The sequence below is a fragment of the Periplaneta americana genome, chromosome 9 (assembly GCF_040183065.1).
Source record: "Periplaneta americana isolate PAMFEO1 chromosome 9, P.americana_PAMFEO1_priV1, whole genome shotgun sequence".
Lineage (NCBI taxonomy): Eukaryota > Metazoa > Arthropoda > Insecta > Blattodea > Blattidae > Periplaneta > Periplaneta americana.
The window spans coordinates 52,597,068-52,741,246 of NC_091125.1; positions in this window are offsets into that span (position 1 = coordinate 52,597,068).

Here is a 144,179-nt window from a genome sequence, read left to right on the forward strand (position 1 = left end):
TGTGGTGGTCTATTTAGCTGCTTATTCGTTTCATCTTTTGCATCTCTTGTTATTAGCCCATGGAAAAACGTCTGAACACGTTTAAATGTTTGACAAACCAGCTAATTACTAAGTGGAACTCAGTTCTGAACTACAGGAACAATATCTCAATTAATAACCGGGCCGTAACTCACTTACCAAAAGCCTTCTTACTGAATAGTTCGGTTTTCGAGCTACAACATCCTGTGACATGTATGGTGAAAAATTCACTGTAGCGCAGAGTTATCCTGAATACTTGACTTACTTTACTCTTCTCATTGCTTCTTTTCTCTCTTACCGTCATATAATTAAGCATTCTGTTTAAAATAGACGGTATATTTTACAATAATAATAATAATAATAATAATAATAATAATAATAATAATAATTATTATTATTATTATTATTATTATAATTATTACTATTATTATTATAATTATTATTATTATTATTATTATTATAATTATTACTATTATTATTATAATTATTATTATTATTATAATAATTATTATTATTATTATTATTATAATTATTATTATTATTATTATTATTATTATTATTATTATTATTATTATTATAATTATTATTATTATTATTATAATTATTATTATAATTATTATTATTATTATTATTATTATAATTATTATAATAATAATTATAATTATTATTATTATAATTATTATTATTATTATAATTATTATTATTATTATAATAATAATAATAATAATTATTATTATTATTATTATTATCCAGTTACAACCAATTTTATTGCTGAAAGACATAGAGTTCAAGAAGAAGAGATGGCCTAGTAACGGTTTGCCAACGAGAAATTGGAAGGAAAATTATAGGCTGTTTTAACGACCGGATACGGAAAGAGGAATGAAAAAAGAGACGGAAATAAAACGCAGTGGTTGCAGTCAGAGACATTAACTGAAGGCGGACAATATATTTGGTGCGGCGGGACTTCAACAGATGGACTCACAGAATGACGGCTTGGAACTGAGGCCAGGTCCTTGGAGAGTAAGAGAACAGCCAACGAGATGAATAGAAAAATTAAAGATTTTCGCCAGCCGATGGTCAGTGAAAGCGAAGCAGAGGGTGGAACGAGAGGGTTCGATTAAGAAAACAAAGAAGATAAAGGTTGAAAGTTTCCGCAGTGGCTGAGTGGGTTTGCTTAACTTAATGCCCTTCTCGTAAAGTGAACTTGCCTATAAGCGATGTCACAGACTAATGTTAACCGCGATATTAGTTCTCTCAAGAACATTACATTAAAATCGATAAACATATTTGTATGAAAAATATAGATTTTGGATATATACGCCCTAAGATGATTAATCTGTTTTGAATTTCCCATTATTTCAGCAGGAAACTTGTCGTTTTAATTCTGCTGGTGTAAATGTATTACTAGAATATTTTCAGATGGTGGTCTCCTTTTAGAAGCATAAATATTTTCGGCCTTTGAAGGCAAATACATGTCATTGTTGTTCACAGTATCAATAAGCTACAGAAAATTTACTCCCATCAAAATTATTTTCACTAGATTTATTTAAATAGTTTGAAGATTAGTTCCAGAAAGGCCTTAATTTGCATTCTTCTGTACTCTAACTCTTTCCAGTCGAATATTATACTTTTATGTGCAGCTGTTTCTTGCACCAAATCACACTCATGCATACGTTCTACATTACAGAACTATACACGTAACTTGCTTAAGTATTAATACTGTAATGTAATCCTATCTCTATCACCTCTTTAAGTTTGGGCCTGCAGAATTTTAAATGTTCATAGATTGTTCTCTTCGAAGATAGTGTCAAAATTTTCTTGCAGCAGATCTCTTCAAAAACACTTCCATGCTGATTTCCTTCCCACATGAAATCCAACCATAAACAACCTCTCAAATATATTTTAAGTTATGACACATTCACAAGGGAACCGTCCCAGATCGTGGTGCTTGAATTTAATGAAAATGCATATTTAAATTAATTTTCATTCGTTAAGAAACGTGGTGATAGTCGTTCGTTTCGCTTTTTTCTCATTTAAGAAATACATTGACTTGAAAATCGTTGTTACTTATACCACTTCTTGCGTGCACTCTCGCATTAATGTTCTAATCAGTTTTTTTCTTTTAACTCACATTATGTTAGTATTCTGTTCTTTAAGTTTTTGTTAAATTTTCACTGCTTGTATACTTTGTGACCTGGTAGAGTGTAAGAGAAGGCCCCATGGCACTAACTCTGTCAGTATAAATAAATAAATACATGGATGGATGAATGGATGAATGAATAAATGAATGAATGAATATTATTATAATAAGTAGTAGTGCAGTCCATGGCATCTGTCATTCATTCGCACACTGTCCAAATCCTTAGGTATGCAGCTGGAAGTCTAGGAACACGACTGTACATATGCATTCAAGAACCGGAAGGGGAATTTGGATCTAAAGTAAAACAACGTGTAGACAAAGATAAGCCATTTCATGTTGTGGTCGATGCAAGTAGATCCGGTAAACTGACAAAAATCACGTGAGAAGATGGTTCAGAGATGTATTTCTCCTGAATGTTAGGAAGAACACACTACTACGGTTCGCTTGTCAGCTTCTCGTTCTTAAAATATATTTTCCAATTCTTTTCTTCTGTTGATCATCTTCATCATTATCAGGAATTCATGTGAGTTAGTTTTTTTTTCTGGTTTACAATTCAGTTTAAAATTTAATGTTTCTCCACGTCAGCTGTGATTTAACGTGAATGATTTGTCTTTAGAATAAATATGTAATAATATTAAAATATTATAATTTAATGTTATATGTAATCTGAATAATCAAAACGAAATAAATTATTTATTATTATTATTGTTATTATTATCATTATTATTGTTATTATTATTGTTATTATTATTATTATTATTATTATTATTATTATTATTATTAACTTATCGCATATTGCATTCTTACGATTTCCAGTCCAATACGTTATTTATAGAGAATTCAACTTGAGAAATGGTCAGGCTCTCTTGGATCCGTCCAGGTTTGGTGAAACTGAGAAAGGCACAAATGTATGTCTCATTGTAATTTAGTGGTTTGTGAAATTGAGTTGAACACTACGAACTAACGAACGAGGTAGGTTACTAGCATTACACGCTCAGCTCTTGTTTCTGACATCGTCTACCCCATTCACGTCGTTACACTGTTTAACGGGCGCGTTGCAATCTGTTGTTTCCAATTATCCAGTCACAGACATCCCTAGCGTCGTGTCCACTTATCGAGCGAAGATGAATTGAATAGCATTTGAAGTATTAATCGCATTGTGACGTAATGGATCTGTATCATATCTTTAAAGGTGGAATACTTCATGCAGCTTAACATGTTTTTCTTTTGTCTACATTTCAATCTTATGTTTATTAATTGAGACTCATTAATCGGTACAGAATTTTCTACTATAAACCTGGCTGCTTGATATAAAACAGTGGTAGTACACGGCTAGCCGCAAGTCTCTGGCGCCAAATCTCAAAACTGGATCGAACTACGTACTGGGCAATCAAAGTTGACACTCCAGTGTTACTCAGGTAATCCAGTTTTTATTTTAGTTGCAAACAGAAAAATAAACGTTAGGCACAGAGAAAAGAAGTATAGAGGAAAGAAATCATGAACAAAAGTAAAAAAATTAGGACCACCAAAGGAGACATGCTTTCTATCATGCTTTTACGCGATTCGCTACAATTCAGTGAACTATGTCCAAAAGACATTCCTAAATTAAGTCACTTAATATGCATAAAAATGTACTTTCTCGTTTTCCGGTTACACCCAAAAGCATTTTATGTAACCCCAAAATTTACATTTGACTTCATTTACAAGTTGTACGTACTTTTAAAGTAACCTGCAAGTATCCATCTATTCGCTCAGATAGCAGAAATGTTTTCATGCTGATGACAGACGTGGGTTCGATTCCCGCTTGAACTGACTACTAGGTTGGGTTTTTGAAAGAGGTTTTCCTCAACCGTACAGCGAATGTTAGATAATCTATTGCGAATCCTCGGCCTTACCTCACCAAATACCATCTCGCTATTACCAATTCCATCGACTCTAAATAACCTCGTAGTTAATACATTATAGTTAATTAACAAAGTAAAGAAAAATATATATGATGACTTTATTCCCCTGCAATTAACTGCATTTTAAAGCTCCATCTTGCTTTGAAAAATTAAATTAATATCCCTGATTTACTAAAGTAATATATAATATTTTGACAGGATACCCTCCGACCTCGTACTGAAGCAGATTCTAACATACTATCCAAGAGGTCAGTATATCTACTGAGGAAGGAAATGTGTAGATCAAAAGGGAAATATAGAGGAAGGTTTGGAGGAAAAAATGAAGGCACGTAGAAAAATAAATATTAGGGAATGTAGAAAGAAGAAAGGGAATAGTAAGTGGATGAGTGATAAAGAAAGGAGGAATGGAAAGGAAAGGCAAGACGGAAAGAGGGAATAAAGATAGAAGATAGGAAAGAAATAAGTGTTTTGAAAAGAAGAAGACATGAAGAAAAAAAAATATGGAAAAGAGAGAAATTAGGGACAAAGAAAATAAAAAAGAGGCGAAAGATTGGAAAGCTGGAAGAGTGAAGGAAAGAAAGAGTGGCGGGAAGGAGAGAGAAAGAGAGAGAGAGAGAGAGAGAGAGGAGGGGCTAAAATTGAGGGACTGAATGCGGATTTATCTGTGATTAAATTTTGCTGCTGTCATAGCCTTTTAATGCAAGTAATATGCGTCTTTACTTTGTTTATTTATATGTAAAGAATGAAAAAGATTTGGACGAAATAGAAAAGAAAGGTAAAAAGAAAGAAAGATTGAACGCATGAATGAATGAATGAATTAAATCTTTTATGAAGAAAAATTGAGGAAGACCAACAAAGAGAAAAGCAAGTTGGTAACATCGATAAAGAAAACGATAGTGATAACAGATATTATATTGACATTTAAGTCTTTCATCTTTAAAAACTCGTGGAATTACTCTGACACCATAAAATAATGACCTACACGAAAACCCTCAGGTTGGAGCTTAATTCTTACTATACCTACAAGTGAAACATTTTCCTGTAAGCCAGAAGCATTATCCGTTTTAATGTGAAATGCTTAGGGGGGCTATGCTCCTAATATTCAAGAAATCTGGTCACACTTTCTGTTAATACGGTGACGTCATTAATTATAATAGGCCTTGAATTACTTAAATTATGGTATATTTAAAACAAAGCCTATTGAATGTAACCAAAAACAACATAAAGGGGAAACAAATAAATTTGCATGATAATGAATTCATTTTTAACGTAACTGTAACGAAATATCGAACTTAATTTCAATTTAATAAAGAATTATTTTTTGTATAAAAATGTGAGCAGTTAATAAATGCGAGAAATTTAAAGACAGAAATCGTTAATTAAGGGTAATGTAGTTCCAAAGTACTTAACTATGGTATTAATTTCCAAATAAATCCATTTCTCTGTAGTAACAGATTATATTCATTATAATTATTTCAAACTCATTGGCGTAACATTAATCTGTGAATCGTTTCGACTATCAATTCCATTGTTGTCTGGAAACTAGACATCATGGAATGAGGAAGCAATAAATAAAGAAATTAACGAGGAGGTTCCGCTTTGTTGAATTTAAATGCTGGGAATATAAAGACAACAATAAAAAATATATAAAAATTTAATTTGAAATCCAAAAAATTCTTACAATCCCAACCATTCTCACAATAACGCTCGCGAACAGCATTAACATTTCAAGCAATAGTAGGAATTCGATTACTCCCCTGTCACTTTTTTGTTACATATTTTGTTTATTCTGCGTCGTTTCAAGAGACAGCATGACCAGAATAACGAACGCACCAACTTTCATCTCTACTATGCTTTTCTTCACCGAACTCCATTGTTCTTAATAAAAGCTATCCTCTTCATTTTCCTGCTTTCCTTACATCAGTAGTGTTAGAGTTGTAAGCTCCGAAACCGGTTGTGGTGCTAGAGACGTCCAGTCGGAGCGTGAACTTGCTTATGTCTGTGGAAGCACCGGAGCACATAACGAGTTATAGTGGAGCGCTCTGCTCCGTTTAGGCTATGTCTGACAACGCTGCCTTACATGAAGAAGTAACGAATCATGAATCATTTCTAGGCGTCGTCTGTTCAGGTGTTGTCATAGTTCACACTCGTAGTCTTGGTTAGCTGCGTGGTGCGCTCCCGAGTCAGTTTTTGTTTTGACGTAAACAGTTCTGTGTGGCGTCGTGTGAGACATGTCATTATGACAACAGCGCACTCGGAAGTGAACGGTCTCCATTGATAAACATTTCATTGAATATTGACAAAGAAAGTGTAGAGGTTACGTAGAAGTAAATGGAGAACAATTTATTCCTCTTTGTCCACTCACCGTTTCTGGGTATAATCTGAACAGGCAGTGACTCTCCATCATATCGTATTATGCAAGCGCTGCTGAACATTTGTTTTCATTGACGTTGAGGTATTTTGAAAGCTATACGGTTTTAATTACGCATTTGAACAGTAGGGGAACCTGTTAGTTACTTGATTAGTTGTTTTTATTGAGGCGATGCGTGGTTAATTTAGCTTCATACTGCGTGCATCGTCTGAGCAGATAAATATACGCTAATGTTGTACTGGCTGGAGATTATGAACTCATCGCTAAATTGGCGTCATAATGTCACTAACGGGACTAATCAATTCCCACTACGCACCGAACGAATAATTGTGATCGTCGCTTGTTTCCATAACCTTTCCCGAGCGACATAAAATTGTTACGTTTGCAGCGAGCAGTTGACTGGAAACGAAGTCAAAGTTTTGCTATCCAGGTTTTAAGTTTTGTGCTTGAATTTTGGACTATCTCGATTATATTTTTAGATTTTATTTATAATAATCCAAGAATAAGGAATGTTTCATAAAAGCGATACTGAACACGCTCTCAGACTGTTTCTACCGTTCAGTTTCGAATCCGACGAGTGCCAGTGAAATTAGAAGTGAAAAAAAAAACGTTTGTTCAGTTTTTCACGAGACATTGCCATTTTTCCCGGTGGAATTCTCTTACTTCTTCATCTTAATTATGCTGAATACACTTCATGGTGTAAGAATGTGCAATCTAATTGACGCAAAGTGATCTTAAAGTTCTGACGGGTTACTTTCCAGGGAAGATGTTCGAGGTCAAATGGCTGAGAATTAAAATATACTCCTTGGAGGGGACATATTTCGTCCAATATAGCTCTTTAAGCTGATGGTTCTCATTAAATAAATGAGGCGTGTAGTTGTAAAATCAGATACATCACTTTTTTTTTTCGAAAATGAGTTAATGTTATATTTCATATCTTCATATGATTCTACAACTGCTACTGGGTGTTCAGTTCAAAGTGTGTCATGGCTCGCTGTATGCCGTCATGTGGCTAGTCGATGAGCCTTGAGAATTCAATCTTTCTACTCTTCCGCAGAGGTGTATTACTTATGCGCCAGAGAAGTTGCCTAGCAAGTACGGCGTTCATTCAGAAGAGTACTTACCTATACGTACGGTAATGCCGGTAGTGGCAGGAATGTGAACTGTTTCGAAACATGTACTGAGGTGAGTTTTTTTTCTTACTGTCGGGATATGTGGAGAGGGTTAAGACGATTACTTACGTATTTGTTGACATTGATTTCGACGATCAACATGGACACGGAGGATTTGATTTGTGTTGTGGAATGTTGCCGTACGCAACCGATGATAACAAATACCCTGCGTACGACTTGGCCGCGCAAAACACAGTTCGAAAGAGGTTATGGTAGCACACAGACCGTACAGACCGCCACCTATTGCTACGACGTTCAAGTTATACCGTACACGTTCTCAAGTTCAGATTGAACGCCTTGATTAATAGGCAACTTCTCTGACACTAAAGCTGAAGCTCTCTTCAAATCGCTGACTCACCAACAGTGACGTGATGACACACTTTGAAATGAACACCCAGTATAGCACTGTTATGCTCCAAAGCCAGATAGCCTACATCACATGGATTTGTATGATGAAAGAATATTATTGGTTGCAAATCCTCGGTTCCTTGCAAACTTTCTTCCTTCATACTGAAAAATTATGTTCTAATGATGTATCTGATTTTGCAACTAAAGGCCTCAAATCTGACTTCGATTCCTGAAAAATTAATAGCACTTTTATTTTATTAAAACGAGTCATAAGAGTGGGCAGATTATCTATGTCGTTAGGTCATTGCTTCGTTATCGGCTATTATCGTTCCATAGTCTCTGAAAAGCCAGTGTAATTTAAATAGACTATTAAAATTACCAATTGAAAGAATAATTGAGATTAATTGGTGATGCGTTAGTTTCGATTTAACGAGTTTTTCTGAATTACAGTTCATAGTTGAAATTAAATTGATGCTGCCTGGATGAAATTATTGTCGTATGGAAAGGGAGAAAGAAAAGGGAGAAAATGAAGCCATTATACAAATATATTTACGGATTTTAAATAGAAATGCAAATTTAAGCGTCATCAAGACTTCGGATGTTTAACAAAATATTATTCATTTGTTTACTTGTGTATACATATTAAACTGTCTGACATTTGATTGTACCTTAAAATTATGTTTAGCTATACTGAAAGTAATTAAGGTAAAATTCTTTTAACTATATCGAAAGTGGATAACATTTTTCTTTTAGCTGAACTCTTAGTTTTGCCTTCCTTTGTAGTCTAATGGTTACTACACTTTCCACTAGATCCAAGGTTCGTGGGTTCAAATCGCTCCGAGGACTATGGATTTTCAAGAGCGATGAAAGACTTAGCATCGCTTCGTTAGAAAGGGAAGTAAAGCTGAAAGGTTGTTTCGTAGATTGGTGGAAATTTAAGTGAAATCTGTTCCCGAAAGAAAGGATTGTAGGAAAGTATTTTATCATTAGGGCCATGACATCGGTATATTTATATTAGTTTGAGGTCTATTGAAGGTGAACACACGACGCCGGAAGTGTTTAAGTACAGGCAGCGGAAGGAAATTTGACACATGTCTAAGCAAGCATATTCCGTGTTTTGTATATCATTATTGCATATTATAAAATCAAGAAAATACAGTCATTATACAGTATATAAGGGTAAAAGGAGTCACACAGATGTTTGACGGAAACGATGCAGCTTCCATAAGTAATGTCCAAACTCTTCTTGGTGACCCATATATTAAAAAATTGTGAATATAGTTAACCTAATTTTGGATTTATCCCCTCTACAATCGAATATCTCGAAAAGACTGGTGTGAATTTGGTGGAGCAAATTTCGATAGTAAATAATCTCATCTCAAAAGTAAATGATCTGCGAGATGATATAAGTAAAAAGGTGTGTGCGAAAATGAACAGAATATTACAAAAAAAAACTGTGGTTTCAATGCATTATGAAAAATTGCAAGCTTTTTGTCAAATGACAAGTGTGATTGTTATCAACTTGATGTAGAAATTGATGATGTGAAATATTTTACATATGCGCCCTTGGTTTCAGCGGATGTTGAGCGCAGTTTTTCAGCATACAAGGTTATACTATCCAACAGTAGGCGGACATTTTCATTTGAAACTTTGAACATGAATGTTATTGTCGATTGCAGCAGGAACCGAAACCAGGCGAACAATATGCAAGAAAAGTAAGATACGGAATAGATGTGATAAATAAATTAATGTAACAGTCAAATATAGGGAAAGCAAAATTGTATACGCCATATACGTTTTCGGTATTCTAAAACTGTAATGCAAAACTCTAAATATATATATTAAAAAACATCTTTTCACACTTATGTTTTACCATATTTGTGACAATTTAAGTATGATTTCCAACAATTATCCTCAACCTCACCAGCATTTTAGACATGTCCGTTTTAACCCTTATATACAATGATTATATTGTCTTGATTTTATAATACGCAATAATCGTATACAAAACACGGAACGTGCTTGCTTAGACTTGTGTCAAATTCGCTTCTGCTGTTTGTACTTGAAACACGTTCTGTCTGGTCTCGTGTGTTCACCTTCAATAGACCTCAAATTAATACAAATATACCGATGTCACGGCCCTACATATCATCTATTCTAGTCCACTTAAATTGTGTAGGACAATAGTTCCACATAAGTGATCAAAGTGTATTTGGGTTTCTCACTTTCTTAGCTGATATACCTGTGTTGAACGTTTTCGGATCTAACTCACCGTTCTGCATGACGACATTTGGTACCGTAGAAACACACTACTGGCGCTCTCATGCGAAGCGTGCACTCGTATATCAAAATATTAACAATTACTCATACCATTCCGTTACATTTATTAAGTCTAAGACACTTTTAAGTATTATCGAAGAGACTAAGGTTTATTGTGACTAGAATGCAATTAAGAATACAATTTTTACTCGAGAGTAACATCATTGGGATCTATAGGATTATTGAAAATCACGAAAGATACTAAAGTCCTCTAACTTCGTTAAGCAGTAAGTTTATAGCAAAGTATTACAATTGAAGGGTTCAGAGCCATAGTGGGCCAAGCGTCATTTATTAAAAACGGAGAAAGGAAGGGTTAAAGTTAAGCGAATACCATAGTTTAATGAAGACTGATATATCATTTAGTGTTAATGTATATACTTTATATTACTTGCTATATGTTTCAATTGAATTATGGTCATAACTTCATTTAACCCTTGTTTTCTACGGTTTTAGTAAATGTTGCTTGGCCCACTATGGTTCTGAACCCTTGAATTTTGCCCATAAGAATGGGTATTTATTCGAGTATAGATCAATTCCTGGGAATACGTCACACATAGTTTCTATGGACTTCGGTCTACCACGACGTCTTTTTATCTGCCTCGGAACTAGTCTTTTCAATATTTTACAGCTCCCACATTAACGACAAATTGCAGGTAAATAATCACAGCCCATTTAGAGTTTGAATCTTCTCAATTTTGCTGAAACAGTCTCTATTACATTCATAATCAGACTGAATAAGCCCAATTCGCATTTTCAGAGGCGAAACCATTGCACTAGTTACAATAATTAAACATTTAAAACTGAAGTTTATGTGAAAATGAACTACATTCTTTTATTAACAAAGGTCGAGTAATATTTTTAAACTTACTTCTTAACAAAGTTAGACGACTTTGAAAACTTTCATGACATTTGAATAGCCGTATATTTAGATCGTGGAAAGTTGAGTTGTTCTAGACTTTGTTAAAGAAAGTGGCCTATGAAGATATTAGTTATAAATTCAGTACTATAATCAGATAAACATGAATGTGACCACGTATGTGTTTCTTTTTCAGTTATTTACTGGTAATTTCAATGTTGTCATGGACCCCTTACGATCCTCTAACTGGTTCCCTATCAGTTTATTTAGGATGCGTTGTGCCAGTATTTTGGACACATATGGTTTTCAAATTTTATATTTGTCAGTTATTTCTGTGTCGCTTGTGTTACATACAATAGTTCGTTTCGTGAATTTAAATTCCTCAGTTCTATTAGTTTAGAATGAGATGACGTCAGGTTATATAAGCTTGTTCAAAAATATTTAGAAACACCGATTAAATCGAAGCTTTAACTTATTGAATGAACTTTGTGCAGAGCATATTTGCAGTGTAATAGACAAGACACGTTTATTTCTTTGACGTTAGTTAACTGAGCAATGAGGACACAAAAACTTTTTTGTAATTGACGTTTTAAGGACTGGTTTACTTAATTAAAATGTGTATGACTTTTTGATGGAAAAATTCAAATACTTGGGAGCAACAGTAACACATATAAATGATACTCGGGAGGAAATTAAACACAGAATAAATATGGGAAGTGCCTGTTATTATTCGGTTGAGAAGCTTTTATCATCCAATCTTCTGTAAAAAAATCTAAAAGTTAGAATTTATAAAACAGTTATATTACCGGTTGTTCTTTATGGTTGTGAAACTTGGACTCTCACTTTGAGAGAGGAACATAGGTTAAGGGTGTTTGAGAATAAGGTACTTAGGAAAATATTTGGGGCTAAGAGGGATGGAGTTACAGGATAATGGAGAAAGTTACACAACACAGAACTGCACGCATTGTATTCTTCACTTGACATAATTTGGAACATTAAATCCAGACGTTTGAGATGGGCAGAGCATGTAGCATGTATGGGCGAATCCAGAAATGCATAAGTTATAGAGTGTTAGTTGGGAGGCCGAAGGGAAAAAGAGCTTTGGAGAGGCCGAGACTAGATGGGAAGATAATATTAAAATGGATTTGAAGGAGGTGGAATTGATGATAGAGACTGATTAATCTTGCTCAGGTTAGGGACCAATGGCGGACTTATGTGAGGGCGGCAATGAACCTCCGGGTTTCTTAAAAGCTAGTAAGTAAGTAAGTATGACTTTTGAGGTCAGTATTAAGATAGTGAACGTAAGTTTCAGTTATTTAATGTCCCTTTCATACTCAATAACATATGAAGAGTCCACTGCAAGAATGATGGATGTCACTTTCTTGTCGAAAATGAACCAAGACTGTCAATGCATAGCTTAAGACATATAGAATGTACATACAGAGTTATATGGCATTAACACTGATAGTCATTGTCCAGTAATGATCGGAAAATCACAGTTAAGCTTTGAGCTCTAAGCATTTAAAACTTTCAATTGCTTCTCCTACAAAATGTATTCCAAATGACATCCATCATTCTTGCAGTGGACTCTTCATATATTAAAAATGATGCGATTTTATGAAAAAAAACTGAGAAATTTCTAAGTGACAGAGAAAGCCTTAGTATTAGAATAAAACCTGTCCAATAGTAGTTTTGTCACGCATGAGTATAACATTATTCACAGGAGATTGAGTTCTCGCCCCTTTCACAAGAATCCGTCAGCTGTTCGGGATGCTATCGGACCAGTATAACATCGTACGGAGAGTGTTCAGCAACGATTATTATTTATAAAGTGAATATTCTGAGAGTAATTATGTAATGAGGGCCAGGAAATGTCGTGCTCCATCTGGCGATTCATGAAAGAGTCAGTATCTGCCCTGAAAGCTATGGGGCATGGGTACAATTCCGTGGGAACTTGAACATGTCGAGGGAAATTGAAGTGAAGTAGAGACGGGTTCCGAAGTTAGGAGCGGGCTGGACACTTTGTCCATTAAGTTTTTGGGGACTCTACCGATAAGAGTTTGAAGTATGTACCAGCACGGCTTCACAGAAACTAATGTTTTATACACTCACTTTTGGTAACTACTGTACTTTTAACTTGGACGACGAATAGTGGTGAAACTAACAGAGTATTCTGGTAACTGTTGGTTACTCAGGGCCAACACATCGCCAAAAAATATATCAATATAGGCCTAAGTTGTTATTCTGAAAGCAAAATAAGCTATTCTCTGACTGGCTTCTCAAATCGCTGTAACATCTCGTAAATTTCCGCTTCCATTTCATGATCTAGCCTCAGCATAGAGTTAAAATCTTCGACAGAGAGCCTACTCGTCATTTGATTGTCTGCAAAGCTCATAGTTCTTTTTGTCAAGAGCGGCTATTGTGTCTTGCAAACGAACTCTTATTATACTTTAAATGGTTAGATTGGTATAGAGCAGGTATGCTCAGAATTGTAAAAGCGCCGATTACACGGATGATGCTACACTGCATAACACACACAGTGTAGGAACTGGGCTCCGCAACTACATTGCAGCACCGCCCGTGGCATCGCTCTCACTGTCTTAAAAATGCGGATAATAAACTGAATTCGAAAAAGAAAATATTCAGTTATTACATTATTTATTATATTTTATACAGTTATGATATTATTATATCATAGATGATGTTATTTTCGTATTCCACATTCAACATGTGTAGGCCTATTCTTTTCTGCAAGTAATTGGAAATCTATTTCCAACGAATTTACTGCAATGCACAAAAGATTCTCATTTGTTAATCGGGACCTATGTTTGGATTTTTTGATTTAGCAACCTTCATTCTCGAAAATAATTGTTTGCACACATATTTCGAGTGACAGCGAATAAGCTTATCTTGGGATATTGCGTTTTGTTCATTTTTGAATACTTCTATGCTTGGCAAGTCATATTCTCCGCATTTAGTTCCGAATTCTACGTGACTTTGTAAATCAATTAACTCGTCCTGGAACTGCACTCTCACGGATTGTACTCAATTTACTATGAAAGGATTAACAAAAAGAGTAATATCACTTTCCATACGTCTAAAATCATTAAATCGATGTTCTGTGAATTCACATTTGAGCTGTTCCAGTAGTGAGATGTAATTAACTATATTTTGTTCAGGCACCATAGATTTCTTTAAAAGTTCACAAGGGTTTTTAGTGCCTTAGCTAATTCCCAACAAACTACATAACTTGCTCCTAAACGTAGACTCTGAATTGTTCGACTCTCTTCAATGTTTGGTGTATCATGAAGTGCTTTCAATTCTTGAAACTGTAGTGCACGTTGCACCCCTGAAATATTATTTTATCATAACATGTATTTCTGTTGGAATAAAATCACCACAATAACAATAATTGTACTAGTAATAATAATAATAATAATAATAATAATAATAATAATAATAATAATAATGTTGATATATGAATACATATTGCAGAAAACAGCTTCCCTGTCACTTCGGTATGTTCTGGATGGCAGAGCGTATAATGTTTTATGTTGCTCAGTAGTATTCCTGACAATACCTTACAACATAGTAAACACTTTACGTTTTCACAACAAAAATAGTCTTCCTCCTACACTGTACGGAATGATCGTTTGCTTACAGAAGGTTTTGACTGTGTCATTGTCCCGCACTGTTCGTGCGTTTACTAAGTACTTGATCTGCCTTCCGCAGTCATCCGTCGAGCTTCGAACGAGGAATAGCACGCTCTACATTGGATGGTTGCGATTACAGAACGTAATCGGGAGTCAGAGAATGAGCATACCTGGTATAGAGAATTGAAATAGAACGTTTATAACAATACATATTAAAATTCAATAGTGTCGATTATCCTACTCATCAGTTATTCGGACACTCACGAATCTAAGAAAACATTATTACATGATCTGACGTTAGTATTTAGACATTAAGTTTATTTCCTAAGTCAGTTATTTTCATAACACTTCATATTAATATTAATATTAATGCATATCTATAATCGCTGTCATTACAGCTGTCGCTGTCTCCCGGAAACTGAACTAAATTCCTCTCTATTCATCCTTGATCTGACTCCAAATTTCTTGCTACCATAGTTGCTTGTATTCCTTTTATCATCGAGCAAGGTGGCTCATGCGTTTAGCAAGGGACTCGCATTCGGTTAGACCGCGGTTCAAATCCCCGAACCGACCAACCTGATTGTAGTTTTTCCGTGGTTTTCTACAGTTATTTAGCCAAGTGCCGGGTTGGAAATTTCATTGCCATGGCCGATTTTCTTTCCTCTTTCCTGTAGAAAAAGAATTTAGATATCATTTCGTATATATATCATACCATACATCATGCATTATATCACATATATCATATCACATATATATCATATATCATAACATGATATCATATCATACATCATATCATATCATAATTTCATCTTCATCTCACTTCATAGGCATATTCAGGTCATGACGCTCGTCCGCTTGCAGAAGGAGGTCCTCCCCGAAACCATTTCTGAGTTCTGAGCCTTTCGCAATCTCTCTGCCAGGATTCATTCCTTAAGAACACTTCTGACGGATGTTGGAATGGATCCTGTGCTGTTTGATCGCCTTGGTGGTATGAACTTAAGGCGGGGGGATAGGGTGCACATTGGGTGAGCGGGTGAGGGGTCTCATGTGGTCAGTGGGCTGGTATACCTCATTCTCATTCATTCCATAATTCGAGGTGCACAATACGCCACTGTCGAGCCGATGTGCTAAAGGGTCGTCCCTAACCCGCCCTAGCCACTCAATACTACTACTACTACTACTACTACTACTACTACTACTACTACTACTACTACTATGCAATTCTTATTTGGACGATCCCTTTTCCTTCTTTCCTGTGGGATCCATTCCGTAATTTACTTTTGGCATTCTCTCTCTGATATCCTTTTAATATGGCCATAATTCTTTAATCTTTTCTCCTCTGTCCTGTGTGGCTTCTATTTCACTGCTATTAATTATATATATATATATATATATATTTAGTTCTTTCCATCCTTGATTTTCCTGCTGACCTTAAAACATCCATTGATGTAGATAATATTTTATTTGTTTCTCTAGTGAGACCGTACCATACTTATGTACATATGTCAAAATGCTTAATATCCTATTTTGATAGACATGTTAGAATAAAGACCTAGAGTAAGGAGTGGGACAGAAGCGTGGCAGAAGCAGTACTCGGTCGTCTCAGAAATGGAAAGCTAAAAATGAGGTGGAAAATCCTTAATTTTTTCTGGGAATCTAACTCACTACTACACGAGTGACGACCCAAATTCTGTAAGAAGTCGGTAAAAAGTATGTGAAGTTCAAGAACTACTTTGGAGAAAATCGAATGGTGTCATTGGAAATGTAAGTTCGTGACACATCGTAATTTAAACAGGTATAACAACGGGAATTAGCAATATTTAATATTGGTCTACGACAGAGATGGGTAGTCTTTCGTGTATATTTGCATTCCGTAAAAACATTGTACACTGTTATCAATATTGCTGCCTAACCCATAGGAGATCTTGACTGTGTCTCGCTGAAGTCAGCGATCAACAAACATCGAAGGAAGCGTTTAAAAAGCAAATTAAAAAATGTTATTAATGTTGTATATAAACATTGCTTTCACAATGTTCAGTTTGTGGAAAAGTTACTATAACTGCTAGATAATTCCATTTAGAGCACCGTGTAGAACATAACGACATTCATTCGTAGTTTTCTGCCCAAGGGCAGATTTTTCACTACAAATCCAGCATTCTCCAATCTTTCCTATTTTCCGCCTCCCTCTTAGTCTCCGCATATGATCCTGTCTTAATGTTGTCTATCATCTGATACCTTCTTCTGCCCCTAACTTTTCTCACGTTCACTCTTCCTTCCAGTACATCCTTCTGTAGACAGTTTCTTCTTAGCCATTTATCCAGCCAATTCTTTTTTCTCTGTTTGATTCATTTCAGCATTATTTTTCTGCGCCCACTGTTTCTAACACAGCTAAAGATGACGTAGGGTGCAACGTGAAGTCCTTGTGATTGATTTTCATAATGATAAACTTGCGATAGAAGTAAGTTTATTTTAATCTTAGTGACTTAGTAGTATATACCCTGATTATGTGATATATTTTTAGAAATCTTTCTCCTGTAAAAAGTGTTTTTCTTTAAATTTATGTTTCAAAGAAACATCGCTTTTCTCTTGTATTCTTTTCGAGTGTGCTGATATTTTAGGTCCAGTTGAGATATTTAAAATTATAGAAAATGATTTCATTGTTTAAACTATTAAATCTACTTATATATACGTGATTTTCTCACTTTGTTAATAGCATCGAAATAACTCGTGAATCCTTAGCCCAACCTTACGTTTGATAGTATGGACGCAAAAACAAAATTTGGGCCACCTAAATTTTCAAAGTTCCAATTATAACATATTGCACATGCTCAGTAAACGCTATAGCCTACATGTGCAGTATGTTATAACGGGAACTTGAAAAAATTCAGGTGGTCCAAATTTTGTTTCTGGGTCTGTACCACTTTGGCTGAAAACCTGTTTTGAGTGCATGCTTTAATTTTTGCACAGCGCATGCACGGAGTGCAGAAATCTGTCTGTTACTGGTCTACGGCATAACTTGTTAATAATGACTGTTCAATTGAAATTTCCGTTTAGTTCTTATTGTATTATGGCACTTCAGTATGTACTATGTGGTACCATAATCTACTAGCTACGGGATCGAACTGTTTCTCGTACAATAAGACCGTATCTCAAAGCTACATTTTCAGCTCAAGTGAACTAGATTGTTGACTAAATAGCCGGATGTGACGTCAGAAATTATGATCCAAAGCTACATAGTGCATAGCAATCAAGTCCGTAGTAGCTAGTAAACGAAAATGCTTGCTTGATTGCTGACTTGTTCACTAAACAAACATGGATACCTCATCAGCAATTGGGTTTATGAAATCTGAAAATGCCTTGGAAGTGAAATAATATAAATATAATGTAGAATAACACGTTAACTTTGAACACTGGCATTGTTAGTACCTTCTGTACAATGTTTTAAACATTATTGTAATATATTAAGTCCTTATCTTTTCCACATAACTCGTAATGAAACTACATTAGGACACTGCCTTCTTAATTCAGTGTTGCACCGTGATGTCGTGGTTTTTAGAAAAATAGTCTATGAAGAAGGCCATGTTTCAAGTATACATTTTCGAAACTGCCTAGTGTATAGTTTATAAGTCATCAGTTGCTAGTCACTAGTGTGTAGTATGGACTTGAACTTTGAGACACGGCCTAAGTAGGCCTAAAATAAGTAAATGAAGGTTTGATTGAATGACTGTTTGACCCAGCATCATCTTTAATTCACAACAAATACTGATTTGAATGGCTCGGATTTGAACTACGTTTTAGAGTATGCAAAGCCGATTCGCTGTTTGGCTAGACTTTATTCCTTCATTGAAGTATGTGAAAACAATAGGGATTCTGTTGATCTCTTGAATCACTCGCTCCTTGGCGAGGTGCGGTGGTTGCCATAGCAACGAGGACTACTGCCACAGAGTGTGTGTGAAGCTGATTTTGTAAAATACACTAAATGTTTGCAAGACTGATGATGAAGAGAGGGGTGGATAATAGTCTGTTCGCACCACTCGGATGCTCAGCTGTTGTATAATTCAGACACCGCAATGCTGGGTTTGTGGTGGGGTGAACTGAAGTGTGGTTGAAGAAGAGACAGGCTCTCAATGTATTTTTGATCAGGTGACGGGATGTGGATTGATCCACTTGTTCCCGTCTGGGGCTATGTTGGTTTATTTCTTTCTTGCTGCAAGGATCTCGGCATTTAATTCACTTGTCAAATCCAGATTCGCGATAGTACGTAGACATATGATAGTTATTTTTCAAAGAGATTTTGCTTATTTTATAGAATTTCCTCGAGTCTCTATAGCGTAAAAATTTGCCGGAACTTGGAGTCTCTGTCCCGATTTTCTCAGGCTTCTATGGACCATAACTTAGTTAACTACAGCTCCTTACCGAAGACAGTCTCAGTTCGATCCTATGGAGGCCACTTGAGTTTTCTGATGAAAAGTGGACTGGTGGACAGGTTTCCTGCAAATAATTCTGTTTTATGTTATTCTGACTTCTGTACAACACCATTCTGTGAATAATCCCATAATCTCTGAGTAACTAATAAAGGTTAAAATGTTGTTAATTAATATTATTTTATGGGTGTTGAAATCTAAAAGAAAGATATTGCGAAAATTATGTTTTTAATTTACGGAATAGTTTATTTAAAATACGTATTAATGATGGGGTCTAGTGAAGGTTATAATATATTTACTCTGAGGTTGTCAAAGACATTTTTATATTAAATCATTAAGTTGTAAAGATCTTGCTAAAAATTTACAATGTTATTCTGACATAATAACATTAAATCGCATTTTACACTTATTGAATCTCTTCACTTCCATAAGTTTGTATTTATGCGACAGTCTTTCCTAACCATGAAAAGATTGCAAGACTTACCGACGTAGTACAGACGATAGTGTGTTTGGCTGCTGATTCATAGTGCGATCGGGCATGACATCGATTCCCGAATAGATACCCAAATGTAATTATTATTGTTGTGTTTTATGTGTATTTTTATTTATTACATAGTCATCTATAAGTAGAAACTTAAGAAAAATTAATTTTAGAATTTATTTCTAATGACTAGCCATTTTCTATCAATTTTGAATGAAGATCCTACAATTGTTTAGTAAGAAAGATAACATTTCATGTATCTATATCATTTACGGTTAAATTTAGTCTACTCGTATACATTTAACATGTGTAAAGAAAATCGTCCAATATATTAGGAGAGATCTCTGTGCATTAATAGTTAAATACACAGTACGTCAAGAACTATTCCTTAGATTAGGGATGTCAAATGCTGACATATTGTACCCTCCGACAAGGAGTCTAGAGGCCTTCCTCTTACAGAATGGCATGCAGGTATACGCTTAATGGGATTCTACGTCACTCTTACATCTCGTTTAAAGGCTAGAAATGCCCGAGCTTGACTTGCCTGCTTTAGATATTAGAGATACTTAAAGATGAAAATCTTACGTCTGCTTCTTCATTTCTCTGTAGACTTCGTATTATGAAGCAGTCCCCCTTCTTTCACTTCATGGTTCAGGCACTTGCTTGTTTCGGTCTCCTTTAAAATTCTAGTGCTCCAACTCTCAGTTTTTCAATTTCGCTCGTATCTATTAGGTTAAATATGACAACCGGAGTGTTTTCGTACAATATATTAAAGTCATTTTTATTGTATTTTTCTGTGAAATTGAGAGTTATTCCTGTGATAGCTTACTACAGACATATTCAGTGCGGGCATTTCTAGCCTTTAAACGAGGAGCAACAGTGACGTAGAATCTCAGAATCGCACACGCTTAAGAGATATTCCATAGTGTGGGAGAGAAGTCCGTATATCCCTATCATCAATATAGGCCTAGATTTGCAATGATTTGGCATGCCTGTTACTGAGCCAAAATATTCGCATACAGGGTGATTCACGAGGATTTACCGTCCTTTACGGAGATTATTTCTGAAGACATTTTGAGCAAAAAATGTCATATAAACGTAGTTCATATTCTCAATATTTTCAGAGTTACACTAATTTAATATTGTTTGTAAAATACGTTTTTTCTTTAGTTTGAAGGTAAAAGAATAATACAAATAAAGAATACTATTAAGAAATATCATTCCTTTAATTGGCAAGTATTATGAAGCTAAAAATGTGCTGTGAACTCCTTAGTTGCTTTGTACAAACATCTTTTTTTCTATTTTAACTAGAAAATTACATTATTCTTACGCACTTATCACAACAATTATTATAAATCACACCACTTCCACCGACTTAATTATCTGCAGTTCAATTTTGCATCCTAATTTACAGTCTTGGAGAGTTTACAACACATTTAAAAAAATGTCGCCATCCGCTTAGTACACTTGGCCGCACGCTTATGAACGGCACTCGTCGCTCTACGTAACTGCATACGGCTATCTTTGATTTCCGTAGCACTCGCGCTGGCTGCTGACTGCACGCTGACCGAGATCACGCGTTAACAGCTAGCAATGCGTTCCAATAACGAAACATAACTCTGTAAATATTCAGAATAGGGCCCATTTTTATATAACTTTTTTGCTCAGAATGTCTTCGGAAATAAGCTGCGTAAAGGACGGTAAATCCTTGTGAATTACTCTGTATATTTCTACATGTTGTCTTTGCAGGGATGGATGCATCTCCAGATCCGTTTGCTCATGTTCCTTGACATTGTGGCGTCACAGTGAGCTATCAGGTTTTGATTTAAAACTGTCTCAAAAAGCATACAACTTGCTTCATTGCCATTTCACAAAGAGAGACGGTAAAAGGAGAGTTATTTTTTCCAATGAATGCTGTATTCATCGAAGTTACAAAGATCTTAACTTTTCTTTTTTGTCCAAGGAGAATTTACATTTATATCAAGAAACTGAACAAAATCCACCTCGTGTTATGATTTGGACGGGATAACAGATCAGCTGCCTGTATCGCCTGTATCGTTTTTTTTTTTTTTTTTTTTTTTGTGGCTGGTGAACCAGGCGACTTACCTCCATATGATTAATGAATGGTTGCTTCCTGAAATCCAGAGGAAAGACGTATCTGACATTGTGTGGCTTCAACAAGATGGCGCATCACCTCATTTCGCCTCATTTTGCGTGTTAACGAACTTTTCGCAGATAGATGGATTCGTCGGGGATCCGAGAAGCCTCCTTCATCTTTGACATGGCCAGCACGAAGTCCAGATGTCACCACTCCAGACAATTCTCTTTGGTGAATCACAAAGCAGAATGTCCGCAAAAGACGCTAAGTTTCATAGAATGCTGTGAGCAATGTCTTCATGACTGTCGCGCCACAAATGCTACGGCAAATGAGCAAACAGATCTGAAGAGGCACTCGTCTATTCAGAGATCATGGAAGAGTACATGCTGATGTTTTGGAATCATAATGGACAAGTCAAATCATTCTAAATCTACATTGATGATAAGGGTGTACAAACTTTACGTCCACTTTGTACGGCACTGTTACACTTCATTTAAAGACTTGAATTGCCCACATTGAAGATGCCTGGTTATTCGTTTCCTAGATACAATTGTGAAGTTGTGTGCAGGCCATACCTAAGAGTTTAATCCTGCATTGGACATGGTTTCTTCGTTGTATAAATGATGCTTTTTGGGTCCTAAATGAGGGGGCCCGGTGTGGTGTCACTCACGTTTTTTATATTCTTGTCATGTGTGTATTACTATTATAGACTGCAAAAAACTCGAAGTATGGTTGTAGGATGAACCTAGTTACGAATGTGCAAGCACTGTACAGGCATAATTTTAATTTGAGATCTTTCGTTTTGAATTTTATCTAAGTCCTTACATACTTCAACTCATAAAAATTTAATTTCTGCGGCTTGTATTTCATTTCCGCTATATCCTCCTACTACATCCTGTTTTATCATCTGTATATAATTAATTTTTTTTATTTTAGTAGGTTATTTTACGACGCTTTATCAACATCTTTGGTTATTTAGCGTCTGAATGAGATGAAGGTGATAATGCCGGTGAAATGAGTCCGGGATCCAGCACCAAAAGTTACCCAGCATTTGCTCATATTGGGTTGAGGGAAAACCCCGGAAAAAACCTCAACCAGGTAACTTGACCCGACCGGGAATCGAACCGGAGCCACCTGGTTTCGCGGCCAGACACGCTAACCGTTACTCGACAGGTGTAGACTATAATTAAATGGATGGTCATTTATTAGCTTTCCTCTTAATAGAAATTCGCATAGTACGTTATTTTTTAAGTGCTTGAGACCCTGGTTACAACCTATATCTGTTTTGTTGCATTCTCAATTGCGGACTAAATTATTATACTTTTTTCCTCTTCCTTTCGGAATAAAGATTCGCCTCTAGGAATCAATAAAATTATTTCTTTTCCATTCTGTATGTCAGTATTTTACGTACCTCTCTCCTCTTGGCAAAGTTTGGATTGATTAAAGCATCCACAAAAGACTTAGTCAAAGAGAGAACCTTCTTACTGATCTAACAAGCGGAAAATTGGCAGATTAGAATACTCGGGGCCGCACTCCCGATCGGAACTAAACTGCATCCATAGATTTTTCTATACATGTTGCTCTGCTGTGATATCAGAAAATGGTCTGGGAAGGCTATCCTCTCGGGTGGATTGTTGAGGGATTTATTTTCTAGCTTCAGGAACTGTAAGTTCGAGTTCTGTGTCGGTTATTGTAAAGTGATGTTTTATTTAAGGTTTAAGTCAACCATTATTTGCATAAATTCTAGACATTCCTAGTAGGAATTTCCTACCTCTCAAGAAAATACTTTTGAAACTATGTCGTTCACTCGCTTACATATTACGAATTAATTTCAACTTACTTCTCATTAGTTGAGTTAAATTGCGTTGTATTTGAGTTGAATTGTATTTGAATTGAATTGACTTGTATTTGAGTTTAATTGAGTTGTATTTGAGTTAGAATTTAATTGAGTTGAAATTAAATTGAGTTGAGTTGGAGTTAAATTGATCTGAGTTGGAGTTGAATTGAAATGAGTTGGAGTTGAATTGAATTGAGTTGGAGTTGAATTGAGCTGAGTTGGAGTTGAATTGAACTGAGTTGGAGTTGAATTGAACTGAGTTGGAGTTGAATTGAACTGAGTTGGAGTTGAATTGAGTTGAGTTGGAGTTGAATTGAGTTGAGTTGGAGTTGAATTGAGTTGAGTTCGAGTTGAATTGAGTTGAGTTCGAGTTGAATTGAGTTGAGTTGGAGTTGAATTGAGTTGAGTTGGAGTTAAATTGATCTGAGTTGGAGTTGAATTGAGTTGAGTTAGAGTTGAATTGAATGAATTGAGTTGGAATTGACTTGAATTAAGTTGTAGTTGAATCGTTTCCCAATATTCTTAAGACTCTTCATTCAATATATTCAGATCTATATGATGTTTTTACTTGGTTATTTAACGACGCTGTATCAACTACGAGGTTAGTTAGCGTCGATGGAATTGGTGATAGCGAGATGATATTTGGCGAGATGAGGCCAAGGATTCGCTATAGATTACCTGACATTTGCCTTATGGTTGGGGAAAATCTTGGAAAGAACCCAACCAGGTAATCAGCCCAAGCGGGAACCGAACTCCGGATCGGCAGGCAAACGCCTTAGCCGACAGAGCTACGACGGTGGCTATCTATATGATTTTAACATACAAATTTTATACGTTTTGAGTATAATATTGACTGATTTTGTATCGATTTGTATGGAATAAAATATCTCAATGTAATTGTAGCCTAGATATAGCTTGTCTGAGTACCTACTTTGAAAATATGTCACACATTTTGATATTACATAATTATTTAATTTGAGTAGGAAAACAATTAAAAATTTATCACTAATATGACAACTGGGTTTTTATAGAAGACTGTAACTAGCTTAAAATATAGTTTGAGAGTAGTGTAAGGCATAAAAATGTAGACCTAAAGATGAGGTAAGAAATATTCAAATTACACGCGATTGAATAACAGGCTCCTAAATTAATCTGTGGTGGTGGTGGTGGTGGTGGTCAGCGTTGGGAAAACGTATTGTGATACCACATGCACTCGTGTTCTTCACTGCACTTACGATGTTCGTACAGCTTCCATATCAATGTCCTTGTTTACCATACCTTATTGGCGTCTCGTATGAATGACGAATAGGCTATGTTGTTGTCAAAATGTTCGTGTCGCAAAATCTAAATTTACATGGAATGAGATATTTTTGTTGTAAAGACAGAATTAGAAAAGTGTTTCGATTGTTTATAACAATTTATGCATGTATGTATGTATATATATATATATATATATACCCAGATGAACTTACTTGCAACTAAATTATATGTTAAGTGTGCATCCATGTATATAAGCACCACAAGCACAGCGACCCAGGGATATTGAAGGTCTCAAAGCAAAAATTGTCTCCCCTTTTGAAAAAAAAACTACCTCTGACATGTCACATTGCACATGGAAGAAATGAAACTAGCGGTATGAACTGTATTGTGTACGCAATGGTGACAGGTTGAAGTTCAATATGAGAAAAACTCCCATCCTTCTAGAGTGAATTTACAGATTACTGAAAAATAAATAGAAATAGTTCTCATGTTACAGTGTTTTTGTTTTTTTTTTCAAACGGATCAACCGGTATAACGACGGACTTAACAGAGAAAGTGATATGGAAGTTTACCAAGAAAAGTCCTCTATTAAACAGACATCTCATTTTATTTATAGATGATAGCGATGATAATAATAATAATAATAATAATAGTAATAAAATAATAATAATAATAATAGTAATAAAATAATAATAAAATTTAATATATAGCATGTTCTTTAGGATTTTGTTACTTATGATCACCCGTTGATAACCTTTGGACTCCCTATGTTTCATATCTTGCAGTTTGGAAGTTCTGTCTGGCTGTCTGGTACGTGTGCGCGCAGAAAGGCATCTCCATTGTACTATAAAACATGCTTTGCGTCGGAAGTCAGCGTGAAATCAATTGGCAATTGCACAACTTGTGATCGAACTGGGGACATCACAAATGTCGTGGTGTTAGTGGTCACGTGACGACCCTACCGACCGCAATGCAAAGTGGGATCATGCACTGCTCGTTGACCACGAGCCTGAATTAACTATTCGTACCCGCCACTGAACACTGAACAAGGGCTTCACTTTTAACGTGCAGAGAATTTGGAGCTTCCAATTAAAATGGTGATTTGCAGGTCTTACTAGACACAAGGTTAAATGTTGCACATGCCATAGGTATGTATTCTCCTATTATTTTAAAACTTGTCATTTCTGAGTAGAAAACACTTCGATTAAAAAACGAAACTGTAAAGTGAAATAGTTTCGCCTTCTCTGATTCCTTATAAATACCTTTTTAAAAGTTTTTAAGAACGTATGGCTAAAGTGCTGTAACGAAACTATTACAGTGCTCTGTAAACTGTACCAACTCTATCATTTCTGTTTCTTTAAACAATAATCCTCTTCTGAACAATCTTTCGTATCTCCTGTTTTTGTAAACAGTCTTCTACGTCGAATTACTACAGTAATATATTTTTCGATTCTACACATTATTAATATTATTGAACCTCCGGATCGTCTATTTGAGCTTGTTTACAGACGTCGTCGTTCTATGTCTGTACCTGCAAGGTATTTTTAGGCAGTTAAGTGCAGAATTAAACAGTTCATTCCTTGGATAGAGTACAACAAAAATTCTAATATCAAATTAGTTTCAAATGAATTCTCTTCTCAGAAAAAATAATTTTCCCCTAAATGTTAATACAGTTTTGCTCGATAAGCGATATCCGAACGATTATGATTTTTACTCATCATTAGAAAAACTGATAAGAAATTACTTATCTCTTTGCAGATTTTTTGATAATATTGACTTTTCTGTTGAAAATTAAATGAAGAGATTAATTATTTCCTGCCATTAGGAAGTCTGGCAACAACCCTACTGCGGTGATCAATTCAGACCGAGTACATGTGTGTATTCGTACGTGAGCCGTCGACGCGCTGTTGCCAAATTACGAAGACTTTCAGCCTAATTTTTTCGTTAACCATGTCACTGTTGATAGTGATTCGTCCGTCGGATGGGGATGTTAAGCCTCGCGGCCCCCTTAGTGCTATTCGACAGGAGTACGCTACGTGCCGGCACCGGGTTTTCCCTTCTCCCTTCCTCACCATCATCATTCTCACCTATTCCTTACACTACACTTACACGAACACTTAACATACACTCACCGTAGTACACGACATAACTCTTCACAGATATACATTATGCAACTTGAAAAAATTAGTCACAGTCCTGCCATCTATCCACAGTATGCGGAACCCGAATCATGCAAAGTGAAGTAGGTAGGCATTAGACACACACACACACACACACACACTTAATTACAAAACGCATAGGTACCGTAATAGGTTTTTTACTTACCTTAGTACATTTTATTGCCTCCTTCAAACGGCCCAGTTATATCACTTCCTCCATATAGGCTATATGCTTACAAATGCTTAGTAAAATTCTGACTTAGTATATTCTAGTCTTCATTTTTAAAACTCACAATTTAATGCTGATTTTCTGCTGTCCATTAAAATCCGTCTTGCAAACGGCTTCTTCGAAGACTCACATTGACCGACACATTTTACATTACTATATAACGTTCGTTATTAAATATCTTACCGCCACTTTTTAAACCAACCTGCGTGAAATCACAAAATAAATTCCCTCCTCTGTTACTATATCATTGGTGAAGATGCTCAAAATAATGTTACCATTCTACAAATATGTATATTAGTCTCAGAAAAAAAAAAAAGTCGCTTTCTTCGTACTGTATGCGGAAGAAGGTAGATTCTGGAAAAATGTATATGAAAAATGAAAAATAAGGAAGAATACAATAAGAGTTCTCTAGTATTTACAAAGTATCAGAACTCTTCCATTTACAATTGCTTTATATTTGCTGAGTAAATGACTGCTAGTTTTTCGTCTAGCTATGATTTATTATCGAAGAATCTTGCCCTAATTGTGACTGTGGAAGAACTTTTCTTGACTTTATCAGAATTAACACATTCACTTCCACGCGTAGTAAATCAAAAGTTATTTATGTTGAAAATTGAGCTACATTTCATTTTTAACACCATCCCCAATGGTGCTGGAGATTTTATCATTGACCCAAAACTGCTCAGTTGGAAAATTATGTTTCGTGCAGACATCAAAGTATATGCTTAGTGGTATGGAGTGTAGTGCTGCCAACCTCTCTCAGCTGTATCCGAGTGGAGCATCTTGCGTTTGTTTTTGTGTGTCTCTGCACCCTAAATACACTATAATACGAGTTTCCAGTCGGATAATTACTGGTATAAAGTGCTGAGGGCGGGTTATAAACACATTGAGAATCCGTTTGATGTGAAGTACTTCGCAGTACAAGCGTGTCAGTCCCACGCAGGTCAGCTCAGCATGTGGACCCGGCGGTTAGAGTGCGTTGTGCCATTATGCCAGTCGAAGTTCATTCCGTTCTTGATCTTACAGACATCAGGTACCTCAGTTCATCGACTTCGCTAGAATAAGATGTAATGAAAACACTTTTTCTACAGCCTATATTACGATGTTAGGTCATTGGTTACAACTCTATGTGTACCGAGGGTTGAATATGACACGAGAATTACAGTGAGCCTTTTTACATATGGGTAACATACAATTTTTATAATGAATGAATGAATGAATGTTAGCCATGATGTCCCATGTTGGGCACAGGCCTCCTGTGATGGGATTAGAACCCCCTCGACAGGATGGCTCAAGTGTACTCGCTTGGTGAGCCAATCCAGGCGAGCTTGTCGTGTATACTACTTTTGTGACATGGTTAATAACCCTGTTAGACTTTAACTAATCTCAGCACTCTGTTCTTTGTTCATTTTTTTGCACTACCCACATTATACTAACACGAGCACTTTGACAAACACTGATTGCTGTTTACACTATTTAACTGACACTTTCTTAACACTGACTTTACTATTTACAAAACTTATCTCACACTTTCACTAATACTGACTTTACTATTTACAATATCTTAACACTGTTATCTATTTACAATGACCTTCTCTAGTTCTTTCCACAAAATTCTGTTCTTTGCTGTCCTCGACCATTGTTTCCCCGCCTCTTTGGTAAACATGTCAGACCATCTGAGACGTGGTCTTCCCTGTCCTCTCTTTCCGACATAGGGGTCCCACATCGTGACTGCATGGGTCCACCTTGTCTGGTGTAGTCTCGCCACATGTCCCCCCCAGGTCCACTTCGTTGCCGTGGCTCGTTCTTCTGCGTCAGTAGTGTTCGTCAGTCTTTGTAGTGTTTCGTTTGTCATTCTGTCTCGTAGCGTGATGCCCAGTATTTTTCTTTGCATCTTCCTCTGGCATGTTTGTATATTTGAGCGTTGTCTCTCGGACAATGTCCAAGTTTGGCAGCCGTATAACAAAACTGGGATTATACATGTCTCTAGTGCCTCGAACTTGAGATTGCGGTTGATTGTCTTGTCCGTCCATATGAACTTCAGGCTCCAGAACGCCTTCCATGCCGATGAAATTCTTCTATTGATCTCTTTGTGGTTTCTTTGTGCCAAGGTAATTTTTATACTCCTATAATTTAAAAATATAAAAAATATATAGTAGATAATGCTACAATATTTCGTTTAAAATCTCGCAATGTTGGAAGACACGAATCGACCAGCCTTGTTTGTTAATATGGTCTGATAACTGTTTATTTATCTAGTAATTGTTGCATTTGTTTCAAGTTTGTTTGAAGAATGCGAAAAGTATCACAGATTATTATGGATATTGATGGGAACTTCATCCGATATCGCTGAAACAGCGGAGGAGTGGACAAACCAGTTGTTTTCTCAAAAATCTAGACAACGGTATGAGGGCGAATATCAATTGTTCACAGTTTGGTCCAGGAATAGAAAGGTAACTACGATTTCAGGAAATATTATTCTGGTGTACTTCCTAGAAAAATCTAGATTAATGAAGTTTTCAACTTGATGCTGTATTTGTGTTCAATGTTAAAATGTTAGCTAAATTTGAGTCGAAATGTTGATAAGTTCTGTAATCTGATTGCATTAAAATTGTGTAAAACGCCATTTATGTATCATTTAAAAAGCGGCGCGGCGAAGTATCCTCGTGCGGACAAGTAATGTGGCAAAGTACTTTACACACACATGTTCAATTTATTTTTATTTAAATGCAGCGAACGTACGTCTTCCAATTTTAAAAGCAGTTAGGCAATTGTCACTTTACGTTATGGTAGTATAAAAAGATACTATATGTCACTTTGTATGCCGCCGACTTGTGTTAAAACTTTTTTCTCATTTCACCACATGATGCATTTTGAATCAATCTGCCATTTACTAACTTCGTTTCTGTGTAGGCTATATCGATAAAGAAACTGCGGTTACTATAGTAACTGAAATATAAAAACACTTCACATTCTTGTGATATTTTTCAATTTGATAAGTAAAATATAAGCATTTATTTTCCCCACAAGATTTCATTAAATTATTTAATGATGCTATATCAACTACGAGGCTATTTATTATTGTGGAAATTGGTGATAATGAAATAATATTTGACGAGATGGAATGGAAGAGTCACCATGCGATTACCTGACATTCGTCTTACAGTTGGGAAAACCTTGAAAAATTCCCAACCAAGTAATCAATCCAAGCGGGCATCGAACATACGTCCGAGTTCAAACTTAGATCAATATCGGTCCCTATCCTGAGCAAGATTAATTCAATCTCTACCATCATATCCTACCTCCCTCAGATCCATTTTAATATTACCCTTCCATCTGCGTCTCGGCCTCCCTAAAGGTTTTTTATCTTCTTCTTCTTCTTCTTCTTCTTCTTCACTTCATGGAATAGGGGCGTCGCCTATTCCGAATTCACAATGATTCCCTCCATCTCTTCCTAGGTCTTCCCACATTTCTTAGTCCTATTGGTTTATATTGATATGCTATCTTGGGCAATCTTGTTTCTTCCATTCTATGAACATGCTGTTCCCAACCGACGCGGTGTTGTTGAATTTTATCATTTACTGCATATATTTTCAATTCTCTTCTAATTTCTTCATTTCTTATGTGGTCTAATTTTGTGCATCCCTTGGTCCTTCTTAGAAAGTTCTTTATTCTTCTTATGCAACATAAAATATGCAGCTGCCATACACCGTCCATATGAATTTCTAGATAAATTGTTCTTATCGTTCTGTAATTGTAGTTTACGTGTTATGTGTAAGAAATTATTTGCAGGTTCCTGTTGAAAGCAAAGCTCTGCATATGTGCCTGACTGCACCTTCACTAATTTACACATGACATGGTAGAAACAAGGGATGATTTTATTCGCGTGGGTTTCCTCGTGTATTCCACATTAAAACCAGACTAAACCGAAATTTGTCCGTTTGGCATTCACCCTCACCCCTTGCCGCGGAGAGGCTTCAGACTGACACAACTTCCGAGAACGGCTGCTTTTGTGATGTTCCCCGAATACGGAATCGCGTGGGTGGAAATTGCAAAGCATGGACCAGTAAGTACACTTCTCGACCTAATGCATGATGGTTATCTACCGGGGGTTAAAAGTAGCTTCACTATAAATTCTGATATTTCATTTTCGTGTTATATCTATCTGACAGTATTCATGCAATTGCTCTATTTTCTTGGTTACTAGAATTGTACTACTTGGTCACTTGGTCAAATATACTTAGTCACTAGAATTCATTTATCTGTCTAGTAGTAATATAACACTACTAGTGTTTATTTTATTTATCGGCCCAATCGTAATATAACTCTGCAAGTATTTATTTTATTTATCGGCCAGATCATAATGTAACTCTACTAATATTTATGTCATTTATCTGGCCTATCGTAATATAACCGTACCAATATTTATTTTATTTACATGAACGATCGTAATATAACTCTGCAAGTATTCATTTTATTTAACAGCCAGATCGTAATATAAGCGTACCAATGTTATTTATTTTATTTATCGGCCAGACCGTAATATAACTGTACTAGTATTTATTTTATTTATCGACCAGATCGTAATATAACTGTACCAATATTTATTTTATTTATTGGCCCGATCGTAATATAACTCTACTAGTATTTATTTTATTTATCGGCCGGATTGTAATATAACTGTACCAATATTTATTTTTATATATTGGCACGATCGTAATATAACTGTACTAGTATTTATTTTATTTATCGGCCCGTTAGTAATATACAGTAACTCTATTAGTATTTATTTTATTTATCGGCCCTATCGTAATATTATCGTACCAATATTTGTTTCATTTAGTGGCCCGATCGTAATATAACTCTGTTGGTACTTATTTTATTTATCGGCCCTGTCGTAATATAATCATACTAATATTTATTTCATTTAGTGGCCCGATCGTAATATAACTCTACTAGACTAGTACCGGTATTTATTTTATTTTTCTGCCAGACCGTAATATAAGCGTACCAATATTATTTATTTATCGGCCCTATCTTAATATAACCGTACCAATATTTATTTTATTTATCGGCTCGATCGTAATATACAGTAACTCTATTAGTACTTATTTTATTTATCAGCCAGATCATAATGTAACCGTACCAATATTGATTTATATTTGTAGGCCGAATAGTAATATAACTGTAGGCCTACTACTATTTATTTTATTCATCTGCCTGATCGCAATATAGCCGTACATATATTTATTTTATTTATCGGCAAGATCGTGATATAACTATACTAGTATTTTTGTTATTTATCTGCCCGATCGTAATATAACCGTACGAATATTAATTTTATTTATCGGTCCGATCGTAAAATGTCTACTGATATTTATTTTATTTATCTCTCCGATCGTCATATAATTATACATGTTGTTTTATTTAAACCGTCCATTTTTGCTTAGGCAGCCCAAATAACAGTCGAGACGTCAGAGGAAGAACAGTTATTTGTATGCATCTGAAATCTGAGTAGTGTAATATATAACTAGTCGGCGATGTATGCAATGGAGGGGGACAGGAACTGGCAACCCTACCCCATTATCTCCTGGCCTAGTTGCTTCATAAGTGATGCCTTCTTGGTATCACTTGTGAGGTTCAGACCTGTCTTCGGACAGTTGACAAAACAACAACAATATGGGAAGTATTTCATGGTTTCGTTGGCGGAATCGGGTGGATATAACGTTCACTGACTTCATCACATGAACATCACGAATTTTAATCTTCGTATGATAATTTTATTTTATGTTGAACAAGTTCTGTAAATCTGTTGTGTTAAATATTTATTACATGCAGTCATTTGCTCTTCTTATAGTTCATATAACTTGTTTTCCTTAATACGCAAGTTATGTCCAATGCTTCAAATTAATGTATTCGTTTTGTTTCATACCGAATAAGCAACGTATCTTTAAATAACAGACAGTGCAGAATTTTAATAACATTTATTAATTTATTTCAGTATATTTTGAATGTGTTACGCCTAGTAACACAACTATGCGAACCTCAAAACCTGAGCAGACCAAGAAAACAATTGGATTCTGACTGTGACAGACCAATTATGATCTAAGACATACGAGAGCGATAACAACCCGCATGGAGTTGGGTGATATCGATGTAGTTTGCTTGCTGAAACATCTTAAACTTAATTATTCTTTCGATATCTGTCAGTTTTGCTTCTACGGGCTTCAGAGATTCGGACCGTGAATGATTACGGACGTTACGAAGGATTGCGTATTTTCATTTTAAAGTGATATTCATTACACTATTCTAGAATCATTTGAAATCGAAGTTCGTAAATAAAAAGTACGAAAGGAAGAACGAATATCAAACCCTCTCAGGCAGTCGAAACAATTATACGAATATATCACTCTAGCCAAGAGCCATGGACTATCCTCGAGTGTTCGCGTCTTATAAATGTTTCTTGACTCGAACTCATTGTATTAGTTAATGTATTAATTAGTCCACCGAACCTATCCTTGTTATTATAGCTGTTTTCAGTCGTTACTTAAGTTAAAATACAAACGCTGCGAATTAGAAAATTCTAATGACGAAAAGTAGTGTGTCCACCCCTAGTCGTGTTGTGTGTCATGTCTAAAATAATTAATGAACCTTTGAGTCAGACACCCTATATATAGGCCTATATATATATATATATATATATATATATATATATATATATATATATATATATTATTTATGAGCTCCCGATCGTAATAAAACTCTAACAGCAATTATTTTCTTTATGAACTCGATCGCATAATTATATTAATATTTATTTTACTTATCGGAATAAAATTCCACTAATATATTTTATTTTATTTATCGACCTGATAGCAATAGACCTCTGCTAATATTCACTTTATTTAGCAGTATGATCGTAATTCATTCACGTTACGGCTTTCACCAACGGTATATTATATTTCGAACAGATATTGCGAGGTTGGTGGCTGGGGTTGTGGGGCAGATCTTCTGCAGCACAGCCATCAAGGGTATTGTTCCGACAGTGTGAGGTCGAGTGGGTGAATGCTGTGGTAGCCAGGACACTTGCCTCATTGCAAGGATTTCTATGCTCTGTGTGTTAGCGATGCCATATTTCCTTGCTTCTGAATAATAGAGTGGTCAGTAGTGATAGCAACAATAGTAATGTAGAGGGTATGAGGGAGAATGTGGAAAATAAATGTAAACAATTAAATTTTCGTGAAGAATGTGGAATTTATGCTCTGCTCTGGATTCCAAAATAATAGACTAGTAATAAACTGAAGACATCCTTATTCTCGTTATTTTATTCTGTATTATATGAGTCGTTTATCCAACATTCAGGACTTCAGATACCAGTTGGTATCCCTCATTTCAGACTATTTGATATGTTCAACACAGTACGAATAATTATACGAGTAAAAGTTTTTCAGAATAAGTGATATCTGTAGTTTGAAGATGAGTTTATTGGTATCAAAAACCAGTTTTTAATAATCTCTAGTTCTACTAGATAAACAAATTAACTCCCGTCCGGAAAGCGACAACTTAGGCTATCGGCGAGCGAGCTCTTAGGTACACGCTGGTTACGGGAACAGCGCAATATAGGTGATTAGACAAACCACAAAATATTAATGTAAAATATTATTAAACAGAAATGCTTGAAACGTCATTCACTCACCGAAATTAAGTAATTGGATTATGAAACTGTTTGCCTTCTGTCTGGCTTTTATCTCTGGGGAACTTTGAATAATAAAGTGCACAAAAGTAACCACATATCCTATAATAACTGATAAAATAAATAGCATCCAAAAAAATAATATGGTAACTTCATTGAATGAGTCATCATTTCTTAAGCATATGCAGTAAATATTTGGGATATGACTCAAATTACCATGAAAATATAATCATAATTTTACACTGCAAATGGTTCGTAAGTTTTTGTTGTCAATCGAAAATATATTATTATAGACTATTACACTTTTTGACCAATAAAACGGTACGGAACGACGTGTTTCAACCAATCATGGCTGCTTTTCCTACAATTTTATCACCTCCCTAGAATTTGTTTTTATCACCTCCCTAGCAGTTGTTTATTTTTATCATCTCCCTAGCATTTGTTTCTTTGTTTACCAACATTGTACTTTCAATAATTGTACCTTTTAAAATGATTCATGTATATTTCATCAACTTTAATTAAAATTTTTCTATCATTTATCTTGTTTATATTATTTGGGTTACGTTATAGCTTCTGCTGTATGAGATTATGGATAGTTACGTATCAGAGAAAGATTATATAATATACGGGTATATTGATAATAGAAGTGGAATGCAACTGTTTTAATAAAAATGAAACTGAATAAAAAAGCCTTCTTGACTAGTAATCGCCCATAGAGTTCAATGAAGATTGTATAGTTTCCACAACTGATAACAAGAGAACAGCTAATCATAACACACTAGTGCTATCTACCGTAATATTTGTAATGATGAGATGGTATAACAATACATATAATCATATTACACATATACACACACACACACACACATATATATATATATATATATATATATATATATATATACTTTTGTTATTCTGTGCATAACTTGAAAAATCCTAGTAAGAATCAGATTGTCAAAATAAATGAATAAATTCCACTTTCTTACAGAAACTACAGACTATTGTACTGCACTAAATATATTAATTCTACAAGGGGAAAAAAATCCTGTATTGATATGTTGTTTGCTATATATGAAGGTTATCTTGCTTGTATGAACCGTGTTAGGCCTATCTACCTCAGTTGTCAGACTAATTCTTACAGCTAGTAAACAAGTTGAAAATGATCAATATTTAAGAAGTAAAGTTTAAATTCAATTGTACAAGCAATAGTCGTGGAAATATTGGGCATTTTTAATTGATTAGTTAACGACGCTGTACTGTATAAAGTAATAAATCTTTTAGATTCTATGGAATTTGTGGTAGATGGTATTTGGCGTGACGAGGCCGAGGATTCGCCATAGATGACCTGACATTCGCTTTGCGTTTGAGAGAAACCTCGGAAAAATCAAACCAGATAATCAAACGAATGGGGAATCGAATCTACTCCCTACTGCAGCTCCGGGTCAGTAGGCAAATACGCCTACCACCTAAGCAATATTGGTATATACATGACTATCAAATAAAATACATTCTAGTGTTAAAGAAAATTTATCTTTTATTATTATTATTATTATTATTATTATTATTATTATTATTATTATTATTATTATTATTATTATTATTATTATTATTATTATTATAGCATAGACTTTTCATGCAGTCATTGGAATTTACTTACATGCACTATCAGATTTTCTTTTTCTATTTCAGCTATCCATCACTCTAAATAAGTGTATAAGTTCTCATTCTACCCCGTACAGTAATTCATTGCTAGGCCACCATAAAAGGAGGTGTTATACATTAATTTAATCGATAAAGAGATCGCACTATCTGATAAATATCGAGAGTACGTACTAATCTCATTGCTAAAGATTTTCGGTGTCTCCCGTGTGACCCCACTAACACTTTCTAGCAACACTAAATGGCATCAGATAAGCCAGTGTTTATATAAAGTGCCATGTGAACTCGGGCAATTAACTGCGAGACATAAAAGAAGGTTCTAACGAGCGCTTTTAGTGTACCGACGCAAACAGAGAGGTCAGCACCTCCTTCTTTTACTGTTGCTTTAATTGCTTGGTATACACTGCGCCTCCCCAGACCATTCAGGCCAGGAGTTTTACGCTTCTGTACCGTTAAGACGTCCTGACTGCAGGAAGTGCGTGCTGATATGAGGGAGCAGTGCGATACGCACTCTTATGCGTGCAGCATAATTATAGCAGTAATATAGTAAAATAATGTAAGTAGTAGTAGTAGTAATAATAATAATAATAATAATAATAATAATAATAATAATAATAATAGCAGCAGAAATTAGGTCAATAATACAATGGTAACAACGAAGCCCCGAATTAAATAATAATGCGGTAATAGCAATTACTAATAATCACTGTGATAATAATAGCAATGGTACTATCTAACACTGGCAATCAATACGATAATAAGATAGCAACAATGATAATGGTAGCAGTAACGACATTGGTAATAACGATGGCAGCGACGTTGGTAATGACAACGATAGCGATGTTGCTAGTAACGGCGACAGTTACATTGGTAGTGACTGCGATAGCAATAATGCTAGAGACGACGATAGCGACAATGATGGTAACGGCTGTAGCGACAATGGTAGTTACAGCGATAGCAATAATCTAGTGACAGTGGTAGCGAAATGCTGGTGACGACGGTAGCGACATTCATTCATTCATTCATTCATTCATTCATTCATTCATTCATTCATTCATTCATTCATTCATTCATTCATTCATTCATTCATTTTATTCCATAGATCTTACATGAGCAATGAAGCTTTAAGATGTGGAACATGTCAACATTTTACAATATTACAATTACAATTTTTACAAATTTTTATAGTTTTACAATTTAGTAATTTTCTACAATTTTTACAATTTTGTACAATTTTTTTACATTTTGGCGAGATGTAGTGAGATGAGATGAGGTCCGAGGATTCGCCAAAATAAATGTTAGTCACGACGGTATCAACTATGTTATTGACGTCGGTAGCGACAATGCAACTGACGACGATAGAAACAATGCTAGTGGCGACTGTAGCGAAAATGAAACTGACGACAGTAGAAACAATGCTAGTGATGACGGAAGCGACAATGCTAGTGAAGACGTAGCAACAATGATGGTAACAACAGTAACAACAATTATGGTAACAGTGGTAGCGACAAAGTTAGTGACGACGATAGCGACAATGCTAGTGACGGCGGTAGCAACGATGCTAGTGACGGCGGTAGCGACAGTGATGGTGAGAACAGTAGCAACAATTATGGTAACGGCGGTAGCGACAAAGTTAGTGACGACAGTAGCGACAATGCTAGTGAAGACGGTAGCGACAGTGATGGTGACAACAGTAGCAACAATTATGGTAACGGCGGTAGCGACAATGCTAGTGACGGCGATAACAACGATGCTAGTGACGACGGTGGCGATAATGCTAGTGAAGACGGTAGCGACAATGATGGTGACAACAATAGCAACAATTATGGTAACGGCGGTAGGGAAAGTAAGTGACGACGGTAGTGACAATGCTAGTGACGGCGATAACAACGATGCTAGTGACGACGGTGGCGATAATGCTAGTGAAGACGGTAGCGACAATGATGGTGACAACAGTAGCAACAGTTATGGTAACGGCGGTAGCGACATAGTTAGTGACGACTGTAGCGATAATGCTAGTGACGGCGGTAGCAACGATGCTAGTGACGGCGGTAGCAACGATGCTAGTGACGACTGTAGCGACAATACAACTGACGGCGGTAGGAACAATGCTAGTGACCACGGTAACAATGATGATGACGAAGGTAGGAACAATAAATTCTAGTGACGACGGTAGCGGCTATGATGTGACGATGGTAGCGGCAATGGTACTGATCACGTGAATACAACAGGAATAACTTGAATTAAACTTTAAAGCATTAGACCTAAGAATTAAATAATAATTGTGGAAAATAATGTTCTTTGAAATATGCAACAGTAAATTAGAGGCAACCGTAATATATAATTCCAATTGCAATTACCGTGACAAGGGTAATAATAGGTAATGAAAGAATCCATACATTTTCTGTTTAATCCTCAAAAGTATGAAAGTGTCTAGCCAAACATATGAGTATGAAAATGTAATAGCAGTGGTGATGGTGATAATAGAAAACAAAAATTAACAGTAGAACCTCTGTTCCTAAGTATATAGATTTATATGAAATTTTAATTTTTTTATTATTAGGTACAGTATATTTTTTCGCAGTACAGATATTCGACACACACGCCTCGCAGTGACATGATAGCTTAAATGCAGATGACGTGACAGTGGAAACTTAACATGATTTGTTAACCAATTACGTTTCCTATCAAGTTATTTAGCCTATTTCTGGAAGCAAAATTTTATTATCGCGTTTCTCTTCTTATGTTGTCAAAATGGTACTTCTAGCCTCTTCTGGTATGGTTTTATCAGAATATTTTTCCCTGGCAAGACATCTTCTAAGACATAAGGAACTGCTGGAGTTAATAATCAAATCTTTTGGGATACTGTGACGCACTTCATATCACTAAACTGAAGTGTCTGGTGCACGCTTGTTACTTGGTGGATTTGTTTCTGCGAAGACGAACTCACACATTCACTTTATATCCAGAGCCATATATCTTCATTCACTTGCAAAGTTAGAAACTGCGAGTTCCTTCCTCGCAGGAATCCTGGATTGTTTTCTGCGAGGAAAAAGCAACGTCTGCTCATCTACGTGTCGCCCGCAGTAACTTTAATCGACTATAAACACACTGCGCTGAGATAAGTCCCACGTCATATAAATCATAGAGCCATTCATCTTGTTTCCAATGTGGTGGCGCGTGTCAACTGTTCCCGGGGAGAAACAGTTGAAATCCCATTCCTTCAAACAAAAGGGAGTTTAAACGGAATAAGCAGCGCAACATAACTTCTAGTTCTCTGCTTTTTATCATATTTGGATTAAGTATTTTATCCTTGAACTCAGCTGTTTCTCTTATTTATAAAATCCGTTATATTCCCAATAAAAGCATTAGAATTGTTAAGAAAATAAATGAGAAATTGTAGTAAGTGTATAAATCTAGTCCTACAAACGGATGGATGTTGGGATGGAATGGAATTAAACTGAGGGGAGCACGGATGGCCCAGCACTGCGACTTATTGAGATCTATTGCGCTAACCCTCGATATGGAATGAGTTTCATGCCACAGATCCCCTACGCGCTCCGCCCTAACCACATGACTCCCTTAACGACCGGTCCCTACAGCCGACAGAATCCATATACTATTCCTGCTTCGGCAAATTCCTCCAAGGCTCCCCTGTCGGTCCGAGGCGAAACTCCTCCTCCGAATAGGTCTGCCATTGCAGAAGCCATCCAACATCGCTGAACTACACTCAACGGAGGCCGGTCGAGAGAGTCAGCAGCTTCGGGAGATCTGAAAAACCAGAAACGGGATGATGAGGAAAGGATGATGGGGGAGGAAAGGAAGTGGGGTTCCAATCGCCTGATAAAGTTATCTGATAAAGTTACCTGATATTCATCCAGACAACTCGTCCTGACCGGGAATCGAACCGGGGACCGCTGGGTTAACCGGTGGATATTTGTCAGAATACATTAATCTGTTTAGGATATCGATCTTCATTTTGTAGTGCCGGTAGTGATCTATAAAACACTATTGTGTTATCTAATAAAATGAGATTGAAGACTGAAGTTGGATTGGATAATGGGCAAAACTGTGTAGCAGATACCCACTGTAGACTCGAATGTGCATTAACGAACTTATCTTTTAATGCTTTTGAAATTGTATTGTGTATGGAGACACATTATAATGCGAATTTCGCCGTCATTAACCATAAGTTTAGGAACAAATAATTACTCCCTTGCTTGAAATGAGAACGTGTTGCCTCGTGTATTGACACTAACCTGAATTTCAGCCACTACCTGCTCTCTTACTTACTGCCGTGAAGCAATTAATTCATAACTTCCATTTTATCAGCAGTATTTGTTCCTCAGTTACTGTTATTGTGTAATTTTCATTTTTTATTAGCAGTAACTCAATCACTCCCATAAAACAGCTTGTAGAAGCCTTGCTTGCCTATGTTTATTCTTTAACAGTCGAATAAACCTTTTACAACAAATGTAGACCCAAGTTCTTACGCGTAAAATATAAACATGAAACCGATATGCTTGAGAGGAAGAAAGAGAATAAAGGGGGAAAGTTCGGGTGATCTACTTGTTTTGTACAAATTATTTAAAACACAAGAGTTTTCCTGTAGACGTAAATACTTCAAATAAACATGCGGACTTCCCGTCAGGCTTTCTTTAGTCTCAGGACAGGTGCCAACATTAAATGTCTTTTAGCTTATTTAGAAACTCATCTTCAGCTCACAAAAAGTAAATCGAATTAGGAAGTAAAGAGAAATATAAGTACTACAACAACTAACCAGACTGTACAAGAATTTGTATTTTAACGCTATCAGATGAAACATAGAATATATGTCAGAATAATCACTGACTGTATACGATGTAAACGTCTTGTATGTATATTTTTCTCTCATCAGTCCAGTCTGTCAATATGGCTGTTTCGCTTCTTATCCTTAAAGCAAAAACATTCTACCATCCAAAAAAGTTACCTCAGACTACTGTCTGAAGCACCCCGGTGCGTGTGATGCTGATTTAATATTTTCGGAGGTGAATCTGTCCGTTCCAGTGATTATGTCGCATCTCTGTTTCCCCACCCGTTTCTGCTTCCATCCATAAAGGCTTGTGGCTGGTCAGTCTTTAGCTATTTCCTGAAAAATATTAATTGGTGTTTGGAATTGAGACTTTTACGTAATATTGTACAACTGTTTAAAATAACTTAAAGAAAAGAGCCCCGCTAAGTATCACGTGATTTCCCCCGTTTCGATGACCCTGCGATGTAACCACTCATATGGACAGTACTATAGTTCTGCAGGGCCAAGTATGCGAGCACAAAGTTAGAGATAAGCTGAGTCCAGCCCAGCTGGGTAGGCTACACGCAGCTCTCTCAGACCGAGTCTAATGATGCTGTAATCCCGTGTTCGGCGCGAGTCATCTGCTTCATATTCATTCTAAAATTATTTTTGTCATATATATTTTATATTTTAATATTCTATAGTAGTGGAAGAGGCGTGAAAAGTATCTGTCAGTGCCATCGCAAACGTACTTTTTTTGTTTAGATAGCTTGGCCGGTGTTACGCGGGAATATTTGAGTAGGGGTGATGTAGAGTTTGTCCGTTTCTCAGCATATTCAATGGGACAGGAGGGAAAAGGAGAACTGCATGCATGCTGACGTAATTTAAATCTATGTTGAAGCTATCTTTTATCCAAATCATTGAACAGTTCTGATCATGTTTCAGGGTATTATAAAACAAAGTCTATTTTCATGTTTGTTTTCTTTAATTGAGTTATTAGAACATTAACACTACCGTTTAATTTAATTGTTCACCTTTTTACGTATTCTTAATATAGTTCCATAGAAAATTAATACTATAGTTAGCTAATGATAATTTGAAATATTGTGTTACTTAGTTTTCCAACTAAGGCATTTAATAATTTAAATACGAGAATATTTTTGAATTAACATTTTCTGAAAAAAAAAACATATATATGTTTAATTTCTGAAGTATGATTAGTGTAATATGTAGCTAGTCGGCGATGTATGCAATGAAGGGGGAATAAACTGACTACACTACCCCAGTATCTCCTGGCCTAGTTGCCTCATGAGTGGTGCTTTGTTGGTATCACTTGTGAGGTTCAGACCTGTCTTCGGACACTTGACTAAACAACAACAATATGTTTATTTCTTACAAAAATAGAATATAAACATGCCTACAACACTTACGAACATTCAAGTGGTGACAAATAAATTGACACATAAATATGCAAATAGGCAAGTAGACATGTAGGCAAATGAACAAATATTTCCAAATCCCTTTCGTTTCAGTTTAGTTAATTCGTTTACGAAGGTCTTGCTTAGGTTTGGAGAAATGACGTCATGACACGCTGCGTGAGCAGAGCACACCTAGACACACTGCAATGGTCGATCACATGAGGTATACTACAGAACTTCTATTATATGTACTGACCGCTGACGTGGTACGTGGTGTTTTGCTTCTCGCGCTCCCCCTGTATATGCCGATCCTTCGGGGCAGTGTACATTCGTTCGTGAATCGAGTTAGACAGCTGACTCTAGAGCAACGCAAATTTGTGTGTAAAGTTTATTATAAATACGAATCAGCGGGAAAATTAGACCAAATTGTCGCACATCTTGAACAGTCGCTAACAAAATCACTATCGAAATTAGCACAAGTGGGGGCTTCAGTGTCTTCTCCACATAAAGTAACAGAATTGTTAAAAATCAAGCATTACAAGTGTACCTGTACATGTGTCCATTGTTACAACAAGGCGATCCAGCAGCATGAGTGCGTTACTGTAAGTGGTTTTTTCTTCTGTGACTGAAGGTTTAATCGACCCACAGCTAATGTTCTTTCCAGACGAGACGTGGTTCCACCTGACTTATCGCTATTGGTATCCTGAAGATCTATATCGTGTAAAAGAAATCCCATTTCATGGTAAGAAAATTGGAGTTTGGTGTGCTGTTAACGTAAAACGAATAATCGATCCGGTTTTTTACGAGTAGAACACGCTTTGTCTACACTAAATTGTTCTTAAATTGAGCATTTTAATTATTGTAAGGTTAAATATAGTATATACCGGTAGAACAAATTAAATCAAAAACGTTACAGTGGTCGAACTTAATCGTATCAATGAGAATGTGTTGGTCGACTCAAAATGTGTTTAGCCGAGGGAGGACGACATTCCCAGCCGCTGAGGAGCGGTCAGTGCATAATATAATAGAAGCGCTGTGTAAGACAGAGCAGGAGGAACCTTAACTGGTTAGAGAACTCCGGTCTTTCCATCGATAAGAGAATCTTGACCGAGTGTAACCACTCTTTTGAAAGGCATTAGTGCTTACATATTCACATGAGATAAAAAAAACACAACACTTTTGACCATCATGGCAAACTTTTGGTTTGTCGAATTACTGAAAATTAGCCTCCTGACCCACCAATGAGAAAATTAAATTGGAAAAGACATATCTACTGGTTTAATACTGCAAATTTATTCTGTTGATGTAAGTACCATCACTAGATGGCTCCCCGAATACATGTTTCATATTTTGAGGATTTATGATTTGCTTCAGCACAACAGAATTGGAATTGGTTATTTGAGAGACCACAAAACCCATTTTTAGCCAAAACGAGTTTATTGTGTTTCTAACGTTACATGCATTTGCACGTCTATAGGAGAAAGTAGGTATGTCCGCCTTATTTCCCTGAAGAGGATTAATCAAAAGATTTTATAAAGATATGGTTTTCTGACCTAGTCGTAACAGAGATGGCGCAACTGAGTAGCTGCAGTGTGAAACTTCAGTAATATAGGATATCAGTGTTTTCACTTTAGAATTTGTTTTTCATTTTGTATTAAATTTGTAATTAAATAATTTTTTCCTGTTAACTTACTACGTGCAAAATAAATATAAAATATTATAACATTTACTGTAAATATTTCAGATATTTGAGAAACAAACATGCCCGTGAACTTTAGGTCATCCTAGCGATTTCAAATATAATTAAACGTTTCTTTGAGATATATATATATATATATATATATATATATATATATATATATATATTGCCAGTTATTAATATGAAAAATTCACCCTAAAAGGAAAACAAAGTACTTTCAATAATTTTTATCTGTAAGTTTCTCAAACTTATAACCAAGACATTTATAGTTTCTCAAATAACCGATTCAATTACTTTTATAATTTATACAATACATTAAAGTTCCTCTTGTTAAAAAGCAAATATTTGTAAGGAATCTCATCAAGCGTAAATTTCTCCTGTAAAAATTGCGACTTCACATCACTCACACGCCTACATAACAGTATCCAATTAATTACACCCGTGGTATCGAATATCTTCTCTACGAGATTTTTGAGGTCATCCAATACTCTTAACGAAGACAAATTGATAATAGTGGCTGATACCTTTCACGCTGTTCTTTTGCATTGTCTTGTCCATTTTATTGTCTGTAGGCGTATATAGGTAGCAGTCAATTAGACTAACATTGTACCAGACTTTGGACCATAAGCTAGTTTCGTTTAATGTATAAATGGTGTTCCATCTATTTTTCTATATTTTTGTACAAATTGTAGTAACGTGAAATATTATAAAGGGTTATAATAAGCGTATGGAATGCCAGTCACTTAAACGCATGTAACAAAAGATGCAAAGTTACAGTGGCTAGTTAAGTTGCCACAGTTGACTATATTTATAGAATTATGCAATATATTTTGTCGTCAACTTATCTTTTATTCACATATAATTATTTTTACAAGAAAGCCATATACTCTAATTTGGCTGGAAGGACTAATGTTTTTGCCACTTTGTGCATTTCCAGGTATTTACACATTGGTTATAATTGAGCATTAAATACATGCCGTCGTCGTCATCATCATCATCATCATTCATCATTCACTTTCAAATGTTAGACCCTTTTGGATCCGTTATAATCTTACGTCTTTACAAATTTCAACATTCTTTTGGAACATACGACATAATTTGTTTTGGGCACCTAGCAGGATTAGTCTACATGTTATTTTTCGTAAAATGCAGGTAAAAATAATAATTGTTTGGTTTACTGTCTCATTAATTCAGTTTCATTATGTTTAATGTTCAAATAATGGTGCAACCTATACATTTCCGTTCGTAAAATGGGGTCAAACTATACTTTTGATTAATTTGGCATTATATGCGTATATAATGTAAAATAAATCAAAACAACTTTTATATACGACAAATATGCTAACGTTTTCGTTACTTCGGGCATCTTCAGGTCCTTATACATTTGTTATAACTGAATACTCTCTCTCTCTCTCTCTCTCTTACTTACTTACTTACTTGCTTTTAAGGAACCCGGAGGTTCATTGCCGCCCTCACATAAGCCCGGCATTGGTCCCTATCCTGAGCAAAATTAATCCATTCTCTATCATCATATCCCACCTCCCTCAAATCCATTTTAATATTATCTTCTCATCTACGTCTCGGCCTCCCTAAAGGTCTTTTTCCCAACTAACACTCTATATGCATTTCTGGATTCGCCCATACGTGCTACATGCCCTGCCCATCTCAAACGTCTGGATTTAATGTTCCTAATTATGTCAGGTGAAGAATGCAATGCGTGCAGTTCTGTGTTGTGTAACTTTCTCCATTCTCCTATAACTTCATCCCTCTTAGCCCCAAATATTTTCCTAAGAACCTTATTCTCAAACACCCGTAATCTCTGTTCCTCTCTCAAAGTGAGAGTCCAAGTTTCACAACCATACAGAGCAACCGGTAATATAACTGTTTTATAAATTCTAACTTTCAGATTTTTCGACAGCAGACTGGATGATAAAAGTTTCCCAACCGCATAATAACAGGCATTTCCCATATTTATTCTGTGTTTAATTTCCTCCCGAGTATCATTTATATGTGTTACTGTTGCTCCCAGATATTTGAACTTCTCCACCTCTTCAAATGATAAATGTCCAATTTATTCCATTCGTCCAATTTATTCCATTTTCTGGTCACGAGACATAATCATATACTTTGTCTTTTCGGGATTTACTTCCAAACCTATCTCTTTACTTGCTTCCAGTAAAATTCCCGTGTTTTCTCTAATCGTTTGTGGATTTTCTCCTAACATATTCACGTCATCCGCATAGACTAGCAGCTGATGTAACCCGTTCAATTCCAAATCCTCTCTGTTATCCTGGACTTTCCTAATGGCATACTCTAGAACAAAGTTAAAAAGTAAAGGTGATAGTGCATCTCCTGCTTTAGCCCACAGTGAATTGGAAACGCATCTGACAGAAACTGACCTATACGAACTCTGCTGTACGTTTCACTGAGACACATTTTAATTAATCGAACTAGATACTTGGGAATAGCAAATTCAATAAGAATATCATATAAAACTTCTCTCTTAACCGAGTCATATGCCTTTTTGAAATCTATGAATAACTGATGCACTGTACCCTTATACTCCCATTTGTTCTCCATTAACTGTCGAATACAAAATACCTGGTCAATAGTTGATCTATTACGCCTAAAACCACATTGATGATCCCCAATCATTTCATCTACATATGAAGTTAATCTTCTCAAAAGAATATTGGAGAAAATTTTGTACGACGTCAACAAAAGTGATATTCCTCGAAAGTTTATATATATATATATATATATATATATATATATATATATATATATATATATATATATATATATATGCCCGAAGTGGCGAAATCGTTAGTTCTTCCAGCTAAATTAGAGTATATGACCTTATTGCAAAACTCATTACATTAAGTTAATGACGTAATCCATTACATAGTTTTATACATCTTAATGTAACTTATCGGAACCAAAAATGTCAATTAAAACAATTAACTGTAGTAAAAATATTATTCTCAGTTTGCTACATTTTCATAACCATACCATATTCTGAGAGATCCATTTATAATTTGAGACCGAATATAGCGCACTTCGATGTAATGAGTTATCGCCATATACGTGATCTTCTCCCACATGAGCTGAGTTACTTTTGGGCGAGGTAGCGCGTGACTGCATAGTAGTGTCTGTCATTCTAACGGAGTGTTTCATGCAGTACCTTGCAGTGAATTTTTCTAGTGGAAAGTTATTTGCAAAATAAAAGATCTGTAAAACGTGTTAAAAAGAGCATTCGTAATTTTGTCGCAGATATCCTGGATATCGCACTCTCCAATTATAACTGAACCTGTCTGTACTAAAATGCTGTTGGTAATTAAAAGGTAAAAACCACCATGACTACAGCTAGACTGGAAAAAACTACTTGTCTAGTACCACCCATCACGTGCTAAGATTTCTACCAATTTTCGTTTCTTAGTAATTAGGCTTCAGGTTCAAGTCAACCGAACTTCATTGGAATAAAAACTTTGAGGTACTATAACGGTTATCCGCAGCGAATTTACGGTGCATTTATTGTGTATAATTACTTTGAATGGAGAAATTTGAAATTAGAAATCTGAAATGACACTCGTTAAAAATTGTTGTGAGGATATAAAATCTATGCTGTTTAGGGAAAGGGAGATAAGCCATAAAAATGAGTTTGGAGATAAATTAAAATTAAACTTGGAACCCTTATTGCAAATAATTTTCTACACAAATAAAACACATCAACTACTAGTATTCTTTTGTCTTTTGCACACTCACTTGTAGAATAAAACTTTAATGTGCACAAAAAAATGACTTATCCCCCTTTACCCGAACACCACAGAAATGTGCGTAGTAACAGAGAATATTACATCATATGGCAATATTTCTCGGCATACTGACTGTCGGAACTGCAGTATGTTTGGTTGGAATATAGACCGCTCATCCAGCCTGTGTTGAAGAAGGTGCAAGAAGAAATGTAGGGCAGTGCCCTAAAAGGAAACATAGGGACTCTTTCGTTCTCTACTTTAATCTGGAGATACTTTCTAGCAGTTCAAATATCGACTCATAAGGGATGAAACTATCTCGATTTCGATTCCTAGTGACCAAATTCAGACCTTATACCAACAGACAACAAAGGATCGGTCATGCCTTGCGTCTGAGAAATTCATGTTTTTAGATTGAAATTTAACGATAGGTTGTCTCACTCTCATGTCGTCCAGTACGGTGAGTTTTCTTCTCGGTTTCCCCCTCCTAAATTGACAGAGTCCCTTTAAGACAGTGGTGTATAGCAGAATGACACAAGTTGCCTAACTTCTAGGATCTCACATAAATACAAAATACAGTCTGATCCGTTTGGAAATGGGTAATATTAATTTACTATTATAAAGCTATTGTGATAGTAGAAAAAAATTCTTGCTGATTATATTATGATTAAAAGATGGGAGTTTCCATATATGACAATCAACAATGCATAATCTAAAAGGACAAATGAAAATCGTAGATGATTAAAATGGCTACTACAGCGGGCACAGTGTGTTCTTTGGTATGCTAAATTTGAGAGTGTTAAAAGAGTTCAAAGGGAATTTCGACGTGAGTATGGTGTGTGTAATGTACCTAAATACGATTCCATGATGTAGTGGTATCGAACATTTGTTAAAAAAGGTTCTGTGTTGAAAAAGAACATGCAAGAGGTCGCAGGCGAAACTCAGTACGAGAAGCAGCTATCTTTTGGCTTGGCCCCCAAACTCCCCAGATCTAACCCCTCCTGACTTCTTCATGTATTGTTTTGTTAAAGACATTGTCTATTCACAGAAACCCAGGAACATTGATGATCTGAGAGTAAAAATTATTCAAGCTTTTCAACAAATCGCCCCTCTTATTTTATAACGGACATGGGCTGAATTGCATCACCGTTATGAGTTGTGCAGGGTGCGCAATGAGGGTCATGTTTGAGCTCTGAGGAATCTCCCACCTTTCAGTGTTGTATGCACAAAGTTTCAACAAATGACATTCAGTAGTAAATGTTTTACAGTGTGTTTTTATTTTATCCATACCCAAACGGATCACACTGTATGTAACTAAACTCTTTGCAATGACTCGAGAACTGTACTGGATCTTTATATTCTTGTCCTCCCAGTTTTTCTCTTTAGTCGTCTACCTCTGTGGAGTAACGATTAACATGTTTGACTGTGAAATGAGTAGGCCGGGTTCAAATCCGTGTTGGAGCAAGTTATCTGGTTGAGGTTTTTTCGAGGTTTTCCCTCAACCAATTGTAGCAGAATTGCTTGATAACTTTCGGTGTTGGACCTCGAATTCATTTTGCTATCATAATTACACTTTCCCTCTTTCATCATCATCATCATCATCATCATCATCATCATCATCTCTATTTATTTTCCATTTTCCGAGCTTGCATTCGATGCAGAGTCGGCTGCGGGCCGCTACCAAATTACTGGTGGTAGTGCTATGTACCGTGGACTCTCCCCTGGGCCCCTGGTACCTTATAGGTCTGAAGTTGAACTGCCGTGATGCCTACGTGGAAAGATAAAAAAGGGATTCTCCAGGGTAGGCTATAGGGGAGATCGGGAGCGGTACGCAGGGGCTTCTATAGCGCGGAGGGCCTTAGGGCATGCACATTATTTCAGTGTCGGTAGTATAATGGGTCCACCCAAGCGGCCTACGTGCGAGGAAAATCCTAAGCTCGTGCCGCTCTCCTCAATGGGACTAATAATAACAATTCCCCTCTATTCATTCATTCATTAACACTGGGTTACTAAGTTAATGTATTTTACTGTATGTTAATTTCTTATTATTGTGCAAAACGAATGGATACGTGTTGTTCACTGGAAATTTGCAGATGCTAGCAGCGCTGCGGAGTCTCAGCAAAGCACACCGGATATATCATTTTGCCCGTACGTTGCAAGTGTGCTAATTTTTACAAGTAATGAAATTAAAGAGACGCCGATCGCAGTACGCGAACACGTGAAGGCGCCATGGCAACGCGTCTCTCCATTTCGCTAAAAATGAAGGGAGCTCGAGATGTTTGTCCGACATAATCCGATTATATCTCCAAGCTCGGAGAAGGAAATGGATTTCACCATTCAAATTACGGCAACTTGACTTTTCGATTAGCTATCATTATTGGGAAATTTGAACTTTTTTCCCCTTGAAGGCTTTCTTTAAAGCAATATCTTGTCATTGTCTCTTTTTTATATCAGTAGAAAATGAACTGGGCGCACTGCAGCTGGCTGATTGCCCACTGTGATTACAGAAGAAGAAGAAAGAAATATGTATGTCGAGAGAATGCATAATTCTGCTTTTCTTATAGATTTATTATTGCATAAACCATAGTAATAAATGGGAAAATAACACTTGCGCTGCATTATCAAATTGCTACTCCGATTCCTGTAGATAAATAAGCAATTTGAGCTGCGATATTGGAATTGAGAATGTCCTCGACATCGTGAGAAATACCACATTTGAGCAATATTGTGGAACATTGGAACGTATGTGCTAAATGTTATGCTTTATTGTTCCGGAGTCGGGTATCGATTCCGGAACCTTTGGCTGAGCTCTACTGACTGAGCTACCCAGAAACTGCAGGAACCACAATTCAAGTCACACAGAGTTTGTGTGCACTCATGTTGGGTTTCTGGCGTCTTGTCACCCTACTTGAGGTTTGTGGATATAAATGGAAAAATTGAGACGGTGTCGGGTGCAGTTTCTGGGTAGCTCAGTCGGCAGAGCATTGGCGTGCTCAGCCACAGGTCCTGCGATCAATACCCGGCCCCGGAACAATTTTTCTCTTGAAATTACTCAATTATTCGTATGTTACTTAATAATAATAATAATAATAATAATAATAATAATAATAATGATAATAATCCTTAGCGCCACAGCCCTTGAAGGGCCCAGACCGACCAATCAGCCGGTTGCTGGCCTCGCGTTCACATGCCGAAGCAGAGGTGGATGATCATCCAACCAAAATGGAGGTATCGTGTGGTTAGCACGATGATCACCCCAACCGTTATAGCTGGCTTTCGCAACTAGATTTCGCTACTTATCGTAGCTTCCCAAGTGTATCACGATACTGGGTGCGTACCGGTCCCATACACTGGCCGAAATTTCTTCCCACGTGAGGACTCGAACCAGCGCACATTCCGTAACGCGAGCCCTAGGCAGGATGCCTTAGACCACGACGCCACGGCGTGGGACGTACTTCATAATAAATCTGTATATAACGTATACCGGTATAGTCTCTTATCCTACATTCTATTCAGTAAGAAATCAAATTGTCCACCGCTGTGGAGTAACTGTTAACATGGCTGACCGTGAAACGAGCTGGCTCGGATTCAAATCCTGGTTGGGACAAGTTACCTGGTTGAGGTTTTTACGGAGTTTTCCCTCAACCCATTAAGAGGAAATGCTGGGTAACTTTCGGAGCTGGATCCTGGACTCATATCGCTGGCATTATCACCTTCACCTCATTCGGACGCTAGATAACCTTAGCAGTTGGTAAAGCGTCGTAAAATAACATATTAAAAATCAAATTATTAATTTACATGACCTTGTGCCAACTTGTGCCTATGGCATGTCTTTCCAAATGTCGTTTTGTTAGAAGATCCACATGTTTATGAGCTGCCCGCAGTCAGAGATGCTGAAAGGAGTCCACTGCCTACCCTGTGTCGTTCCTTTAATTCTATTACCACGCTACACGCGAGGGACGAGCAAAGCTACAAAAGAAAGACTGTTGCCTCCGGGTTAGTCAATCTGTAGCTCTTTGATAACAAACTTAGTGCGTCTCGGTCCTGAAAAGGACCCACTTGAGAATTGTGATGGGCTTACTGATGGAGTACTGTCCCTTTAGAAAATACACTCACAGGGCTAGACTCCATTACGAGAACCACAACAGTACACTTTGTGGACTTGAATAAGAGATCGTCTGTCGTGTGAAACATTAATTCGATTCAGTAAACCTCAGCATGCATCAATTCCTTAATGTCATAAACACACAGCAGTTCATGCGACCAAGAGAAATTGTGGCTAACATATATTAATTAATTAATGAAATTAATTAAATTTATTTTATTCAACTTATTTCATTTTATTTATTTCTTTAATTTAATTAATTAATTTACTTATTTTATTTTATTTTATTATTTTTCATTTTATTTATTTATTTTTCATTTTATTTAATTAATTTAATTTAATTTTTTAATTTAATTTAATTATTTAATTTATTCACTTAATTCATTTTATTTATTTATTTATTTATTGAATTTATTTTTTTTGTTTCTTTGTTTATTTGTTTCCTTATTTATTTGTTTGTTTCTTTATTTTTTGTTTGTTTATTTAATTATTTATTTTTTGTTTATGTTTTATTTATTTATTCGTTTATTTATTTGTTTATTTATTTATTTACTTATTTGTTTATTTATTTTCGTGATTTGCTTTGTCATCATCTAGATATTGTACTCTCTGAGTACCAACATTAGATTCTCTCACATAGCGAGTCTTCCTGCATATATTTCACAGGACAAGTAAAAGACAAGGGACAAACACACAATCCAGTGAAGTGGAGATAAATCTCAATTCGCACCGGGAAAGGACCGTGGACCAGTTAGGAAGGACATGCGCTATCCATTCAGCCATTGCGGTAGAAACTCAATCTTTTGGGTTGATGTAAAAGTTCAACATTTTTTCTCTATGACAAAAGTTTTTGAGATGAATAGAAAACAGAAATTAATCAGAAATGTATTTATTCTCCTATATTATCTATGGCTCTTTGCCAGAGCTGGGATAGTTTTTCGATTCCGCATCTTAAGAAATCTACTGATTTAGAGTTAAAGACGTCGTCAAGTCAAGTTTATAAAGTATCTTCGTTATCAAATCAGTTGCCTTGAAGATTGTTGGATAGAGAACGGAAATTATGGAAATCTCAGGGCGCAAGATTGCGAGAATATGGGGGATATGGAATCACCTCCCAACCAAGCTTCTGGAAAGCTATTTTCGTCATGCTAGAAGAGTGCGGGCGTGCATTATCGTGCTGCAACAGCACTTGATGCAGTCGTTCCTGTCATTTTTTTTTCAATTGTGACCGCAAGTTGTCTCAGTTGTTGGCAATAAATGACAGCAGTTATGGCAGTGGTGAATATTCAAGCCCGTACGGGCTGGAGCGCGCGGCGGGCAGATTGCTTTGCGCGCAGGTTACATAACTTTCCCTACTAGAATGTATCGAAAGAAGGGTAGCTGTGCAAAGGTTGTCCATGCATAGCTTAAGTAGAGCAGCGATGTATAGAACAAGAAGCAGACGTACTGTCCTTAATATGTGGAAAACATTGCATTATTAAGAAATGAAGTATTCAGAGACAATTGATGCAGAAGAGACAGTGTTAAATAGAATAGAAAATTAGAGTTTGAAGTGGTTTGGTCATCTGATGAGAATGGGGTGATGATAGATAGCTTAAACAAATTTACCAGTGAAAACCTCGAGGAAGAAGAGGAAGAGGTAGACCAAATAGAACTTGGGACAACGAAGTAATGGAGGTCATGCACAAGAGGGGGTTGAGGACTGAAGACGCACAAGATAGAAGGCTTTGGAGGATTGACACAGGAAGACGGCAGTAGCTGTAGAATCCTGATATATATATATATATATATATATATATATATATATATATATATAGTCAGAGTCTCTAAATGGAAATGATTCCACACAAGTATTAGAGCAAGGATTCGATTTTATTTCTTCTTTAGCCCTTCGTTATGCCCTTTCAGTCATCGGGTCTTAGTATCCATCTTATGTACTGTAATATCTATCGCAAGTAAAAAATGCATTTATCGTTGTGTAAAGTTAGTCAAGAGGTTTGTGAAAGCTGTAAATGTTAACCCCTTACTGCATAGAACAGTTTTGCACACACTGGTTTAATATTCAAATAACATAATTAGTTCTCTCTTTCTCAAGTGATGTCACATTTGGTCAAATACAGTTTTTCTTGACAGTGTGCCATATCTGTCCCAGTATGCAGTTGGAGATATATGCTTATATTATAAGTTACTCGTATATGAATATAAAACCGGTATGTGCCATATCTATCCCAGTATGCGGAAAAGGGTTAAGTAAATATTCCGTCTCATACGGGAATGCACGAAATTTAAGATCTATTAACATAGGAACGCTGCCATCGGGTCTGCAACTCGAATCTTCAGCATATTAGACAAGCATGTTACACCGGTAATAGAGTAAGTTAAAATTACAATGACAACCATGGCCATATAAATGTATATCCATTGCCATATTATAATTTTCTCTGACTAAAATCCAGCAGTATTTGGTCGGTCCGATGTAGTTTTGTCTTTTTCCGTCTGGAAGTCCAAACGGTGTTTGAAGTAATAAGTCTTCGTTGTGCAGAAGGTCTGAACCATCTTAATGGTCTACTTCGCATTATTGTAATTAAATCAATGTTATAACGTTTTCTTGTATCTCTTTTTCATATTCTTGTCGCTTCGAATTTTCTATCCGCAGTTTTCATTAAGTGGGCCTAAAACTTTTCTCAATATTTTATTTTCGAAGTGTACAGGACACTTTCTTACACAGTACCCAGTTTTCTTCACGTTGAAGAAGGCAGGTAGAATAGTAAATTATTGTTTTTTAAATCCTAAATTTTGTTTCTAAATAACAATTTGGAACATAACTTCTAGAAAAACGCATTGCTGAAGCAACGGGTTGAATGTAAGTTCGTTTTGTTAAACCATTTCTCTGACGAATGGGCCTCGTTGAAGCTCAATCAATTATTTAGAAACCATAACAAACCTCTTATAGAGCACATGTTAACATCAAGAGAATCTCCTGCTGAGCGCGACTAGGCATACCGCAACGCGAATGTGTAGGAGAAGTTGCCGTACCATCACGGCTGAACATCTTTAATGTTTGGTGCGTATTCAATTTTCTGGTATTTGTTTTCGTCTTTCATTCATAGTGTTCTGCGCAAGGGTAAGTCTTTCACTGAAAACACAGCATTCTTCAAACTTTCTATTTTCTCCGAATACGATCCATATATCAATGTCGCCTTTCATCTGATATCGCCTTCTGCCCTTAACTTTTCTTCTGTTCACCATTCCTTCCAGTGCATTTTTCAGTAGGCATTTTGCTCTCAGCCAGTGGTTTATTATACTAATCAGTTTCAATATTAATCTTTTTTTCGTCCACTCTTTATGACACATTTTTATAATCTCAGCAGAAATTGCAGGTCATTATAAAAGAAAACATTTCCAATTCCCTCTACAGACACACACAGGAATATATATACAGCTATATGCAGGAACATAATTAAATGAAGACTGTGTTAAATGATGATACACGAGGCCAAAGGGTGGTTATGTAGTCATTACTAAGCTTGCAATGAACCCAAGTGTCACGGTACACAACCGAGAACAATGAATATTTCAGAAGAAGTATCTTGAACTGACACTGTTGTTGTTTAGTCAACTGTCCGAAGCCAGGTCTGAACCTCACAAGTGATACCAATACGGCACAACTTACGAGGCAACTAGGCCAGGAGATAATGGGGTAGGATGGCCAGTTCCTTTCCCCCTGAACTGACACTAGACTTCCATAATTAGTGACACTCTTGAATATTATGAAATAAACAAAATGACCGCCTAACAAACTAGATCCAGTTTTATAGGAGGAAAGTATAATCTCTAGTCCAATAATGGGACCGTATAGTTTTTACCTACAGACGCTACCTGTAGAAAGTCAAAAGAAAAAAATAATTTAAATAAATTGTTAGTTATGGAGGAAGATAAAATCCTTCCAAGAAGTACTCAAGTAAGCAATTTAAAGTTACGAATTCGTTATGATCTTAAAGCGATCAAGTTTTACTTTTTTCTAGGAAGGCAATGATTGAATAACAGGAAAGCAAATGATGTCATTCAGTGCTTTAAAACTCATGACACAATTTAATTTGGGTTTGTACACGTCAGCTTTTTCACACCGGGACAGCCTGTAACCATAGCGATAATTTTAGACATATGATGTATTTTATATGCAAATAGCGTGCACAGAGGTAGCTAGTGTTTTACTACTAGAATGCCAGCTGCGGAAATGTGCATGTGAAAGCAGTGAGGAGCAAAGATTTCTTGCTAACTTGAATATAGTTTAGAAGCAAAAATAAAGAAAAAAGAAACTAGTCTTGCTCGCTAGCTATCGTGACAATACATAAACGTTTCTTGCGAGAGAAAAAAAGAGGATCTGTGAACTGCACGAATAGAATCAGTGACATAGTTACTGTGGAAAGAATATAGAGTAAGTAAATACGAGTATATACAGGATGTAAACTATATAAACTACCAAAATTATATAGATTGTACATATCGATCTACTAAACATGATGTGTAGTGAAATTTTGTTTTTTCTTCTGCTTTTGTTTTAATTTCTAAAATACCATGTTTTTAGGATTGATAGTAGTCTAATATTTACTATTCGAGTATTGTGAACGTCATTGCCAATGACCCTCTGCCCAACATACGCTAACGCCACCACAACAGAGAGACAATAGAGTACCTTGATTTGTAAGTAATTATCGTGGAAGGAGAATTTGTAAAACTTTTGCCTCTGCGAACATTAGCCCTTACATATCAATTACCGTTGAGAGTAAATTCTTCGATAAAACAAACTATTTAAATTACCTGCTGGCCACAATGTCTTTTAATTTTAATTGTTCTTTCTTATAAGCGATATAACTTGTCCAAAATTGCATCTAAAAATAGAAACAATTAAGTATTTAATTATTAATTTTCTGGAAAAATAATCTCTTCCTTTTCTCTGACTGTAGAAAGTAAGTATAAAGTCTCTATCCGTTTTAGAGAATATTGTTGGTAATGAAAAAGATGTAAGTAATAAACACATGTACATACCTGTGGAGTAATGGCTAGCGCGTCTGGTCGTGAAACCAGGTGGCCCGGGTTCGATTCACGGTCGGGGCAAGTTACCTGGCTGAGGTTTTTTTCCGGGTTTTCCCTCAACCCAATAAGAGCAAATGCTGGGTAAGTTTCGCTGCTGGACTCGGACTCATTTCACCGGCATTATCACCTTCATCTCATTCAGACGCTAAATAACCGAAGCTGTTGATAAAGCGTCGTAAAATAACCTAGCTACTAAATAAAATAAACACATTGTTACAGAATATACACCAATGCAATTCAATATGTCCACCTGGCATGTTAAAGCGCACCTGCCAAAGTTGTAAAGTAGATACAAAAAGTTTCACCAACAAATTCAGTGTAATATTTTCTACCGCCCTTCTAATTCGATATTTCAGACCTTGAAGGTTATTAATCCTAGTTTGGTACATCTACGGTTTGATGAATCCCCATGCGAAGAAATGTAACAGGGTCAAGTCAGCTGAATGCGGTACCCACATGCGTTATGATACTGCCTGGGAAGTCTCCGTGCAGGCGCGGTGGATCAGGAATATATACGTTGGTCACCACATTCTCCAGATGTCACTCCGTGTGGTTTATTTTTGTGGTTTCTATTTTATCAAGGATCGTCTTTTCATATCACCATTTTCAAAGACGCTGGTTGACCTACGCGCGCGCATCACGGTAGACATCGCAGACCTCGACATGCTACAAAGTTTGGCAGGAACTTGATTATAGGTTTGATGCATGCAGGGCACATTCAGCATTTATACTGTATCTGAAATGAACTTTGTGAGTTTTCCTTTCCATTAATAGTAATTGTGTTTATCTGCGTTGTACTAAAATTGAGTAATATATTATTTATTAAAATCGGGAACATTATTTAACTTATAGACTCTGCATATCAAGAATCTGATCAAAACATGATTTCATAGACATGTAGTTTATTATGCCATGCTGAAGTTTAAAGGCTAGGGTCTATTGGTTTAATGTTTTCATGATAAGTGTATCTTAATTATACTCAAAATTTTTATTGTAAAGACCGTCAAACTTATCAATTCACAAATGTGATAAACACAAAGATGCTGTTATTTACATAAAAGATTAACGTTTTCGGTTCCAGTGAACCATCATCAGATCAATAAATAGGCCTACAGAGTACAAGGAAACGGTGAAGATATATGTGAAGTAGAACGGAATACATGATGAAAGCAAAGGTACATAAAATCACAAGTAATAAGGGGGTTAAAATGGGTTAAAGCGTTAACATTAAAAGCTATATATAAGATATTAAATCATCCCAAGTTTTAAAATAAAAATATTTGACTACCAATTAAATTCATAAAAGCTTACGGACCGTTCTTTTTAACAGTTGTGACTTTTTACGCTATGTTAATATAGCGTACAGTGTTATATTTTATTGCTTAACTCTTGAATCGAATACCGTTTTTTTCTGTTTGCCTTCGATATTTCATATACAGTAGAGTCCCGATTATCCGGTCTATATAGGCCGAGGGCAATTCGGGTAAGAGGAAATCCGGATAATACAGATGGTGAGAATGCTATGTGGTTTTTGATTCTGTAATCTTAAAGGGACAAAGGTCGGAGCCAGTAATGGAAAAAGACGTTACTCATAGGAACATAATAAACTAGTTTTTATTCATAATACAGTACAGGACAGTACAGTATGTAATTGACTTCAAAAAACTTTATTGTTCAGAACTGTCTATACGTATACTACTGCAATTTAAAAAAAGCGATCCGGAAAACACGGAAGGCCAGATAATCGAAGTCCGGATAATGGGGACTCATATGTATAATAATTCATAACACTTTACAGATCTAAAAAAACTTCTTCTTGAATATCTTACAACAAATAGATGAGGAGTAAGCGAGTTCATGGATAGATGTATGGTGGATAGGTAGATACTTGGAGGGATGAATGAGTAAACTGACGAGCGGATGGATTACCGCATAAAGTGATGGAGAACGAAGTTGGCGAGCACCCTGCAGCTGTACCTAATTCCATAATCTGTGCTGTCATCTTTCAAGTGTTTGATTGTTATTGATTGGAATATTCCCCTGGCCGGAAGTTTGTTCCGTGCGCTAGTGTCTGCGGGACCCGCCTCTGTAGCCACTTCCGGTAATTTTCTGACCCCATACCGTAAATTGCCTTGTGAAGGCCCCAGAGTGTGGGTAATGGTCGAGGTGCGCAGCAAGAGCTTCTTGCGGTGCATGCAAGCAGCCGAGTACTTTACTTTACACTTAACCGCAAAGCAGGGACTCACATCTGACCAGCTATTAAGGATGCAAATGGGGAGATATGCTGTTAGGATTTATTCTCAAGAAATTTCAGTTAAATCAACAAGCAGGTATATGCCGCAATCCTTCATTCAACGACCATGTATCGTGTCGCGTATGAAAAGGCATGTAATTTATTTTCAGAGTGCTTTTCAAATTGCATCCGTCATGTTTATGTAAAGCAATGTAACGGTATATACATATGTATTATATTATACTGTATTTTATTGTATATATGTAGCCTATAGTACGTTTGTTTGTATGTATGTATGTATGTATGTATGTATGTATGTATGTATGTATGTATGTATGTATGTATGTATGTATGTATGTATGGGCTATTCCATCTCAAATCGACCGAAATATAGAGAAAACTGACCTTGCAATTTTTAAATAAAATGAAACTTTTTCTGTCCATAGACAACTATGATACAATGCTTTGTGCAAAGTTTGAGGCATCAGAACTTCATAGTGTTTAAATTAAAAATATTTTAATTTATCGTATTTTCATAAAATTAGCAACTTAAAATGTTGTGGCTCCGAAACCCTTTCACCCAATAATCAAAATCATGGTTTATTTTGATGCTGAAAAGTTAAAGTTTATGTTGACATGTAAACAGTTTTCTTACTTTTTATGGAAATGGAGAAATTTAGATTTTTCTTAATTAAGACACTTTTGCCCAGGAAAAAATATTTTTAAAACATATGGTTAGATTCCGCATTGAAAGTACAAATAAACACGTATTTTTTTACTAGTGTAACGTTAATAAGAGAGTATTGAAAAATCAAATAAAGAAAATAAATAGTACGCGCGTGAGCTAACCAGCTGACTGTGAGGCGGGAGCTAGCCTAGGCAAGCAAGGCCAGGAGACATAAACACGTGACATTTCGTCTAATAGCGTATAGCTGGGCTAGCTTTATCACAGGTTTTCATAAACATAAGAGTAAAATGACGCCCAAAGCTCGCTTATCTTCGTCTCTCGGCCAGTGCTTGCTGTGTTGCGCCTTTCAAGTCTAGGCTTGTGAATATAATTTATTTAATACCCCCGAAACTTATTGCCGTGGCACTAAGCAAACAATGCCGAATCCCTCTTAATAATGCAAGGTTTTTTCTCAATATTTTTTATACATTTTTACAAATGGGCAAAAAGCCTAAAAGTAAGTAAAATCAGATTATCTGTCTCTCTGTATACAATAAAAATAAGGATTACTTCTTATCATAACCTACCAAATATCAGCTTCAAAATGAGCTCTCATTCAATGTTCTGCAGTAAATGATTCCAGAGTTCTGAGCGCTGAAAGAGGCTTGTTTTTCTAAAATACGCTAAATTTGTCGATAGTATATTTTTGCAAATGCACTCTCCTCAGAACCTTGTATAAATAGGGAAAAAATGAGAGTATAAAAAATGCGAGGTTTTTTACTGATCGATTTCATATGGAATAGCCCGTATATATGTATGTATGTAAAAAAATGTTAATCCATTAAAAAAAATGTATGTATGTATGTATGTGTGTATGTGTATGTATATATGTATGTATGTATGTTCATTATGTACGTTCATGTAGGCTATGTATGTATGTTGAGTATATATGTTTTGTTGTTTTTGTATGAATGTACTGTACGTCTGTAGTATGCTTGTATTGTATGTAATTTAATTTACAAAACTTACCACCAGAATGGCCTGTCTAAAATGACAAAGTATACCTAACAAAATATATTAGATAATATTAAATAATAAAAGAAGTATGAAAAACCCTCAGCAACATCGTCTTTGTCCACCACATATTCCATCACGACCAGACGGTGCGTGGACGGCCTTCGTGTATATTTAAATTTAGAAACTTCTAATTTCAAGCCACTGCACGATGCGAACAGGTGGCAACGTCGAGGCAGAGAGCAGCTCACCTATCGAATCACACCGAGTTCGTTAACCTCTTGTATCTATATCACGAGTAGTGTGTGTTAGCGAAGATGTTGCTGGACTGCTGAAACTTCAAACTTATTTATCCGTGCATTTAATCACAAAACGTAATATAGGTTTTTCTATTCATTTCAGTGTACTTATCGTCCCTTTCAATCTGCAAGGTTATTTCACTTCCAACCTGTATATCTCTTGGCATGATAAATCGGGAAAGTAGATTGGGAGTGTGTGTGAATCTGTGAAGCAGATTTCCACGGCTGATGAGACACAGCAGGTACCGCTAACAGTAACACAATTCAAGTATACTTTGTCAATGCTGGTCAAGTGAGTTTGGAGGTAGTGGACTGGAGATCATCTTTTCCTGGTCTATTTATTCTTCAGTGGATACAGAAACCTTATCTTTGACATCTAAAAGATTCACCGGCTTTGTTAGCAAGCAATGTATTGACCTTTTGTGATGCACCCAGCTGAGAATTGCCACGTACAGAGATAATTGACCGGGAGGTCCGGCCACAGCTGGGGTCAGCTAATGAACTCCTACGTGTCTGCATGGATGTGATAATAGTTTGAAATCTAAGCGCACTCCAGTCTTTCCTTTGTGTAGAACACGCTGCTGGAATAAGCAGGCTCTTCATTTGCAAGAAATTTCCTATGCACAGGAGCAAACACAGAACCTGCTCTGTGAATATTGTGCTAGCTAAGATGCGACAACGACTGTTAAAAATAAGTTATGCCAAAAATGGTAGAATTTTAAGTGGAAACTTATTGTTATAAATATACGATTTCAGAACACAGTGGTGCACATTGATAACCAAGTTGATCTGTACATACGTCCGAAATTTGTAAATGATATCACAATTAGTAATAAAGATTTTATGTTCTAAGAAAGATTTTTGATTTATATTGTACCGTACTTAAAATGTTGAATATGACCGGTGACTGTGTTTACATGCATCCACTGACATAAACCTCTAATGCAACTATAAAAATTGGCTATAAAGTTAGCTCATTCAGCTCAACATTATGCGTTATAAACAGTTCAGATTCGGTAGTAACGACCTGAAACGTTCTTCGTAAAGATCGCAGAATTTTCCCTTTAAAAGTGGACGTTTTAAATTTTCTTTTAAAAGTAACATTGTAAAGAGTTTCCTAATTATCTTTTAAAAGTGAAAATTGTAAAATAATATGCTTTAATTTTCTTTTGAAAGTGAGTATGATAAAAGAGAATTTCCTTTAATTTTCTCCTTTAAAAAAGTTTCCTTTAGATTACTAGGACACAAAAATATTTTAGATGGTGAGTTTTCTTAAAACTCTCATTGTACTATTAGAGGTCTATAACGCTATATAAATAAACTTCTTATTATACAAGTATGATCATTCATAAGTTCATTATTATTGAATATTTTGTCTTTGAACTTTGTCGCAGTTCTGTTCCTGTGGTCATATAAATCAAAGGCATCGGCCATGTGGGACAGTGATTTTCCTTGTTTCCTGAGTTATTATCAGGCTTCGAGAGTTCGGACCCGATAGAGCAGTTCAGTGGGAAATGCGCATAACGGCGTACTGAGTATAGTGGTAAAGCGTACAGTGGGTGGGGGTACTGTAGAATGAATGACAACAAATACGCAAAGGAAAACGCTCTGGATTTGAAGGTTCTGATGAATAATTTGGTTTTCATACAAACCTATTTTCAAACTGTGTCTGAAACTATTACACGGTTAGAAAAGTCACAGCAAGAGATGCCGGCAGCCCTCAAATTAATAATGAATGAGACACCAAGTACACCGGTTACTTAACGTGTAAAACAGAAGTGGAAATCAATTTTATGTAAAAAATAACAGATATGGAGCATTGTGTAATATAAACAGCAAATTAGTGGACATAGAGTCACCCGAGAATGAAGGACCGTCTCTTAGAGACTGCAATGATGTTAGGTTTTTTCGTTTTGCTCCTATAAAGTCATGTGACGTAAAGCGCAGCTTTTCACAACACAAACTGTGTTTGGTAGACAACTGAAAAAGATTTACGTTTTTGACACTGAAAATGTATCTTGTAGTATATTGCAATTCGGTACTGTAACTGCACTTCTTAAAGACGACCAATAGGATAAATGAATAAATTAAAATTGCTACATGTTTATTTTCACCATTAACACTGTGTATAATTAAACACAAATGCTTATAAAAGACAGGAGAATAAATGCTTTCACATTCTTTTGACATTGTCATTGTGTAATGTATATTTACTTTCAGAATGTCCATATGTGTGCGTTTCCCCATACTACCATACTCTATTCTAAATAGCAACGTTGTTACCTGAACACATATCTACTTTTCACTACCTGCAGCGAGTCAACAACCTATAGTACAAGCACAGTAAACTTATTGTATCGGGTCCAAAGTCTCGAAGCCTGGTTATTATATTAACGTACCGCCCTATAATTTGTGCAAGTTGACGCGTTTAGATATTGAAGCTATGAGACATGTAGGCCTAAATAGATCATACTGCAATTATTATAATATAAAATTAGTTCTGATTTGTAAATTCAACACAGCAGTCAAACTTTGACTGTTTTTGTGGATTACAAAACCCCTTAACAGCACTGCTCTTTTATTTATGGCTAGAATAATCTGAGGGATGTGAGAGAAACTTGTAAAAGGATATTATTTGATGGTTATTAACTTATTATTCAAATTTTAGAAGAATCCACTTATATTTTATAAATCTTAAGCTCGACATATTATATGTTAAAAAATATATACTATAGATATTTTATATTTCAAACCAAACTTGTTATACCGTGAAACCATTAGTTTTGGTCTCGTTGTGTATGCAATCCAATTCTTAACAGCGTATTACGTGCCAAGGCATATTCCCAAACTTATTAGCGTGAGCGTTCAAGTTCAAAATTAATTGATCAACATTTAAAAATGGCCTTATCACATTACTTATCTTTGTAATTCGTTAATCTTCGATGCTACTTACTCATTAGAGTTCTACGAAATGTTTATTTTGCCATTTTCAGTCTATCATTCAATATAGCATTATTGTTTGTGGTGGAAGTAAAAAAAAATTAATCGTAGTCCGTTAAATTTACTACAAAAACGAATAATGAATAATAGTAATAGCAGTAGAGTGCGTTAAAAAACTCGCTGCACAGTGAGTAGAGTACTCAGAAATCCGCGAAGTATGAAAAGTGGATGGTAGCACTGGTATTTGGCAGCTGCCAGGCATTCACAGACCACTGAGGATTACGTCAAGGCCGACCGACCTTCACTGAGGATTATCAACATTCCAAGCACTGGCGATAAACGAACTTTGATTTTACACTGCGGAGAGAGTTTTTTGACGCGCTGAAGAAGTAATTATTGTTTACATTTATCCTTCAGCAGCAAATCAATACTGGAAATGACTGGTACCACAGATTCACATAATAAAGATAGCAGTTGTATATAATTTAAAATCATGCGCTAAGTGCAAAATAGCTGGAGCTCTAGACTACATTACAAAATGGACTAGGGGAGAGAGACGTACTAGTACGCAGTTTATTGAAAACATTAACAGTCGCTAAAACTGTTGCAAGCAAAGAACAGACTTCTGACAATTTCATAAATTACAGTTATCACTCTCCTTTCTGACGCCACATAGCAGGTGAAGAAGGTGCTGCCAATAGATTCTTAAACCAGTTGATATCGAAGAGTAATGTAAACACTTCGTTGCACGTTGGAGAGTAACGCCCACATACTGTCTGTCCCTGGGAGGCGGAGGGAAGGGGAATGCAGCTAGCTGCAACACAGCGCTCTGGCCCTGTACCTTCCATGTGCTTCACTAGAGAAATCAAATGTAGCTTCTTTGGCTGCGACGTGTGTAATGTGCATTTCTAAAGTGGAATGTGATTATTTAATTTTTCATGCAAATTCATATTAATAAAGTATATAATGTCTCCGATTGAGGTTCTGGCTAATATGTACATATAATTAACAAGCAGTACATGTTACTTGATGATATGTGTTAGAGAAAGAATAATAATTGTTTGCATGCATCTGAAGCTAATCGGCGATGTTTGCAATGGAAGGGGAAAGGAACTGACCACCCTACCTCATCTCCTGACCTAATTGCCTCTTAAGTGGTGCCTTGTTGATATCACTTGTGAGGTTCAGACTTGTCTTCGGATAGTTGACAACATAAAAGCAAAAGTATCTAAGAAGAAAATGCTTAGTTATAAATAGAAAAATGCAAAATATAGTTAAAATCACTTTTTGCATCTAAAATTTATCAGGTAGAGCCACTCTAAATTAAACTGAGTGATGCAGTACTGTGGACACTAGAGATGAACAAAACTAACTGCCGCTCTCGCTCGCTATGTTCGCTGCATTTTTCTTTCGAGTCTTGGCTCGTCATTCTCGCTGCGCTTCGAGTCTCGCTCGTCATTCTCGAAATAGCATTTGGTCGGCGTGGAAAGATTTCGTAACTTTGAATAACATACATCATTGAAATAAATAACATAAATGTTTAAATGAGACAAAAAGACAAAACAGAACAGTATCTTAGTTATCGAACTGTTCTGGTTCTATTGTATTATATTACCTATTGTTATATAAATAGAAAAAAAAACAATTCTCAAATAAATTTGCATTTCTAAGAAACATAAAACATGACATTAATATCTTTTTACTTGAGATTGCACACTTGATCTTAAACATATGAAAAGGAAATTCCTAGACTTTTAATAAGGGCCTAGTAATTAAATAAAGACTGGGGAACGGATTATTATACACTGAAAGGTAGAGATGTTTCAAGCAGGCTACTTGATTGTTTATACATATATAACAGTTGCCAAAGTAGATAAAAGTTCAGTCAGGTATAAACAACTGCTGACTTCGGGACTTGATCACAATATCGAGTCTCGAAGACTCACAACCAGTTTTTACGTCAAGGACGCGACGTAATACAACATTGGCTTTGCGGGCGCTGTTAGTCTCGTTTTCTCGATCGTTGTTCATCTCTAGTGGACACTCTACTGCGCAGACTATTCCTGTCTCTTTTGTTACGGGTAGGCCTATATTGTCTTTTCTTTCTTTCGTAACGGTAATTGGGGATATGTATATCTTACGAAAAATAGGAAGAAATAGAAAAAAACAATATCGAGCGATAGATTAAATTGGAGGTGGAACAAGTCTGCAGTCTAAGCCATGGAGTTTATTATGATTTTTCTCTAGCTGTGTTCGACCCTGCTGTCTTATCACAAGACATGTGTACATTGTCCCACAAAACATAATTATCAAAATGACATTTATGTGTTTATTGCCATATCCTGGTTAATTCACTCATTGTAACTGAATATCTATCCGGATATAGGAAGTTATGTATAATTAAATTGAGCTGGGGAACAGTAATATAACTCTAATTAAGCCTCAAAACGTGCTAGCTTATTAATAGATAAAATCTATAACATGGGGAAGTTGAATAATGCAATAATGGATAGGCAAATGTTAACGTGTCCACTGTTATCACGAAATCACACTTTTTCTCCTGAAATCTGTGCTGTTAAATAGAAAAAATAAATATTGGACTTTTTGCAACTCTTATCGTTCCGCCACCGAGAATGTAAATTATTTAGGCTACAAGGAAGCACGGTTATAGCACAGTCTACTATATACAGTCACGAAGCTTGAGTTTTGAGGGTGCTAGAAACAATAGACTGTGACGGTACTATTTTGCATTGCCTGTAATGAGACGATATTAGCGATCCTAGTGGTGAGCAACTATCTCATGTTTGCATATTTATTACGTATTGAGCTTCGCGACTGTATATACTAGACTGTGGTTATAGATTCTCACAGAGGTACAGAGGTTCTTATCGGATGGGACACGGGATATCCGTAAATACTTCAACCCACGAAGGCTTTTTGTTCACACGTAATAGAATGAGTTGCGTGTCGACTGTGCTGCCCTGCTAAGCCTGCCTCACCACCCGTCACTCTACGCATTCCTGATAATGGATAGAGACAGTCAACATCCTTGAATAAAAGGGGCTAAAATTCTTGGTTAAAAAGGATAAAAATTCTTGAGTGAGAATGAAAATTTCTTGAGTAAACCTGAAATTTTCACCCTGTTTTATTAAATTATTATGTTGCTTAAGATAATTGACAATTATAATTATATATTCAAAGTTTTACGTTGACAACAATTATAAGATACTTAACATCATTTAACTGTCAAAGTTGTATGCAGACAACAGTTCTAAGTTTGTCATTGTAAGGTTTGTTCTTCTATTTGTTAGCACACATGAGAACTGTGTAAAAAAGATCAAGTCAACATTAGAAACTGGAACCCATATAGCTTGGAGTGCTCCGTCCACAAAATCACTGTGATCTTCACGTAACGACAGCAAACCTTCTTGCACTGAAAGTCCAGGACTATTTTTAACTATGTGCATTTTTCAAACAGAACTTCTAAAATTTCCAAATTTAGATAATGTATTTATAAATTGCTGAAAAAATTGCGTCTTTTCGCGAACAACGACAGAAAATGTGCTAAATTCGTGAGTCATAGGACTTCTGCGATTTTTAGCGAGTGTTTCGCGAGTTGAAACATGTAATTATATGATTTTAATATGTGAACCATGTTTTAAACTATGTTTATTTGGTTTTTAGGTTTTTCGCGATTTCGCGAGTCACGAATTTTGACTGTCTCTAATAATGGAGTAGGGTGGCCAGTTTCTTTCCGCTTCCATTGCATACATCGTCGATTACCTACATGTTACACTAATCAGATTTCAGATGTATACAAATAATTATAATTGTTCTTTCTCTCATACATATCGTCGAGTGAGATATACTGCCTGATAATAGATGTAGATATCAGCCACAACCTCAATCAGAGTAGGCCTATCATGTATGTAGTTAGATTAAATTTTCTCATGATAATCTTCAAATGAGTAGCAGATGAAATTATATTTAAAATATAAATAAAATTAATTTTGCTTTGAAAAATGTTATTTCAGTTGATATTAACTGTTCAGCCTCATTTGGTAATCTATTGTACATAATAGACAAAAACGAGAGTACCTGCAATCACTGATATATGCAGACGATATTGTTTTGATTAATAATAATGTTGAAGACCTTCAGAATGCAGTTATAGAATGGGCAAGTACCTTAGAAGAACGAGGTATGGCTGTGAATATTAGTAAAAGCAAAATAATGAAGATTGGAGAGGAAAAGGTAAATTTCGAAATAAAATGGAAAGATCAAACATTAGAACAAGTAAATAGTTATAAGTATTTAGGAACAATAATAAATGACGATGGCAAACTAGACGAAAAAATAAGCAATCGAATTAGAAAAGCAAATCAAGTTTATTATAATCTAAATAATACAATTATTGGAAAGAGAGAAGTAAAGAAGAAAACAAAAATGCAGATTTATAAAACAGTATATTTACCTGTACTGCTATATGGTGCTGAGACTTGGGCAATGATGGATAAGCATAAAAGTAGGGTGACGGCATCAGAAATGAAATATCAGAGAAAAGTAGTTGGGAAAACTAAGAGAGATAGAGTTAGAAATATAAATATTAGAAATGAACTACAGCAGGCACCAGTGGTAGAACAAATTGAAAGGAAACAACTGAATTTGTTTGGACATCTGGTTAGAATGGAAGATGAGAGGAAAGTGAAAGAAGTATTCGAATCAAGAGGAGAAGGTAAAAGGAGGAGGGGTAGACCAAGAATAGAATGGGAACAATGCGTTAATGATGTGGTGAGGAGAAGAGGGAAGGAAATCAGGGAAATAAGAAGATTGGCATTGGATCGGGAGAGATATAAGAAATGGGTGGAGGAACCGACGCTGCAAGGCATAAGGGATAGAAGAAGAAGAAGAAGAAGAAGAAGAAGAAGAAGAAGAAGAAGAACAAGAAGAAGAAGACAATAAAGAGAAAGAAATTGAAATGAAAATGGTCTGATGATTCTTGAAATTGAGCTCCATTGTATGTTTTTTGATTTCAAAGAAAAATCAATTACTTTTTTTACTAAAGTATTTTATATATTATCTTGAGGAACTTCACAGTCCTTTTGATTATATAAAGTCTATTCTTATAAATATTATCAAGGATTCTCTTCAAATATTACATCATCATCTCTATTTCAATTAATCCACTTATATTATTTTTCTTCAACAATTATCACATTATACTGTAAATGTTTATTGTATTCAGGACTCTTGTGGTCACTCAAATTCTTTGAGCTGATGTCTTTAATGAATAAATAAACGCGTATCTTTCCCAAGTAAATTGACTTGTTGGTACTAAAATAATACTAACAAATGACTGCCAATAGTTACGAAGGAATCATGTACACCTACAGATTTAAAGCATTACTTAAAACCACTTATTTGGTACCAGAGTTGCTGTAAAGGGTTTCTCCGCGAAAATCTTTCTGTTTATATTTTGTACAAAGTAAAAATAAAGGACAAGATCTAACATTATTTGTCGATAGAAATAACAAATGTCATTTATTAATTAAAATTGTTGGGAAGGTTATACAGTGCAAAGTTTCTGATATCGTAGCATAAAACAGAGAACTGCAACAAATTTTGCAGAAGACGTAGCAACGGAATAATTTAGCCAAGATGTACTTCATTAAATTTATAGGTGACAGTTACAGATGAACTTGACATTGTATCCCTGACTTGCTGCTTACAAATTAGGACAAGCTGCTTCTGCCCTACGCGTCGCGACCTATGTTTTCTGAGAAGGGTAGTCATGAAACAAAAGAGGATCGAGATGCGTTGAGTCGCCTCGAAACTGGCCACTTGTATTTTCCGCTAGAGAGAACAGTCCACAGAGACAGGAAGTAACTTGGTACAAGTTTTAATTAGCATGGCCTTATTCACACACAATCATCGCCTACCCTTAACCCAGCTTCATTCCTCCAGTCTGTACATTGTGTCCTCCGGCGCCCTTTCCATCAAAGTATCGCACACTTCAAAGTATTGTCGACGGTTTGCATTTTAATGCGTAGGAAGAAGTCAGAGTGCATTTGTGATACCGCCCTCGTATCAATTTCTTCCGCCTCGTTTATAAACAGGGCTATTCACATATATCATAAATATACTGTGTTGGGAGACCTTTGGTAATTCGTAAAAGATTTGATAATATACAGGATGGTAGTAATATAACTGTGCGATTTTAATAGGTCATTTCTTGGATAATGTACAAAAAAATTTAATATGACATTGCTCCCAAATCAATACATTCTTCAGAAAAAAATAATTTTCCTCTGAATTTTAACATTGTTTTACTCCGGTGGAAGTGAAATAACCTTGCAGATTGAAAGGAACGATAGGGTGCACTTAAATAAATAGAAAACTTTTATTACGTTTTGTGATTAAATGCACGGTTAATTAAAACATTAAGTTTGAAGTTTCAGCAGTCCGGCAACATCGCCGCTAACACACTCTTCTCGTGATACAGATGTAAGTGGTCAATGAACTCGGTATGTCTCGCTAGATGAGCTGTTTTCTGGCGCTGTGTTGCAACCAGCTCGCATCGTGTAGTGTCTTGAAATTATAGGTTTTTAAAATTAAATTTACACTAAATCCATCTACGCTATTGAAATACGCCAGAGGGATGAATTATTGTTTACTAGATTTCCTATCGATATGGACAAAAATTGCGATCCTACTCGCAATAGTTACCGAATAAGAGATTGTTAAACATTTGAGAAACAACTTTTTTTTTTCTGAAGAAAAAAACGAACTTTCTACCAATATGATATTATAGTTTATTACATACAACATGAACTATCTTGAAAATCTACAAGACTATTTCACTATATATAAACTTTTAGGCCTATCCTTCATCAGACAAATGGTTCTGCTAGTAAATATAGGCCTAATGAAATTATTTTCCTTTCTCCTGAAACATGATTATAGAATTGTTGGTTACACTCTTATTCCAGGGAGGTCTTAGAAATTTAAGTAGTTAGCGTGTTACAAAAGAAAATACATTATAAGTTGGTACAGAAAAGTCTTCAATACCTGATGCGACAATAGTTGAAGAGTTCTAGAATTTCAGTAGTAATGGAATGGAATTTAGCTACGGGAGGGGACATTATGACCCACCACTACACTGTTCATGATCTATTGCGCTAACCCTCAAGCTAGGCGAATTTCCAAACTCACATTGGCTGACTACATTAAGGTTCGCTGCATACTTAGGTTTCGAGCAGGCAATCTCCCTCGTCCCTAGGCCAGCAGCCTACGATCGGGGAATGCTCTGAAATGATGGCGAAATGGAGAAATAGTGACGGAATGATATATATGCCTAATATGGGAAAAAAACGGGAGAACCCCGAGAAAAACCTCAATGCGACCTTGTCCGCTACAAGTGTCACTACAAATTTTTCAATGAAAAATCTCAATCCTGGCCGCCTACGGGGTAGGCCGGATCAGTAGTAAAATTACTTGTAGATTATTTTAAAAATCGCATACTCCCTATAACACTTAACTTTAGTTACGGCCAAATTCAATAAGTTTTTCATTTATTCGGATGTTAAATATAGAGGTAAGTTATTTAAATGGCTTTTCATTTTCTTACAAAATTTAAAACAAAATTATTAGCTGGTCGTGAAGATTGTTAATTTTAGCTTTGGTTAATCTAATTTATGGCTTTTGTAAAATTTCGGTACCTTAAGAATGATATATCCGGTTAGAAATAAATGCACTATAGCACGATACTCATCACAGATGTCAACATTATAATATTACTACATTTTTAATGCTAAATATTCAGTTACATTTCTGAAGTCATTTCATATTTGACACAAATTGTACAATGTGACACTACACAATACTCCGATCTCTAGTAAGGAATGGCGGGTTCTAATGTCTCCAACTTAGAAATGAGATTCTTTACATTGTCGAGACTAGAAGAGGTTCAAAGGAAGTCAGCGATCAACTAACCAATATTTATAATCTACACGATATAACATGCTTTCTAAACTTTACATTTCCTTTTTATTATCCATAGCCTAACTGTCGGTCGGTCTGTCTGCCTACATCTTTCAAGCAGGTTATGAGTTGAAGTTGTGAAACAAAAATCTGTAATGGACGTTTTAAAAAGTCTTCGCTGTTGCTAACACGGGATTGTGTACGTTGCTATGTTATCGTGTACATAAATTTGTTGATTACGGTTTTACACCAATTTACGCAAATCACTGGGCTTATCCCAGGTATTTTGGCTTCCTTCTAGTTTTGTAACGTTATACAGACGAAAAGACGAAACCAGGAGTCAAATTACTTTGCGGAAAAACTTCTTGCTAGAAAATATGCCAAAATCAGGGGCTGGACGAACGAGAGCTTGGCATGAAAGGAACCGTGAAAATGAAGAGCCAAAAATTCAGCAAGAAACGAAGAAGAGTAGTATTCTGGGACGAGTGCGGAAATAGGTTACAAGATAAGGGAAAAGGCATCGTCTAATCTCCCTTCTGCAGTTCAGTTACGGGATGTCAAAGTTTCAGTGAATAGTACTACAACGTCAATAATATAGAGTGCAATCCCTGATCCAATCGGTGTTAGTCACCAAATGAAGTCTTTACATTAAATAAAAGTGATCATCAAATATTTGAAAAACAGTTTGTAAACAATCAATTTGATTTTGTGTAGGGCAGACTCGGCTAATTTCGTGATACTAAAGTTTTGATACAAAAACAATGTTCAAATTAAAAAAAAAAGTGTTTTTAATGTACGTACATTATTAGATTTCAGGAAGTTACTTGTCAGCATTTTTACCTCAAATGAATTTGTACAATAGTTACAATCAACCAATATAAAAACAAAAGAAAAATGCATTCTAGAAGGGTAGATATAATTTAGTGATAAATGCAAGGGTATTTTCGTGATAGTCCTTAAATTCAAAATATTTAGACATATTCAATCAAACTTTAAATTCCTGTCAGATTCAAAACTACAACTCAAACAATTAAAGTTCTTTCGGTATTTTGAAAGGTCTTGACATGTTTCATGAAACCACTGATCACAACTGACGCAATGAATACATCTTTCACCATGCTTGTCGTCCTCGAAATTTCCTGAGCAAGATCGCAAGAAATTGTTAGGCTTACCATTCGGCACTTCTTTAAGCACAAATCTTCTTCGTTTAGCTCCTTAAGATGATATTGTTTCGTTTTCTACCTCTTTTAACTCACTTGAGGGCTGGAAATATCATTCCCCTTGACTGCTTCTTTAATCCCTTATAGTCCTCGTCGAACTTGCCAAGAAAAATATGAGGTTTCTCTGCTGCAGTTTCCTTTGCTCAAGACAGAATCAATTGCCTCTGACATATCATTTATATTATATTTCCTTCCACATTCGACCCTACGATTATCTGCCATCTGCAACGTACGCGACATGAACAATATATCACAGATCCTATACAAATATTGTAGGCTACGTTTCATACATTTGATATTTCTTCCACCAGAGAGTGTTGTTATAGCATAGAAAAAATTTAAAGAGGAAAATGGCCTCGTGGAATGAGAAAAACGCTACGAAATAACCTCCCAAGATAAGGCTCTGTTACGTAATCATTACATTGTTAAGCATATTATATTTTTCACCAAGAAGTATACAATGTGAATACTTACCACTGAAAACAATTTGGGCCACAAAACACAGAAAAAAACTCTTCATTTAACAAAGGAAATCGGATGATGTATTCACTCACAAATTCAAAGCTATAGATTTCACAACTCTTCAAGTAATTTCCAAAAAATCCGCTCACGTCACTGCAAGAGCGCAGTGAACAAATGTTATTGCACGTCTTCTGCCATTTATACTATACCATCAGAATTACATTTGTCGCTGGTGTAATTTCGTGGTAAATTTAAAAAGATAGCGGAGTTTGCCCTACTTGATTTTTCGTATCTTCTTTAGTTATCGCAAACCATTTGTTTCATTTTTAGCTTCCTAAGAATACCTATGAGTAAAAATATTACTTTGACCCTAAAGTATCGGCTCTTATTCCACGGAAGTATAAAGATATTACTACATATTTACGACTTTAGAAATTTCACTTCTGCCTTCTGTCCCGCTTAGAGGTTACACACATTATTATTATTATTATTATTATTATTATTATTATTATTATTATTATTATTACACTATGTAAGGAGTTGTGCTCCTCTTCAAATTCGAATATGAAAAATAAATTTTATCATACACGATTTAAAAAACGCAATTTTCTGCTGAAAATGATTGTTAAGATTGGTTAATCGGTTAAAAAATCAATAAAAAATAATGAACGCCGTAGTCAGACGTTTGTGTAACCTTATCTAACTGGAGTGTAATCATTCAATAAGTATTACATTATCGTATATTATATCGAAGAGTACTTGAAATTGAAATCAGAAATTTGAACTTTCTATTACAGGTCTTCATGTTGATAAAGTTTTCAAGAAACATTAAAACTCTGATGGAGACTTTTTAATTGCCTCTTGAGAATCGAAGGTATCTTGTGAGGTTATTTCTTGGAAAGATTCCTTTGATGACGTTTTCATAGCTTGCTGTGAATCTTTTGCCGGCGAAGGCTCTACGAGTTCTTTTTACTTCATGAAACGAGATACTTCCATGAAAAGTTCAGTGATTTTTCTTCCTCTTCGTCTGTACCGCATTTCTCTAAAGGTTGCTCTAAAGAAAAGCCATGAATCTTAAAATTCCTCTCCGCATATTATTACAAATTATAAACCTTTCTGTAATGTGAAGTCATACTAAACTATTTTACGGAAATTTTCTGGCTCATATTCTCAGATGTTATAAATTTCCTGTGAGGATTTGTGATAGATAAATTAGTGATTATTATTAGTTTCATTAGAATTCGCTAGTTTCTTCTCATGTTTTTATTTATATTTCCACATTAAAATCATTTCATATAATCCTAATGTCTACTGTTTACAGATCTTATGAACGTGAAATACATAATTTACATTGTCTCCATTGGCATCGTTTATCTGCACTCGCACATCTTGGTTTCCCAACTTCAACATATCATGATTACTACGTACATTAGGTACATAGTGTTAATGGAAATCTTAAAGCTACGTTCAGAGTAGAAGAGCAATTTCGGTGAAAATGTTTATTGGATAGTGCATTAAATTATGTCAAGCACTGAAATTCTTGTTGAATATTGCTAAAACAATACTTGTGTTACATTTGTGGGAATGTTTCAAATAAATTATAGTGCATGTGGGGTATCATTTGATCCGCTTTCTCCGTTCCTCCTTTTTTATCTTGAAAGTTGTATGAAATCCGTAATTGGTCCAGCCTAATAGTAATATTTTTCATTAAATAAATCTCCTGTCATTTACTGCAATGAGGTGGAATTTTGACTCAAAATGATAGTTTTATGGTTTACTTTACGACGCTGTATCAATTGCTGCTATTATCCAGCGTCTGAATGAAACCAAGGTGATAATGCCAGCGAAATGAGTCCAGAATTCAGTGCTGAAAGTTACCCAGCATTTGCTCTTAATGTGTTGAAAACCTGACGTCCCAACCAGAATTTGATCCCAGGGTCGCTCGTTCCACGATCAGGCATGCAACTATTGCTCCACAGTGGTGGACCAATAGAAAGGTGCTTCCCATTCAAGTGTATGAACTGTAACGGCAACGTAATATGACATAATAAGCCATGCAAGACGGAAGAAATTATAAAGATAAGACACAATTAGGAACATTTACAAAAAGGTAGAAACAAAGGGGAACTGAATGGAAACAAGACCGTCATGAAACTCGAGAGCTACTTTACTAGACATTTTATTGCACGCAAGAGTCATATAGTGTATAGCGAGATCTGGTGAGTAGTGAGGGTGCGGCAATAATTCGAACCGTAGTTCTATAGTTTAGCAACTACTATTGCAGACGTGTGAGCAGATGCATTGTCGTGATGAAACAACACATTCTTCTTCACCATACCCGACCTCTTTTCGCGAATTTTCACTTTGTTGCTGCATGAAATTTGAGTAATATTCTCTGGTTATTGTTCTCCCCTTTCCTAGATAGTCAATCATGATTACCCTTTAGAATCCCAGAACACGATGTCATGACTCCCCTGCTGATTGAACAGTTTTTGCTTTCTTTGGAGGCGGATAATCATTGTGCTTCCATCGTTTCGACTGATGTCTTGTCTCTGGTATGTAGTAGTGGATTCAGATTTAATTAGTGGTCACGGACCACATAAAAAATAAAATCTGGCGTATTTTTGTCGAATCGAGCCAGACATTCCCTCGAAAATTGACATCGGACGTGCTTTTGTTCCGGCATTAACAAACACAGAACTCACCTTGCAGAGACCTTGGACATATCCAAGACATTGACTAAGATGTGGCGCACTCGTTCAGTAAAGATACGCATAACCTCGATGATTTCCCGCACTTTCATTCGACTGTCATTCAACACTATATCGTGGATTTTTTCTACTGTTACTGGACGTCCACTGCGGGGGTTAAGATGATCACACTCTCTTGACGCTGGAGCGTATTTCCCCCCCCCCCCAGTGTAGCACCCATGTCTGCTTTAATTTCTGTTGGCCTCATTCCCGTTTTATTAAATATTTAATGATAATACGAAGCTCAATATTTTCCATTTATGCCAATCATTCGGCGCACTAATTTTAAAATTAATTATACTTAATGTAGTCAACAGAAAATTATGATTTTTCGTGCTTGAACTAGTGTAAAATGGCCGCTAACAATGGCGGCATTGTTGACGCGGTTTCATTGGCATCTATATGTTAGGCCACAAACTTTTCAAACGCACCTTGTATATAGAAAATTATACCGTATATAAAAAATTGTGCATGATACATTGAGAGAAGGAATTAGTCGAAGCTTACTTAACCCTTTGTTGCCGGACATAAAAAAATTAAAATAAATCCGTTTTCTTTAGTGAATGTTGTTAGAATATGAATTCAAAACATACAGTAATTTTTTCAGAAATTTTTTATTTTTTATTTTTTATTTTTATTTTATTTTTTATTTATTTTTAAAAAAGTCGTATTTCTATGTACAGTACTGTCAGTATCTTTGATGGATTTTATTTATCAGGTTGCACGTAATTTCTGGCGGTTTATTATTCTTCCAGGTCTTCCAGTATGCAAAATAAATCACGGTACTTCTAAGTACCGTCAAGCAACTAAGGGTTAATATGGACATTTGAAAGAATTGTTTTCAATAGAACATGTGAAAATAGTCTCAACCACTTACATGATCTACATTCCTTTCCTGGACAATTAATTGATAAACATTTGCAGTGGCAATATGTATACCTTTGCTATTAATTATTACAGTAGTAAAAACTTGAATTGAAACCTAAATTTGGATGACAACCAATTTGGAAGGCAAATATTAGTTTCATCAATAATGATTCAAAATTTGTACTATCAGTTCACAAATAGGAAGTATAGAAATTCCGATATTAAAACTTCTACCGACATCTTGAACTAATGATTGACTTGAATGCAGCAGTCACTTCTAGAAAATATGATTCATATTGTGCAGTGAAGTGATTCGCTCACGGATATGCCAAACTACTTACAATTATTTGAGCCGCCCAACAATTCCACGAAACCATTTCATTAATTATGAATAGCTAGAAACCAATTGGGTTTACAGAATTAGAAAACACAAACAAAGCAGCAATTTTCCAGCAATGTCCCCGCTAAACAAACATATTTGCTTTATTGATTGACTATAAAAGCAACCCCGCTAAATTTACTTAGAACTTGAAAAAACAATCGCAACCAGTAGGTGTACTTCGAGAGGAGCAGCTCCACTGATTCCAGAAATTAATGAGTTTTGTGTTCCCGATCATCTGCTGTTAGTCACATAGGGCCGTATTCATAGACATTCTTAGCGCAGGCTTCCGGTGGATGATCAGCGAACTAACGTTTTTCGTATTCATAAACCAGTGTTGGTGATATATGATATGAATCCTGTACAAGTAACCAGTCGATAGCCGGGGCTAGTTTAGCACGCTCGTAGCACGAGCTAGCGAAATGTCTATGAATAGCACCCATAGTGAATATGAAAGAATATTTCTACAGTAGGTCAGTGAGCTAACGTTCTGTCGCCAGAACGCCGGAGTCCATTTCTGTACAAATTACGCGGATTCATGCTGACTAGGTTTCCTAATTATATGAATTGCCACTCTCATTTAATTATTTCTGCATTATTATGATATAATTATTTCGTTTTCTCAGAATATTCTCTGCAATTAAGAAATTCAGTTAAATAAAGAATTATTGTTAGGCTACTACGGTTTTATATGAACTTTTTATAGTTCCAGCAGTTTCTCAAACAGTTTGAACTTCACCGTAAAAAGCTCCATAATTTTATTTTGGCTAAATTCAGTGAGGTTCTGGTGAACAGCATGCCTATTTATCATATTTACCAAAGTACTTCTGTTTCCCACAGCCCTTTTTGACTCCAATTTTGAGTTATTACATCATCTCTGAACGTAGCCAAATTATTTATTAGGGCAGACATTACAGTTTACTTATCGTTTGCACTACATTTCTAAATAGAAGATTTAAAATCCTAAAACATGAGTTTAAAAACTTAATTTTATTTCTTTAAAACCTAAAAATTCGGTACTTGCTTATTATATGTCATATTCATGAAAGAGTCTACTTTGGATAAATTCACAGATAGCGCAGTGAACTTACCGCAGAATAAACATCACTCGTGGTACTACCTATTACCTAATTTCGCCAGCATCTTTATGGTGTACACTCAATTTAAATTGTACTAAGTTCTGTTTTTTCTTATATGTCTTAATCTCTTTTGTTTGAAACCTGCTTATACAGGTGATTCACGAGGATTTACCGTCACTTACGGAGCTTATTTCCGAAGACATTCTGAGCAAAAAATGTCATATAAACATTTGTCTTAATCTCAATATTTTCAGAGTTACACTAATTTGAAGTTGTTTGTAAAATACCTTTTTTCTTTGGTTTTAAGGGTAAAAGAATATTACAAATAGAGAATGAACTATTCAGAAATATCATGTCTTTAGTTGGCTAGTATTCTGAAGCTAAAAATGTGTTGTCAATTGCTTTGTACAGATTTTTTTTTTAATTTTTAACTAAAAATGACATCATTCTTGTGCACTTCACACAAAATTTGATACAAATTATACGACTTAGGAACTTGATTCTTTACAGTTTAATTATACATCCTAATGTACAGTCTTGAAGAATTTAGAAGAGTGATGTGATTTGTAACAATTGTGATAAATGGGTAAGAAAATGTAATTTTGTAGTTAAAAATCGAAAAAAAAAAATCTATACGAAGCAGCAATGGAATTCACGACACATTTTTAGCTTCAGAATATTAGCTAATTGAAGAAATGATATTCCTGAATAGTTCATTCTTTATTTGTAATATTCTTTTACCCTTAAAAATAAAAAAATAATGGTTTTTTTACAAATAATTGCAAATTAGTGTAACTCTGAAAATATTGAGATTAGGACAAATGTTTATATGACATATTTTGCTCAGAATGTCTTCGGAAATAAGATCCGTAAGGGACGGTAAATCCTCGTGAATCATTCTGTATAGTTTGTCATTTTAAATTTTATTGTGAGCTATTCTGTGTCTCAAGGCAAACCCAAAATATTGGGTCAGACTAATACATTAATTAATGTAATATTAATTCTTCGCTTGTATCCATACAGAAGTATCAGAATGAAAACAATTAGATTTAAACCTTATTCTCAGAATACTGTGAGAAGTTTTCAATTTTAAAAACGGCAGCCAGTTCCTGGACTGAGTATCTGTGAGGCTTTGTATGGTTTATCGTTGTCCACCATTTTTTTTATTATTATGTATTATTTGTATAGGTATTGATTAGGCGATATCACCGCAGTCGTGCGGCGTATCTCTCCTCTCTCGACACTGAATCGTATTTAATGGCCAGGGGAAACATGGTGCCAGAGTTGGTACGTCATATCGTTTTTAATAAATCCGAACAAGCTCGTGTTGTTACTGTTGCGCCTCGGACCGGAGTGAAACATATCACCCGCCATGTCGTTAGTAATCGGTTGAGCACAATTCGCGCCTCTTACTGGAGTGAAACATATCACTACGTCGCACAGTGTGCAATTTTCCCAATCTAGGTGGACAAAAATCAAATTTCGACTTGTTTAGTTAGGCACAGATGAACATGAATTCATGTTCTTTAACATTTGGAGAATGTTGTGAGCAATAGTTTTTACTGTTTTATCAGCAGCAAGCTATTTTAGAAGGGTATGAACAACGAATTCTTTCTAACACTTCTCGCTGTTCAGTCGTAGAAAAAGAGACTAAAGGTACGTTTTCCTCGGTGCGACTATTGCGATGATCGTTCAACGATGATCGTGCAACGATAATCGTTGAGCACTATTTCTTTGTATTTTCTATGGAGCTGATTTCCTTCGAGCGACTGCCGCGACTCTAGAAAATACAAAGAAATAGTGCTCAACGATTATCGTTGCACGATCATCGTTGAAATATCATCGCAATAGTCGCACCGAGGAAAACGTACCTTAATTATGTGGGTGAAAAAGAGCCAATTTTTAGTGATTTATTGTAAGACATGGAATATGTTCAGATAGGTACGTTCTTACTAATGTTATTTCAGTTTCAAATTTGTAAAGTATTTTTCTTCTTACAGCAGGATTTAAATATTACAATATATATATATATATATATATATATATATATATATATATATATATAAAGTTCTCCAAATATAAGTTAATGTGAGTTTTAATATAGCCGGTCACGTCCGGTTACAACAATTCTTTTATCCTTTAATAGGCCTACAGTGTCATTTAAAGTGTTCCTTGTTTTAAAGTAGGCCTATGCGCGTTGTTGCGCATTTACCAGTGATTTTTTTTTTTTCAGTGTTGGGATACACGGTAACGCGGCGGCAACTATTCCATGTTTGGATTAACATACGAAAAGAATAATAGAATGAGGAAGTTTTTAATCACTGTTTGAGTATTTTAGGCCTGCAAAATTATTCAAATGACATAGAACATCAGGTTAAAAATACATTGAACACATTTTTATCTAACCTTAACAAATGCACTGTGGAAGAACGCAAATCTAGTAGTAGCTGGACAAAATTAATAACGTCTCTGTATTCTAACGGATTGTTATGGAATTTTGTACAGGCCTTACAAGTGGCACAATTTTTTTGTGTACAAACTCTGATTACGTATGCACAAGCAAAACTATCCCTTTATAGCGGGCGCATTTAGAAAAAAAATTAAAAACTTCTCTCCTATGTAACAAATTTTTATGACGCATTGTACGGAAGTTACAGGTAGCATATATTTTTGTCTACAAACTATATTTAAGGTTCCATAAGAGGACATACCCTTTTATAGTGGTGATTTAAACATAATTAATAACTTCTCTTCTATCAATAGATTTTTATAAAAATTTGTGCAGAACTTACAGGTAGCATATATTTTTGCCTACAAATTCTGATTAGTTTGTTTAATGGTGCATTTACAGTAGATAGAATTAATAACTTCTCTTCTATATAATATTACATTTTTATATAACTTTGAACAACAATTAGGTCTGCAAGTAGCATACAGACTAATCAGACGTAGTACACAAAAATTATATGCTACCTGTAACTCGTGTACAAAGTTTCACAAATATGTGTTATGTAGGAGAGAAGTTGTTAATTTTGTCTAAATCCATCTCCTATAAAGGGATAGTTCGTCTTAAGTAAACGCAGTGAGAGTTTTTTACCAAAAATATGTGCTACCTACTAAAGGCCTGTACAAAGTTTCATAACAATCCGTTAAAATGCACAGAACTTGCTAATTTTGTCTAGCTAGATTTCGATCTAGCTCGAGTGAGAGCTATGTCATTCAATGATGATTATCACTTTATATTTATCATCATAATCATAATCAACATAATCGTCATAATCACTCGCAGAATCAGAAGAAACAACACTTCCACTAACATTGATTAGAACGTACACCTGTGTCCGTGCTATAATAGCGATCGTTGCCATTGTGATTTCATGTACTTAGTCTAAATGAAGACCCGGTATTATTATCACGTCACAATATTTCCATCCATACAAGTAAACGACTGAAGGGATCCTAGTGACCACACATTATCCCTGCCTGGTTCGTTGGTCTCCCAATTTTGCCGAGACATGTGGATTTCAGTTTATTTTGTGGCAATGGAATACACATTGTTCAAAAATTGAGTGAAAAGGACCATGTTCCTAGGATTAAAATCTATTGATAGAGTCGAAATCCAACGCTTATCTAGAACTCTTTTCAAAAGATGTGAAATATGCATTAGAGAGGATGGTTGTTAGTTCCAGCACTTATAAGATAAGCCACATGCCCTCCATAGGCTATCGCACCACAGATTTTTAGATGTCTTTTTTTACCGGTAATGGTGTTCCGTTTACAGACCCAGCGGAATAGGAATCAGTTCTCAGCAGGGATCTGGATATAGCTTGTATGTTTCTGCTACGTTGTCGTAAATGGTGACATAATGATATTATCAGGAAATCCCACTATTTGTAAATATTCACTGTTATATAACAATTTGAACAAGTGCGTGTATATTCAGTATAAGCAAACTTCAGCGGTGTGTAAGAGATTGGCAATGGCAGTGGCGGTAGTATTGGTGGTGGATGTGGCAGCAGTAGTGAAAACAATAACAATAATTATACATCCAAGTCTTTGCGTCCGGATGAACACCACTACGGGCGCTTCTGCTGCCACAAGAGATGGCGGATATAGACTTGACAAATATTAGTCCTGCAGTATGTGTAAACTACCGGTAAACGTTCCGATGTAACTGGAGGAAGTGGGTGCCCACTCAGCAGAATTAATTCGTGAAGTTTGTCTACATACACGAAAATTGGAGCCCGAATATAGATCTGCTTAATGGAGCAAATCACAGAGTTATGCCTATTGTGAGTGAAAGAATTTCAGAAAATATACGTATTCAGTGAATTTTGAAAATAAACGTGTCATCAGCTGATTGAAAGCAAGTAATGGTCTATAAAACCAATTTACAGTAAATTAGCAATTACTTGTGATAACAAAACGAGATAAATAATAATAATACTGCAATTATTATCGGTCTTTGCCAAACCTCATGTCTCATAAAGGTATTACCAGGATGGATGTACTTTCCTACAGAGGGTAACGGAACTTAAGAAAAGTAACAAAAAGATGGGAGTGATGATTCACTTCTTGAGAGGAAGGAGACATTTATGTAACGATGATGGAGATCATGGGAAATTGCAGGAAGTCATGGGAATAACGTTTTTAACGTTCGGATGGTTGCATACCGACATTTTGCCGAAACCAGCGCAACTTTGGATTTTTCTCTTATAACATTTGAGAGCTAGAAATATCGAGCTGAAGTGACAACACTTATTTTGTAAGACTTGGGGCTATCTTTTGATGTATCGCAATATGTAGTTTCTTAGAAAAGTAGTCCATGTCCGGCGCTATTTATATTCAGTTGGCTTTTGTACTGCAAAATACATGCTTTGATTTTATTTTAGGAAGGAGTGAGTTGCCTGGCGAAATACATGTATTCAAAGAAAGGTTTAGGAACTTTTAAAAGGAAATAATAAAACCGAATAAGATTAGAAATTCATTGACTTTACGAAGACATGGCAGTAATCATTCAATACAACTGAGTTACAGATCTGACAAATATTTTCTCTGCAGAGCATCGTGTATTGGAAGAAAATTCTTCTAGCAGGTAATAGCCAACACATGAAATCAGTTAGAGATATAGACAAACTTGTAATTCCTTCCATTTTGATTTGATTATAATTTGAATTCGATACTTAGCATTTGTTGATATAACGACTAGCGCCGGATTAAATAAGTATGTCAAACTATCTTAAATTCACCTCCCAACACAATCTGATAGTATTTAATGTATTTAAGTAGTTATTAATAGTTCACAAAATAGTACATAAACTTAATAATTAAAATTAACATATAGCCTACACAAATAGTAATTATACAATTTAATAACGAATTTTCTGTCATATAACTATTCAATTAATGTTGGCTTAACTTGCACTTACGTCTAGTTTTAGTGCAAGTTTCAACCAATCGCGTTTATTTTAAACCTTAAAACGTATTTACTTGCTAAATTTGAAATTCTTTTTTCAACTCTACAATAAACAAGTGTATATAAATTGCCCATGCTGCTATATTCATTCAATTATCTTTTACAACAGACATATTTATATTTAATTTTAAAGTTTTCTTTTACATCATAACTAACTATTTCACATAATAAATTTCGCATTAAGGTTATCAGACGTCGACAGTCAACAAACTGAATAGCTGAATCGGTACATTCTATATGTAGGGCAGTGTCTACTTTTACAATTTAGGTTATCAGCTAAATATACAATCTAATAGACAAAAGAGATAGCGGACATCCAAGAAGATATGGTATTCAATGATTTTGTTTGTTGTTTATGATGGTGATATTAATGATGATGATGGCGATAGCAATGATGATAATCTATTCTCTCGAACGTAATGTTGAATATTTCGCATAAGAAGCAAGAATTAAAATCCAAGAAGGTATGGTGTTCTGTGATTTTCTTGTTGTATACGATGATGATTATGATGAAAATGATAATAAATTGTCTAGAATACAATGTTGAATCGTTTGCATACGAAATAAGAATTAAAACTATCACCAGTTTTAAAAATGTGCATAGTACTTAAGATGCCTCGTCCTATCACGGTCAGCAATAGCAGTATCATTCCCTAGGGTGCACTCCGTAGCTGCTAGCGGGTATGCTCTCTATCTCTCCCTGTTGCACGATAGTGCACACGGGACAGCACTGCGTACCCTTTGCACATTTCAGCGAGTGCTGACGACCACTGTCTTAAGACTTCATTCCCCGAACGCCGGCTGGTGACGCACAGAGGGGGCTGGTCTAGGGACGAGTGGGGTTGCCTGCTCGAAACCTGGGTACGCAGCAAACCTTAGTGTAGTCGGCCGGTGTGAGTTGAGAATGCGCCTAGCTTGAGGGTCAATGCAATAGATATTTTAAGGTCGCTGTGTTAAGTCGTACTGCTTCCTTCCGAAATTCAATTCTAGCCCTTCAAGACAACACAGAACAGACACAAGACAAGCGTCCCCCCCCCCAGAATCGAACCCGTGTTCACTAAATTTATGGCTAGATAAGAAATTGCTTGTAATACTTTAAATGAATATGATTTTGACAAAATAATTAGAAATATACGATACTGAGGTGTGGAAATTTCTTTACCAATAGGCTACATGTAACCAGCGACAACAAATGCAACCTAAGATAATTTATTTCTCTTTCGGTTAAGGTCTTGGCTTACTGTCGTATACGCTTCTCCGGTAAATTTAATTCACTAATATACATTTAAATATTCGATCCATCAAATTAACTTCTGTTGTTGATGACGCTTTGAATTAAAAAGGAATGGAACCTCGATACATACTGTCTCATATCTCTGTCACAAACAAGTTTGATTTGAATAAAGTAGGAGCAAATTGACTTTCGCTTTTGGCGATATTGTAAGAGGGAGAGAATTATTTATTCTGTAAAGCTCAATTCACTTAATTGAAATTCAAAAAGGTTTGTCCGCTCTTGCAAGAAATTAAGGACTTACAGTATTATTACGAAATACAGTAGACTCAGCAGACATTCAAGTCAACTGTGATTGATATCCAAACATTCACATTCACTTTAGGGCCTAAATATAACTAAACGTATTATCATTGTTACAATAATAATAATAATAATAATAATAATAATAATAATAATAATAATAATAATAATAATAGTATTATTTAGCCACCGGTGTAGCTCTGTCGGCTAAGACGCTTGCCTACCGATCCGGAACTGCGCTCGGGCGCGGGTTCGATTCCTGCTTGGGCTGATTACTTGATTGGGTTTTTTCCGAGGTTTTCCCCAACCGTAAGGCAAATGTCAGGTAATCTATGGCGAATCCTCGGCCTCATCTCGCCAAACACCATCTCGCTATCACCAATCTCATCGACGCTAAATAACTTCGTAGTTGATACAGCGTCGTTAAATAATGAAGTAAAATAATAATAATAATAATAATAATAATAATGTTGTTATTATTATCATCATCATCATTATAACTCTAAATTATTGAAATTTTATCGCTTTCTGTCTTCAGCCCATATGATGATGAACCAACCTAAAAAATTCACAAGAAGTATATTTTTCCAGACTGTGTTCACTTAAAATAGAACAAATTCAGGACAAGTGACATGGGCTACACCCAGTGCCTGTGGAGGAAATATAAAGTTCCAAATTCACACCGGGAATCGTATCCATACTCTCTGACTTTTTATATTCAACTATTAAGACACAGATGAGTACATAGGCCCTACACAGACTTTTTGATCACAACTGGAACTATTAACCCAAATAAACAACGATGGTTTATTATTCTCTTACTTTCCAAATAATTTTCAACTTCAAATGGATGGCGTACGGACGATGTAGGTCAGCACAACTTCAGGGTTCGAAACGAGAAAACGTGACCTCTACTTCTAGCTGTGCCAAACAATTGCATATACCACGGTTGCCTTGTGGACGAAATTCAGGAATAGGAATATTATATGTTAAAAGTGAAGAAGATATTCGATACTAAGTTTACGAGTATACAGGAGGCTATAGTGAAAGAATTTGGAAAAGACTTTCTGAAATTAATACGTAGATGCATTCATAATGATTGATGACTGTGGGTTCAAAAAGTTTTCCAATTTGGTCGTTGACGGATAGGAAAATAAGTGAAAGACATGAAGGGCAATCATGGAAAGCCTTCATACCTCTCGTTGCAAAACTTGAAAATTAAAATGAAATGATGCTCATAACTGCTGTCTTCATTATAATTTCCTTCACAGTACTACCAGTTTTAGTTGGTCGGTTTGATAATTGAGCAGAAATGGAGATATTCAGGTACAGCTCATGCATTTTGTTAAGTCACTCGCGATGTGCAGTATGGAAACAACGTTTCTGTTCAGGAGGTAGGAATAGAAGGGAAGGTCGGGCATGTGTCTACCGAGTTCAAGGCAAATACTAACCCATTCCCCTATAATTCGTAAGTAGACTCATCCGATCTCGTGCGCAGCTCTGTAGGAAGAGTGGGGGAGTGTCTGGACATAATGCATGAGCTGTAGAAATGTTGAACACTTCAACGTAGTAGATCATCTCATGGAAACAACGCAACATTTTTCTGTCAAATCTTAAGCATTATGCTAAATAATTTGTGACATTACGTTCAGTGCATGTTTTTCATTACATTTATTCACCTTTCTACAAATATATAAAAATGAGAGGTAGAATTGTATTCCCTCTTATCCTTCAATTGAACAGTAACTTCACTATTTGGAACTCCAGATACGGCGACCCACTAAGAATTATTGCAAAATTCAAAAGATCGTGAAATTTTTGTCTCAAGTATTCACCTTATTTAATATATTTGTATTTATTGTTGATTTAACAGCTAACTTCGGCGTAGTTGAGTGGTTAGAGCACTTGGTACGTAGAACCGAGGACCCAGGTTCGATCCTCAGCGCCGGTGATATTTTTCTCCTCTAATAATCATTGTTACCGTAACAGATATATTCTATTTGAACTTCGGCGTAGCTCAGTGTTTAGAGCACTTGGTACGTAGACGGAGCGAATTTTTCTTCTCTAATAATCATTGTTGCCATAACAGATATATTCTGTAGGTCCAAAAAATAATCTTTATGTAGCTATTGTTATATCACAACACCTTTTCCAAAATGAATTAAATTGAATATTAAATGAATATTATTTGAATAAGTGTTGAGGTGCAATAGAGTGTAATATATGTAAATAAAACTGAGAATACTGTAAACTATTATGGACATATTATATTGAGAATGTTGGTCCAGAAGGAGAAAAGAAAGAGGATAGAAAAGAATAGCATGGTAAAGTGGCGAGAATTGTAACTTAAATATTTGAATCGAGTAAAATCGCGACGTATAGAAAAGAAAAATTAGCTTCTGATATTGCTTATTACAAAGCTTAAGATCACAACCCTTGTACTTAATATTTTATAGTTTACACAGTTTATTTTATAGTTTAATATTTATAGTTTTGCAATAATTATTAAGAATAATCAGACAAATAATAAAAGATGTTCCTTATATATATATATATATATATATATATATATATATAATTTTCAACAATGTGCTTACTGATTTACCAAATAAAATTAAAATAAAATATTTCAATAAAATATGAATAAAATCAACAGAAATAAAAATTTAACAAACTTAAATTTATTGTTTTATTAAAACCAAACTTAAAAGTTGGAGACACGTGCTTAAAATGTAAAAGACATAGGCTAATCTGGAGACAGCTTTGCACTGTGCAGTATGACGCCACAACAGCATAAGGACACTGTTTTTGACAGAGGTGTGGCGTGAGGTCACGCAACTGGCACCACCATCGCGTGGGGTAGACACCCATTGTCCCCTTCGAGATAAAGCCTTCACTAGGGCACATTATTCATTATACTCCTTTGTGTCTAGTTCACGTTCTATTTACTTTTTAAGAAATAGCTGTCATTAAGTGATATATTTTTCCCTTTATACGCATTAGGTTGTCATTTGAATAATCAGTATATTAAAGAACTATGTTAAATTATTTAAGTTCATAGGCCTATAGATCAATTTCTAACCTGATGTCGGAAATTTCTCATTGGTGGAGCACTGTACCTGCCTTGAGGTCTAACACATGAACCTTATGCATAATAATACCAACTTCATAATAAATTGATCGAAGTCGCCGAGAAACGAGACTTCTAAAACCATACCTGCTAATACACAAGAAATGACAATGATATATTCAATACAGTGCAAGAGACTGTGGGAGCAAATACAAACATTTTTATCTTTTTACCTAGCATCCTAAGAGAAAGTGAGACGTTTATGTAAAAAAAACAATAGGTATATACTGTACACATTCTAAATCAATTGCAATTCATTGCCAGAATTGTAATAAAGTACGGCAAACTCGGATAATTTCGTGATACGGCTAATTTCGTGATATTTTTATTTAAAATTGTAACTAAATTATACCGCGACAAACGTAATTCTCATGGTATAATATAAATGGCAGAAGATCTATTAAGCTTATAACATATATTTTGTTCACTGCGCTTTTGCAGTGATGTGAGCGGATTTTTTGGAAACTACTTGAAGAGTTCTGATTGTGAGATCTGTAGCTTTAAATTTGTGAGTGAATACACCATCCGATACATTTGCAAAATAATTTCGTATTTCCATACAGAGCGTTCACCAGGAAGCTCAGGTAAACAATGTCTTCAATACGTTGTTACTTACTGTATTTAGTAAACTGTCCTTGTAAATTTTATGTTATATTATTGGCTAAGACCACACCGTACACGAGCCTGGCTCTTACGTTAGTGGCTAGAAACATTTTTGTTTTATAATTTTAATTTGTACTCGCTAGCTAGCTAGTTAAATAAATAAAATTAAATAAATTAAATATTTTACTGTTATACATCAATCGCAACTATCGAGTAAACAGTGTGTAAGTTATATTTCCCCTAGATCTAAGTGGAAAGGTTTTCCATTGCGTAGTATGGACATAATACGGGCTGAGGGAAGGTCAAGGTTAGAGCTTTAGTATACAGCTAACTTCCATTCAGTACATTTCACTTTATTTTGTGGCAGTGGAGTACACATTAAAACTGCGAATATTCATTTTTGATATGTATATTAGGGCCTAAAAAAGAAATCTTATAAAATGTGACATGTTTTATTTCTGTGGAAATATTCTGGCGTTCAACAACCATCTGATTCAATAATTAAGAATTTAGTGAAAAAATGAAACAGGATCATTTTAAAATAAAAATGAAGATATAAATCGCGTTCTAACTGAATAAAAACTCAATGGCATGGGAGAAATCATTAAAGTTCGCTCAACAGACAGCTTTATCCAAGACATCAGTTTAGAAAGCGACAGAACTGTAAAAATAATCGTTCAAAAATGGAGTGAAACGGACCATGTTCCTAGGATTCAAATCTATCGATAGAGTTGAAATCCAGCGTTTGTCTAGAAATCTGTTCAAAAGATATGAAATGTACATTAGAGAGGATGGTCGATAGTTTCAGCACTTATTGTAAGATAAACCAAAAGACCTAAACTATATCTGTAATGAAATGTATAAAGTCGCCAGACATTGCCGAAAGGTGACGTGATGAGTCACTGCTAACCGTTCTGTTATTTCCCCTTGTCACTTTTCGAACTGCGTCGTACTAAGCGAAACCTGTTTTCAGACGTACACGTTTTAAAATTTATACTGAAGGAAAATAAACCTTAATTCTGTAACAGCAATCAAATTGGATCTTCTGGGTACGTAGGTGGATACGCTACTACTTGAACAGAGGAGAATTTCTTTGTAAATATAAATCATTTAATTATATTAAGTACGTTACAAATTAAAATACAAATGTACATATTACCGCCAACATTGAAGAATAATTTAGTTTTCTACCATCAAAGAGTATACAGTTCTTGGACAGTTCCAGAAACTAGAAGAAAATAACTCTGTGAAATAAAACTTTTAATATCTGATATCTAATGACGGTTTCCGCTCAGAACTAAATATGAACATGAAGCACTATCGAGTAGAGCAATAATGTAAAATACTGTAGTATCGTCTAACGAGAATGGAGAAAATTCCATAGGCCTATTTATGTGGCCCAAATACAGTCGATTTCATAAACGGTAGAGATTGTCAGCTTTTTAAAATACAGTAGTGGAATAGTCGAATTCTAACTACTTATTGTAGGCGTGCAACTGCCGGCTTCATGGGCAAAGGGCAGAACCTGGAGTTAACAGATACGGTTACAGATGATACCATTCAAGCAATAGTGAAGTCACAGTTCTGGCGCGTAATTAATTTTGTATCATGTCTGGATCTATAAATTCAATAGAACATAAACTACTTTGACAAAAGTAGAGAAGTATTACTTTACAGAACTAAAAGGGATGAAAAATTCGCGGTATAGATCACCGTAAAAATAGAGTGATATATAGGTCTATTGCAGGAGTCACAGTGCTAGAAATTGTTAAATATTTTGGTAAAGTTGTAAATACGAGAATTGCTCTGTAGAAATATAGGTAAGACTCGATGAGGAGATAAAATCGCAGAATGCATTTAGGAATTATTTCATTATTTATTATTATTATTATTATTATTATTATTATTATTATTATTATTATCATTATTATTATTTTATTATTATTATTTTTATTGCCTCGTGCCGTAACGTCGTAGTCTAAGACATAATATCTGGACTCGCGTTACCGAATGAGCACTGGTTCGAATCCTCATGGAGAAGGAAATTTTTGGTTAAATTTTGGGCAGTGTGTGGAACCGGTGCCCACCTGACATAGTGATGAACTTGGAGAGCTGCGATAGGTTGCGAAATCCGGTTACGTAAATCAGCTATAACGGCTGGGGATCATCATTCTAACCACATGATACTCATACTAGTAGGCTGATCATTCACCTGTGCAGAGGCATGTGAACGTAAGGCTATCACTCGCCAAGCTGGCCTTTGTTCAGTATGGGCTGCCGCGTCCAGGATATTATTATTATTATTATTATTATTATTATTATTACTATTATTATTATTACTATTATTATTATTATTATTATTATTATTATTATTACTGCTACTATTATTATTACTATTATTATTATTATTACTATTATTATTATTATTATTATTACTATTAGTGTTGTTATTAGCACTATGAAAGTTATTATTATTATTATTATTATTATTATTATTATTATTATTATTATTATTATTATTATTATTATTATTGTATACATTCCTGCAATTGTCAAATTGTCAATTGCTTATTTTGTCAAATGTGCTTTCAAACAGCGTAAATAGAATTTAGTTTAATTCATTCATTCACAGTTTTCTTCTCAAGAGAAGATCTTTCACTGCAAACCCAGCATTCTCCAATCTCCATTTCCCGCCTTCCTCATAGTCTCCGCATAGGATTCATAGTTTAATGGAAGAATTGCGATAAACGATAACATTAAAACAATTTATGCAGTTTTGCTAATACACCACTTGGGATAAAAGCTGAATATTTCCACACAGATTTCATAATATTATGTTACACCCTTCACTTTGTTTCATTTCTTCCCCTATAACATGATCGCTATAAGGCTGGATTCAGTGTCAGTGTGCTACTGCCTTTTAATTTCAAATTCTCCGTATCGTACGCTGCTCCCGCCTACGCAAGGAATTGGCTGACTCTTCGTTGCAAACAAGAGTAAAATTGTTTCCGGAGTGAGCTGACAACTGTACATGCCTGGTTTATGATGATGTTGGAATATATTTTCCCTGAAAAACAATGTCTTCTCTTCAACTACACAAACAGCTTCAAAATAGACAACTTTTGCTTTATAGCTCACATTACGGAAGCCCTTATAACTGGTAGTAAATAACTAAACATTCAACAAAGCAAAAAGTATGATTACTACTGCTGCCAGATATGGCCACTTGTATACCGTAAGTAATGTAATTAATTTCAGGTGGTTATTCTTTGAGATATTTCAAACAAAAAAGTTTAATACAGTTTTGCTCGTTTTTGCTTTCATTTCAAGATAAAAATTGTCTTATATGAAACATTTCATAGCGTGTTTTGAGAAAACCATTGATTTAATTCCCAATATGCTTAGTAAATTTAAGAGAGCAGTGAATTACTATAATAAAGAGGCTTAGGATCCGGGACACTTCAGCAACCAATGTACGCACAACTTGACTATAGAGTTCTTTGAACATAGTAGACAGACACACAATTATGACACAAGACGAAATATTAATTCAACATTAGTAGAACCTAAATGTCTCACATCTGCTGGTCTAAAGCATAGCATAAATTTTGGCCCTCGGTTGTACAATGCTTTAACTAAATTACACCTAGAACTTCTAACATGTAACCCACTAACATATAACAAGAAAATTAGAAACGTGTTAATATCCTCAATTTGATTAAATAAATTTATAGTCTATGTGTATGAATTAATCAACCTATATTATATTTGTATTCTATAATTTTGACATATATTAGTCCTACTTTTCACGTGCGATATTATTCTTCTCTAGTGTTAATATTATATTATATAATTCCATTGCCGCTGTAATTATATTTTAGTTCCTATTTTATTTTACTTATTTATTTATATTATTATTATTATTATTATTATTATTATTTTTGTTTTAATATTATATCTGAACTGCGACCGAGCACGAGCGCTGCTCATTCGGTCTCAAATTTTGTTAATACTACTGTATCTTCCTTTTATATTGCTTGTATTATTTTATTTGTATTTCTCTTTGTTTGTTTTGTAATTATATTTCTTTATTCTGTATATTTGAATTTAAATAAATTTAAATAAGACATACTGTGAATACAAATAACGTCAATGTGGTTCGTTACATTCTACTGTTAGTAATACAATCTAGTGACGGTAGAAAATGAAGTAGGATACATACCTCACAAGTTTTCATGTCCCTCGGCGACATTGAAGTTGTTAGCGTTACAATGAACAACCGTGTAGTACAGTAGTGTCAGGGTTGTAAGCTCCGAAACCGGTTGTGGTGCTAGAGACGTCCAGTCGGAGCGTGAACTTGCTTATGTCTGTGGAAGCACCGCAACGAGTTATAGTGGAGCGCTCCGCTCCGTTTAGGCTGTGTCTGACAACGCTGGTGTAGTATATACTTGCAAATAGTTCGAAAAAGCTGTTCACTATACAGAGTGATTCAAAAGTCGCGTGACATAGGACATCTCCGTTATTAGTGTAAGTACAAAAAATAGTTTCAAATAAATGTTTTAGATATTGGTACGTGTAGTTCATGTGCAAAATTTTAAGAAAATCGTAAGAGCCATTTTTGAGAAAATTGCAACAAACATGTTCGCGTTTCAAGTAAAGTATCAGTTTGGTTAGGAAAAACGCATCCAAAACTGAGATGTCACATCTCTGGAGAGTACGAAACTTAAATTAGAGATGTGGTTTAGGTCGCGCGCCGTAATTAATAAATTGTGTTTTTTTGTGTAGACAGGTGAGTAAGTGCTAGTTTCACCAGTGAACCGGGTAGTAACAGACAATGTACACAATTCCTGAGAGGGTGGAAATGGTTCTCATCCATGCGGGAGGCCTGAGTCTATGGGAAGCAGCAGAATAATATCACAGACGGCATCCAGATCAACCTACCCCACATCACGGAAGCATTGGTCGTTTAATGGAACGGTTCAAGACAGCAGGCAGTATCCACGACAAAAAAACGTTCGGGGCGGCCTCGTACAGCAACAGGGGATGCAAACGCAGCTAGTGTACTAGCGGTCAACCAGGGAAGTGGCGCAAGAATGTGGCACCAGTCAAGCGTCCGTATCCAGGATACTATCCGTCAATCATTTCCATTCCTATCGTATGCACTTTGTGCAGGAACTGCATGGGGATGACACAGATGTGCGAGTGCAATTCGGTGAGTGGTTTCTTGAACGACGAACGCACCAGCCAAACCTTGAAGATGATATTTGTTGGAGCGATGAGGCCTGTTTCCATTTGAACGGAACAGTGAATCGACATAACGCTGTGTACTGGGCAACCGAGAACTCCCACATAGCTGTAGAGGCTCATAATCAGTTTGACCAAAGATTAAATGTGTGGTGTGGAATACACGGGGATGTTGTCATCGGTCGCTTGGTTCTGAACAACAATCTTACTGCTCCACTGTACAGATAGCATATCGAGGCCGCCCTACTTGGATGATCTGCCCCTGGAAAGAAGACGTGGGTTTTTCTTTCAGCAGGATGGAACACCACCGCATTTCAGATTGACAGTTTGCGAATTGCTGAATGAAGTTATCCCTGGGCGTTGGATCGGTTGCAGGGATCCAGTGGAATGGCCGCCTAAGTCGCCAGATTTAACGCCACTTGACTTTTTTTATCTGGGGACATCTCAAGTGTGTAGTTTAAAGCAACAGGCCCCAAAAACTGGATGAACTGCAGGAAAATATCAGGAGAGAATGTGCACAAATAACACCTGCGGTGTTACTTAATGTGCGGAGCAGTTACCTCAACTGTGTATGAATGTGCCGTCAACAAAATGGCCACCGATTTGAACAATTACTCCATTAGTGTGTCTGTGAAACAATTACACAGGTCGTGAAAGTTCAATTGCTAAAATGTTTCAGTTTGCCATTGTGACTCTCAACTTACTCACTTGTCTACACAAAAAAACACAATTTATTAATTACGGCGCGCGACCCAAACCACATTTCTAATTTAAGTTTCGTACCCTCCAGAGATGTGACACCTCAGTTTTGGATGCGTTTTCCCTAGCCAAACTGGTACTTTACTTGAAACGCTAACATGTTTGTTGCAATTTTCTTTACGATTTTCTTAAATTTTTGCACATGAACTACACATACCAATATCTAACACATTTATTTGAAACTATTTTTTGTACTTACACTAATAACGGTGATGTCCTATGTCGCGCGACTTTTGAATCACCCTGTACATTGAAAATGCACTGTGATGGCCTGAGTTCGTTTCGTAGGGAGACACGGAAGAATACTGAACCTCTGATCACGAACCAGATTGTACTCTTAACGTACAGATAGACAAAACTCAACGCGCCACCTCACTCCATCTGTACTCCGTTGCACTGTAACTCCACTTCATTCTTAAGTTGTTTCGGATCTTAAGCCTGATAATAAATGATTGAAAGAATTTTAGTTTGTCCTATAAATATGCATAAATTTGATCCGCAGAAATGTAATATTTTTACATTTAAAGGACAAACCTAACATTATTTCAATAACTTGTTGTCATAATACTGTGCTTTCTTAAATTGACTGAAAATATTTGGAAGTAACTCAATGCCTTTCCCAAAACACGCTATGAAATGTTTAATATAAAACGATTTGTATCTCGAAAGGAAGCAACAACGAGCAAAATTGTATTAAACTGTTTTGTTTGAAATATCTCAAAGAATAGCTCCCTGGAATTAATGACATATTACTTCACTCACTAGACTTCGTGACTCATGAGTATGTCGAATTTCATTTTTGAGGTAGGAGCGAAACTGAATTCGACTCAGGCGAGAAACTGTCGGTAAATTTTATCTAAACTCTTTCATTTGGGATTACGGTTCTTTATGTGTCGTAAATCAATGACACGCATGTCTTAGCTTTATTTTCTTTGCGAAGGCAGACAGCTGAAGAATTTAATAACATTAAAAATCGATCCTCCTCGGGTGGTCTTAAACACATGAATCTCTAGTATCATGGCAAGCATAATAAGAGCACACAACACCAACGAGGAAAATAATAACAATACGTATCTTGCAACTTTCAGCTCGCAAAGGGATATCGTATTCTACACTGGGATACTATTTTTTTAATATATCGTTGTTTCTTATACGAGAGAATTTATGCATTATATGAACTGCGCACCTCGGCTGTATATTTTATATTGGACATCACGCTACGAAGACCAAGTTTTCAGCTAATGCTCATAAGGTAGGTGATTAAATGCAGACTGTATATGCACAGTTATTTGTTTCATAGGATAGTGCGAAAACTTTCATGGGCAATATTTTTTGTAACTTTCATAAAATAGCGCTTATATAATAGCAACCAAAGTTTGCCTAGCTTCACGCGTATCCTTCTGAAGACTATTTAATACGAATTGTTTTACATGTAATGGGCTAACAAGGTAAGTAGTGGAATAGTTTCAAGCTAGTCAATCAGCTTATTGATGCTTATTGACCAATGGCACTCGAACTGGATTGGTAGTTGTATGCTGCTCATAACTAATAGTAGTTCTTTTGTGCGAAATCGTGCGTATTTGCTTGTTTTCCGCACAGAACCAATACGCGGTAAGTGTGAAATACCACATTCAGTATTCCCAACGTAACACACACAACAATTTCCCTCTTCTTACCGCTTAAGCGCGACATTCATTTTACTGCTTTAGGCTTTTAATATATTATTTTTAGAGACGTTTAACGTAGTAATAATTATAAATTGGAAACTTACCACTGCAATTTCACCTAAATTGTAATGTTAATTATTGTTTTTAAATATTTGCAAAAATTAAGTAAAGTCTACTACTCCACGAAACTTATTGCATTCCTGATACAAGTAACATTAAGGAAGCCGTGAAAAAATCAACAAGATTCCAGATGCCGATATTATTACTGCAATATGTTATATAAATAATATTTTTAAAATATTAAAATGAAAATTAAATCATTACATAACCTTACCGTTTGTTTTAAGTTCGGATTTATAGACTGGGGAAAAAAAAAGACAGACGTATATCACGGCCTGCTGGAGTATAGTAAACACAGAAAACATTTTATAGCAACAATGTTGAAGAAAGATATTTTGGTGTTCCGAAGTTGCCGTCATTAAACAGAAACCAACATGGAGATTTCATTGCAACTAATTAGAAATTCGTCTTTCAGGTATGTAATAAACGATCTTCGCACAAAATAATGTACGATACACGAGCGGTATGTTTGTTTTCATGTTCTCGGAAATTAAAAAAGCTCAACTACGTTTCGCTTTTTCAATCTTTTCCTCGACCATGAAAACGTCAACATACCGCTCTTGTAACGTATATTACTATTTTGCCAAAGAGTTAAATTGTTGTATTGTATTGTATTTATTAACATTCTATGGTATTCATATATTGCTTACAGCTAGAATATCGAACAAGTGAAAAAGCTTAATACTATTATAAAGTCTTAATTTATAGTCACAGTCTAGATGAAATATATACAGACGAGATTTACAATATAGTCTACTAGTACAACACATAGTTTTAGTATCAATTTCATGAAGTGTTATTGAATGTCATGAATTCACCTACAGAATAGAAGGCGTGAGAAATTAGGTACTTCTTTAATTTGGCCCTAAATAATCTTGTAAGCCTGTAAGCCTTATTCCAACATGGTGAAAAGTTTAAGATGAAATGCTAGCAATCAAACGCTTAGGTACATCACTCACACAAGGTCATCATGGAACTGTTGTTATAACAATTGTACTATTTATTACTCGCAATAAAATATATAATATAATATAACTTTCAAATACAAATAAATAATAGTACCTAGTAATTCAAAATAAAATATTATAAAATAGTGGTACAAATATGAAATAGTGTGATATACGACCTAAGACGAGTTGTATTCTAGCGGAAACCTTCCAAATTACTAGCACTGACATCCTCTTTCTCGGAAATATGGTAGTTTGCAGTTAGAAACTGAACTTTTGAAACGTTTATCATTATTGCTTTTTCTAGAAAAAGTAACAATTTTGGTGGTAAGTCCTTTTCTTGAATTCATTCATCCATTCATTCATTCATTCATTCATTCATTCATTCATTCATTCATTCATTCAGTGTTCTGCCCAAGGGTAGGTCTTTCACTGCAAACTCAGCATTCTCCAATCTTATCGGCCTCGGTAACGTAGTTGGTATAGCGCTGGCCTTCTATGCTCGAGGTTGCGGGTTCGATCCCGGCCCAGGTCGATGGCATTTAAGTGTGTTTAAATGCGACAGGCTCATGTCAGTAGATTTACTGGCATGTAAAAGAACTCCTCCGGGACAAAATTCCGGCACACCGGCGACGCTGATATAACCTCTGCAGTTGCGAGCGTCGTTAAATAAACCATAATTTGTTTGTTTGTTTCTCGAATCCTTCCTATTTTCTGTCTTCCTCTTTGTCTCTTCATATGATCCATTTATCTTAATGTCGTCTATCATCTGATACCTTCTTCTGCCCCGAACTCTTCTCCCGTTCACCATACCTTCCAGTGCATCCTTCAGTAGGCAGTTTCTTCTCAGCCAGTGACCCAGCGAATTCCTTTTTCTCTTCCTGATCAGTTTCAGCATTATTTTTTCTTCACCCACTCTTCCCAACACAGCTTCATTTCTTATCTGTCTGTCCACTTCACACGTTCCATTCTTCTCCCTATCCACATTTCAAATGCTTCGAGTCTATTCTCTTCACTTCATAGTAATGTCTATGTTTCTGCCCCATACAATGCCACACTTCATACAAAGCACTTCACTAATCTCTTTCTTAGTCTCCTTAATCTTGTTTTTATTTGTTACCATATTATTCAACGTTTTCAGTTTATCGCTGGAACTTATTCATCAACAAAATCAATGATACCAAAAGAACATCTTCTCTAAATTATTGTGCTTAATAGGTCCTAAGTCAAAATTTCATAACTGTTTAATTTTTCCATCAGGGGCATACTGTATAACAGAAGTGTGTTATTTTTTTTATTGCCGTGTACAGTAGTAGAAGTGTAAGACCTATGTGAGATCGGTGCAGTCATCTGACCTCATATACATGAAACCAATTTTAGCCAGGAAACTAACTTATGATTATTAACTTCTCCGTTACAAGTTACAAGCTATGATAGTTGTCAATGCAGTACAAGTGTCATGCATGCATGATGAATAATATCTAGAAAAGACTTCCGGCAACAATCCTAGTTGCACAATAAATCATCTGATCGACGACAAAAGTGTTACAGGGAATATGACCGTACATATTATGGCGTTATAGTGTCAGAACCCTTAATTGATATAGGCACTTAGAATACTTATGCATTCTAAATGACGATGGATTTGTCTTGTTTCATCATTTGTTATGTGATGTCCAATATAAAGTAGACAATTCTATCGCAAGATAAAATTAAATATTAACAACTTCATTACAATGAAATTTCAAGTTCGTTTATTCAAGTGACATTGGCATTCGGAAATTTTCCTGGCTGCTCGAACTGTACTGGCATTTTTACGGCTGTATGGGTTTGTGTATTTTATAGTAGCTGCGGGTAACGGTCGATCTATATTATGTCTACCTATTTACTTATAGTTCGCGCGGGTGTGACACGAGGGGAGGGAGTAGACAAGATAGTAAATAGACCTGGCCGTCTGAACAAAAAGCAGTAATTACCATAGAAAAATACATTAGAAGATCAAGTCAGTGTACTCGTATATTACCGAGAGAGACTATTGAAATTGTATGTGAATGTTATTGGTATTGGTGGCAAGAATCGGAACTACATTTCATGTTACACAGCCTGATCGATATTACATGTATCCATTATACAAATATTATTATTATTATTATTATTATTATTATTATTATTATTATTATTATTATTATTATTATGTTTCATTACTCGTCAAAACTACGGTGCGCAATGATTTGAAGGGGTGAGAATGAAATAGTCCAAAGCCACATTTTTAACAAAAACGGTTTATTGTGCGAATTCATTCTTTACACATATGGGGAAGCTACTAGTAAAATATTATAATATTTACTGCACAAATAACATAAGTATACGCCGAAGAAATTATGATGCCGCACCTAATAGTATTGGACTCTAAAACTGTAATACGTTCTCCTGTAAAATGTAGTCTGTGTGGCTTAGGAATGTATCATTTTCATCTCTTCATTTATCAATTTGAATGAAATGTAGGTATAAATAATACAATATTCATACCACGTAATTTGGTCTTTGGTTTAACATAATGCATATGAACATAATAGTTGAATATGATATTGGAAACAACTGACAATCCATTCCTTGTCCTACCAAATATGTTTTCACATCAACAATCTATGTTTGCAATATTCAAACATAACAGGATCGCCAACATCTAATCACTGATCAGTTGAACAGAAGTGGCTAATATGGTTACTTTGTCTACGATTAAAATTCTAAATCGTATATACAGAAAGAGGATTTTATACTTTAATGATGATGATGATGATAATAATAATAATAATAATAATAATAATAATAATAATAATAATAATAATAGTATTAATGTCATAAAACTGGCAAATTTTATATTTAATGGGTATTCACAATATATTTAAAATTGTCAGATTGGTAACACTTAGAACCAGTTTTTTCCCCTCATTTCCATCGGAACACAGCTAACAACTCTCTGCCCCAATGCGACAAACTGACTAAATTTCATGAAGATATACCTTGCATCTTAAGAGTTAACACCTCCTTCCTAGTAATTTTACACAGACACAGTCGCACATTTCAGTAGACGTCAGAAATACGAATACCAATTAAAAATTCAATATAAAAATAAGATTTATCAGATAAGAAGTTGGGAGGGAAATAATCTAAAATGCACTCTAGTTAGTGTCCTTATGAAGATTCTCGGGATCATGGTATATCGGGTGAGCTCCATGATATTTCCCACTTGTCTTACCTGAAGACATGTTATCCCCCCAGAGGAACTTAATTTTGTAGGTAAAATTGGTGTTATCAAAATTAAATTGACAACATGTGAATTAATGTACCAACAACTCAAATTAAAAGGTATCTAAGTACTCTACGAATATCTGAAATTTCCTATTTTACTAAAGATTCTCCCTATAGAGGGTACTTTGGTTGTTTATCATTGATCCAAGCTTCTCCGTCTTGCGCTGAAAGTGTACATAGATCAGTATTTCGTCTTCCCGATGCATCATAGGAGGTGGAATTACACTGCATTAGAGAGACGGCGATTAGTACTGAACGAGTACAATATTGACAGGGAAAATGGGAGCACCTTCCAAAAATATATACTCCAAAAATCGTCTTTTCCCACCATAAATTGACTCGTACACAACGGAATATGAACCTAAGTCTTCGACGTCGACTAAATGGCGGAGTACCCATAGTGTTAAAATAATATGTATATTAACTCTATCTCAAGTAAACGCGGACTGTTTTAATGTTACGATTGCATTATTTACAGGGAGGGAACGGCCCAGAAAACCTTAAGACCTCGAAAAACGCTACTATAACGTGAGGCCGATGTAACGTTTTTTGGGTTTGAATTCACGACATTTTAATCTTATTCTACGATCAATTTGTACTCCATGACGGGAGAAAGAACATTCATGCTTTATATTCAGCGACAAACCATTTTCTTTCCAAATAAAAACTAAATCTTCGTTCCATTTGTCTTCTTCATATGATAAATAATCGCTCGAAATTTAATGCACAGGTTTCGCGAACCGTTGCGAGGGTGACAACATATGAAAATCTCTTGTTATTGCCTAGCAACGCAGCACGTTACAAAAGCGACTGTCGTTTGTCGTAATAGCGAGAAAGCAAGACATAAGATGTATGCATGCAAATGAGTAGTATGTTAGCACATTACATGTGTGTGCTACAAGGACAGAAGTCCATATTCTTATCCGTAATTTTTTGTTGTAATGCAAAAAAAAAAATGAAAATAAATACATTTTGCTTATGAATAATGCTACTACTGACATTAAAATACTGACATCTATCTAGGAAGATATAAAATAAAATTGCTATAAAATTACATCTGGGGCGTATTTCGTAAACTGCTTATAGTATAAGTTGGTGCAGCATACGACAAATGGAAAATTCTGAAAAATATTTCAAATTGTACTATCCTGTACCCTTAAGCATCAGCGAAAGCGGAGATAGAATGAGAAAGAGCTTTCTCCAGACTTCACCTATTTCCTTCAAGACTCTCAAGGCCAACAAGCTTCCGCGTGAAAAGCATGGGTGCTGGCAGTTCGTACTTTTCGGCTGATATGTGTGGGAAACGTTTTACCACAGTCTAGTACAGCCGTGGCGAGAACGTGACTCGCGAGACATTGTGGCTCGCAGTGATAGCTGTGCATTTCGCTTGCTTCTGACCTACGCCAACCCCCACTCTCTCACTCACTGGAGTCAAACTCCGTTCCATTTTTATTTGTCTCTGACCTGCGAGTGGCATATGTCTCTCTCGAAACCATGTATGAAATGCAAATCTAATCTTTCAGGTAAGGCTCCCTGTAAAGCAGATTTGAATAATTTCAAGGGAAAAATTGTTCCGGGGCCGGGTATCGATCCCGGGACCTCTGGTTGAACGTACCAGCACTCTGCCAACTGAGCTACCCGGGAACTCCACCCGAAACCGTCTCAACTTTTCCCTTTATGTCCACAAAACTCGCGTGGGCTGACGAAACGCCAGAGACCCACATCGAGTGCACACAATCTCTGTGTGACTTGAAATTGTGGTCCCGGGATCGATACCCGGCCCCGGAACAATTTTTCCCTTGAAATTATTCATGTATGAAAGTTCCAAGTAGGATAGGAGGACGCATTGTTTTGCTGTCAATATGATGAGAATATTAAATGTATGATTTGTTCACAAGTATTACGAGGAAAACTGTTGTATAACATAAAATGGCATTATACTACATGTTAATAATGAAACATTAAAAGGTTAAGTGTTATTGTTGTTGTTATCATCATCATCATCATCATCATCATCATCATCATCTCTGTACGTCGACCCTTTTTCAGCAGATGTACGAAAAATGCGGTTAGCTCTTCAATTTGAACTCACTGATTTACTATGTGATGTCAAATGAAAGCTAGAAGTAAAGACTTGACAAATGTTGAACTTTTAAATCTTTGCCAAAAAATAAATATCCGAAGCTTCGTTCGTTCGTTCGCTTGCTCTGTTGAAGCCATGTTCGCTACAACTTTCGTTTGTGAAAAATTATTTTCAACAATTAAAATAGTAAAAACCAAATTTAGATCACGACTGACAGACAAATACCTTCGTGATCAACTACGACTGGTAGTAAGTGACATAATTCCTGATTTTAAAACTCTGTCGTAGAGACATTCTGAAGACAGTTAATTTTAGGCTGTGATATTGTTCATTTATTGTTCATTTCTTTCTTCGTTACACGTACTAAACATTAGTTTGTAACTTTGTACTGTATAAAATTATATTTAAGTGCTTGACGTAAGGAAAATGAAAATCCGTTAATAATTCAGACACTTGCTTCACTTCCCTTCGGGTGTCCGCCTCCCTCCATAGATGCTATGCACGTTGCAGGTTACACAGTGGCTCGGCGTACGATTACATTTTCGCCACCGCTAGTTTAGTATATACAGCCACGAAGCTCAATATGTAGATAGTTGCTAACCACTAAGATCGCTACTATCGCCTCATTACAGACAATGCGAAATAGTACCGGCACAGCCTATTGTTCCTAGCACCCTCACAAATCAAGCTTCGTGACTGTATATACTATACTGTGGTTTTACTGTGTTTTAAATTAAGTCTGAATAATTAAAGTGCTGTAGGTCTACTGAGCTAGTAAACCATAAACTATTTTATTACGAACTACTGCAGCGTTTTTCAACATTTTTCAACATGTGGCACACTAAAGGTGTAATTTAAAATCGCGCGGCACACTCATATTATAATATAAACCAGTGGTTCCCAACCAGAAGGAATTTTAAGGGTTTCAGGAGAGAATGTGTCTACTAAATATTAACTTGTGCCGCGTTCGCTGATTGTTGGCTCATGTGAACTCGTTTTTTACTACATTTTTCACTTTAATTTCTCCAACTTTTGCTACGACAACCATTACTATTTTCATTTTCTCGCGGTACACCAGCAGATCATTCGCGGCACACCGGTTGAAAATGATTGTCTACTGCAGTGATGTCAAAGCAAGCACATTTTTCTGACCTTGACGTCGTGCGCGGGCATTAAGCGCTAGGTATGCTAGGAGGAATAAGCAGCCTGTTGGATTAAGAAAACAGTGGTGCACAAACTTCAAACGGAACGTGAAATGTTATGTCGTTATTTCTGTATGGCTTCTTTCTGTTTGTTGTTTTCTATATTGTCTGTAAAACAAAAGAACTAACACCTATTTCTTAGCCTAATATTGCAGTTGTGTTTTAAACGTTAATAACATAATAAAGAGTAAAGAAGAAATATTCACACAAATTCCATAATAACTACAACTGTACTGTACTAAGTGAATTAAACACATCATTCATAAAGAAGTCGACCTGGTTGGCGAGTTGGTATAGCGCTGGCCTTTTATACCCAAGGTTGAGGGTTCGATCCCGGGCCAGGTCGATGGCATTTAAGTGTGCTTAAATGCGACAGGCTCATGTCAGTAGATTTACTGGCATGTAAAAGAACTCCTGCGGGACAAAATTCCGGCACATCCGGCGATGCTGATATAACCTCTGCAGTTGCGAGCGTCGTTAAATAAAACATAACATTCATAAAGAAAGTGTTATCCCAAAGAAAGACACTGAATATGACATGATAAGTTGAAATAGATATTGATGGTATCTTTAGCCTTATAAAAGTAATCAAAACAATATTATAGTACAGAGCAAAGTTGTCTAGGTATATGTTTTAACTGTAACTAATATTACATAATAAAACTCTTTCGCATTATGCATTTAGGTGATATTGGTGCGCAACTTTCTGTTATCAGAATATTAAATTATCTCGAAATCTGCTATAGAGTTGGCGTTTTACCAACACATAGGCACATATCTTTTGTTTGTGATGTAACAGTATTTGCTTTGTTAATTCATTTCCTTACAAACATTTTTCATGCGAATAGTTTCAAACTTTTAATACATTATCTTCAGTAATACGTATTTATGATATATTAGATTTACGAAAACATTGTTTTAGTACCTGTACTGCTACTAAATAAACATATCTGAAAATTTCATTTTTCTGTAAAAAGTTGAGAAAATATTCCTTTTGAATAAAAAAGCAAACTCCTGAAAATGAACATTAAAATTGAAACTTAAATTCTTTAATGCACTTATACTTCTCAGACAAATCTAAAAATTAACATGGATATAGTTTTAATAAATTCTCTTCCCTTTATTAATTGAATCAGTGCTGGCCATCCCTGTATATAGCTCGACCAAGCGGTATATACTACCTCTCTCGTACGTTTCTTTCCTTCCCGCTGTAAAGCGCTCAGGCTCTCCTGAGTTCTAAAGCGCGCGCTTGCCCGTATGGGCATCAGTTGACATGCCTGGTCTACTGTATAGAGTTGCAGAGATTTATCAATATCAACAGAGCATTGGACTGTTTCTGCCATATGTCCTATTTTTTGGAAAAAGTCTTAAGAATTCTATGCGCGATAGCCCAAGTATGGCACAGGACTACCACCTGACTGCTGGTCTGAGAGGGTATTATAGTGTTATCCAGTAGAAATAAAAAATGTAAGTACATCTAAGAAGAGATGAGTAGGTCTACAGCAATAAATTAATAATTGAAAGTAAAAGTAGAAAAAGTAATAACAAAGTCTGTTAAGTCATGCTGCTACCATGAACAAAACAGGAGACAGGCTAAGCTATAGGCCTAGTTAATTCGCTTGATTCGCGGTCCCCTTGCTGCGAACCACTGACAACATTTATTTAGGTGGACCTGCCTGCGAAACGGTTATACTCAAGTTGCGGAACAGATTTATTGAATATCGGGCTAGTTGTGTAAGCGGATTTGTATTGTCATAGCCGGCTGCACCCCGCTGTGCGATTAGCGTGGGGAAGGGTTGAATGAAATGCAATACATCCCCCATTGACACGGGACAGGGGTTGGGGAAACTTTTAATGTGAAAAGTCTTTGATGGCCCTCAGGTGGAAAGTAGGTTCCTACAATGAAAACCGTGATCACTTTGCTTTAGATGATGATCTACAGTCCCTCTTCTAGCTCTGTACCATAGCGAGGGATTACCAGTCAATGTCACAGTTTTTAGCTTTTGTCCCTTCATGTGTATTAAGGATTCTTGCTAACTAGTTTAGATTTGATCTCCAGTTTTTATTGGGATCTTAAGTAATTATTATGGCAGAAGAGATTGTAGGGTAAAGTGTTCTTCCGGAATTCCCTTGTTCCTTTCCACATCTCAAATTTAATATCAAGAGCCATCTCTAATTTACCTTATTTTTCACGCCATTTTACGAGCGTACCATTTCACTTTATAAAATATGGCACATAATCACTAACATGACGATATTAGGTTAGTTGCGCTTAGACTGTCGTTACGTCATGAATGACATGAACTGAGGTATGGCCATATTACAACTGAAATGTTGTCATTTCCTTCAAACTCCAGTATAAATTAATGATCAGTTTTATATTTCCTTGGATCATCGAAATGCAGGCCCCGGTCATTAATGTTATCTATTACTGGTACAACATTCTTTTACACAGCCTATTAACTATGATTGTATGAAACAGATTTTTAGTTTCCTGTTAGAATTGTACAGCAATAAATAGGCCTACATGTACTATCAGCAAATTCCATGAGGTTTAAAACTGTGCAGCTACGGTAAATAACATTTAACTTGTTAGACAAATAATTGCAATATCTCACAGTGTCAGTGAACTACTTTCATCACATTTATCCACTTTTAGACATTTTACTAGAGCAATTCGTTCTTCTCCATCACATCATAGTCCGCCTGGTGTCTCAACTCGTAATGTCGTTTTATATTGTACTTTCTTATAAATAAGTATTGTTTGCATACTAAGCATTGTATAATATGATTTGCTACAACCCTACTTAAGAACAGATTCTCCCATTCTAAGTATATTAAAAAATCTACACAAAGTAGGGGATTCAGCGCAGATCATGTCTATGGATTTAGACAGCCTTTTCTTGGACTCTTAGAGTGCTATGCATAGACATTTCGCTAGCCCGCGCTACGAGCGTGCTAAACTAGCCCCGGCTATCGACTGATTACTTGTACAGGATTCATATATCATATCATATCATATCATATCATATCATATCATATCATATCATATCATATCGTTAACACTGGTTTATGAATACGAAAAACGTTAGTTCGCTTATCATCCACCGGAAGCCCGCGCTAAGAATGTCTATGAATACGGTCCTATGTGCTTACGTTTCCGCCTGCCAAAGCACTGTGCTAGCAGCTCATGGCACGAGATGCCGTGGACCTGAGCTTGTGGCAAACCTGTGGCAGCTGTCACCAGTGGCCGAGCTTCACATGACTGGTATAGCAGACGTGAGATTTCGAAAGAAGCCTATTATTATAAGCCCATCGGAAGGAAAAAAGTAGATGACCTCAGCGAAGGTAGTCAGATCAAATTTAAACTTTGAGGCTCGGAATGGCCGTATGATAAGATGATGCTACAGTTCAAACAAAGTAATCCATTGCGAGCTTCTTGTTTCAACGGCTTCGCATCTGTACTCGACTTATACAGGCACATTTGTAAGATATAGGAGAAGAAAAAGTTGTGGCATGTCTTTGGTTTACTCGGTCGCATGTAAATTCAGACCTCGTCACAGGTCGAAGAGACAGAGGGGTGGAAGGAAATCTGTTGGCACGGCTCCATCCTTGAGACCTCAACCCCTCGCGCCTCATTTGCCCCTGTCGACACTGCAACCCGGAGATCAATGAGGGTCGCTTCTTGCATTTCTTACTATTTACTTTGCTCCCGCGCCACGCGGCCGGTCTGCTCCCACTCCCCTTTAAATAACGCCGGCAATGAAGCCCTGCGGTTACATTCCCTCTCGGTATTGATGGAGGGCGTTGCACCGACATTATTGATCAGGGGTTCGGGTTTTACAATGTGGGGTTGTGCATCATTGTCGTCCAGAAAGCCACTCCAACAGCTCTAACATGTAAACTACATGATGTCCAGCAGTTACCGAATCAGAAATATTTATGTAATAAACAGTACGTCATTTTATCATGTCGACTTGCTGATAACTTCAAATTTTTGTTTATCTATCTATTATATTAAAGCAGCCGCGGCGAAAATGCGACTCACGAGCACATTGTGGCTCGCAGTGCTTTTCTCTCGCTTCCTACCTACAACCCCCACCCTCTTACTCACTGGAGTCAAACTCCGTTCTATTTGTATTTGTCTCGGACCTGCGAGCAGCGTATCGTCGCAATATCTCTCTCGAAACCATGTACCTCTATAAAAAACGAAAGTTTCAAGTAGGATGGGAGGATGCATTCTTTTGCTTACAATATGATGAAAATATTAAATGTATGATTTGTTCACAAATATTACTAGGAAAACGGTTTTATAACATAAAACGGCATTATAAGTTACTACATGTTACTGATGAAGCATTAAAAGGTTAAGTGTTATTATTATTATTATTATTATTATTATTATTATTATTATTATTATTATTATTATTATCTCTGTTCGTCGATTCTTTTACAGCAGATGTACGAATAATGCGGTTAGATTTTCAATTTAAACTCACAGATTTACAATGTGACGTTAAATGAAAGCTAGATGTAAGGACTTGACAGATATTGAACTTTTCAAATCTTTGGAAAAAAATAAATATTTGAAGCTTCGTTCTTTCGCTTGCTCTGTTGAAGCCATGTTCGCTGTAACTTACGTTTGTGAAAAATTATTTTCAACAATGAAAATAGTAAAAATCAAATTTAGATCACGACTGACAGACAAATACCTTCGTGATCAACTACGATTGGCAGTAAGTGGCATAATTCCTGATTTTGAAACTTTGTCGCAGAGACATTCTGAAGATAGTTAATTTTAGGTTGTGATAATGTGTCCTATGTTTTGTTGTTCATTTCTTTCTTCGTTACACGTCCTAAACATTAACTTCCCCTTCGGTTGTCCGGCTCCCTCCATAGGTGCTATGCACGTTGCAGCTTACACAGTGGCTCGGCGCACCATGGCCTTTTCGCCACGGCTGTATTAAAGGATAACAAATTGGTAATGTAAATAGTACTTACAGTATGTTCCATATTTACAAAACCCTCTTTTACAATAAACAACTTGTAATTTCCTGACAGTAGGAGTAGAGCAGACACACACAGCGATCTTACTTTCAAGGAGTTGCCACTTCTTTCTGTCTTATCGTATGTTATTTTATCCTTTGCAAAGCGTATATAGGAAGAGTCAATCACAGTCATCTATAAGAAGTGGCAACGTCGTACTACTTAAATACATAATACACTCATCTTTATTTATATGCCTTCCTTGCACTTGAATCAGAGGTTGTTAGGCTATCGTTATCTTATGCTCTGTTATTAACACACAAATTTTAACCAGTTCATGTGAAATTATTAATGTAATAAGTTGTGAAGAAAAGCTTAGACATTTCGTTACAAGATAGACCAATTATATTTTAAAAAATTATTTTTTATATCAGAAAAAATTTCTGATCCTATACATCAGCGATGTCAGACAGAGACTAAACGGAGCGCTCCACTAGACTGGTTGCGTGCTCCGGTGTTTCCACAGACATAAGCAAGTTCAAGCTCCGATCTAGCTCCATAACCGGTATTGGAGCTTACAACTCTGACACTACTGCTATACATTATTAACTACAAACCTGCAGAATAAGACTCACTGACTCTGAGGAATGCTGGTCCTGTAATTTTGCTTGTTACTGGCATTGTAAAATCGTTCCTTACCTTCAGCTGTAGTATATCAACAGTCAAGACGAGATAAAACGTGTTCTCTATTTTTAGATTCGTAATCTTGTGAACTAGGCCTAAAAACACTCTTAATGGTCATCCAATCTGCTGCACTGGATGTTCAGTGTCTAGTCACCATCAAAGAATACTATGTGACCTTGTTTGGCAAGCAGTAAGACTCTATGAGACATCAAACATTGCTTCTCAAAATTTTGATTTATTGAAATGATTGTGCGAACACAAAATTGGTTGTTGCTTGCAAGAAAGACAAAATCACACCTTCACTCATATTATCCTTACGTTCTAAATTCGACCTGTAGTGATATACCCTGCACAATACTCTTACAGTAATGTTACTTCCCAATTAATACTTTCCTATAAATTCCTGGGTTGCTATTTAATGCTTAACTATTGTAGGATTACAATTGACAGCCTGCATTGCACATAACCTGATATAATAGGTTATAATATCTTGAATATCTTGTTTCTACCGTATGAGCTGAATTGGAGCAATGCTAAGCAACGCGATAAAATTTATCGCATCTAAATTACAGTTATTAACTCTAAAGGAGAGGATTCAGTAGCTTAGACTTTTAATTGAGATTATGAACCATAATCATGAATATCGTATTATGTGTGGTTTCGTAGCTTCAAATGACGTATTTGAGATATGAAAAATAGTCTCTTGGGAGTAATGAGATATTTTAAAGTTCATAAAATGTTCTAAACTCGTACTCATAATCTGGATGTTACGTCTTGTATCCTGAATTGCTACAGAGCGGTGATGTAGTTATAAATGTGGCAATTTTTTGCGTACTGAAATGTAAGATTATTCAGTGTTCCAAATGATAGTATGACAGTGATATTCATTGTGAAAAATGTAACCAAATAACAGAAGTCGGTTAAAAATAAATCTGTTTTCTCTTGTCGCGTGATCTCTGACTTTCATAAATAAATTATGACTCCCGTCACAAGACAAAATCGGATGGAGACGAAATAAATCTCAGAAAGACATTCAAGTAAAAGAAGAATAGAGATGTATATCGATGAACTTGACATTCAAACACACAAATGCTGGATATAAATATTTATGATGAGGTGCATAAGAGATATTTAAATTGCAGACAAGAGTATTGAATAAGGAATAAATGCATAATATAGATGGAATGGTAGCTAGTTGGTTAGATACTTTTTATGTAACGTTTTCGTGCATATTTTAAAATTTAATTTTCTGTACATTAGAGATGGATGGATGGATGGATGGATGGGTGGGTGGAAAGGTAGATGAATGGGTAGATAGATGGCTGGATGGATTAATGAATGAAATGGACAACTAGATGTATTTATGGGTGATTTGATAGATGTATGGATTGGACGAGGAGATGAATTAATGTAAATGGTGTGAAAATGGATTGATGGTTCAATAGAATTAAGAAATGGACGAATGAAATGAATGAAAGAAAAACTGGATAAATGGATGGAATGATAGATAGATGGATGGATGGTTGGATTGGTTGGATTATATCCTGAAAGCACTGATGAATTGAAAGATTCAGGGCCATAGTGGGCCAAGCGCCATTTATTAAAAACGGAGAAAGCAAGGGTTAAAGTTAAGTGAATACCATAGTTTAATTAAGATTGACATATCATTTATTTTTAATGTGTATACTTTGTATTACTTGCTATATGTTACCATTGAATTATGGTAATAACTTCATTTTAACCCTTGTTTTCTACGGTTTTAGTAAATGGCGCTTGGCCCACTGTGGTTCTGAACCATTCAATTAATGAAATGAACGGAGTGAGACAAATAGAAAAAGAGAGAGAGAGGAAGAGGGAGACACACCGGTCGAACAGATGAATTGATGGGTGGGTGGATAATATACTCTGACAACTGGTGTGGATTACATAAATATATGTGAGAAATGTGTGACTTACCTTTAAATACAAACTATTCGTACTAGGGAAACCAAATATACCTATATATTGTTAAGTAACATAATATGGTGCATTTTGAGAAGATATGGATAATTTTACTTTTATAGTCTCTAGACCCTAAACGAAGTATCACCCATAGAACAACCCGTCGCCGTCGGCATTGCTCTGTCAAGAGCGTTTGCAGATAGCTTCATCGTACCTTGAAGTATATCTACTAAATTGAAACGTATGCCGTGTAGTGGCTCTTTTAATTCATAAAATAAGTCAAAGTCACACATCAGGAGAGTATGGCGAGCGCTTTGGCACTTCCAACTGCCAATGCTGAAGCAACTCCGTCACCGGTTCGACAATTCAGTACTATGCGTTATCATTGAATAGTGATTGGTGTTTGATCTCCCATTAGCAGATTCAATTATCTATAACAATGTGTTTCATTTTGCCCTCGACGAACTTTAACCATAACATATACCTACACGCAGTTCCAATGTCATGAAAATAGTTCAAAGTTTAATATTTACTGTCGAGTGAAATACGGAACATTTACGGATTAGGATTATGTTAATAACAGATCAGACTACAAAAATGACACAAATTTCAGATATTGCTTACTCTGATTCCTTGCAATGAACGTATTCCTGAAAGCTGGTTGTATACTCTTTGTTAGAATTATTGCAGTTATTTATCCTATTTTAAGTTTAAGCATCAGTGGATATAGAAAAACGTAAATGTCCTACCGGATATGTTTGCACACAGAAAGTGGGAAAACTAAATATGGACGTTTAAGCAACTTAATATGGAAGAAGTAAAGAAATGAAGAAAGACGCGTGTGTTGCACGGGCGAAAACGTAACAAAAAATAATAAAATTAAACAAAAGAAAAGAGAAAGACGAAGAACAGAAAATAATTTTGTTAGTTATGACACATACAAAAGTAGGCCTATAATAAATATTAATATTTGGGGAAACAAATAGCAAGGAATTTAAAGAAATCCCAAAGTTCGCATGGAATGTCTATACTCGAATTACAATTATAAAATACAATATGTAGGTACTTCTCTAAAACTGTTGTATTATATTTCACGTTCATACAGGACCTGGCTTAGTAACGGAAGATTATAAATAGTCGTTTATTGACTCAAAATTTTATTTTTTTTAAGACATAGGCTACTTGAGGTCACAAAGTATACAAAGTCTGTCATTTATTTCTTTAAAAGGATATCCTTTAAGTGACTACCACTAAGATGGAATGTACTTAATCGGACATCCACAAAGTGTCAATAAAGTCTTCATCTTCATTCATGCGATTTAAAATTTCCTTCGGTTGAGAATATCGCGATATTTTAATTGATGTACCACCTGAATTTTGTACAGATTAAAATGTTAAGTCGCATGACCAGATGGGACGGGATCAGAGCGCCGTGAATTGAAATACAAAACTCACTCTTAGTGGCCTCAGAACTGTCATTGTTCTTGTAAAAGCTTTTAATTGCAAAAGCACATTGTACACCCCTCCACTTTTCTATGATGACTAAATAGCATTATATTGGCAACAGAATGTGCGCGCAGTTTATCGCCCCTCAACTGTGCCGTGAGAGATATACGCTCCTTAAAATCGCCCGTTCCTCTACTGGACATAATATAGAGTGTCCAAGTCTCGCATCATAGGCGTTATCATAAAATTTGTAGTGTGCAGAGTTGGCTCGACGAGAACTTCCGTAATCGGTAAATAAACGCAGAGGACCCAGAGAATGGTCTCCAAGTTCTCCAGACTTAAGGTATTTATGGCCCTTTAAATGACTTTTTGGTCAAATTTTGGGTTTTTCAATTTTGGTGTTTTCTGATTCCTTGTTATTTCTACTTTACAAATATATATAGTTTATATATGATATATTGCTTCAATTGCCCATTATTAGCATTTTCTAACCGGAAGCAGTGATTTATTCAATCGGAAATTATTGCCTGCAAGTGTACGACTGCCATTTTCAGGTCTTTTCTGTGACAAATAAGATAAGTTGGCGCAATTTGTTTGGTAGAAATATTTCTCATGTTATAAAGTTACTATTTCTCCCACTAGATGGCAATGTCCTTTATCTATTCAAAGTTTGTTTCTCGTTTTCTCATTCGTTGATTTTTATGCATTTGTTTAATTTCCAAAAATAATAATACCCATCAAACAGCATCTTAAATGTCTGTGTCATATATCAAATTAAAGAAAATTAAATACTCTATGTTGTGAATCGAGAAAATGTAGAAAACTGCATAACCAAAAATTTTGTGAAATAAATAATAAATATTGAAAAAAAATTCACCCTCGCTAAAAGAAAAAAAAAAGGAAAATTTACGTTTAAAAATGTATATTATATAACTTTCTGATATTCCAAGCATTCAACATATATTTAGGTAAGTTCTGATTCAAAAAAATCAGAGTAAAATAATTCATTAAAAAGTTAGGATTTAAAAAATGTGAATTTATGTTGTAAAATAATTTTTCTCCTGGTCTCCAAATAGGCATATATATATATATATATATATATATATATATATCTATCTTAATTTCCCCCCCCCCGCAGAATACTCTTAATATGATCCATCAATGAATCTGCAAAAGTTTGAAAAAGATTGCTCAATAATTGAATATTTTTATTCAAAAGGTCATGAATACCTTAAACTCCCTTAACTTTGCCTTATGGGGTTATCTGAAGGAAAAGGTGTCAGAAGTGAAGATTCGTGATCTGCAACGTCTACGAATACGAATCGAGGAAAAGTGTCGTGAAACTATCGCTGATATGTTACACCGCATTCTCAATAGCATGAAGTTTCGCCTCCAGACATTTTATGAATTTGGAGGCGCTCATATCGAGCACATATTATAATATACCTATGATGCAGGACTTGTCCGACACTGTACATAGCCAATATTTTCGTGACTAACTGTAGAATCGCAATGAAATGAGTAATTGAAAGTTACGCGATCGTACGTCCTTGCAAGGATATTTTAAGATTTGTGTGTGTAAGTTCCAAACCTGTTGTCCACTTGTCTCAGTCGGTTTTCCCCGTTCCATTTAAAGGAACTAAGGAGAATTTTGAAGGGGAAAAGCCGAAAATGGACGTAACCTAATAGCTACCACATTGTGTGGAAAACATCGAGACACATAAAATAGATGAAGGATCGAGAGGGATCGTGTGGAAAATCACTTGGATTTTCAAATGTTCAACATTTTGTAACATTCAAAATGCTCTAATGAATAAAGCTTTTCTCCAATCCCAGTGAAATTTTGCACAGAAGTCCACAAAAGCATGTGACGTAAACTGACACATGTGTATCCTTCTGCTATTGAAAGTATTGAAATCATCATGTGTTGATGATGTGATAAGTTAAAAAAAAAATTAACAAATTAACAACGAAAAGAGTGGATATTTTTTTTCTCAAAAAGTAATTTGAAAAATGTGAAAATCATATGTCATATTTTGCATACATCTGTCAGGAATAAATGAAATATAAATTTAAAGAAAAATTATATAAACTTTGAAAATTGAGGCAATTATAATTCACTGTTAAAACAACAAAAATTAATATTATAAGTAAACTAATTGGAATATCAAAGTGAAAACTTTGTGTATTACATGACCACATTGTAAAAAAATACATGATAAACAGATTAATTGGTATAAAAATGTAGAAGTTAGAAATTTCACAGATCCATATCCTTAAATTGGGAGCAGGACTGAGTTACTCACATGTAGAATTTCATTACAGCACAAATTACATACTTTAACATTGCCCTTATCGGTTTACAAGCATTGACATGTTTACCGTGTACAGTATGGAAGTAGGGCAGCGTGAAAATCACTCTCTTCAGTCTAAAATTCTGGGCAACATAGCGTAAAACCGGTCAGACGGACGAGAAGTCAGCACGGATGAGTCCGCAACTTGAAAGCTCCGCACAGCAATCGCCCTTTCCGCACAAGCGGGAATTGCGGGCGATTTTAACGATCGGCGCTTCATGTCTCGGCGATCGTAAACATCTGCAGAAACAGGGCTGTCGAATCAATCTCCCCCTGACACATGCTCTGTGTAGCCTTCAGGCTCTTCTTCTGATCTTCTTCCCCTTCTTCATCTGTTTTTGTGTTTGCGATTCCCCCCAGCCAATTATATGAAGCGACCGTCAGATGTTTCCAGGAACTAACTTGCTGCGTGCCTGGCATAATGCACAAGCCCGAAATAATTGAACTCTGCAACTAGACCGCAGACCCTTACAGTGAGTTCTGCCTGATGGAGTGAACAAGAAGCCGATGGTAAATGCTTGACAAAGTTCCTCACTGAAGATTATTTTTTCTCTTTTAAAGGACTTCAAACATTTTTAGGGCTTATACAACGTAAGATTTCAGATTTTCTTTTCATCTTGCATGTAACCCGCCTCGGACGTGGGCAATCTGTACTGTAGTTTGGAAATTCAGCACCATATTTTTAAATCGGTTATTTAGCTTGTATCAGTTCCGATTTCCTCTTGCGATGATGGAATAGTTGATGACCAGACGGTTCTAAAGAGACGAGTGGAGGATTCTCCATGGAATAACCTGACAGTTGGAAAAAGCTTCGATATAGAAGGCAGTCAGATAATCGATCCAAGCTGAACTAGAACCCATTTCCGAACACAGCCCCGGGTTAGTAGGAAAACGCTCTACAGCCTGAGATACGCCCGCCGGTGGCCTAGTGCCATATTGACCCTCGCGTTTGTCTGTCAGATACAGAGGACGCTATTAATGTGTTTTATAAAAGAAATTAATTAATTTAAGTTCGTTCTCTATTGATTGCATTACTTTTTGAACAACAAATTAAAATTGTATGACTTGAGGCTTTTCCGGCGTTTGATGTGGGATAGGTTCTCAGCCAGGTGACAAACCACCAGCCGAGGAACAAGAAGATACGAATGGCATGACATACATCTCGTTCTATGGCCCCCTTTCGGGCAAAATTAGCAGATTACTAAGAAAACACGGGGTTAAGACCATCCATAAGCCTTCCACAAATATTCAGAACTTGCTGAAACCAGTTAAGGATGACCTTGACCTTAGCACACCTCGTATCTACAAAATCCCTTGTGAGTGTGGGAAATGCTACATTGGGCAGACGGGACGCACCGTTATGGAACGCTGCAAGGAACATCAACATAGCATAAGACTATATTAACCAGATAAGTCGACAGTAGCGCAACACAGCCTGGAAACGGGCCACAACATAAATTTCGGCGCCACCACCATCGTGGACAAGACATCAGGTTGTTGGGACTTGGTCATCATGGAAGCCATCGAAATCCAGCTGGATGGCAATAATTTCAACATAAATTCCACTGGATTCGTGATATTTTAAGTATTTTTAATTACCAGCGTTTTAGAGGCATAAAATGACAAGACGTAGAGGAGAGTGGGGTAACTGCACGCACCTAACTTCCTATTGTTATAAATTCTAAGATAATTTTAATGTAACACTGATGTTTTCGGAGATAATAAAACAATTAGGTTCTAATAATATTTACAACTTACAAAACGTATTTCTAAACAACATTCTAGGTCTATATGAAAACAGTTGTAATGAGCGCCGTTACCTGCCAAGTGGGAAATGGGACGCAGACTGTTGGAGTAGTAGTATGCAGATACAAATGCAATTGGAATAATATGTATTGATAGATATAGAATCAACATTTAGCAAAAATATGAAAAAAAATATACAAACCTAACACTAAATTTTCTTTCATGTGTACTGACGAAAGCCACAAATGAAATTTTGAGGAGTTTCAGCAGCACTTCAATCTGAGTGAACCCATCCTGACCACAGAACACAACGATACCAGAGTTTACCGAATTCACCACAAACAGGTGCTTACTGTTAGAATCATTTCTTTCTTGATTTAATGTTGGAACGCCATTAGAACAGTTTAACTGTGAATTTTCGTGGACGCAAAGTAACAAAAGATATTCATACTCAAGTTAGCACATAATTAGTTATACTTTTAGGACACATTATACAAAATCCAAATCACTCTAATGCGTCTTACTTATATCAAACACAATGAAGCTACAAAATTATAAGAAAACTGAAAACAAATAGACTGACACACTGAAGGTGCTTGAATCAACAATACAGCGTTAACAGTCTTCTAGATTGACGTTACCGATGTTGCCACTAGACTAACTCAACGAACACTGCCATAGAGTGCTGCCATACCCTAAAACTCAGGTGCGTACGAAAACCCCACTCTCCCCTATTTCTGATTGCAAACGTGCTACTGTCAAGGCTTTGTGACTATGCACACTACATATTGCACACTACCATAGTTGTCAGACTTGCTGCTCAGACTGTGGAAAGAGTAAGATACTCGCACTTAAGTTTCCCTACGCTAGCGTTCCTCTGGTGTGTTCTTGAATACAGTGTCCAGTTAGTAAGTTTCTGTTGTCACTGCCGCTGAGAACGGTACCTCCTTCCAAATACACGTCACATCAATCTGCCAATCACAATTGCCAGCTTTATCGCCCTTACACTGCTACAAATGTTAGACACTTAAGGTTCCATCACTTATTTCACATGCCAAAAACGGTGGCACAGCCTACACCTACATGCAGTATTACGAGGACAGTCCTTGCTTTTCTGAAGGTTGCACTACACAAATTTTGAACAAGTATATACTGTTATGGATTTAACACTGTATAATGGACCGCCTTGTTCTTTAACCTTCTCGTTTATGGATCGGATGTTTGCGGTTTTGCGTATTGATCACATTATCTCTTACTGGAGGCTTGGAAAAACATCATTAAGTACCACCCACCTCATTAGAGGTTTGTGCGCTTCTGACAACAGCAGAAGGCTTCGGGATCTTCAGAGTCACCACCCACGCGCTCTTACCGGATTTAGAGGTCTGCGGTTCAACAACAGCGGCCTGCTGAAATAACATTTGTGGTTCTAGTGAAGGTTGTCAGCTTCGTTCTCTCTCCAGTACAACACTATACTTTAGCTGAGATAGGAAGTACGTTAGCACTGAATAAGCACATATTAAACTAATGGAATGAAATTTTATTGCATTGTACTGCTTCTGAAGTTGGCAATTTAACGAAGCGCTTCAATAATGTTAGGGTAATAACTAAATACTGGTAGACTAGAATCATAGTGCCACGAAAGGCGAATTCCTACGACATAATTGACTTCAAAATCGCCTTGATTGTATATATTTATATTGTATTAAGTTATAATTCATATAGTCTAGATTTTATTTGAATTATATTGTATTTTCATTCGATTAATTGTTTTAGCTACTATATTATACATTCTGTTTCTAAAGTAAGTCACACTTTCAGAAATTTATAGCGTACAACTTGGCGAATAAACTACGATGAATCAAGTGACACGTGTAAGAATAGCCCTTCCGGTTTTGTCTTGTTTTAAATAATATAAATATACTGGAGAAGAAAATAAATAATATTAATCATCTTAAGGGTATTATTTGTGGAATAAAAATATATTCTTATGAATAATTTTATCTTGACAAGACAAGGTTATTATTTAACTAATTTTTCTTATCGAAAGTAATTGCTAAATTACTATAATTTGGTTTGAGAGACCATTATTTCCTTTCAGTCATCTGATGATTGACTTATTTTTAAGGTTAAATAAATAAAGCTATTTGTTGAAATTCTTTCTATTACAATAGGTATAAATGTATGGTTTGCTCCACAGATTTTGGAACATTGACCGTATAACACACCAGGTCGATTAATTAAAAATCTAATTTGATTTAATCGACCTGGTGTTGCGTCAGCTTTAACACAAAGTCTGAAATTGTTTGTGAGTGTAGATCGAAGTAATAAAACAATAACGTTTAATGGTGCAACATTTTTCTTTTGCGTCCTGTAGTTCGATAGAAATGATTGTCCTTCGGATTAAATATTTAAATGAGGCACCCACCAGAAAAGAAAGTTGATAACTAAATGGCGCCACCAATTTGTGTGTGTCCACAGAAAAAAATCTGGTGTTCTGCAGTTTCCAAGAACGTATTGAGCATGTACAGGAGTCCTTTCAACATATCCCTCAGAAGTTCTTGCATAAAATTTATCGTGACCTGGGAATACCGCACCTAACAGTGTGGAACTGCTACGGAAACGTTTACAGATGAACCCATGTAAATTTTATTGCAACTTCATCAGAAGTTCACACACCCCAATAAAGAAGATAGATATCGCTTGGCCTGGAGCTGTCAAGAGTTTGGGGAGGAAGATGGTTCTGTGAAGTTTTATATTCAGCAACGCAGCAACATTCCACGTTAAATGGAAAGTTGAATCTTCACAATTGCCGAATTTGTGTTACTTAGAATCCACATACTTTCACTTAACATCAACGTGGTTCAACAAAATGGAATGTCTTTTGTGCCATGTCACATCGCAAACTGTATGGTCTGTTTATTTTCCTGGCATCACTGGCATATCCTATCTCGACATGTTCCAATAGTGTTCAATGTCGCAATTGAATGAAGTTTCTAATAATTTAGAGCACCTACAAATAGAGCACCTCTCACTACCAGTGTGAAGTTCCTAACTATCTCAATCGCGCACTTCCATAAGGTTGGATAGAACGAGTGAAAAACATAGACAGTGATTTCATAAAATGGCCTCTGCGATGCCCTGATTTAACCCTACGCTGTTTTATTGTGGGATTTCATAAAGAACAGAATCTAAATGCCACCTCTACTACGAGATCTGCAGCAACTCCGAGTGAGAATTGAAGAAGTTCAACCACGATAACGCCTGACATGTTTTCCACAGTCCGACAAGAGTTGGATTATCACGTCGTTGTTTGTCACGTCACACACGACACTCATATCGAGTCACTCTAGTGAAAAGAAACCTGGGTAGTCTTTGTGCATCATATGAGCCATAACAATTGTCTAGGTTAAGATAATATCAGCCGTTCAAAGCAGAAGTGGTGTAAGTCAAAATTGGGTAATGAGGTTTAAAGTAAAAATTCTGTAAAATACAGCGCAAAGTAGCAATTAATATTCAATTTATTTAAACTATTAGTAGTCAGTGGATAGTACAAAGGACATAGGCTATAGTTGCTACTTTTCGCTGTATTTTACAGAATTTTTACTTTAAACCTCATCACCCAATTTTGACTTATACCACTTTTGCTCTGAACGGCTCATATTTGAATAAAGGAAATATTAAAGTGAGACTTAATTTATTGTAGTGATTGTGTAAGGGATTAGAACATAATTCATGTAGAAAAGTAAGGATATTATATGTTTTAAAGCAGTGGTCGCATGTATAGCCTATCACATAAAGCAACAGCAAACCGACTATCATGTATTAACTCCAACTGACCAACATAATAAACGATATTCGCCAATATAAGTTTAAATAGAAGAATTTATTATGTGACAAGAAAAGAGAAATCGAGATTACCCAAGGAGACATTGCAGTACGGAAAGCTCTCAGTGTTGCTCGGACCATGTTTTATTAGAGTGACCTTATAGTCAATTGCCTATTTTTCCTCAATTGGGACAACTTATCCTGCCTGGGGTAGTCCGTGGTTTCCGTAAGGTGCCAAGAAAAATGTAGGAATGAGTTCTAAAAATAAATAAATCACAAACCCGTACTTAGAAATTTTTCAATTAGTCTCCATAAATCGGAACCTTGGCTTTCTTGTGTCGTCTTGGACGAGCTTATTCGATCGACACTCGTCTAGTCGAAGGACTTGGATCCATTGTCTAGCGAGGAGAGCGACGCCCGCCTCTCATCACGTGCTCTGCCCAGCCTTTTAACATCCTCGGCGATCCTGTCCTGCTGCTATCCAACCGTGCTTGGATTGTGTCTGCAACATTCCTCCACCGTATGTGGTACCGGTAGCTATTAGGTTATGTACTTTTTCTGCCTTTTTCCTCTTCGATATTCTCAAAGCTCTTTCAACAGGGCTGTGAGAAACGGAGTGAGGCCAATAGGCTTGGGGCTCCCATAGATTCTTCTTCACAGTCCCAAATTCACTTAAAAGAACACACGATTGAGTACGTTTTAACTGTTTTCCCATTTACTCATCATGCATCCACCCACCACCACCTACCCACTCGCCCAGCCAGTCACCCATCCACCCACCCACCCACTCACCCATCCATCCATCCATCCATCCATCCATCCATCCATCCATCCATCCATCCATCCATCCATCCATCCATCCACTCACCCATCCATCCATCCATCCATCCATCCACTCACCCATCCATCCTCCCCCGTCATTCATTCGTACGAAACTTTGAGAGACATGAAAGAATATGAAATAACCAGTTTTGAGACACGAAGTAGGTTATTGTGGACTAAAACGTGTTTGCTTATGATAGTAATATTAGTTTTATATTACATATGGATGGAATTAGTTTATATTTAGATTGTACTAAATTTATGTTAATTTTAAGGGGTCAGCCTTGTTCGCTGTAACCTTCATAGCTTATTTCTGTGTCGTACACTGATCTCTGAAGAGCTTGGCATTTTCATCAAAGGAAGCTATTTTATTGATTCGAACCTGGGAGCGTTTACGTAGTTTCTTAAAATAGCTACCGAAAATGCGAACTTTTAACTTCGTTAGAACTTCGCATTCAAATTAGAGTATAAATATCTAACAGGTTTGCCTTTTAACGTCTAGCACAATAGGATTCCACGGCTTTCCCAATCTAGTGCAGAGGACTTTTCATCCCACAATACTGAGCTAGCAGACAAAATTTCGTTTTGGAAGACTAATAGTTCTTATTTGATATTTTAATTTATAACATTTTGAGTAGAACCATACATTTATAGTTTACTATTAGCTTTGTATTTTCTTTCATTCATTCCCTAACAGCATGCGAGTTAGGCTTACGAAATACCAGACGCTACAGTTCTTATTACTTCTTATTCTTTTTTATTCTTCTCGTGTTTCTTTCTCTGCCATTTTTCTTTCTCCGTTTGTTCTCTCTTTATTTACATCTTTTCCTTCCTTAGCATATTCTTTTTATTCATTCTTCTCTTTCATTTTCCTTCTCTTCTTCTTCGTCCGCTTCCGATCTTTTCTCTTCTTCCTTCCGTTCTATATTTTCTCCCTTGTCTAGATTCCAATTTGCTTTTTCCTTTTCCTTTTCTAATTTCTTCCTTCCCCATTTTCTTGTCCTTTCCTTTTCCTCAACTTTTCTCTTTTCCTCCTCTTTCTCCCTTTTCTCTCTTCTATTTCTAACTATATTCAACTTATTTTTTTCGCCATATTTAAGATAGTTTAATCGGTTATTTTAGAAACAACACATGTTACATTTTTTTCATTTCGAGAAAACAAAAAAAAGCTATTTTATTACACCAGTGTTGTTTTACAAGGCCTGGGAAAAATTGAGATATTGTCTGTTCATTCTAGCACCACTTTTAACCATAATTCATTTTTTATCTTCTAATTTTTTTTTAATTTTGCTCATGTGTTTTTCTGCACGGAGTAAGTTTTCTAAACCTAATTAATTATTTTCTTTTCTTTATTGCATGAATACACCAATCAGATACACTTTCATTATAGAGTCAAACAAATGCTAAAATTTTACATGTCTAGTACAAAAAAATTACCGCAGTTCTAAGTAAATTAATCTTCATCTTCTACATCAGAGAGAATGGCATCTACCATGTCGTTGCCAGTTGGCCAACTGAGAATGTGGCCAATAGTATACACTTCCAGTTTCTTAAAGTCCTCTGTCTTCTTCTTACTATAGGTACTTTTCCTTCGTGATACGATTTCATGCCAGAAAGAGAAGGAATAAAGTGTTCTTAAGCGGTCCGTTAATGAATCAGTTGGTGACTACCTTTCTCTTTTTCTGAAAAAGTCCTTATATGTGGAAAGTTTGAAAGTAACTCTGTTCTCCTTATAAATTCCTCGACCAGAAGACTTGTCAGAAGTTGTCTTCTTTTAGAAAGGTACCCTACAAACTTTGAATGATAGAATGTCACCACCACTATTTCTTGAATGGTGAATCTACCTCTAAAACTTGCTCGTCTAAAGAGTTCGCCATGTTGTTCGGGAGTGTAGTTTGATTTTATCCATACGTCGAACGACTCGCTTGATGATACCGAAGTCACAATCACGAGGTAGGAAGAAATGTCCCCGAACTGGGAACAAGTGCTTGATTGACTGAAATTCATCACTGTAACACAAACATAAGAAAAATCTTATAAACTGAAATAAGTTGTTAATAAAACGTGCAAATTTATGTTCCCATTACTATTTTCGAGCTTTTCTGCTAATATGAACTAAATATTGTGATAACTATGACGCAAGGAGCCTTTTTAGTGACGTCAATATAAGATATATTTAAAAATATAATTTATGAACTATTACCACTAATGATACCAAATTTTGTATAGATAGTATTGTAGCTGTGTTTATGTAGTTTAAAATTAATACATTTTAGATGAAAATCGTAGAAGTTTTAAAACTCACATAAGTTCCACTTAAAAACAAGAGAGGTAAACCGTAAAACAGACAGTTTTTTGCAGTTTTAAATTGTCAAAAATGCTTACATTTTCAAAGACAGTCTTCAAAGTGTTCCGCATTTACTGTGAGGTAGATGTTGTTGCATATAAAGACAATTTGATCCACATGTTGCAAGCTCTGCTTCCGAAATGCTGGCTATTTCTTCTCATATGAGCCGTTCAGAGCAGAAGTGGTGTAAATCAAAAATGGGTAATGAGGATTAAAGTAAACAGTCTGTAAAATACAGCGCGAAGTAGCAATTAATATTAAATTTATTTAAACTGCTACTTTGCGCTGTATTTTACAGAATTTTTACTTTAAACCTCATTACCCAACTTTGACTTACGACACTTTTGCTCTGAACAGCTCATGTTGTTTTGTATCACTTGCCCACTGCTGATCCCGTAGTTTTGAATTTGTTCACTGTTTTATGAACTGTTCTCCTGTTACGTAGACTAACCCTAAGAAATTATTTCTGAAATTATCCACGACACAGACCAGGTGATTAGTTTTTAAAAAGTCGCAATAAATTAATATTCTTTCTTCGGTAATAAATCTTAGAACCCGTTACAAACAGGAGAGAGAAAAACAGAGAATTGAAACCGCATTGCAAATGTCACTCAGAACAACTAACTTATGCATGAGTCATGCCGCCTTATCGCTGCCTGCTTACTCGGTTTGTGCTTTCGTAACTGCCGCCTCCGTATTCCGTATAGTAGCGAGCCCAAGCAAAATAAATGCACTGTAGATTAAAAGACCATAAACGGATTGACGATATTAGAAAGGAATTAGGGCTAATAGGAATACAATATGAAGTAATACAAAGATACGGAGGAAAATTGTTTGATATAAAGAGAATGCCACTAACAAGGTTCTCTAAATAGATGGGTATTGAACTACAGACCCCAAAAGAAACGACAGTAAAGAAGTCCTTCTAAACTCTGGGTATATTCTTGTATATTGGTAAAATTGGTGGTGATTTGTTTATATTCTTAAACCCTTTTTAAATTTCTATAATATATCTTCTGTTTTTATCTTAGTACTATGCCTCTTGCAAATAAAAAGTTACTAATATGATTAAGATTCATTTCCTGGCAGCAGAAAGCTCTGTCTAATTCATTTTTAATATCACAATTCAAGTCGGATTTAGCGAGATTTGATCGAGGGATAATTGCTGCTCTCTGCCATCCATCCTCTTCATCATTATATTTAGATCATGGGAACAAAGCGTTCTGTAGGCTATAGTTAGCGTTATCCATTCCATCTCCCATCACCTCGTTCTAGAAACGACAGCTCGCTCTTGCTGTCAATTTTTCCGATGACTCTTAACGGCTGCGACATACATTACTTTGCTTTTATCACAATATCGATTTCCTTTACACAAAAAAGACCCAAATTGCTCACAAATATCTTAATAATCGCAATGGAACACACTAATCGGTAATCAATTGCCACTTAAAGGGCGTTTATGCCGTTTTTGCCTTGTACATTCTGTCTGGTATCTATGGCGACAGTGAACATTTACAAGCCTTTAAACAATATTCTCTGAGTCTTTTGTTTTACGACTTTTTTTTATAGTAGTGAAATTACTTCCACTCCTATAGTTCAACATGTTCTTTCTCTAGTGCTGCCGTCTACTAATAATTTAATGAAGTGTAATGACGGGAACGATATGGCGAGGGTCTTGCCGGTACTAAACGTGATCATTATTGTGTTCCTTTCCCGTTCAGCATTGTTCATAAATCATTTCGCGCTTCGCAAAGAATTTTATTGTCTGGGAAGTCCGCACATCGAGTCCTGGGAGACTACGACACTTCATCGAAATGTCGGAAGAGAGTTTAGTGCTGCTGAACATAAAGATTCTCGATATTACGATCGATAGCTATATACAGGCTCTTCATGCACAGCGACAATTTTATTTTGTTTTTCACCCTTCACTAGTATTATTACGCTTACAAGTAATTAAATTTGTTTTATTTGGAGTGGAAGATGCATACTTTTATTACGACCCAAGAAGATGATGGCTCCGGTTAGGTTGAGCCCATCCATGTGATTCCCATAATACTGATATCCAACAAGTGAGAACGAATTCACGTGGGCTTAAAGGCAATCCATTGTAACTCATTACATGATAAAGAAATGCTCCAGAGCAGGATGTCAAAGGGTATATATTGCGTGCTCATACAACAAGTAATATGAATGCAACAAGACTTACTTTTAAGCAAGATAAAGTACAATCATCGCTCTTAAGGAAATTTTGTGCGGGTTCTTGAAAGCACGCAGTGCAGATCCCTGGTGCAGAAGATCAGTCGGAATTTGTCATTGAGTGGGCTGAGGAAAACCCCAGGAAACCGTTCACAAGGCAACTTGTCTCCACAAGGCAGCTTGTTCTTCTGTAATTTGAAGTCTGCAATTCTTGTTTCATAGTTAAGTTTGCAAACTACCGCGACATAATGGTGGACAATTTGCCTAGAAACTTAACATAGCCTATTTAATTCAGGTTAGCATCGTAGGAAAGTTCCAGTGACTTTGCAGAAGTCATTAAGAACCTTTGAAACATTGTAAAAATCTCATTATTTTTGTTTTCCTGCTTCGAGCTTCAGACTTCTGCAGTCTCATAAAATCTATTCTTACAAAATAAGTGAGAAATGGCTCTTCATAATTAGAAGTCACTAAATAGGAATTAAAACAAGTTGTCTTGAATCGTCTTTTGTCCGTGCTTTTCGATATACTGTGTGTGTATGTATATATATATATATATATATATATATATATATATATATATATGTACAGTATATTTATAGGCCTATATATGTATATATGTGTGTACATATGTATATGTGTGTATGTATATGCATGTATGTATAATATATACAGAGTGGAAGTGAAATAGACTTGCAAATTTTCAGCACGAATAGCTCGTATTGTACTTAACAAAATAGTATTATGCGTTACAAGAGCGGTATGTTGACGTTTTCATGTTCGAGGAAAAGATTGAAAAAGCGAAACGTACAGTAGTTGAGATTTTTTAATTTCCGAGAACATGAAAACAAACATACCGCTCGTGTATCGTACATTATTTTGTGCGAAGATCGTTTATTACATACCTGAAAGAGGAATTTCTAATTAGTTGCAATGAAATCTCCATCTTGGTTTCTGTTCAATGACGGCAACTTTGGAAAACAAATATATCTATCTCCAACATTGTTCCTATAAAATGTTTTCTGTGTTTACTATACTGCAGCAGGCCGTGATATACGTCTGTCTTTTTTTCCTCCAGTCTATGATGAGTCTGGAATCTTGTTGATTTTTTCACGGCTTCCTTAATGTTACTTGCATTACAAATGCAGTAACTTTTGTAGTGTTGTAGAGTTTACTTAATTTTTGCAAATATTTAAAAGCAATAATTAACAGTGCAATTTAGGTGAAATTGCAGTGGTAAGTTTCCAATTTATAATTATCACTATATTGAACGTCTTTAAAAATAATATGTTAAAAGCCTAAAGCAGTAAAATGAATATGACGCTTAAGCGGTAAGAATAGGGAAATTGTTATGTGTGTTACGTTGGGAATACTGAATGTGGTATTTCACACTTACCGCGTATTGGTTGTGTGCGGAAACCAAGCAAATACGCACGATCTCGCACAAACTATCATACCGTATTGGTGTTTTTTCTCAAATATTTAACAACCTCTTATTCGGTAACTATTGGAGAGTAGGATCGTGATTTTTGTCCATGTCGATAGGAAAACTAATAAAGAATAATAAAATGTATACATCTGGTGTATTTCAATAGCGTACACGGTTTTCGTGTAAATTTAATTTAAAAAAACCTCTAATTTCAAGCCACTGTACGATGCAACTGGTTGCAACACAGCGCCAGAGAACAGCTCATCTAGTGAGATATGCCGAGTTCGTTGACCTCTTACATCTATATCACGAGAAGAGTGTGTTAGCGGCGATGTTTCCGGACTGCTGAAACTTCAAACTTAGTTTTATAATCACAAAACGTAATATAGGTTTTCTATTCATTTACGTGTACCCTATCGTCCCTTCAATCTGCAAAGTCATTTCACTTTCACCCTGTATATAGGCCTATATATTTTTTTTTCTGAAAGAATTATGGATGCTAGAGATAAGCAATAAAGGAATAACGATAAACAAGTAATGCGCGTTACAAATTATATTCTTCGCCGATGACCGACTTACAAATAATAACCCATCTTATTAAATAAAAAAAAACATCAAAATTCAAAGGGAAAATTTCGAATACTAAAACGAAAGTGACAATTTTTAAAGGCACACATCACAATAGAGCTCGCAATATCGTTCATAACAAATATATAAAAGAAGTTTTAAAATTTAAATATTTAGGTTAGCCTATACGTTAAGCTACATACCAGGTCAGGATATTCGAGAAAATATAATGGAATTCGAACCAGTCTTTGGGACCATAAGAATATCTTGACAGAATAAAGCAGGAAAAGAGATTCAAATCAAATATTGTATAAAATTATGCACGTTACAATATTATTTTATGGATAAGAGGCCTGGAGTACGAAGACATTTTATATACGGACAATTCAGTCTTGAGAAATGAAATTTTCAAGTGCAGTGGGTTTGCTAGGCAAAGGAGAAAGTAATATAAGATGAGAATTAACAAGGCACGAACTACCAAAAGTTGAGCAATATATAACACAGTGAACAGAGCATGTAGATTGTAGACCTTTTTCGGGTGAACAACAAAAGGTTACCAAGTACTGTTCTACATTACAAGACAATTGGCACAAGACATTTGGGAAGACCGTTGAAAAGTGGACAGACTAATAAATTGTAAGTTTGGACTTGGAAAGAATCCAAAAGCAACCGATTCTTGACGCTGGTGGTGATGACGTTGATGACTATGCTGATAATTTTATTATAATTACTCTACATTCTGATAAATTTTTCTTTTAGTTTATAGTACTGTAAAAAATCATGCTAATGATTTTAAAAAATGGGTCCCTCCTTCGCCTGTTTAGAGACAGCGAGGTAATCAATCAGATAGTCGGTTGGTTGGCGTAGTTGGTATAGCGGTGGTCTTCTATGCCCGAGATTGCGGGTTCGATCCTGGGCCAGATCGATGGCATTTAAGTGTGCTTAATGTAGATTTACTGGAATGTAAAAGAACTCCTGCAGGATAAAATTCCGGCACACCGGCTACGCTGATATAACCTCTGCAGTTGCGAGCGTCGTTAAATAAAACATAACATTTAACATTTAATCAATCAGATAACCCCCCCGACAATCCACAATATCCAATTTTGTTTGTAAATATGTGGATTTTGTATCACAGTTTCCAGTTTGAGTGTAATTAAATAATTTTAAACAGTTACGATTTATGACCCTTATTTCCGTTTTGCACTCCAGTCTATGCAGTTCTCTTAAATATTAATGCCGGTCTTGTTTAATACCGTATTATGGAGTATAAAATAAGAACACTCTTGTTAAATGAAAATTCACCGCAATATTAATAAATAATTTGTTTTGGTTTGGAGTTATGAAATGTAGCTTGCACGTCTGTTAATTCGATGAAATATTAATGACTTTTTGCTTTCCCGTGTTCCATATAACCCTATGCAAATACGGAATCGTTCATTTTTGAAACGAAACTGCAAACAGCTGCTGCCAGCATTGACTCTCTGCTGCAAAAGTGCAACACAGTGATATTCAATTCCGACCGTTTTTGTTTCATTATTATGTTCGTTTCTAAGGCGTGTACAAATACCTGAACACTTTATTTAAACAAAACTTATTTTCTAAAATAATACTTGTGTATGTCAATTAGCGGGAAACCTTTACAATTAGAAACTAAGGTTACACTCGAAAGAGGTCTGTATTGAATTTTTTAATTGCTAGTAATCAAGGAAAATGATATAAAAAGTTCACATCATTTCGAAGAGTGGGTCACCTTCTCTTCACGTGAGAAAGCATTGTGAGAGGGTTATATATGGCTAATTGAAATGACTGATATTTTTTACTTGGTTATTTAACAATACTGTATCAACTACGAGGTTATTTAGCGTCGATGGATTTGGTAATAGTGAGATATTTGGCGAGATGAGACCGAGGATTCGCTATAGATTACCTGACAGTTGAGAAAACCTCGGAAAAAACCCAACTAGGTAATCAGCCCAAGCGGGAATCGAACCGCGCCCGAACGCAACTCTTGATCGACGAAATGACTGGTATCGTGAAGTTTACATTTATTACAGAGTGATAGTAACATTACAATGCAGATTTCAACAGCTTATTCGTTGGATATTTGAATTGAATTGAATACCCTAACCATTAGAGTTTGTCCGTTCTTGCCCATCTATCAATAATAAATTAATTGTTTTTCAGGATACGGTAATGCGGCGACAACTGTTCCATGTTTGACTTAACAGCAGAAAATAAGTATGGAATATGAGAGATTTTAATAACTGTGTGAATATTTTAGGCCTTCAAAATTATTCACGTGACATCGAACATCAGGTTAAAAATACATTGGACACATTTTTGTCTAACCATAACAAACGTAAGTTATAGTGAATTAGAACGCAAATCTAGTAGCTGAACAAAATTAATAACTTCTCTGCAATCTAAACTATTGTTATGAAACCTTGTATAGGCCTTATAAGTGGCACATATTTCTGTGTACAAACTCTGATTACGTTTGCACAAGAAAAACTACCACTTCTTAGCGGATGCATTTATAAATAATAACCTCGTTCCTATGTAACATATTTTTAAGTAAAATTGTACATAAGTTTCAGGTAACATATATGTTTTGTGTACAAACTATATTTACGGTTCCATAATATGAACTACTCCTTTGTAGGGGATGCATTTAAATAAAATTAATAACTTCTCTCCTAACAAATTTTTTATGAAATGTTACACAGAAGTTACAGGGAGCACGTATTTTTTGTCTACAAAGTGTGATTATGTTTCTATAAGAGGTATTGTCCCGTTACAATGGTGCATTTAGACAAAATTAATAACTTCTCTCCTACATTTTTATGAAACTTGTACAAGAATTACAGGTAGCATACAGATGTAATCAAAGTTTGTACACAAAACATATATGCTACTTGTAACTCCTATACATAGTTAGCTTGATAAAAATCCGTTAGAATGGAGAGAAATTGCTAATTTTGTCTAAAACCACTACCTATAAAGGGTTAGTGCTCTTACACAAACGTAATCAGAGTTTGTACACAAGGAATATGTGCTATCGGTAAGGTCTACACAAAGTCTTGTAACAATCCGTTAGAATATAGAGAAGTTATTAATTTGTCAACCTAGATTTGCGCTTTTGCACACTATGCGGCGGCCGATTCCGATCACAACTCCGGAAGAGAAGGAAAACACGCTACCGTCTGAGCTACGCCTGTAGCTATGTACTGTTAGTGAATGCACAGTGAAAATTACATTTAATGTGGGCTATAACAAAAGAGCATACCAATACGAATATATAGTGAAGGTAGAAAAATGATTGCTTCCGTTATTGAACAATGTGATGTGAAGAAGATTAAACACTTGTTAATTTCCCTAAATAATGGGACTAAAAGACTTTCGTCATTCCTTCATATAATAATAATAATAATAATAATAATAATAATAATAATAATAATAATAATAATAATAATAATAAATTTTATTTTTATTTATTTATTTGTTTGTTTGTTCGTTCATGTTTGCGATATATCTACATTTGCACTAAATTTCTTCTCAGTAAACCAACAACGACTGTTCTCTCAATAAGTAGGCTATTTATCGTTTGGACCGACACTTTCTGCTTTTAAAACAAATGGCCCTGAATATTCTTCACAAACATTTCTCCTCTCACTCAAAATTTATTTTTCTTTGACATTTCACTAACCAAGTTACTGGAAACAATGAAAGGAGGTCATTGATCAACTTACGGGAATAAACTGGGATGGATTCTGTAATCAAGCACAAAATCTCGGTATAGTTCCGGATGTAATAGAATAATAACTGATATGAACGATAGAAAGTGATGCAAGTGGTGAAATGATACAGTAGTATGGATAACGGCAACTCTTCGGATGAATCTGATTAAGGTAACAGCTGTTTTTGCATGAGTATTTATATCCCGCACGTGAATCTGGTGCCACCTCCCTCTACCATCCTTGTTCCATTGAATCACTCTCTTCTCCACTTGCAAGGGACGGAAAAATCAGAACCTTACAGTATGTTCATCCACTAGAATGATTTTATCTCGCTTGTTGCTTAGTAACACCTTGTGTATAGACTGTCCGCCACTCAGTTCTGTCAGAGAAGTTGCCGTAGTTGCACGGCTACTATATTATATTACCTATTTTTTTTTAATTAAAATCTTTTTTCTCTTGAAAAAAAGTGCCTACGACGGATAACAAATCAGGCCTTACTCATGTAGCTACTTCATATTGCATTAGCGGGATTACAAAATGTCTCTTGCAAAGGACCATGTATCGAATACTGCTGCTATTTGCCTCGTGGCGAATGTTTTTATTTTTTATATATACAATTTCAAAAGGAGAATAGCAATGGCAAAGGAAGCTTTTAACAGAAAGAGAGCATCTTCTGCGGATCTCTGGAGAAGAACTAAGGAAGAGACTAGTGAAGTGCTTTGTGTAGAGTGTAGCATTGTATGAGGCAGAAACATGGCCATTACGACGAAGTGAAGAGAAACGAATAGAAGCATTTGAAATGTGGATATGGAGAAGGATGGAGCCTGTGTGAAATGGACAGAGTCAGAAACGAAGATGTGTTGCAAAGAATGTATCAACAAAGAATGATGCTGAAACTGATCAGAAAGAGGAAAAGGAATTGACTGGGTCACTGATTGAGAAGAAACTACCTTCTTAAGGATGCACTGGAAGGAATGGTGAACGGGGGAAGAGTTCGGGGCAGAAGAAGATATCAGATGATAGACGACATTCAGATATATGGATCATATGCGGAGACGATGAGAAAGACAGAAAATAGGAAAGACTGGAGAATGCTGGGTTTGCAGTGAAAGACCTGCCCTTGGGCAGAATACTATGAATGAATGAATATATAATTTGGAGGCCTGTATGTACGGACGATACTTGACTTTGACCTGATTGTAAATACGATTAAGGATTCTTCCATTATATTAAAAAATAAAGTTTAATTTATTGTAATAGTTCTCTATATTTATTGAATTGGTACGAAAGCTTTGCCTTTGAGGATTGTCGTCTGTATTTCTTTTAAGTTGTTGATAATGTGATTGTAAATTACCAGTAAGTGTCCTTTGGTCTTGTTGTTTTAGTATTTACAAATGGTTCATTCATTGTTTAGTTATGTCTCTGATATAACTTTAGTTTCATATTGCTAGTATTTGATGTAATTTGTTTCTAATGCATTTGTTAAATATCAGTGTGAAGCAGAACTGTATTATTATAATAATAATAATAATAATAATAATAATAATAATAATAATATAATGTGACGTTCATAATAATACTGATGATGATGATGATGACGATGATGATAGTAATAATAATAATAATAATAATAATAATAATAATAATAGTAATAATAATAATAATAATAATAATAATAATCCGTGGTGCTACAGCCTTTTAACAGCCCAGACCGGTTGCTGGTCTCACGACCACATGCAGAAGCAGAAGTGGACGATTGTCCAATCAAAATGGATGTATCGTGTGGATTACATGATGATGTCCCCAGCCGTTATACTTGGCTTTCCTTACCTATTGTAGCTTCCCAAGTGCAAGATGATGCTGGGTAAGCACCGGTCCCATACAGTGACCGAAATTTCATGAGAAAATTTCTTCCCTCATGATTCGAACCGACGCGAATTCCGTAAAGCGATTCCTAGGCCGAGCCACAGTGCGGGATGTTAAGCAGTAGGCTATATTTGAAGAGAAATGTAGTTCATTAAATTTTTTATTTTTGTTACTATTATTAAATCACGATTCGGACGAAAATTCTCCTGAGTAAATAGTTGACTTTAGTGCCACTATCAGGATAATGTGATACAGCAGTTCGTTGTCAATATTATTACTCGAAGTAATTATTCGCCCGCTATCCAATTTCTGAAAGTGGTCAAAATTTTCCGGTGAAATCACGTCTGTATGCTGATTCCATTAGCGGCATCTCCAAGCAGCTCTTGGGTCCTCTTTTTCTATTCCTGTCGTCAATTTGTATAATAGAGATTCTATTACTGTCTTGACAACAAATGGCTGCGACGTGCGATGCTTGCGTGTTTTAGCAACGACGCCCCGACACGCATTTGCTCCATTAAGTGGCTGACACTCGGTGGAATATTCGAATTCTCATTAACTTATATCGGCTATTTGCTCAGTATTTTCACTGCCTACAGAAGTCCATTAAATAATTGGCAACGTTCAGATCATAAAAATATAGCCTATATTCATGCAATCTACTTTATTTATGTTATAAATTATGTTATATACATATTACGGTCAATGTTCTTTATTGAGCACTGTTATTTCCCGGGAAATAACATCTCCCATTATCACTAGCCAAGTTAAGCCAATCGCCGGGAATTGTCCTCATTGTTCGGTCACTCCATTAGTCATGCAAGTGACTAGTAGGAAATTTCGTTGCTTAATTCGGATTCATGGTTACTCGGTTAACCAAGTACTCCATTATTTCTTTAGATAAGTAGTCGGTTAGTCAAACGATCGATTAATCAGTTAGTTCATAGATTGGTTAATCATTGGTTAGCTAATCAGCCAGTTCGTTGGGAACTCAGCTGAATGCCCTGTTATCCAATCAGCTGCTTAGTCTGTTATCTAGTCACCCGGTTAGTCTGACATCCAGTCAGCCGCTAAGTTTGTTATCCAGTCAGCCTCTTAGTCTATTATCCAGGCAGCCGATTAGTCTGTTATCCAGTCAGCCGCTAAGTCTGTTATCCAGTCAGCCGATTAGTCTGTTATCCACCCAAACGGTTAGTCTGTCATCCAGTCAGCCGCTTAATCTGTTATCCAGTCAGCCGCTTAGTCTATTATTGAGTCAGCCGGTTAGACTGTTATTAAGTCAGCCGGTTAGACTTTTATTGAGTCATCCTGTTAGTCTGTTATCCAGTGAGCCGCTTAGTCTGTTATTGAGTCAACCGGTTAGACTGTTATTAAGTCAGCCGGTTTAGACTCTTTTTGAGTCATCCTGTTAGTCTGTTATCCAGTCAGCCGCTTAGTCTGTTATTCAGTCAGTCGGTTAGACTCTTATTGAGTCATCCTGTTAGTCTGTTATCCAGTCAGCCTCTTAGTCTGTTATTGAGTCAGCCGGTTAAACTGTTATTAAGTCAGCCGGTTAGATTCTTATTAACTCATCCTGTTAGTCTGTTATCCAGTCAGCCGATTAGTCTGTTATCCACTCAACCTGGTAGTCTGTTATCCAGTCAGCCGCTTAGTCTGTTATTCAGTCAGCCGCTTAGTCTGTTATTAAGTCAGCCGGTTAGACTGTTATTAAGTCAGCAGGTTAGACTCTTATTGCGTCATCCTTTTAGTCTGTTATCCAGTCAGCCGCTTAGTCTGTTATTGAGCCAGCCGGTTAGACTGTTATTAAGTCAGCCGATTAGACTCTTATTGAGTCATCCTGTTAGTCTGTTATCCAGTCAGCCGCTTAGTCTGTTATTCAGTCAGCCGGTTAATCTTTTATTCAGTCAACTGGTTAGGCTGTTATTCAGTCAACGGGTGAGACTATTATTCAGTCAGCCAGCCTGTTAGTCTGTTATTCAGTCAGGCGTTTAGTCTGTTATTCAGTCAAATGGTTAGACTCCTATTCAGTCAACGGGTTAGACTGTTATTCAGTCAGCCGCTTAGACTATTATTGAGCCAGTCTGTTAGTCTGTTATTCAGTCAGGCGGTTAGTCTGTTATTCAGTCAGCCGGTTAATCTGTTATTCAGTCAACTGATTAGACTCTTATTCAGTCAACGGGTTAGAGTATTATTCAGTAAGCCGGTTGGACTATTATTGAGTCATCCTGTTAGTCTGTTATCCAGTCAGCCGCTTAGTCTGTTATCCAGTCAGCCGCTGAGTCTGTTATTCAGCCAGCCGGTTAGACTGTTATTAAGTTAACCGGTTACGCTCTTATTGAGTCATCCTGTTAGTCTGTTATCCAGTCAGCCGCTAAGTCTGTTATCCAGCCAGCCGAATAGTCTGTTATCTACTCAACCGGTTAGTCTGTTATCCAGTCAGCCGGTTAGTCTATTATCCAGTCAACCGCTTAGTCTGTTATCCAGTCAGCCGCTTAGTCTGTTTTTGAGTCAGCCGCTTAGACTGTTATTAAGTCAGCCGATTAGACTCTTATTGAGTTATCCTGTTAGTCTGTTATTGAGTCAGCCGCTTAATCTGTTATTCAGTCAACTGGTTAGGCTCTTATTCAGTCAACGGGTTAGACTATTATTCAGTCAGCCGGTTAGACTATTATTGAGCCAGTCTGTTAGTCTGTTATTCAGTCAGGCGGTTAGTCTGTTATTCAGTCAGCCGGTTAGTCTGTTATTCAGTCAAATGGTTAGACTCCTATTCAGTCAACGGGTTAGACTGTTATTCAGTCAGCCGCTTAGACTATTATTGAGCCAGTCTGATAGTCTCTTATTCAATCAGGCGGTTAGTCTGTTTTTCAGTCAGCCGGTTAATCTGTTATTCAGTCAACTAATTAGACTCTTATTCAGTCAACGGGTTAGACTGTTATTCAGTAAGCCGGTTAGTCTATTTTTAGGCAGTTTGTTAGTATGTTATTCAGTCAGGCGGTTAGTCTGTTATTCAGTCAATCAATTTGTCTGTTATTCAGTCAACTGGTTAGACTCTTATTCCGTCAACGGGTTAGACTGTTATTCACTCAACTGGTTAGACTATTATTGAGCCAGGCTGATAGTCTCTTATTCAATCAGGCGGTTAGTTGTTTTTCAGTCAGCCGGTTAATCTGTTATTCAGTCAACTGATTAGACTCTTAGTCAGTCAACGGGTTAGACTGCTATTCAGTAAGCCGGTTAGTCTATTTTTAGGCAGTTTGTTAGTATGTTATTCAGTCAGGCGGTTAGTCTGTTATTCAGTCAATCAGTTTGTCTGTTGTTCAGTCAACTGTTTAGACTCTTATTCCGTCAACGGGTTAGACTGTTATTCAGTCAGCCGCTTAGACTATTATTGAGGCAGTCTGTTAGTCAGTCACGCGGTTAGTCTGTTATTCAGTCAGCCGGTTAGTCTGTTATTCAGTCAACTGGTTAGACTCTTATTCAGTCAACGGGTTAGATTGTTATTCAGTCAGCCAGTTAGACTATTATTGAGGCAGTCTGTTAGTCTCTTATTCAGTCAACTGGTTAGACTCTTATTCAGTCAGCCGTTTAGTCGGGTATTGAATTAGCCTTTTACTCGGTTAAATAGTGAGCCGATTTACAAATATATAGGTTTTCCAATCAGTTCGTTTGTTGGTTATGTTGTTAGTAAGTCAGATAATTAATCAATTATTTACATTTCAGAAGTTTATTGTAATATACAATAACTGTAATGTCGATGTTATATTGCCTTAGAAGTGGCTCTTTCTTGCTTTGAAAATATTTGTTCTGCCAAAGGGTATAGTAGGACAATACAACTTCGACAGAAAACTGGCGTCTCCAGGTTGTGTTAAGGGCAGTTCTTGCTACTGCAGGTAGAGAGTTGAAATTATTAATATATATCGACTTTTTCGCCTGCACGCAAAGTTCGACCAGTTTCAATACTTCATCTGGTACTGGGGACACTGTTGGCTACAAAATTTGAACGTTCTGGATTATGTAAATTGATGAACTTAATACGAAAATCAAAGTCTTCATAAATATTGTGAGGACACAGAAATCCTCATGAGCTCAGAAACACTTATACTTGCAATACAATATACGTATTTGCGTATATTTTAATTTCATTAAAAGTCTTTAAATATCTTTGTAACAAACTAACTTCTGTGTTTTCCCTTCTACGCAGTAAATATATGTGATACATTATTTGAATTTTATTATTTGTACATCCATCTGGATTATTTGTCGTTACTAAGCCAATGTTTTGAAAATGTTTGGCCAGTAATCTACGACACCCGCGATGAAATTCTTGTGACTGTGTTCGCACGACGTTGTACTTTCGCCTGAATGAACGATTTGTGAATTTGACAAAAATTATATCCTGTGATTCAAGTGATAGTGTTTTTGTGGCTATAAATCTAGTATGCCCATAATACCCTCCAGAGACTTGTGTGTATTCCATTATTGCATGTTTTTCCGTATTGATTCAAGCTGTGGCCTTGTGGAGTCCCATTATTTTTATGTTTAGTGTGATGTGCAATTCTTAGTGATTGCAGAACCATAAAAAGTGTCCAGATCATAAAAATAAGTTTACATGACAATGATGACTATGATTATAATGAATTTAAAACATTTTGAAGGTTTGAATTTAATCACTACATTTTGAATAAGCTGATCTTCCCTAATTGTCATGTTAAAAGTTCATTCTTCTTCTTCTTCTTTTTCTTCTTCTTATTTTCTTTTTCGTCATCATCATCGAGGTCCTGTAATTTGTTTATTGTTATTATTACTCACTACCTATTTTACGTGTTTCTCTTTCTTTCAGCTTGTCTTGAGATTCGTTTCATCTCATATGAAGATCTGTCAGTATCGCTTCTAAAGTTACCACAGTTCTAGTTTAGGAGTTTACGAGCTGGACTCGTATATCGAGAATGTATTCGGATGTAAATTCAAAACCTCACTTGGACCTATTACCTACTTGTTTTCTCTCCGTGGTTTTCCAAAATTATGAGACGAATGTCAGATAATTCCATAGTGATTCGGTATCAGCAATTCCATGGACTGTAGCTAGCGCCGCAGCTGATACAGTGTCTTTAAATAATTTATTAAAATAAGCCGATTTTTAATGCTTTGTATATGATTATGTCTCGTGACGAGAATATTGTACGAAATGGAAATATACAAATTGGAAATTTATCCTTTGAAGAGGTAGAAAAATTCAAATACAACAGTAACAAATATAAATGATACTCGGGAGGAAATTAAACACAGAATAAATATGGGAAATACCTGTTATTATTCGGTTGAGAAGCTTTTATCATCCAGTCTGTTGTCAAAAAATCTGAAAGTTAGAATTTATAAAACAGTTATATTACCGGTTGTTCTGTATGGTTGTGAAACTTGGACTCTCAATTTGAGAGAATAGGTTAAGGGTGTTTGAGAATAAGGTGCCTAGGAAAATACTTGGGGCTAAGAAGGATGAAGTTACAGGAGAATGGAGAAAGTTACACAATACAGAACTGCAGGCATTGTATTCTTCACCTGACATAATTAGGAACATTAAATCCAGACGTTTGAGATGGGCAGGGCATGTAGCACGTATGGGCAAATCTAGAAATGCATATAGAGTGGTAGGTGGGAGGCCGGAGGGAAAAAGACCTTTAGGGAAGCCGAGACTTAGATGGGAGGATAATATTAAAATGAATTTGAGGGAGGTGGGATATGATGATAGCGATTGGATTAATCTTGCTCAGGAGGGCGGCAATGAACCTCCGGGTTCCTTAAAAGCCAGTAAGTAAGTAGTATATGAGTCGTTTGTATGTAAAGTCAAGTTAAAAGAATGACAGAACATAGGAGACCGAAGATGGTATTGAAATGGATGCCTGTTGAAAGAAATAAGAGAGGAACACCAAGACGCAAATATATTGAAGAAATTGTAAACAGCATGGATAAAAGAAATGTGAAGGAAAGTGATCGGAGAGGTGAAGAATTATGAATAATTGACTAATAATATTATAAATATTAATGAATTTTAGTTACTGGAATTTTAAATTAAGTTCGTTTCAATTTATTAAGTGAGAAATGTTTAATTTTAAAGTACAGTGTATTTCAGTTTTAACAATATTTTAAATTTTAAAAGTGAAATTATGCATAGGATAAATTAGGGTCTGTTGGACAGTCGGGCATGTTGGACACTTTGTACTTTAACGTGTTACCTCGCCACTTGTGGGCACCACATTCTGCTAGAAGTCAATGACGGAAGTAGCCCCACTCGTGGCTTCTTCCGTCATTGACTTCTAGCAGAATGTGGTGCCCACAAGTGGCGAGGTAACACGTTAAAGTACAAAGTGTCCAACATGCCCGACTGTCCAACAGACCCTATTTACCCTATATATTATCATTTATTTAGATTACTGAAACTAATATGGGGCGCTCAGAACACAAGGGAATCAAGTCACAAAAATAAACTTTTCAGAAAATTAGACTTAAAGTTAATTACCTTATAGTTAATTACCCATTAAAGGTGAGTGTGATTTTAAACATCTGCACCATTGTAAAGATTGTGAGGACATGAGTGTTTTATGCTCTAAGAGTAACCTCATCTAAGATATTTACAGACGAAATATCTCCCAATTGACCAAAAGTGGACTTAATCCCCTTGTGCACTGAACACCCCATTTGTTACTTTTAATTGTCCATAATGTATTATTCGAATATGGTCATGGTATATAATTCTAATTGCATTATACTGTTACATGTTATGACACATATGAGGGTGAATTTATAATTTTATCATTGAGGTTACATACTGGTTGAAGGTAATCATTGTAATAGTGGAAGAATATAAATAAAAAATAATGCTGAAGTTAATCATTCTTTGCATACTCCGTATTATCGACCATAATATTTACTTTCATACGCAAAATTTGTTTAACTCCATCCCCCAAAAGACCCCAAATTGAAAAATAGTCAGTTGGCTGGTTTGGTACTGGACCCATGTTGTTATGAAAAGACACAATTGAAATGGATTAGGAAGCAAATTCGCGATTACTTGGAAATATTATCGGAAGCCTCAGTCTGTATTTGAAGCAATATCCTTGGGGACTAGAGTTACATTCCTTCCCGGTTATGCAATACTCGCCACAGCGCAGACTACGATGCGGTCTGGGATTCCCCAACTGCCTGCTGCGAGCACACCACAGCAATTCAATATGCGGTGCTAGCTCGTTGCTAGGATACCAGCTGTAACGACTGAGATTTATAAGAGCGATGCATAACAATGTCGCATGATCGGTTATTGGAGAATTCATGAAATTCTATTTGTTATATTATTTGTGTCCGTCATCATCACTATGTTGCTTAATTGAAACTCTTACATCCTCGTCTGTTAAGATCAGCTGTTTGTGCACTTTTCCTGGACCGTCTACATAATTCTGTCATGTGATTTGTGCGAACAGCACGGCATCCCATATAGGGTAAAGGTTGGTAATATTTTGATATGAATAATATTGTGTTAGTTCTTTCTGAGAATTTATTACAATTTTACTGACTGAGAGGAAGATCGGATTTTTGCGTCAACGTATTAAGGGAATATTCGTGGACAAGTTGCTGCACAAAACCGATCCTTCTCTCGCTCAGTAAAATTGTAATAAATTCTCAAAAAGAATATTACCAACCTTTACCCTAAACGTTGTCGCCATCTGTTGCAATTTTCTTATGTTGTATTTACGAGTTTAAATTTTAATTTTGTTGTCATTTCATTACTATTTCTTATCTCTTAGCCTATACAGGGTGGATGGTAACCTCTGCATCAAAATTTAAGAAGTGATTTTACATGTTAAATATAACAAAATTTCTATTTCACTTTTCCTTTGATGAAGTACCGTTAAGCAGGAAAAATATAGTCTTTGCTCAATGTTTGCCAGCGCTCTATTGCTGTAATAACCCGAGAGAAATGATTGCTATACAAGCAGATAGGCAAAAATAATCTGAACGGTTAATGTCTTTAATATTTTCTCGCAAATTAAACCGTTTAGTCATGAATTTATACTAAATAATAGCGAAAATCGATGAAATAAATCTTACAACGCAACGCACGTCGCGTATGACCGACTGAGAACAGCAGAGGGGGAAGGGAAGGTAAGGAGTGCAGGCCGCGTTTGCTTAGAGTTATTGCAGCAGCCGTGATGTTGCCAAACGCTTCATAGGAACAATTTAAATTTATAGTTTATTTCACGACGCTCGCATCTGCCGAGGTTATATCAGCGTCGCCGAATGTGCCGGAATTTTGTCCCGCAGGAGTTCTTTTACATGCCAGTAAATCTACTGACATGAGTCTGTCGCATTTAAGCACATTTAAATTTCATCGACCTGAACGGGATCGAACTCGCAACCTCGAGCACAGAAGGCCAGCGCTATACCAACTGCGCTACCCAGACCGACTGGTAGAAACATAATGATTTCCTCTAAAACTGTGAATTTTAGAGAAAAACTTATTTCGATTTTTTTAAAATCCCTCCTCATCATCTATTACCAGTTTCATTTTGGTGCACAGGTTACCATTCAGCATGTATTGTACATAACTCAATCTGCACGAATTGAAGGCGCCTTTTAAGACACAGTTTGTGATCAAATTGAAATGAGTGTTTTTATTTAGTATTTATTTAATGTATGTTTCTTTCTCGTTTTGTTTCTAAGTGTTTTATTTATCGTTCCGTGGATCTCCGTACGTCAGTATAAAATTGGTAAATTTAGAATATAACTTATTCGCATATGATTTTTCTGGTTAATT